The sequence below is a fragment of the Hippoglossus stenolepis genome, chromosome 2 (assembly GCF_022539355.2).
Source record: "Hippoglossus stenolepis isolate QCI-W04-F060 chromosome 2, HSTE1.2, whole genome shotgun sequence".
Lineage (NCBI taxonomy): Eukaryota > Metazoa > Chordata > Actinopteri > Pleuronectiformes > Pleuronectidae > Hippoglossus > Hippoglossus stenolepis.
Genome location: NC_061484.1, coordinates 4,276,103 through 4,419,940, shown reverse-complemented (window position 1 = coordinate 4,419,940; position 143,838 = coordinate 4,276,103). Strand labels below are relative to the sequence as shown.

Genomic DNA, 143,838 nt, shown 5'->3' with positions numbered 1-143,838 from the left:
ACCTCCACGTGTGTTATAATGATCCATCGAGTCACTCACAGAACATTTAACCATGCTTCAGGTCAGACAGGATTTTCAGTTCGCTGAATATTGCTCCTAATATCTAATCGAGGGCAGCTCGGTGGTCAGCATTGTTGCCTCACAGCAATTCAGGTCAAATGCTGGTTCTTTCTCTGTGGAGTTTGTATGTCCCCCTGTGTGTGTGTATGTGTTTTTTCCAGATACTTCGGCTTCCTCCCACAGTCCAAACACATGCAGATTGGGTTAGGTTCATGGGACACAATTAACCCTGAGTGACTGTGAGTATGAATGGTTGTTTGTCTCTAAACACTGTAAGCTGTTCAGGGTGAACCCCGCCTCTTGCCCAATGTCAGCTGGGATTGGCTCTAGCTCCCCTACAACCCTTAAAGGATAAGTGGTATAGATAATGGATGGATAGCTTATTGAATGAGATGTATAATTTACCATTCTGTAAGTCTGAAGGAGTAAGCATCATCATCATCATCATCATCATCATCATCATCATCATCATCATCATCATTTTTATTGTAGTCATCATCATCCAGCTTGCCAAGCTTGTCAAGCCACATTTCAACACTATGATAGCATGTTTGTTACACAAATGTGATATATTCATACGTGTGGTTTGTGGACATTTTAAATATGGAATATGAGTTAATGTATTTTTTACTCTTGTCAGCCTTCAGAGTCCAGTTTCTATCAATAGAGTAATAAAACCAGAATAGCACTCAGGAGAGCACATATGTGCCAAGGCCCATTAGTCCCCGTGAATTTAATCAGGCTGTACCACATTGCACACACTTGCACAAATCAGTCCCCTTAATATTCCTTTTTTCATCAAGATCCATGAATTATTCCCTGAAAAATCTCAGAATGTTTTTATCAGCTGATCCAAATCTGCAACATAATGTAATGGTTTCGTCCCCGACATCATTTTCCCAAGTTTTGTGGAAATCCCTCCAGTAGTTTTTGAGTAAACTTGTTAACATTCATATAAACCAACTGTTTAGACAGTAGTGGAAAACATACCTCCATGGCAAAATGAATAAGGTTCCATATATTCCAGGTATAGAATGCGTTCATATATGAATTTACCACATGGGAAATCCTGTTCCACATGTGATTTTACGACACAGGTGATGTCTCACATTATTGTGTCAAGTATCTGAAAATAATTACAATGCAGTAATAACATTTGAGAGATATCCCAAAATGTTTGAGAATGAAAGTAGAATTTTTCATCTGAATAATCATATAAATATGTGAATTCCACTGATGGAAAATAACTCTAAATAAGATGTTGTTTTATTTATTTTTGTGAAGTATGAATGCAGATTGATTCCGTGTGGACTTCAGAGACACTGCTGAGCCATCTGACGTGTGAAGTACCACATGAGGGTTTATTTTATTGTGTTAAATATAAACCCCACTGCTGTGTTGCTGTTCACCTTTATACCTCTGATAAGTGCTGTAAGCAGATCAGCTCACAGCATCAGGATGAGGTGTGGTCTGGATTAGTGATAAAACTCTTGTCGAAGCCAATTCGTTGAGATAAGAATCCGCTGCTGCGTGAGGTTCAGTCAATGTTGACTCGCTGTGGATTCCAACCAGCAGAGTCATGTGGCTCCAGCAGTGTGGATGGTATGCTGTTCCACAGAGAGAAGTAAACAAAACAAAAAGGAAGGAGGGCGGGGGGGCACATGTGAGAAGCGCACATAGGCGTTCCTGTAAACACGCACCAGCACACACGCACACACACACACACACACACACACACACACACACACACACACACACACACACACACACACACACACACACACACACAAGCACCTGTCCAGTGTTTTCCCCAGCTGTGAGTACAGTCTGTTTCTCCCAACGACTCCGACAGAGAGACGTTGAGTGCCACTCACACACAGTCAGACACACACATGTGCACGCTTTTCTCTGTGGTTTAGAGATGTCACGTCTGGCTAAGTTTGAAGTGTATCTGAGGGGCTATGATTATTATTCTCTACTACACACGCACACAGACACAGTCACAAACCACACGCTCTTCTCTGGAGAGCCTCAGTGGAGCTGGGGACTCATCCAGTGTGAAGGCTGCAGTGGATGACTCTGCTCAGTGTGGTTTAACGTCGCCTCAAGTCATTTTGATCCAGACCTGGGCTCACTGTCTGTACGCTCCACTGATCGTTCTGCCTGCTGCCTTCACACATAAACAACAAGCTCTGTTCAAGCCCACCACTTCTACAACACTGGACATAAACACGAAAAAATGGCACATGTTATTTTACAGGATATAAATAACAACAATATATATATATATATATATATTGTTGTTATTTATAATCCATCCAGTAGATTCTTCTTGATTGTTCTATCCTTCAATTAATGCTGCACTGTTTTGCACATATGTCATTTATGTGGGCCCCTCCCATATGTCTGTATTTTCTCTATGAAATAAAGTCACTGCAAAAGCTTCATGAGTTAAATCTTTAAATTTTCTTAAATTTTAATTGGAAGCCTTGTTTGTGCTTCTATAAAAACAACACAAATACTTTAGTTTGATATGCATTACATGAATCATTTGGGGCTTATAGTGCTGTTGTCTGCCTGACACATGAATAGGCCCCTGGTTTCTGCATGAAAGAAATTGACTCATTCACTTCATTTCCAGATAAAAAAGATATTTCAGTCAGACAACTCACGTTCAAACATTTATTAACAGTAGAACAGGTTAGTGTTTGGCGTCTAGGCTCCGACTTAATCACTCTCCCCAATATGATTACATAGATATGATGGGAGTGATGAGCAAATACTTGTAACTCCCCAAAACCACACAAATTCAGAGCCTGACGTTATGGATCAGTATCTTCTATGTGTGCGCCATTCACCACCGCAGTGTGGCCATTCTCCGTAGGGGCATTGGCCTGCAGGGGAGTGAGGGGTAAACCCACTGAGAAGAGGCGACTGAGCTTGCTTCTCTGTTTTTCAATCTAAAATCATAAATATATGATCGTATAGTTTGTCACCTAAATCATCCTAATAAAAAAAGGACCAAATGAACGTGAACTAGTTCGTTTTCATCTGTATGATCTGAACTTTGAACTTGTTCTTTGTAAATTTGAACTGGCACAACACAGGTCGTCAGCATAAACCTGAATTACTTCCGTAGATGTGCTCATGGAATAGTCTATTGTAGTGGAGACTGAGGGGGGAGGGGGGTGCTGAGAAACTAGTTTCTCATGAATTATAGGAATTCTGATGCCACTTTAGCATATTGATTTTTAGAATGATATGATTAATTAATGAAGAGTAAATAAAAATCGGTGCCCAGGGCAATTGCCGACCTTTGACTTATGGTTATTTTTTAGTTGAACCTTCAATGTAGAGATGGTTTCTGCCTCCCAAACCCAAAGAGATACTGTCTTATCTCCACCCTAAATATCTGCATTCATTGTCACCAATAAAAACACATGTGAGTGAATTTCGTTTCCTGAAATGATCAAAGAAATGATCAAAGAAATGATCAAAGAAATGATCAAAGAAAGTATTTCAATATTTTCCTATGATTCCTTTGATGCTATAGATAAAAAAGTTACTATGAGTTGTAGAATGTTATGGAACAATGATATCAGCTATAGACAAACGTCATTTGCATCCACGATACTGAAGAAAAACAGCAGAAGCATATTAAACTCTCCATGACTCTCAACGGAACTTGAGCTGAATTTGCTGACGTGTTTCATTGAGAAGTAGATTTGCTCCGTTTGTCGACTATGCAGCACCAAAAAATTGTGACGAGCCTCAGAGCTGAACTCTTCCAAGCCAACAGTGAGATTAAGGCTATGAAAGAGGGGAACTTGTCTCTACAGCAGCAGGTCGAGCAGCTCCAGGAGCAGCTGAAAGTAAGAGAGGATCTCTTACAAAAAGAGACCAAGAAAAGTGATACTCGCTTCAGGGCCTACGTGGACTGCCTGGCCCAGCTCACTAAGTGTCAGGTCAAGTGTGAGACCCTGGAGGCCAGTCTGCAACAGGAGCCGGCTCAGCCTGAAACAAGCTGGAGCACACAGGTGGAGGTCGACGAGGAAAACCAGGCTCTGAAGGAGCAGGTCGACCTGCTCAAGATCAGACAGAGGAGGCTTGATGATGAGCTGAAAAAGAAGGATCAGCTCATCAGGACAGAAACCAAGAGACGGCGTATTCAAACCAACGCCTACCTTGACTGCCTGGCCATGCTCACGGTCAAAGAAAAGGAGGTCGAACAAGAGTCAGGCAGAGACACAGGAGGCGAGACTGCAGCAGGAGATGACTCAGACTGAGGATGTGAGCGACAGAAAGGTGGAGGCCATTGAAAAAGAAAACAAGACTCTGAAGGAGCAAGTTCACAAAATGAGCATGAGCTGGAGAATTTAGAGAGGAAGTGGAGGAGAAAAGTGGAGCAGCTGGAGACAGTGAAGGTGGAGGACCAAGATGAACTGCTGAACCAGGAGACAGATTATCCTCCAAAGAAGAGAGGAATGAGAGGACAATTGCCCTGAAACCTCGTTCCCTTGACCCCTTCTTACCCCAACCACTCCCTACTACTGCCCTCCTACACTACTCTCTCACCCCTTTCCTACTCCCCAAAACAAACCCATCAATACCCACCTCCAACCAATAATGCAAATAATGGTTATAATAATATAATACAATAATATCTGTTTAACATCTACCTATGTGTGTGTGTGTGTTTTTCTGAATATAAATAAATGATTCATGATTCTAATCAAGAACTACAGTGTTGGTTTTGTTTCTTTTTATATTTAAATACTTCACAAGTCGACAATAGACGTTATGGATCAGTATCTTCTATGCCATTCATGCACGGTGTGGCCATTTTCCGCAGGCGCATTGGCCTGCAGGAGAATATACCACCTAGTGAGACTGCTATGTGTGGGCTTGGGACCCGGCTCAGTCAGCCATTCCCCATAGCTCCGCGGCCGTGGGGGGAAACTTACTACCTAGTGGGAGTGATGGGAAATTTTCTCTGCTTAAATAGACCGCCTAAAAATGTGGGTGTGTATTATAGATGATTGTGGAGAGTGAGGTATGTCACATGATTGGAGCAGCGCAGCTCGAGTTGGCTGCCTGAACTAGCTCGCAGGTGTCGCTCCATTTACTCTGTAACATGGGCAACCACAAATTTCCAAAGGCTAAAATGAGTTTCATAAACACTTTAACGGTGACTTAAGATGCGTGATAACCGGACATGAAAGCACATTCACCCGGGTGTTGTGTCTACTGCAGAGTCATTTGACATTTAACCTTTAATACTGATTGTATCCATTTTCATTGCAGACAAAATCCGTTGTTTGTGGGGTTCGTGATTAACAAGTTGTATTTTGCTGGATAATCTGCATTGTGAGGCAAGAGAATTCAACATTAATATGCACTATGTAGAGATCTTGGCTAAAAGACTTGTTGTTGATTGGTTGTGAATGGAGAAGCTGCATACTGCTTCTCTCTTTGGCTGGCATGTAGCCACCATCTCTTCAATGTGTTTTGGTTCACAGACGCATGTCACAACCACAGCAACATGTGGATGTGTTTCAATTACTCTGTCCAAATTACTTTTGAATTGGCAGGGTGCACAATTGTGGACCAACACAATTTGTTTATATTTCAACGATTGTTTTGTATCCAAAAACGCACGAGCTTATTGATTGTATTTATCTGTAGAATTGAAGGCTTCTGTGCAGTTACACTGGAAGCGTGTTCTCATTGCAAACATCAATGCCACTCAAGTAATGTTTGTATTATGGTGATGGATAAAACAGTAAACAAAACTTTAAAGGCAAAAACAACAATTTCCAATTTAAATAGTGTTGATACTGAATTTTCTCAAAGTTATGTAAGATAGATGTAGAATCCAAATTGCTAAAGTTTTAAGTCATTTGGGTATTTTTTTCATTCTGTTTTTTATATGCTAATCTTGCACATTGTTATTTTATTCAATACAGTTTGTGGCAAGCAAATTGCCTTCTTTCTCTCTTTTTCTTCCATCTCATTGACAAACCTTTTTTTATCTCCCTCCCCTACTTACTTTTTCCACCAATTTTACCGTCTATCATCGATCTATGAGCAAGATATCACATCACCTTTTACTGAAAGTTGCAGGATTGACACTTCTTGCACTGATCTCCCTTCATCCAAAACATAACTTTATCCATCTTGTCTTTATCTCATCTCCTCAGGCTTCAACATTCCTCTCTTCATCCTGAAAAGTCAGCTTTTTAAAGAAAACAACAACATGGCTCAGTTCAAATTTTTCATTCAATAACTCCAGATACTACAATGTACTGCTAGATGGCCCTTTATCTATAACCTGACCTTGGGTACTGCTTGGAGAGAAGGGAGTATCTGTAGAATGAGCTGATGTAAACTGTGAGGATGGTCAAAAATTCTCTCACATGCATGTGCACTCTTACCCAGATGATAGTTGAAGAAACACAGTTCTGCCAATGGTTTCCCATTAATTAAAAAATATTTAAGGACACATTTAGCACTGGAACTATATGAGAGTGTCTTGTTGTAGTTTAAACACTTGGCGTGAAAATACAGAGTGGATCTGGAACTTGTTGGTTGGACACATGAGTTGAAAAGTGAGTCTCACTCTTGATCAATAAAATAGCAAACCATTCTGTCCCGATGAGTAATTTCACTATGACCTTATTCTGGGGACTCTTCCAAAACCAACCAAATATTTCATTTATAATCAATAATAGATTAATATTAAATCTTCAGATGTAATTTTCCAGTTTAACTGAATCCATGAGCTGTGGCCTTCAGCAAAGACAGTAACTAAAGTATGCACTCACCCTTCAGACAGCTGTTAAGGACATAAAGGATCTGTGGGTTTCTGTGTGTGTGTGTGTGTGTGTGTGTGTGTGTGTGTGTGTTTGTGTGTGTGTGTGTGTGTGTGTGTGTGTGTGTGTGTGTGTGTGTGTGTGTGTGTGTGTGTGTTGTCTGTGTGTTTGTGTGTCTAGAGAATAACCTGCTGGGATCGAGTAGCAGTGACACCCTGATGTATTGCCAGGCCTTGAGTATGACCCTAAGGAGAGTCCTGTGTTTGTGTGTCTGCTTGGGCGTGTGTGTGTCTTTGGATGATGCAGTTGAAGAAAAGAATAATATCATAAAGAAAAGTGAAGGAGATGAGAACAACGGCGAAGAGAGGAATGTGTTTAGATTGGCAGTTAACATATGGCGCTAAATCTTATCAGTAAACGGTAACAGCTTTGGGGGGTGTGTGTGTGTGTGTGTGTGTGTGTGTGTGTGTGTGTGAGAGGTTATCAGCTACCCACGTTTTACTGCTTGTGTTAAAGCGCTTTCACCAGAAAAATGTTTTGATCTGTTGCCACACATGGTTAAGCATTCACCACCTGACTCTGCTTCGTTTCACACGGCAGCCTGGGGGATAAAGACAGACAGAAGCAGCACAAGAGAAAGTCCAAGTTGTGGAAAAGGAGGGTTGAACTGGTCACACGTGCCTGCCCTTTAACTCCCTGCTCCTTCTCACCTGCCCCCGAAGCTCCCAAAAGCAAATATACAGGATCACTGTTTTCCATTCCAGGGTTTTTCTCTCGGTTCACCTTACACAGACATTTACTTTCTTTCCAGTATGCCACTGTTTCTGTCTCTCTCTTTCTTAACTTGCTTTCTTTCACTCATTCTCTGGTTTAACCTCTCTATCCCTCCCTCTCTCTCAGTTCCACACTCCTGCAGCAATGGGAAATCCTTCAAAATCCATAATTCATGCTTCACTGCTCCTCTCCCTCTCCCGTCTCCCACCATTTCTCCCTTTGTAAGCCACTGTGTGTGTGTGTGAGAGGGGGAGAGAGAGGGTACTGAATACAGATGAAAAATACCAACAAACATATGGTTCAGCCTTTACAAGCAGAAACACACACAAACCCACACACACACACACGAAATGACATCACACTCTTCCAAATACACATCTTATTTACATGCACACACCACACATTACACTCTTATGCAAATTGTTGCTCATTTTAATGATTATGTATGCAAAGCATAAAAAAGCCATTTTAAGGATAAGGTATGCAAATTAGGGAAAGATTTCCATTGACACATGCTGCACATGAGAAATATCAAAGAGAAATCCATGGCACACAAATTAAAATGCATGTAATGAACAGCCTACTCCCTCCTAACCCGCTGGGTCTGCAGGTCATTTGGGATAAATTCACTGCACTCAAAAATTCACAACAAGGCTCGACGAAAGTAGGTTTGTCAGAATGAGTTTTTCTGTAACGCAGAGTAGAGACTAATTTGCTGTTTAAATTCTCTTTATCTTTTACATGAAAAATTAATTCCCAGTTGTTAAATGAATACATGACCCTGAAACAGAATCATCTGAGCAGAATTCTGACATCTTTTTATTATTTATGACAGGTCAAAATGTCTGGAATGAAAAACATTATGTAAAAACTACAATGGCACTCAGTTGAGTGGATACCTACACCAAGGTCCGCTTAAATTCATTCAAGCTGCATGGAATTCAACACAACTATCGATATCACTCCTCTAAATATTAAATATACCAATTTTTTTAAAGATCCGTGAATCTTTTCCTAGGAAATCAGTGAAAATGTAAAAAAAAAAAAAGGCCATCTTACAGTGTTAAAGAAAGTGAAAAAGAAATCCTGGATCAGCCCCCAGATCAAACTTGTTGGATCTGACAAAAATGTTATGGGTTCTTTGCTGACCCATACCACATCCTTCTACCAAGTTTTGTGAAGATCTGTCCTCTGGTTTTTGCGTAATCCTGCTAACTAACAAACAACAAACGCAGATGAAAACATAACCTCCTTGGCAGAGGTAATAAAGGTCAAGACTTTTCTCTGGACGTGAATAGCCATTTGTTACAAATTTGACTGTTGAAATGATGGCCCAATCTGCAAGAATAAGAGCCATGTTATGATTGAGAGTTCACTCTTATAAATAAAGATAATGTCACCTCAAGGTCCACTTGGTGTCTTTTCCAGAGCTTCCCACAGTCGTCATCAGTAGATGGAGTTGCCCAGTTGTAATGAACTGGTAGATGTTCAGATTTCTGTTTTTTCTCAGCACTTCAATGACTTCTTGACCATGAGGGCTTCAGAGTGAGAATCCATTTTTTTGTCAATACCTAAAGTGTAATAAAGCAAAATTATCCTTTAAGACTGGTTTTCACAAGCCCTCAAAACTCACTACTCTTGGATATGACCAATAGAAGCAAACCGCCTGTTTGCCACGTCCTACGTCATCATCGAACAATATTAAGAAGTAGGAGCATACCAGTGGCTGGTGAATTGCTATCATGGCAATAGTAATAAACATATGTTTAATGTTGAATGGTCACCATTTGGTTAGAGGTAATCATAAAATCTACTTTAGATTCAGGAAATTGGGTAAAATAGGTTCTTTCTTGAAGTCACAGCGCCTTTGTATTCATGGTTTATGAGTCATGGCCAAAAGAGAAAATGAAAATCTATTTCAGTAGCTGTGGTGCACACAAAGCATGTCACTCTCACGCACAACAGATTTAGATTGACAGGTACACAGGTAAAAGAGTGAAAGAGTTCTCACCTGAGAGAGAGAGAGAGAAATTCATTGCACACCACTTAAGGGTACGTGCACAACTGCAGCTGAAACTAGGAGGTCTAACTATCTGCATGGACAGTAACAACTGGACAACAGAGCAAAATTTGTGAAACTATGGTGGGACAAATTAGAATATGACGGGTTGCCACTCATTATATAATTTATGGGAAACACTGCAATATTAAATGCTCATATGCTCATATTCATAAGCAATATATATTAGAAACATGCATCAGAATCTGCAGTCCTGACTCTATGGAGGACAGCTTCTGAGCCAGATAGAACTTTCTCGAAAATATTGTTGTTACTAAGAGCTGGAAATAGTTGGTCTAGTACAACCTACTCTAGGATTTTTATTTGTAATGATCAGCAGAGCAGGATTGACTCTGTTTCTTCTTTAAGCAGTTTTGTTGGGATAATGTAATGATAAGCTGCTTTTACAGACCACCCTTGGACTCATTCATTAACAGTCTTATTGCTGTAAAGTCAAAGATGGAAATCCTCACCACTTTCCCCCTTAAATAAAGTAATGTACATAACATGTACTCTCCACTTTTGCATAATATATTTCTCTCAGTCACTCTCAAACAGCCTGAAATGCATACACACACACACACACACACACACACACACACACACACACACACACACACACACACACACACACACACACACACACACACAGACACACACAGTGATCCGACTCATAAATCAGCAGGCTCTCTTGAGAGGGCTGGAAACCCAAGGACAGCTCAGACACGTGGAGCAGACACAGCCAAGACCTCCTGGTCCCATGCCACCCACACTCCCCCACTCTGCATTTGTGTGTGTGTGTGTGTGTGTGTGTGTGTGTGTTTTGTGGGTTGGTCATTTTGGTCGGCCCTCACAACTTTAGTTTTTTAGTTATGATGGTTATGGTTAGCGGTATGTGCTGTGGAATGCATCACATCAATGAGAGTCCTCACAAAGATAATTAAAGTAGAGAAACCTGTGTTTGTGTGTGTGCGTGTGTGTGCGTTTATGTGCATGTGTGTGCGTGCGTGTGTTTCACTGCCAGATTGGCCTTTTGTCTCTCTCTCTCTCTCTATGGCTGTGTGGATTTGCGCAAGGTTATGAATTTGTGGGCAGCCCTCCCTCTCTGGCCCCCCACCAACTCTCTGCTTCCTCACTTTGCTCTGTACATGAACAGCATTCAGTTGTGTGTGTGTGTGTGTGTGTGTGTGTGTGTGTGTGTGTGTGTGTGTGTGTGTGTGTGTGTGTGTGTGTGTGTGTGTGTTGCTTGTGCATGTCCATATTTATTTTTTATATTTTTTTTTGCTCTTATGTCTCTTCCTGGATGTTTACTGCTGACATTTTCTCCGTGCTCCTGCCATTTTTATGTTCCTCAACAAAACACACTCTAAACTCACACTTAACGAGCTTTTGAACCCCAATTGAGCCTGACCCCCATTAACGGCCACCTGTTTTAGGCCTATGGGGAACGTGTTGTAACCAAACACTGTGTTGTTTAACATGATTAACACACAACAATGCAGGGGGTGGAGGATGGAGTGCTATTGGTTTTTAATGATGGTTTTCAGACTCCACACAGCGGCACAGGGTAGAGAGCATTGAAATAAAAACAGCAGCAGGAGAGCGTCTTGTTGTCTTTTGTGTGGTGATGGGACTGTGAGTTATTTATAGGGTCTTAAACACACTGAGGGGACAGGGAGGAGGGCTGGAGAGGTGAGCAGAGGGTTGGGTGGAGAGGAGGGCTCGCTCAACAGAGTTGCTGCCAAAGCAGGTCAGCTTTTCTCTGTCTCTTTTTTTCACATTTCCTTCACATCCTTACAGCCCCCCCCCCTCCCTTTTTCATTTCATTTTTTTTTTTCATTTCTCGCTCGCCCATACCCAATTCTTTCCACAGATCTGAGGGATAATTCAAATTTTTCCTCTACCATAGCCTCTGAATTAAATCTAATATCTCTCAGGTCCACTCGTGCTAATTTGGCATTAATGCTTCAACACAGTCTCTTTCTCCTCCACCTCTCTTATCTCCCTGCAGCTCTTTTTCCCAGAGTGAAATTCAAGTGTAATTTAAAAATCTTCCCCTGAATCAAATCTAATTTTTCTCACTGTCTCTCTCACTAATGTGTATTAGTGCTCTAATGCTCTGTTTTCTCTCTGGTGAGCTCTCTCTGGTTATGCTTCTCTTTTTTATCCATGTGTTCCTGTTTCTCGGACTTATAGTGTGAGCAGACTGAAAGAGAAGCATTCATTGTGTTGTAGAAGAAAAGGTTTCTTTTTGATTCTTTTTGACATTCTTGACATATTCAAAGGTTTAAAACATTTCCGTCTTATATTTTTTCACACTTTCCTCTCTTCTCTTGTTTCCTATCTCACTCCTTCTTTTCATCTCTCTCCCTCCTTTATGTCTCACCACCCCTCTCCCCCCATTCCTCTCCTCCAGAGTGTAACCAAGGGTGCGAGATGTCTGGTCAGAGAAAATGTTCCCACATATCAAAAGGCTCCATGGGTTCTGAGTGGAAGCGGCCAAGAGAAGGAAAAGGTCAAGTTGAATACAGTGGGTGAGGAGAGAGGGATGAGGGCCGAGCTGTGAAGAACAGTGATTAATACGAGCAGCAGAGAGGCGGTGGCGCTGAAAGGGCACCGAGAGTGGGAACTAATACCACAGCGCTCTGTCTTTTATTTCCACTTGGAAGTATCCATTCTAAGTACTTCTTTTATCACTTCTCATTCAGTCTTTGCATCTCCTTCATTCTAAATACACTTATGGATTAAATGCTGTAGCTCTAATAACGCACACAGAAATTGAAACAGGTATTTGATACAACACATCATTCAAACTGTTTTGAAAGTGTGTGTATTGGGGGGTATTATCACACACTTTCAACGTATAGCAAGAGGTTTTAATGATTTTTATAAAGAAGCAATTTAAATTTACTAGTGGTGTCATTCTAAGATCAAGACCAAATGTCTATATGCTCTGCCCTTTAAAAACATTGATAGTTCCATTGTATTTGTATATTAAATAGAACGTTACATCTAAAAAATATATACTGTAATGTCTGAAACATGCTGGAAACCACTGTGATCCCTGCGCCAACGCGGCTCCAGAGGAGAATATCAGAGGACATTCAGGCTAAAAACATGGCACAGGAGCAGTGTGGAGGCATTTGGTGTGTTTTTCAGTTGTTTTTTACGTTTAAAGAATCGGTCACCATTTACTTCAATTGTATTGGATTTTGGCTGAAACAAGTGTTTTGTGGACTCAAACACTTCAACCACCCCTCCATCGGCATAGTGGTGAGTAGCTAATGAGTGAATTTTCATTTTTCTGTGAAGTATCCCTTTAAGATTTTTATTTTCAATTTTTTTTTTACTATTTATGAGTAAAGAGAGTAAAATAACTATTTTCTTTTGCACTCGAGAGAAATGTTTCTATTGCTTTTATATTTTAACATTGCTCCATAACCTGGCCTGATGAAAACCCTTCTACGTATGTCTCTCCAGAGCCCCCTCAGTGGCAGCCATTTTCATTCCCTTTTCAGTTTCTTTGTGTCGTTTCTTTCCTTCTTCTCCTCCTTCGCTTTCTTTTCAGTTCCCCACACCATGTAGCACCCTCCAAAAAAATAATAATTAAAATACAATCACAATAGACAAATTTGCTCCCCCACAGGACATTGAGTGGTGCAAGGTACTCCAATCAATGGCCTTGTTCCTCCAACACAGGCCCAGAGCTCGTAATTTGCATGACAGTGGACGAGTTAGCAGATCTCTCTCCCCTCTCTCTCTCTCTCTCTCTCTCTCTCTCTCTCTCTCTCTCTCCCTCTCCCTCTCTCTCTCTCACTCTCTCTCTCTTTCTCTCTAATGCCGTCTATTTCTCAAGAACAGCCACAAACACTATTGCATGCATATTATGATCACACACTTACTGCTCTCCATAACAGAGTAAAGACAAGGACATTCATACAGACACAATGCAGGCACACACACGCTCTCTCACACCCACACACGCACATACACACACACACACACACACACACACACACACACACACACACACACACACACACACACACACACACACACACACACACACACTGAGAGAGAAAAATGCAGTAAAAGCAGAGGTGGGTTGTTCTTTAGGCACAACGTGTAGCTGTGAAGTTTCCTTTGCACATTAATCCAATTTACTGTGGCCCTGATGTGCTCTGGTTCCTGTCTGCTGCTGCTGCTGCTGGTGGGCGGATGTTGGTTTGTTTATGGGAGCTGTGCAATTTACTGTTCATTAATCCTTCCCCCAAGAACCAACTGTCCATTTTTGTTTAGTGTCAGTAACTAGGCATAGCAGGTTAGTCAAGCGTTGGAGTCATCAACACAAGCGGTGTACATGGGCCTGTATTTAGAGCAGTGTTTAGCATACAAATAGTTTGGTATCTTCTATCCTTTCCATTGTCACAAGATGCAAAGTTTAAGAAATTAACTGAACAGTGTGTTCATATGCTCCAATGTAAGCAACTCATGTTAGCATGTTTAGCTAACTAGCTTAAAAATCACACTTGCAACCTAGTACCTATTCTGAGGTAATAATGACAATAACAATGATAATAAAATTGATAATGTACTTTTCCCAACACTGTTACACAGTGCTTTGCATAAAGACAAATAAAAGCATACTATGTAGATAAAGAAGAATAAATCAAAATAACATACATAAAATGTATTTGATTAAATAAATAGGAATAGTCTGTATAAATAAAAGCAGGTGTCACCAAAAGCTTTCATAAAATGAAAAGTTTTAAGAAGGGATTTAAAAGAAGCTATAGACTTTATAGGTTTTAAGCTCATTAGACGGAGATTTCAATAGCATGGGAGCTTAAGGGTCACAAGCAGTGACCCTGGAGTATACTAACTGGACAGTAACACATCATGGCGCATTGATGTGTCAGCCCATGATGGCACGTCAACATGCTTCCATAGGGTTCCATTTGGAGATTTCTCTGCAGGTGTTTGGATGTGTTTTATACTGCAGTCAAAGTTTCAATATAAAAATCTTCCTTTGGGACAGTTAAATTCACTGTGATGAATATCAGAGTTTAGAGTAATTGTCCTGCATGTTACTAATTCTGGAGGATTCGGCCAAGACCATTTGTTGTAACGAATTGGTTAGTTTTTGTTGAAAATAATCTAAAATAACAACAAAGCAAACATTTCATCTTTGTATTGCTTCTCCAGGTTTTTCTTCAATAACATCAAAAAAATAAATAATGGAATTGATAAATAGCGAACAACAGTTGATAGGATAACTCTACCAGCCACAGTAATTTCTGTCAGTTAAATCAACAGTTGCTGTGTACGATTGATGAGTTTGCATGTGTCTGAAATCAAGGAGCCATTGTTTCCAATGTTACTTTAAATTTTAAGTGAAGAATCTGTTACTGTTGTCATTGTGAGCTGCATACATGCTGTTGAAGAGAAAGCTTGATGGGCGTAGCAACAGTAACTAAGGGAGTCAGGGCCTAATAAACACACACACACACACACACACACACACACACACACACACACACACACACACACATATACGCCTGTCTTCCCTTACAGTCTAGCAGGTGAAGAGCAGAGAATAGGTTTGTGCGTGCGGCAGCTAAGTGGCTCAATGTGCTATCGACTGGCTCACCGTGGCAACCTGCAGAATTCCACCGCCTCCCCACAAGCCTGGCAGACTGTTCTGATCTGTTCACCCTCCCTTCCCTCCTCCTTCCTTTCCTTCCTACCTCCCTCCCTTCCTCCCTTTCCCCCCTCTCTCCCATCCCCCACTCTAGCAGCAGCTCCAGGGAGGCAGTGACGTGAGGGCTCCCTTCTTCTGAGAACAGATCACGGACAGAGAGCCTGGTGTAGAGGGTGAGGGTGAGGCGAGAGAGAAACGACAAAAAAGGGAGAGGAAAAGAGCAGGACAAGAGAAAAGATAAAGATCCTCCCCCTGCCAGCACTCGTTGACAATGACACTGGGAGAGTCATTTCGAAGCAATGAGCCAGAAAACGCAGAGCTGCCTCTGCCATTCATCCTCCTAAGCACGACACTCAGTCACCACCACGCCACAGACACATTCATCTCTGAGGGAGAAGCTCTGGCTAAATAAGATGTACAGCAGAATGCTCATATTATAAAAACAACCATTTTGAATGCAGTGACTCATATTCATGAAAAATAGCATGATGAATAATAGAGACGTGGATTGAGATTGTGCAGCACAGTGCACTCCTGCTCAGTATATTCAGTTTTAAGATATATTACAGTATTTGTGTTTATATAATTCTTTAACAAAAATCAAATAAGTAATATGTTGTGGATTGAATGGTTGATTGATTTACGTGTCCCCCACCACATTGTATCCAGCCTGTATGGCTTGCAAGACACTTGACAACAACAACCAAGATAACTCAGGAGAATACAATATGTCAAATTCTAAAATAATCTGATATGTCCTATCATGAAGAATACACACTTCTCATCTACATGTAGCTTTACATCATCATAAATACATTAGTAAAAAACATTGATAAGTAATATCCCCTTCATTTGAGATGCTGAATATAGAGATAGATAAGCTAGATAAATGCACCCATGTTCACAGCAGTGCAGTGTCACTTCACGTATTTTTCTCCAAGTAGGACATCTTGTAATTGCCTCAAGTGAATATTCATGTCCCAGCTCTACTCCACTTTCTCTCTCTCTCTCTCTCTCTCTCTCTCTCTCTCTCTCTCTCTCTCTCTCTGTGCAAATAATCAGAAACACCATTTCATTTCCACCAATCAGCCCCAGGTCATGTGCTGACGATGAGATGGAAAACACAGCGTGTCGTTAAGTTGCCAGCTAATCAGTGTTGGCTAGTAATCCACCACCCCCCACCCTTTCCATCATGTCTTCCAAACAGGCCCCTTCTCTCCCCCCAGCACCTCCACCGCTGCTGCTGCTGACTGCTGCTGTAGTCGGTCTGTGAGATGGATGGCACAGCACTAATCACCCCCTGCAGCGCACTGTCAGCATGGCTGCAGGCCACTCTTAACATTTACTCCACATGATCACGCTCGCACACAATAAACACAAGCCTATAAGTGAGAAAATCTACTTTCACTCCTCTCCTTCCCTCGCTCTCCTCCTCCAGCTCCCTCCCTCTGCCCAAGGCCCACTACACACCACCACTTCTCTCGCTGTCACCTTGGACAGATTCAGTAGTATGCAGCTATGTCCTGAGGGTTGAGGGGAGGTAGTTCTCCTCCTCCTTCTTCTCCTCTTCCTCCGCCTCCTCATACATTGCTTCCTGCCGTTATCTCCGGGCTGGAGCCTCATCAGGCTGCGTAAAGTAGCTTTGGCTTCTAGCTGTCTCACCAGCAGCCTCGACAGGGGAGAAGGCTGCCAGAGGAGCCGGGAGGGAGGCCGCTCCATTATCAGCATCCTCTATGTGGCCTGCTTCAAGGTTCCTCTCAGGCAAGCTTACAGTCAAGTCTACTTTACAGTGCACACACACACACACAGAAACACAGGAGTTGTCATTTTGTTTCTTGGTTGTATGTATTTTTTTATTCCAGTGCAAATACAATTTATTATTATTATTATTATTATTATTATTAATAATAATTTTTAATCACTTTTAATATTAACCAGAAACATTGGGTTTATGTGTCAGTTCCTCTGAATCAGAGCTCCTGTCTACACAGTGACCTTCAGCAGTCATTTGGGGAGACATCAGTAAACAAGAGTCTGAGAAACCCACTCCTTCACTGAAGATGTTTTCAGACATGACCTCCGGAGGCACTGGGAGTCGGGTCTGGACTTTGTCCAGATGTTTCCTTTCACACATGCACAACGCAGCGGGAGGTTCTCGCTCAGTCGTGTTTAAAACAGAAACAAATCCTCTGGAGGATTCAGGTGAGGGGTCGTGCAGCAGGCAGAGGCAGAATGTATTGTTCAGTCGCAAAGTCTCGCCATCTTCGTCGGAGGTTTTTTTAGAGTATGGCTCCTCTTTTTCATCTGGGCATATTTGCCTACTTTTTGTTTTTGTTTTGTTGTTTTCATTTTGGGGTCTGTTGCATGCTAGCAACTCCCCCACACACTCGCATTGAAACCTGCAGAGCATTTCTTGCTGTGTTCTCACGTGAGCTCATCCGGTTGTTAAACTCTGTTGCATCTCACTTGGACATTTGCATTCACACATACATCTCCAGAGGAGGATCTCTGGAGTTCAGTGCATGTCTGAAAGCAGCTTCAGAGTAGCCTGAAGTGACCAATGCCCTGTATTTTTTGTCAGAGAGTGAAAATTTGAATGTAATTGAAAGATTAATGTAAAAATGCCTTAATATCTCTGCTGGTAAAAACAGGATGCCCCTGTGGAGGAAGACAAGTGGTTTATGACATTAAGTGCAAAGGAGTACGTCTGTGAAATACAAAGAAATATTCACAAGATACTGAATAAACAGCTGAAACAGAGAGCATCAGCCATCGCTGAACACCAGATCAAGACCCACAGAAACCCAGGTCATCAATCAGGTGGATCTGGCCATGATTTTAGCTCGCAGACGAAAAATAGGTGACTGTTGGCTGCGTGTTGACTAGGACAGAGACAAGGACAGTCAATGAGAGTCGAATCCAAAGATCCAAAATGTTGCATTATGGGAATTCTAGGATCCAGCATATGCAGATTTTGATTAACACTAGGGACTTAATAACAGAAAATCTGGACCCTTGTCATTCCAGAGGCGGCTCATTTAATTCTGCATCATCATCTTCTGCTGCTTCTCTCCGATCTTTTCCAAAGATGTCTTCAACCTTCTATTTTCTCTCTCTCTCCACCAAATTAGCTCTGGTTGTTGATCTGGTTCTGTTTAGGATTCTTGGAACCTGTGAGTGTTTGTACTGTTGTCAATATTTGTTGGTAGAACACTGCAGGCTTTTAAAAATAAATCTGACAATTTCTCACATTCTTAAATGTTGCGGTTTTTGTCATCTCTATGGATTACTGGTAGAAAATACGTCTACAGATGTTTGCTCTTAAAAAGATATTTTGGTTCCAAATGGGAACCGGCTTTCCAGATCTGCACCAATTAACTTTTGATTGAAATGCCCCAAATGGTTCAAAACTATGTTGGTGAGAAAAGTATCAGCGTATCAGTGACCTTCAAGAGGATGAACTGTTCTTCTTTCATTTTCCTCACCTCTTTGATTTTCTGGCCTCTGTTCGTCTTCTCTCCCTCATCTCCTGTAAAGTCTTCATGCCCTCTGCCTCCTGCACTTCAGTTCTTCCCCCGGCCGTGAAGCGTTTCCTCTGAAGAATTTTATTTGGTGCAATTGTTCAGTGGCCAAGTCCTGCATGGTTGTCTTATAGTCCTGTTAAAACAATAAAGAAGTCATGTCATGGCTAATATAATGACAGGGCCCAATTTCATTTAGATGGTTTTATGACATGACTGAGTGATAAAACTGTTGGAGTCTGTGTTTCTCTTGGCACTCCTCGGTGTAACTTCCTCATGTGCCTTTATTTTGTTTTCCATGACGTCTGCCAGTCAAACGTCTGCTCTCTCTGTGAGCGTGTGTGTCCTCCGTGTGTTTTTCTCCGTGGTTCATGTACATATCTGCTCTGCTCTTGACCTGCTGACCTGCTCATCAAATGAAACCATGAGTCAACTCTACAGCCAGACCGTCTCTGTTCCAGCCTCCCCACCAGATACACAATTACGCTGCTTTCCTCTGGCACCATGAGCATCAGACCTAAAGTGAACAAAGAACCGGAGGTGCGATGTCACCACACAGCACCAGGAATCATTTGAGACGTTTTTAGACATGAACTCCAGAAAAACCCAATGGCTCCACAATTGGATCCAGAGTTTATCCAGAGGTTGACTTTCATTTATTCACTGTCTTGACATCATCGTCGGGGTCTTCTGCGTGTTTGGCTCCGCTTTTTCATCCTGAAACATTTGTATTCATTTTGTTTTTTGAAGTTGCTCCTGCCGCGTGTTTTTAATGTCATCAACACACCTTGCTGTGAGTCCTCCAGAGGATCTCCTGCTGGGATCTCACATGATAGGAACATGGATAGTATCCAGAGCTTTTACGAAGGGGCTGGCTGTGGAGCCTCTCAGTTGGACATTTGCGTTCTCACATACAGCCCCTGCAGAGAATGTCCAGAGATTATCTGGAGTTCAGTGAATGTGTCAAAGCAGCTTTGCTGCAATGTAAACAATAGAAGCCTGTTAAGCACCAGTTTGTGGTCACAACCTGTTGTTGTCCACTTGATTTCTTGTTTTCATTTTGTGTGCCAGGAGCTGAACTTGTAATGGAAACCACAGCCAGCTAACGTCATAAGCCAAGCACTGAAGTCAATATTCACATCTATGAACCCATGTCATCCTGCACAGCTGATTGTGGGTGAGTCAGACAAAGGTGGGGGAGGTACTGTTGACTCCAGAATGACGGCATGTCAATGGAAAATTCATTTAGTGGTGAATAGTTTCAGTTTGTATGTGTTTGTATTATGTATAGAGACTGAAACCACGTCACTGCACAGGATTCATTATGTGGACCTTTCTGCTCTGAGTCACTGCTCAGACAGTCGTGACTGCTACCTGCCTCTGACGTACACACACTTACACACAGAACGTACACATCTTCATCAGTTACACATCTAAATGGGAGTGTGAGTCACTGCGCTGCCAGGGCACATCTTTTCTCCTCTCTGTCTAAATGCACAGGAGACGCAGGCAGCTTGTGTCGTGAGCGGGGACACTGCGGACGTAAGCAGACATTTGAAGCTAACCTCCCACCAGACTCATTTCCCCCATGACTCATGTGTGCCCATTAACTTCCACGTCAACACATTCCAGATTAAAACAAATCCTTCAATATCAGGACTGTGTCTTGGATCTCGAACTGCACGATGGTGATTTGTGAGGGTTTGATTTTTGTGCGTCTCTACAACCTTTTGAATTAGACTCAAAGGACGAGGTAATGAGCGGAACTTCATGAATCAAAAGACAAAAACATCCGTCACACCCCAGCACGCAGTGGGAAATTCCATTGTGTTTTCCTGTAATGCCTCATATAGAGAGACGAATCTCTCTGAGATGGTGAAATGTTAGAGGTGTGTGTTCATTTACCACTGCCGTTGTGTAAATGGTAAATAATCTGAATTTATATAGCAATTTTAGTCTCCTACAGTTTTTGCCATTCAAACACACAATCATGGCGCATCTATGTGCAGCGCTTTCTCTATAACAGCCGTCAGGGACAATTAGGGGTTCAGTATCTTGCCCAAGGACACTTCAGTGTGCGGAGACTGGAATTGAACTGCCGATATTCTCTTTGTAGTAATTGTGTCATTTACAACACAACAGTATGTATCACAGCTTTGTGCCATCAGTCATTTTATAAACAATCAAATGGTAAAATGTGATCAAATAAATAAATGTGTATTGTGTAAAATATATATTTTTTTCTCCTCCTGTCCATTTATTACCATCAAAACTGATAACGTTATCAGTTGTTGGTGCTTTGTAACCTGCCTGTGACAGTGGTGACTCACCTGTTGGATTTTCATTCAAGTGGGAAATGGTTGTTGTGACTCTCGGCTGAAAACAGAGAGCAGTGACACATCAGAGTGGCGAAGATGACCGTTTTGGAAATTGTTCATCTGTGACGAGCGACAGAACCGGCATTGTTCGCATTATAACTAACCCCACTCAACTTCAACTCTCACATTATCACAACTGTCCTGTTCCCAGAAGAGACCTCAGGCACTTTGAGACTTTAACAGGTTTGAAAACATTTTCCTAAGACAACTGTGATCATGGGATCTTTCATCTTATGTTGAAATACTTGACTTATTTGGTTTATATAACCGGGTCCTTAATTCTTACTTTCAGGTCTGTCAGATTACCTGTGGTTAGCTGCTTTCCTGTCATGTTATGGACACTTAAAAGAAACTGTTCAGTTAATTAATTTAAAATCTCTGAGCACCAAGACATTTTCTTTACCGGTGCTTATTCAAATGCTGTCAGCAGCCACACTTTGCTGCACTTTGTACCCACTTGTGAGCAGGAACAATGCCCTGCAGGGGGTTATGATTGAACCTTGATAGCAAGAAAAATATTTTTTATTCAGGACCATTAAATTCCACTTCAATTAAATTCTGTTCTTATTGAATTCTGAAGGTCTGAAGACTCATTTATAGAAAAGCGAGACAATGTGAGTCTCTGTTTTTAGCTCTTGAAATGGAATTTCTGTAAAGAGTGCAGGTGATCTGAAACATCCCCTGTGGGTTTCTGCGTTTCTTTATGTTTTATGTTATTTGTCAAATCCTTTCCACTGGGCTCAAAGCTCCAGGTTCACGAGTCCTTGTCTCGCCTCCATCCTCCTGTTTTTCCTCCGCTGCCATTTGACCTGCAGACCGGTGCTGTGACGCATGTGGACTGTCATTTCTTCCTACATGGAGATGTCATCTCAATCAGATGTAGCCACTCACAAGAAAGGGCAGTGGAATCATCATATATTAATAGATCCAAGGGATGTCAGTCTAAACTCTCTTCGTTATCCCTATTTTTTCAAAAGTTTGGTTCAGTGTCAGTGTTTGGTGGTCAGTGTTTTGCTCAGTGCTCGCACGAGCATTTGTGAGGCAGCAAAAAGTCCCAATGTATCTTTGTGTGTGTCTCATGTTCACATCTCGTCCCAAACGTCTCCCCTCACTGTCCTGGCTACTGAAAAGAATCACATGTCTCCCTGACTGACGCACAGACATGATCAGTGATCATGTGCTGAAGTGACATAATGCTGACGTCACTGAGTTATCTGCCTTGTACAAGGTGCAGGTGTAAAGTTGACTTATTTCTAAGTGACTGTAAAAAGTCACCTGCTTTATCAGCCATGCCTTATGTTCTCACAGTGTTAATGACAGTGTGAGGATACATTTCATCCGTATGACAATAAAATGAGCTCATGTCACATGTTGCATTCTCTGTGGGAAAGTCACGTCATAATCACCAGTGCGCATTACAATTAAAAAAGAATAATATCCAGTGGCCCCAAACGAATGAATGAAGACAGATAAGTAAGAAATGCGTTTTTATATCTTTTTTGTTCCTGAGAATTTGGCTGCAACTTCCCCGCGCTCCTGAAATAATATTTTACAGGAAGACGTGATGGATTTAGATGTAAAGATAGATCGGAAATGTTCATCAGACATCAGACCTGTTTGTCCGCGTCTGCCAGATGTTCTGCTGTGGATCTGAGGTCTTCTCTCACTTTTTCGTTCGTAATAAAAAAATGATGACGTGCGGAAGCGGGATCCGCGCGTGCTGCTGCTGCTGCTCAGGTGAACTTTCTGTGCGCGCGGCGCCATTAATAAAACGTGCACATGCGGCATCACATTGCCACAGCGCATGACGCACGTGGCATGTTCCAAATAGAAATTAAGAGTTTTCTTTTACACAAATGTCGCACGAGCGCAGCTCGGGCATCATGAGACAGCCACGGCTTAAATCGAATATGTAATCGAACAGAATGGGCCTGTCATATCTGATCAATACAATGTGATGTGATCATGTGGTGTTTGGTGCAGGGGGGCAGCGGACAGGTGGCACGTCTCCTGATCGTCTGATAAACGCTTCGTGCACTCGAGCCTGTTTCTTTACACCAACACATTCCACCAAACCCCTCCAGCTCCCGATCGCGTCTCTGTCCCCGTCTCTCGTCGTTCATTTTGGGAATGACGCAGCTGAATCATGGCAGACAGTGCACGGCACTGCGCACGAGCCCGCGAACCGTGCCTCACACAGCAAAGACCGTGAACACCCATGGATGTGTAGACCCTCACTGTGCTTTAATCAAACGGTGTGTGAAGCGAACACACATGCGTGTCAATGTAGATTTCATGTGATATTTCTTGCGGTGTATTTGCGCTCATTGCCTTATAAGGACAGAGCATCGTGCCGCTCCGCAATAGGCCGAGAGCTGCAGCGCTGCTCTTTAACCCTCTCGCTGCTGAATTTTATTTGCTCCCACCGCCTGAAACAATGCGAGCACGGCACGTAGGCATGTGGGCATTTTTGATTCGAACGAAATGCACTGAAAACACATCCCCTGCTTTGGATCTGCATGTGCTAAAAGACAACAAACAGCTGGATGCGCGCGCGCTAGTGGCAGTTTAACATCTGGATGTGTGATTAATCCCCATCTCTCTGTGCAGTTATACCCAATTATTTCAGTCTTCATTCAGCTGCTACCGTGGCGCTGCCATTTCCAGACAAATCCCCAGGTTTGGTGCCAGAGCTCTATGTCGGGCCTGCGCTGGCTTATTGCGTTCTCTGCGCGCTCTCCGTGCGTAACTGCCAAGTGATACGGGGGGCCGGCTGGTGCCTGTCCTGTCGGGGCTCCGCAGTCAGAAATAACCACGCTGGAGTTAACCCCGGCGGGGCAGAGCATGCTGACCTACATCGGTCCGCCACACAACCGTGGGGGGTTCCCTTAACACCGTGAAAATCCAGCAGAAAATCCCCGCCACACGGCGCCGTCTGAAATGTCTTCTCTCTGTGTGACCTTGACTCAAAAGGATATGGAAATCTATTCATTGTGATGCGCATAACAGCGGCCGATTTCACCTTCATCCTCATCCTGCGTCCATCACCATAAGAGCATAATATAAGATGCGGATGTTTTCCCTTTTGCCCAGGACTCCCTGCGGCGGCTGAGGAGGCCTTGCGGTGATGGATCAGTGTCAGACACACGGTGCCTCTGACTGTGAGCTGGGCCTGTATGTGTGCAACATTTCGTTTTTAATATTAGTTGTGATTTAACTGCATACAAACCCAACAGAATCATGAGCCCTGATCATTCGGGGGGCTCTGTCGGTGAAGGACGCGGGGGGCGCACAGACTGAAAAGCCTCCACACACTAACACAGTCTGTGGCGGTTTGTCAGTGGAAATACAACATGAAGCCAAAGGCCCAAAGCTGCTGGATTCAGGTGTGTGAGCAGCACGTTTCAGGCCACAGCTCCGCAGAAAGACGCTCTCCTCCCCACCCTCCTCCTCCCTCCTCCTCCTCCTGCAGTTGCACCTCGCTTCACATCCAGGGACACGGAGGCAGAGGTGATGCCTTCAGGGTCCCGTCTCAGCTCGTAGTTTTCACAAGCACATTTATTCCCCCAATTGTTTTTAAATATTCTTGCTTTCGATAGGACATTGTAAAGATTATATGATCATATAATGATTTACACATGTGTCGTAATGAGTGGTGCTGATAATATGGTGCCATGAAAACCATATTATTATATGGTTTCCTGTCCAATAGCACTCAACCAAAGAGAGGCCTTTTTCTAGTGGTTTCATGCTGGAATCGCTGAATAAAGCTATTGCACAATAGGTTTGGTTTTTGTTTTATGTTACGTTTTCCTCATTTAAGTTTCATATTTTCTTATATGTCACTGATTGACCATTGTTCACTATTTACACAGCCTTATACCTTCATGTTCATGTTGTGTTGTAAAGGCTCAGTGTGTACAATTTTGTGTTGAAGTTGCATGTTGCAGCTGAACACCCCTCAACTCATCCTCCCCTTTCAAACGTGAAGGAAAAAACTCAAAAGGTGTTTAGTTTGTCCAGTTTGGACTACTGTAAAAAAACATGCCGGCCTCCATAGAGCCGACCCGCTCCTTATGTAAATATAAAGTATTTGAATATAAATCATTTAAATATAAAGGGTCCATTCTAGGGTAAAGAAAACAACAACTAGTACAAATTAGATGATCACACGATAGTGCAAAAATCACTGGGATTATTTTATATTCAAGATCCCTTTCACCGAAATCTTACACACTGAACCTCTACGCAACTGGATGCCTAAATTTCCTTTCGGATCCTTACAAAAAAAATGCAAAACGTTGCATGTCGTCTACATAAAAAGGCCCAACTATGAAATAGCCTACAGTGACAAAATCCATCAGAGGTTGTCATGGTTTCCATAATCCTGTTTTTTTTTTACACTTTAATTTATAATTTTCAACGTCCAACTCGAAGAATTCCCTCTTTTTTCCGACAGCGCCTGAAGTGAGCACGGGAACAACCCTCCTCCCCTCTATCTCCGCCCCCCTCGTGTGACGTCACATCCAGGGCTATTTGCATGAAGTGTTTTGTTGCTGCAGCTTCAACTCGGCTGCAGAGCGGGTGTCTCCGAGGGGGAGCGCAGGGAAAAAACAGGAGGAGCGGGGGGCTCTTGTGTCTCACATCAGAGGAGCAGAGGACGAGGACGCGGCCTGGCAGAGAGGAGAACGTGTCCGATATTCCAACAGCGCAGCGAGGAGCGGGGAGACAAAAAAGGAAAAATAAACCCAGACGAGCCGCTTCTCTTCTCTTGGATCGGAAAATGGAACTACCCGCCGCGGGAGAGCACGTCTTTGCGGTGGAGAGCATCGAGAAGAAGCGCATCAGAAAGGTTGGTGTGCAGAGACAGCGAAGGACATGTTTAACACACACCGTGCACACGGAGATGAGGAGGGGGTTCTCTCCGGTGTGTCCTTGTCTGTTTATCTTTCACCAGGTCATATTTAGGATGACGGTGCGTTGCATTTTGCTGCGTAAAGTGACGTTAAGACGATAATCCCGTTTCTGTCCGTTCACAGGGGAGGTTCGAGTATCTGGTCAAGTGGCGAGGATGGTCTCCAAAGTAAGTGCCCACACACCCCATATAGCAAACATCACAACCACTAACGCAACATTCACAATACAAATATGTGTGCGTGTGTGTGTGTGTCGAACGTGGGCGCGCATATATGGGCGGCTGCGCGTCCTTGCCTTGGCCGCTCGATGCGTTTGGCCTCGATGATGGATGTAGTCTTCCAATGAATGCTATCCCCAGTGTTCCAATTAGAGGAAGACACGTCTGTAATTGAACCCAGTGTTTACGAAATGTGTCTCCAGTTGAGTCGAGGCTCGGCCGTTGCACCCACCTCCCCCCACCGCCGTGCGTAAAAGTTACTCATGATTTATTACACGCGCATCCTCAGGGAGTGCAAGTGTCTCCATTTGTTGTTTACACATGTAGAACACAGGACTGCAAATATGAGCCGTGGGAGAATTCTAATGATCATAGGGTGGGAGTCTGTTGAGGCTCGTTGTGCAGAAATCATCAGCCATTGTTTATGAAAGTCATCCGCTGCTGACAGGCAGGTGTGTCCTCACTGTCCACATGTTCCTCTCTGAATAGATACAACACGTGGGAACCAGAGGAAAACATCCTGGACCCAAGGCTGCTTGATGCTTTCCAAGACAGGTAAGTGCAGGGTTGGATAAACCAGCCTCAGGTGTGGTGAGATCCACACAATACCAAGACCAAACCGGTTTAAATTGCTCCACCTATTCACTTATGTCACTTTCAGTCAACTATAAGGAGGAACTCTTTGTGTGTCTATAATGGGATCAAGGTATACACCTTGATCCCACTATGTGGAAACTCCAATGTACACAATCAACTGTCCACACAATGTGACAGTCATATTCAGTGCCCAGAGGGGGTTTGGATTCGGATTAACACCGGGGACATCAGTGGGTCAGGTTAGGGTTAAACTCCGGTCAGGGTTACCAGAGCAAACAGTGACACTTTGTCCAGCATCAACTTTTTGTCACCTGATAGTTATTTGAGTGTCAGCATCAGGTTATCATGCTCTCCCACCATGTAGTCACCAGATGCTCCTGTGTCCTCTTCCACAGGAGGCAGCAACCAATCACAACACACAATAGGCCACATATTATGGATCATTCAAAATTCCAAAACAAAGGATCTGTGTGGCTAAATGTTCAGACTTTACTCATGTGCTCTGTTTTTGATACAAATTTGATGACCCCCTCTCAACATGTGAGGGCGTTTAAAAACAGGCAGTGTGTAATGATGTTTCTGAAATGAACTTTTTAAAGTTCAAAATTAAATAAGGACAAGATTGTGAATATTATCCCTTATATGTTTGAAGGTCTTCCGCACTAGCTAGATGTTAAATGGCTAACCGCCAGCAGAGGGTAGGGACACATGTTAGTGGAGAAAACTAAATCCACTTCTTTGTCTTCATTAAAAATCCAGATGCTTTAAAATGCAATTGCATATTTCAAAAGTTTAACTATTGAACGTCAGATGTCTCCTACTTCACTTTTAATTAACTTTTCAAGTCAAGTCAACTTTATTTATAAAGCACATTTTAAAAACAATCGCAGTTGACCAAAGTGCTGCACAAAAAAAGAAGGAAGTGCAAAATGCTAAAAACAAATGGCAAAATAGGACAAAAGTGTTAGGATGTAAATAAAACAAGTTAAGGGCACCCAAAAGCATGCAAGAACAAAAGGGTCTTCAGTTTAGTCTAAAATGTGTCGACAGAAGGGGATCATTTATTTGTAAATGGCAGACTGTTCCAAAGCTTTGGGGCAGCTATACAGCAAACGCACAATCACCCTTTTAGCCTTTAACCTCGACCAAGGAAGAGCAAGGATCAACTGATCAGTGGATCTGAGAGATCCCTGAATGGAGAGGGGCCTGAGAAGCTTAGAGATGCATTTATGGGACAGGCCATTTAGTTCTCATTATAAATGTGTCAGAGGTGTCAAGTCTCCACATAAAACCTGTGGAAGTTGCATACAGGACCATGTTTGTGATGTCATAGAGTCATGATAGTACCTGCAGATTTTAACCTGAGATTTAAACTGAGCAGCTGATCCCTGCACACTCATCATCCTGCACGGTGAAGATCTAACCTCTGAGTGAAGGGACAGTAGGCGGAACACATTTTTGGAGTGGGATTTAAATTATGGTGCACATCTTTTCTGAAACTGCTTGTGATGTAGTGGAAAGGCATGAGGAAACGAAGATTTAGGTAAGCAGGGCACTAAATAGTAGCTTAGGAATCGCCATAAATCAGACGTTCATGCACCGTCTCAAACTCGAAGCCAGAGGAAATTCCTCATGTTTCTCATTAGTGAAGGGCCTTGTGTCCACAGTTTTCAAAGTGGGCTACCACGGTCAAATTAGCTGCCTAGCTAATTGCTAAATAGTCTATTGAGTGACTGAGCAGACAACTGCACATGAAATACACTGTAATTGAATTTCTTCAAAGCGCGGCGTGTTTAACTGTCACTGGCTTTTCTCAGCTCCTGCTTACAGAAACCTTTCAGGCGCAGGTCACACGTTAAAGCAAAACACGGCGTCGCTCTGCGTCTGTTTTTGCAATTACCCCTCTACCTCTAAAGGGGAGAGATTTTATTGAAACTAATTGCGTGTCTCTCCGGGGAGCCGAATCGTCTGAATGCCAGGCTATGAAAATACACGGAGTCGTCATTGTAATTAGATGTGATGGAGTAGGGTGGGGGAGGGGACTTACATCACTCCTGTCTGTGGTATTGAGTTACTGCCTCAGAGAGACTGTAGACTGAGGAAAGCTAAGGAAAAGTCAGAGAGGATGAGAGGCCTGTGTGTCCAACTGTGGACAGACATGTTACGAAATTATGAATTTTATTAGAGGAGGAAGGAAGAGCGAGTGTAATGTGATATTAAACAGTCGATGCTTTATAAACTAAAGGATCGAGAGAAAAGATAAATCCATGTTAATGAGAGAGAATGACTGCTCCTTTAATGCGTGTTGAATGACTGTCACGGTGCATCAGGGAGTGTAACTCCAACCTGTAACATGGGCTCAGTGTTTTCTAACTGATCCTGAGGAGGACACCCATGACGTTGTGTTGCCATGCAACGGCAACTCATCTCTGCGAGATGGTTTCACTGATTGGCTGCTGTTTTCCTGTCCCACAGAGAACGTCAGGAGCAGCTGATGGGATATCGCAAGAGAGGCCCCAAGCCCAAGCACCTTCTGGTCCAGGTAAGCAGTGATACTCAACAAGTCTCTTTGTTGTTGCACACACAGTTCCACCTGGAATCCCAGGAAATCCCAGGACGCAATGTAGACAAAAATGAATTTCTCCAATAAGGCAGGTTTACTTAGACGCTCCAGATATTTAATATTGCAGGCCACAAGGGGGACTAAAAGACATGTCAAAATTAACCAGCGAAACGCCAAGTTAATATCCTGAGTTTTGGCTATAGTATTGATCAAGCTCTGAAAATGCTGGGTCCTACATTTCCCATAATGCAACTCAAAGTCATCTTTTGTTCGAAGTGATGTGACAGTTTTTACAGCCTGAGTAGATTAGATAACTAATCTTCATGATTGATCGGTGGCTTTCCTCTTAAATTTAGGAGTTGGAACTGCATGCACTTTGAAAACTAAAATATGTATTACAAACATACATTTTATTATCTACTTGGATTTTTTATATGGACAGTTCCCTGACCTAACACTTGTAGCTCAAAGACTGTGAATTGTACATTTAGTGCATCCATCACCCTTCCAAAAGGCCAGGGGACCACCTCAGAGGAGTGTTTTTGTTCCTCTCAGGAGGGTGTTGGTGCTAACGCGTGGGATAGAGTCAATGACAGGACACAAAGCAGCCAGTGACATTCCTCCAAGCTGAGGTCACAGCCACAGGAGACACTTGGAAATATCACTGTGGTGCCTGGGCCGGTGGCTGAAAGAGCTACACGGGACCTGTAGGAGGGCTGTGTGAACATAGACCAAGGCACCTGAAATAAACTGCTCCCGTCCAGGCCTCAGAAGGGCCCCTTCACACATTCCAAGCACAGCTCAACTCACGGGCCCCAGTGAACCATGGCTTTTTGTTCTAGCTTGACACAGACACATGTATAGATACTGTAGACAGTTTCGCTATTAATCAAATTCTCTGCCCAGAGGGACACCCTTTATTTTAAATACTCATCTACACACAAGAAATCCCATAATTTGTCATGTAATGTTCATTAATCTTTATTTTTAAGGTTTCTTAACACTAATCACTGTTTTGTTGCACAGGTCCCTTCATTTGCGCGGAGATCCAGCATTCTGGCTGACCTCCACGAGGCGTCCCTGGATGAGGACAGCTGCGAGAAGTCCAACCCCATCCAGATGCTCCGTCCCCAGGGCCAACAGTACCAGCTGAACAGCAAGAAGCACCACCAGTACCAGCCGCTGTGCCGGGAGCGCGAGGCCGAGCAGCAGACCAACGGCAAGAAATTATTCTATCAGCTCAACAGCAAGAAGCACCACCACTACCAGCCAGACCTCAAGGTGCACGAGCCCATGTTTGCCAAGCCCAGAGACGTCAGAGCCCCAGAGCTGCCCAACAAAGGGTACAATGTGCCCCCTGTGCTGCAGCAAAAGTGGGTTCGGGACAAAGACTCTGGCTGCCTGACCAAAGTGAAGGATATCACTATGGAGCTGAAGAATCTTCCAGCTGACCTCAACAACCACAAAGAGCCGGAGATGGTTAAACCTAAAGAGGATGCTTCTACACAGTCTAATGGTGTCAGCAGCAGCAAGCTAAAGATCGTGAAGAACAAAAACAAGAACGGGCGGATTGTTATCGTCATGAGTAAGTACATGGAAAATGGAATGAAGACAGCTAAAATAAAAACCGGTGAAACTGCAGAAAAGCCGGGGCAAGAAATGGACATCAGCACAGAGAACAACCTTGAAAAGATGAAACTTGTCAAGAAGCTCGGCCTCATGAACGGATTTGCGAAAAACCCCAAAGACAAACCCGCTATTCCAAGTACTGGATTTAACGTAGATCGCCGAAAAGAAAAGGAACAGTCCCCCAAAGTGGAGCCAACTGCGACGGAACAGGATAAACATGTCGAGGTCAGGGGTCGGGGGCAGCTTCCAGCGGATCAGCTTTTACTATTGACAACCAAGCCTAATCTGCTCTCCCTGCCTTTGGATAGGGGAGTTCCCTCTCCACTGGACAAAAGAGGAACCCAAGGTGGATTTCAAACTCTAAAGCGACACCTCTCTGACACAGACTGCGAGGAGCATGGGAGTACTAAGAGGTTTTTGAGTTCCAGCAGTATCAGCGTTCCTAACATGGTATCTTCACCCGCCCAAAACATCAGCTACGACCAAAACGGACACGGGGGCCACATCGGCCTGCAGGTCTGTGGGTACGCAGATCAAGACGAGCCTATTGACTTGAGCATTGACAAGTCCAGGCCTAAAGCTGCAGCGTCCACAGCGAGCCAGCCAGCAAAACACACACAAGCTGAAACTCTAGCGCACACACCGGAGGAAACGCACACACAAGCTGAAACACATACGATAACGGACTCGCAACCAGAAATGCAGCGCCAGACTGAAACCCAAAGCGCTGCAGAGAAGGTGAGAGTAGACTCATTGTCTGTTTCTAACAATGACGAGATAAAAGAGGAGACGTTTCCCTCCTTCCAGCCGTTCCTCGGGAATATAGTGATCACAGACATTACGACAAACTGCCTCACTGTTACATTCAAGGAATACATAACAGTGTGATCCCGCTGGATACCAACTGTGTAACTGTATAAATGTATATTAGAGAGATTTAATTTAAAGATGCTTGAATGTACAAATGAACCGTTGATGTTGTTTTCATTTTGTAAAGTTCAGATAAAATAACTGAACTTTTATTGCGTTATTTGCATATTGTCTTCTTATCTTATAAGCTCTATCTGTTGTTATTTCTGGAGATTCTATCACATGCAGTTTCTAATTTTACGCTCTTTCAAACGTAGTTAGAAAGCAAAATTAGATCATAAATAGATGCCGGATCTTTAATTAAAGATGCACTTAACCCTTGTACATACTTTTCACTTTTCTATGGATGTAATTTGATTTATACACTCAACTGTCTACATCTCATAAAAATGTAGGCTATATGGAGAGTTTTGTAAGGAAGAGAAATTATATTGAATCATGGTAAAATACACTGTGCGGGTGTATGTGCGTGCGAGTGTGTGTGCGTGCGAGTGTGTGTGTGTGTGTGTGTGCATGCGTGAACAAGTTGACAGGTTTAAACAAGGATAGATGCTGCTTGGACAGATTATGCCATTAGGCGTGCTTAAACAAGCAGATGAAAAAAAATGAAGCGTCTCTTTGTCAATAAATGTGATTTGTGTTGAAAGGGAAGAGGTGATTATTAACGGTTAACGTTTGATATATGCTCCTATTATTTGGTCTCCATTCAATGTGTTTTCTGGGTCACGCATCTCAAGATCTAATATTGAGCACAAGTCCCTTCCATTAACACAGTTGACGTACAACCATATATATTTTCATGTTTTGCAGCAGTGACTAAAATAAAAACAAAAAAATAATAATATGAATTATATCAGCCTAATCTAATCTAACAGATTAGTACCACCACCTGGGGTTCCGTGATTCAGCTTTTTCCCATTCTCTCACACCCTGACACGTGTGACACAGATGGACAAAGTATAAAATAATTCATATTTTGTGTAACTAAACGTATGTAAAAGCACACGCAGGCTCTTGTCATGATCAGATCTGTTCCCTGAGTTCATTCATTCTTCTCCTTCCCTTTCAGCACTGTGTGGTATGAGGTGCATTGAACTGCTCTGTTGAAAACTGACCAGATGCACTTTTGATGTTTTCTCTGCAGACTAAAAAGTGAAGGCTTCCTATAATACGTTTTTGCAATAATAAAACTGTTTGCAAGTAAAATATGGAATGTGTCTCTTTCTTTATACTCAGTGGTGGAGGAAGCACTCTAAACATTTTACGATGTTACAAGATAAAAAGATTAAAATTTATTCAAGTAAAAGTACCTCATTAACTTTTTTTTCTCAGTAACTACTTGCTTTTAAATACATTTGAAATATTAAAAGTAAAAGTACCCGCAGAGTGTAGCCTATTCCCTAATGCAATAGTCTACTACTTCATTAACTGTCAAGTGTATATTTTGTTAAAGACTAGAAAAATACAAACTGTTAATTACCTGTTAGCGATCGGACTTGATGAGTGGACAAATTCGCCTCTAATTATTGATTACTTTTATATATATAATAATATAATAAACAATGTGAAAAGGTACCATAATGCATTGTAAAAATGTAGTGGAGGAAACGGTACAGATATTTGCTGATATATGTAGTGGAGCAGGAGAGAAAGGTACCAGAAAATAAATCCACTTAAGTATAGTACAGATACATGAAAAATTTACTTACGTGCGGAAATGAAACGAATGTGCTTTGTTACATCCCACCACTGTTTATACTTATATATCATCATAGGAGACCTCCCAGCTTGAGTCCTACATCATATGTGACCTTGGCCTCCTATAAGGAGCTAAAGATTTTAGAAGACGGCTGCTGTAATGATCTCACTAACCTTACTCCAGAAGTTGCTAAATCTGTACATGGCTCTATTTGTGGCTGTAGACTGCAGACCGTGAGGATTATTACAGAGCCTTACAGAGAGTTTATTTTCAGATAGGCATCATCTAGCCCTGCAGGCTGCCCAGGGCCAACTATTTGCCCCGTGTTTATACTGTAGCTACAGGTCAGTCCTGGTTTACTGCTACATATGGAGAGCAATGTGTTCCCATTCATTTAAACCCTGCACAACACATTAAATGGGGAAGCAGCTGTGCTACATGAATACATGTAGGTTTCATTGTGGCCTTCAACGCCACTGATCATCTTGTGAATGTAACATTAGAACCTCTTGTTGAGTAACTGTGACCTGCTACTTTTGAATTTGAGAATAACATGGTAAAGGTCTGACCACAGGCTGAAGAAATTCTGCTTCATGGTTGAACTAAGACTTAAACATGTCTGTGAGGTGGTTATTAGATCTTAGTCGACTCGGTTGAGGCTCATGGTTTTGACCCGAACAGCTGTTCATGTCAGATGAATAAATCCTCCTAACATACCAGGGGAGGCACAGCGGGAGACTGCGGGGCCTCTGTGTGCTTCACCTCCATGTTCATTTTAAAATGACATAACTCAGGATGTTGTCTCCATGTTTTAACACTCTCCTGCCTCTTTTCTCACATTTCAACCCCAGATTTAATTTCACTTTCTGTTCCCCTGGATAATGTGAATGAAAGCCCAGTCATCTCCTGCTCTGGTTTTTACACACAATCTGAGTGTGGTAGAATGTTAACTTTGTTACTGCCCTTGGATACATTGTTCATGGATCTGTACTTTACTTAAGTACATTTATTTTGAAGAACTTATTACTTTTACTCCACCACTGATCCAATCAGAGCAGGCAGCAGCATCTAATGAAGAAACACCTGAAATGGATTCAGAAGAGGCCGAGGCTCAGCCATAATGATGTGGTAGACTGTTGCATTATCTATAAATATCACTTATTATTTTCATTATAACAATCAGTCTGACAGAGCTTAAAATTCACAGGTGCACAACTGTTCCTGTCTCTCTCTCTTTTCTCTGCCCCTCTTCTCTCCCCTCTTTTCCATTCACCTTCTTTCTCTTCCTCAGTTTCTCACTCACCCCAACTGGGCGAGGCAGAGGGCCTCCCAAACTAAGACTGGTTCTGCCAGAGGTTTCATCCTTCTAATGACAGAGTTTCTTCTCCCCATAGGTCTCGACCTATGTAATTATGTAATCTACTTTGTGATAATGTATTTTGTAATGTGGTAAACATGAATTAAATTGAACTGAATTGAATTAATGAGGGTATGGGCTTCCCTCTACACTCACTCACTTTTACTCAAGTTAATGTGGTACTTTTACTTTCACCTGAGTAATTTTGTTCCCTGTTTATTTGTAGGCCTACTTTTGGAGTACCTGTTGTCTGTTGTGGGACCATATACACAGACTCTAGCTCTCGGGCCATTCCCGCCAATAAATGACATGAATGTGAGCACTGACAGAGAAAATGTCTCTCTTGTTCTGTGAATCAGCCGTCAGTGGGAACCCCCAGGACTACAGGCATTATTCTCAGTTTCATATGGTGTTAATAAACTGCCAGTCTGTGATTGAGCTACTTGTGTAATCCCTTGAAGTAACCAACATTTGTATAAAACCAGTTGATCCACCTTCCTTTCCTCATCCTCTTCTCTGCAGCTCATACTCAGTCTGTGCATGCATGGCTGAGTTATGGCCTGTTAATGTTTTCTGACACATTGGCTTTTACACCATAAACTCACAGGGACCATGCTTTTGATTTACAAAACCACACAGCTATTCATGGAATATACAGGCTGCTGGTTTCAGAGGGACATAATAGAAACTCTGAGCCATACAGTCCTCTACAGTAAAGGCCCTAATCACACCCGCACACACATTTATATGCACAGAATTATAAGAAAGGCCTAGACATGCCAGGCATGCAGATTTGAGCTCATAGCAGATTTCTAAATCCAGCCACACACCAGAGGAGTAGAGAAATATACAATCGATACAGCTGATTCCATGGCCTTTACCTCAGTGAAATGGTGGCAATGTACAAGTGCAAAAAGAAAACCTCCAAAATTGTGATCTCACATGTGTAAAACTCCTTAATATTGTTCCAATTAATTAATTCTGTAAAAGAAAAATGATCATATTTCACAAAATCACCATATATTTTCACCGTGTAAGTAGGTAAGGTAAATTTTCATAGCACTTTTTACAGAGAAGAGTCACAACCTACTTTACAGGGCTTAGGAAATATAATAATTAATCTTTTTTAAAGCAGGAAACAAACACACAGATACAAACTAAAATGACTAATATAGAGTCCAGTAAAGTCCATAAACTGACAGATGTGGTACACATAATTCGCATATGAGGAAATTATATAAAATAATGCATTAGTAAGCGGATCATTTACAGATTTATAGCTTTCCCTCTTTACTCTCGGTCTTTATAAAACCAGGTTAGGGAGTGTTGGGGCGTGAAAACAGCTGGATATGACAAACAGCTGCAGGGATCATGTTTCAGACCTGCTGGGCATCACGCAGCTTCATCCACTTCACCAACAAATCAACTGAGTAAACCTAAACTGACGCGGCGGTGACTGGTCCACGTGTGTGAGGACGCGGATGGGTCCACGCGTCAGGCCCAGGTCCATGTGTCTCAGCCACCGTGGAGTTAAATGGAGATGTGTCCTCATTGTCCATTCATTTACTGGACACACACACAGAGCTGTTGTCTGCGTCGATTGGACGTGGTTAGCCCTGGGAACCGGTAGATCATGTGGATGTCGGAATCCGAGGGAAGGAAGCCCATGCGTAAAACCAACTATATATATTTAGTTGCTTTACGGGATATTTGCAGATGGTTTTACGCATGGACGATGATGATCAGTACATGACGGGAATCTGCTCTCACCTTTCCATTACGTCCTTATTTCCTTAGCCTGAGTGATAATAATATAACACAGACAAAGAAAAAAGGGGAATGTCCTTTAATATTGTAAAGCTTGTTTCTTAATTCATATGACGAACTCCACACAATTGACATTTAATGTCCCATTCCAACAACAAGCTATGTGGCTTCATGTGAACGGGGAATTTCTCCGACCTCGCTCCACCATCGTTGCATGTGTGGTGGTCGGTTTTTCCCGGTTTGAGCTCTCACCGGGATCCCGCTTCTTGCCCGGATACAAGGCAGCCAATAGTGTTGTACCGGCGGCAGCGGCGCTGCACTGCAGGCGCGCCGAGACCAATCGCATCCAGAGAGTGAGGAGCTGCACCCATCACACGCACAGTGTGTGCACCGAGGAAAGGATGCGCTGAGGAGAAATTAAAAGATGGAACATGAGTACAATATTATATATCTAACACACGTCTTCATTCATTAAGGATGGGTTTAAGAACAAAGATGTAGGATTTGCAACATGCACCTTATCAGATAATTCAGGTGTTTTTCATGACAACCTGTACACCTTAAACTCACTATAAAACCTAACATGACATGTTTGGTCAGATGGATTCAATTTCTACTCATTGGCATTTCCACAGATTGAACTTCTGACTGACAAAAATATTTAGATTTGGCCGACAGTCTTCATATTGGAGTTCGTCTATAGTCGGTGATTTGTGCAGCAGTTTGAACTGATCCATCCTGACAGGAAACGAACATTAACATTAATATACTGAACCGTTCTACACAGAGTTCATTCATGACCAGAGGTCCCAGCAAACAGCAAAGTATTTCCTATCATAAAGGTGGGTTATACCTTATAGGCTGATTTAATGGGATAAGTGGATTAAAAGATGGTTTGTGTAATAAATCATTTAATCTTTAATCTCACTGAGTCAATCCTCATGGTCTCTGTGGTATTTGTTCTGATCTGAATTGACTCAGAAGTCTGTTTAAACCGAGCTCGTCTTGCCACTGCCGCTTGTTCTTGTCTTGAATTACATGTAAAGGATTTAGTTTCGTCTGGCTAACGATTATATCATATCAGACACGTTTCACTGGTTCTCATTAAATGTGTGTTGCCACCCTCATCACGTACAGCTGTTCATTATTATATTACACCGTTCAGTTCATACGGCTGCACTGTGACTCTTCACTGTCACACGGACAACGGTTTCAAAAGACAGGTTTTAAACAGCATGTTCAAATAGGCTATATGCTTCATGCGTCTGCTTTTAAATTCATTTATTTTATATTCTAAATCTATCCATCTGCGCGATGAGTCTGTACGGGAATAACAACAACAACAACAACAACAATAATAATATAATAATAATAATAATAATAATAATAATAATAATAATAATAATAATAATAATAATAATAATAATAATAATATAATAATAATAATAAGTTAGGACAGGTTTCTTGAATTAGTCAATTGGGTAGACTTGTTTTTTTTTCTATTACCTTCAACAGCTCTCCATAACGCTGACAAACGGATGCAACTGTCTATTTATTTTTATTTTGTTTAATAGACTATTCAATCCTTTATCACATAGAAAATTAAACGACTAGTAGGCTTACTGTCAGTCATTTGTTTTCTTATTTGTATTTTATTATATATATATTTATATCGTCACTGGAGCATTGTTCTGCCTTGAATATTATATTAACTAAAATTAATTTAAATAAACTGAAATGACTAAGGTGCCAGTTTTAATAAAATATAATTTAGGGACGCCAAATAATAATCGTAATAATAATAACAACAAAAATCATAATATTAATGTCAATAATTAAAATTATAATAATATGATGTTGTGACATATGTATCACTTTACTTACTAAAACATATATGCATGTTGCTTTATTACTAAATGTTTAAGTTATATATTTTTATTTATTTTTCCTCTGCATGTGAGTGGGTTGTGCACCTGAGGCCTGAGCAGTGACAGTGAGCAGAATCATGACGCTCACGCACGTCACTGTAAATATTTCTTTTTACTCCACAATAAAAGCTTAAGGAAAATAATTGGGTTTGTTTTATCTGATCTTGTGATATTTTTTGTTATGCTGTTGTGGGCTATTATGTAAAATCCCGATTTCAAGATGCTAATAAAATATTTCTGTTTCCCCGGTGTTTGGCTGTTGGTTATTTACCTTTAAACTTTGGTTGGTTAAAGAACATTGAAAAACAAAAGGCCCAATGAAAGCCCGTGCCGATAATTTCCGCATTCGCAGATCACTGTAGGTGAGAGGTGCCATGTTGCTTAAAAAAAGAAAAGAAAAGGCCGACATTAAAACAGCTCAGAGAACCAAAGCGCTGCTCCAAGATCCTGCTGTGATCTTGGAGGAAGAGGACAGGACGGATCCTTCACATAAAACGCAAAATATATGAAAAGATTTCACTCAGATCAGCTGATCTCTTCTTTACTATTGTGGCGAATAACAACCACTTCATGTTCTTAACATTTATGATTCACCTCATCGAACTGTTCCTCCACCTGACTACAGATACTTTTTTCTGTGGTGGATAACAGGTAGTTGTCTGTAAATCTGTAGCACGACGTTATGTATATATTTCAAACAACATGTCAGAAGTACAAATCAAAACAATGAAAATAAAATAACCAAATGACCAGAAATACCCTGACGGTGCTAGTTCACCGATCCTCGGTGTTTGGCCCGACAAACAAAAGTCAATAAATGTGTCACGATATCACTGCCACAGCCTGTGGTCATAATAATATACTCTCTGTTCATATATTGTGCTGGTAGAGTTCAATGGAAACGAGGAACATCTTAATAAATAAATAAACAACCCGCGTTATTTTCTATATTCTAGTTTGTCTATTTGCGCGCCCACGCTGTCTCGTGCACCTATCTAGTCATTTTTCGTGACCACGTGCATCTTTTAATGTCTCACATAACTTGCGCGAGACGTGTCGGTCGTCGCGCGGGGAGAAGCGCCTCCATTTTCTCCCCCCGTAAAGAATCCACACAGGCGCACGCTCCTCCCCTCGCTTAGCAACCCGAGCACGTAGCAACGCCTGCACCAATGGGCGCTCTCCTGGAGGTTCCACCGACTGCGGTTCCCTAGCAACGCGGTGGAGAAAAAAAAAAAAATGCGCTGACGTCCATTCTGTTCGGGAGTATTATGGTCTGTCGGGAATCCAGAGCGGCTGGGACCGAAGAAAAATATCTGCTGTGCTAGCGTTAGCCACCGCAGAGCTAACTGTAGGTAGCACTGGAGTAAACATGGAGCTGTCCGCCGTCGGGGAGAGGGTGTTCGCTGCCGAGTCCATTATCAAGCGCAGGATACGGAAGGTTAGTGTGAGATGTAACCAGCCATTTTCCGGCAAGAGCCTGGAGTGTAAAGCGCACTCATGCAGTAGTGTTGCCCTGCAAGCTAACCAAGTGGTTTGTGTTTGTTTCTGATGGCACGCAGGGTCGCATGGAGTACCTAGTGAAATGGAAGGGCTGGTCTCCCAAGTAAGTGCAGCTTCCTTGTGTCTCCTGCCTGTTGTCAGCCCGCTGCGGTGCTGTCTCCGGTTGTGGGGACTGTCTCCACCGGGGCTGTCGTTAGCTCGCGCGAGCTAGCGACAGCCGGATTAAAAAATGAGGTGTAACAGCGCGATGGAGATCTTAGCTCGCAGGCTAACGCCGCGGCCATCCTCACACTGTTGTGTATATATATATATATATAAAAATGTGTGTGTGCGTGTGTCAGTGCTGAGTCTGACCGCTGGTTTCCATTCCCAGATACAGCACCTGGGAACCAGAGGAGAATATTCTGGACTCCCGGCTGTTCGCCGCTTTTGAGCAGAGGTAAGATGTCCGGGTTCGGCCTCCGCGGCCCGAGCCGCCGAATGTAAAACATGTCCAGTAAATACACGGTGGTCTCCGTGCACTTTGCTCCGCGACACCGAGCCCGACAGTGTGTTGCTGTGTGTTCCTCAGGGAGCGTGAGAGGGAGCTGTACGGCCCCAAGAAGAGAGGACCAAAACCCAAGACCTTCCTGCTCAAGGTAAACTCATCAGTGGTATTTAATGTTGTCACGAATTAGGTCCACGTCTATTTCCCGTGCATGTTTCCTTCTCTGTGTAATGTGTATTCTTCTCAAACTGTCCACCGACAGATCTGGTAAATTAACCACATTGTGTGTAGAAGTGCGCCCAAGTACTCTAATTACACATATTGGAAACAGCGCATTAGTGGGTGTGTATTCAGTTTGTGTATTAGCTAATGTGGAGATGTTGAAATATTAAAGCTTTAAAAACAGTCCGTCCTGTTCAGAAGCAGTTCTTCACAAAGTCTTTACTCTCTGTGTAAAATCCTCTTATTTATAATCAGCTCGTCATTGAACTCAGATCTTTCTGTCCTGTGGGTTAATGGTTTGCTTGAAGCCTGATGCAGTCAGCAAGAGGGTCCAGCTTCTCAGGACAATGAACCGTGAAAATTGCTAAATGAGCAACAGTTTGTCTTGAGCTAAATACCAGAATCTCCCTGCACAGGACTGTTGTTTAACAGGAGCAGCAGTGGAATCTCACTAATAAGTACTGAGGCCTGACAGGAGCTGTTTGCTGCTGCAGAGGTTAAAACCTACCAGTGTATGTTCTGTAATTACATTCCACTTATTATTCACATTTTAAAGTTTTATATAAACTGACTGTAATAGTTTCGGGCTTGAAACTATCATTAGGCCTTTTCTGGGAATTTATTTCGATGCATGAGAAGGGAAAGCAGAGGTGTAAATAAGACAACAAATTTTGAATTCCATTTATTAAGGAATACAAATTAAAGGGAGTTAAGGGATTAGTGTCATATTTTTTTTTTGTATAATTTTGAATAAAATGTCCTTATAATTTTCTTATTTTCTAATAGGCTCAGGCAAAAGACAAAGCCAGGTCCTATGAGTTCAGGAGTGAAGCAGTGCGAGGGATGCACATCACCTATCCGGCTCCAGAACCCGTAGTCACCCCCAGAGCGAGAGAGGGCCTGAGAGCTGTCGTTCCCACCATCTTCCCACCCAGCACTGTCAACCGTGGAGAAAGCATACGCGTCCGCCCGCCAGAACTTAGCCCCCGCGAGCACCAGCCGTCCCTCCAGCAATCGAGTGTTGACGGACTCATCCACGCACCCAAAAAAAGGGGCCCGAAGCCTAAGCCCCGCTTTAAGGACAGTAGCTGCAGCCCTGAGGCCTCCGAGCCACACAAGAGGAGTACAGAGGAGGGGAGCCACAGCCCTCACAAACTGGCCAAGTACCACGGGGCAGAAGAGATGAGGCTGTTCAAAGTGTCCCACAGGCATCCAGAGAACCACGGTCACGGCCATAAACACCACCACCGACACCACCATCATCATCACCACCACCAACACAACAAGGAACTCTCTGGTGGAAGCTCCTACAAGCAGCTCTACTCAGACCGTAGCCTGCATCCTCACAGGATGGACACAGACACACAAAGGACAAAGGAGGGATCCACCTTCCTTGCACCTGCACATTTCAAGCACCAGTCCAAGATGAGCCAGAGCCTGAGTCGCCCTGCTGAGCTTCCACTCATGGAAAAGCCTTACTTCTTGGACAGGCCGTCCCCGACCCGGCTCAATGAAGACCTGGACGAAGTGTCATGGAGGCCCTCCCTCGGCAGCGTGGAAAAGGTCCTGGTGACAGACGTGACCACCAACTTCCTAACTGTGACCATCAAAGAGAGCAACACGTCTAAAGGCTTCTTCAAAGACAAAAGATGATTGATTGTTTCTTTGACTGCCTTTTTTTTTTTTTACACCATGAGGCTTTGTTTTCTGTGATTTTCATAAGCATCATTACTAAGCAAAGTGTTTTTGTACGTAGTGTTTCGAGGCAGATTACATAATTTGCTGATGGCGGTAATGAACCTTGAAGTGGGTTGCCACCCGCCAATAAACCGAACAAAGAAGAAGAAGTACATAATGTGCATATGTGTATATATTACAAAGTTTGACATCTATTTAATGTATCGACCAAATCAAATGAAGTCCATTTTACTTCATGCATTGGTTAACATGAGTGAGTTGCATGTTTCCTTTGCAGCAGCTGGCTAATTTCTGTACAGAGCTTGTGAATTTGACTATTTTGCAAATATAACTAACTAGAATGTATTTTTTTCTCACTCGTATCGTTCAGCCTGAACTGGTGTTAGTAATCTGTGAGAAGTGAGGCCTGGATTTTAAATCCAGTCTCTGGATTGAATATTTCTCTATAATTTGAACTGATTAGACTGAAGTTACCTTGTTCCATTTCCTAAGGTTTATATTTAAAAAATGAATTTATCAAGCACTTTGAATTTAAAGTATTAGGAAAATAGCCTTTATTATTTGTTTGTGTTTATAGACCGTTTGTAATGTCTAACATTTCTAATTGTGAACTAAATTTATTCACCCAACACGGACACTTTAAGTTTTTCCCAAGGCTCATATTTACTACATTATATTTTGAATTTCATAGAAAACCTTTATGGAGCATTGATGTAATAAGAAAATAACAAAGCTGGTGTCGTTATGCTTTTTAGACGCTTTTCAATAAAAAAAACTTTGGATTTTCGCTTCTCGTTGTGTTCAAATTGTTTGTCTCCCTCCTCCTGCGCCGTCGGCCTTTAAAGCCATAAGAGAAATGAGTTTTATCCAACGCTATGACGCCGCCAGGCTTCTAGGCCTCCATCTAAATCAATAGATTTTATTTTTCTTAAAATTTTAATCACAATAATTTCTGTAATAGGTCAATGTATGGGGAAATGCGCTGTTTTGAAATAAATAAATAAAGTAAATCCCCGCTGTTTGAGCAGTAGAAGTGAGAGGCCTCAGGCTTGGTAAGAAACCATGAAATGAGTTAAAACGAAGGCCGCAACAAAACAGCCCATAGACCCGCTGACAATAACCTGTTTCATAACATGTTTAATGCAGCTCATGTCCGATCCTCACAGGCCACTTTAAATTCACTTCACGTTGCATAAATGAAACAAAATCTGCTCTCCACCGCCACGGGGCCATGTTCATTCTGTTCTGCCTGATCAGCTGCTATCCTTCAAGGAGACGCGTTCAATGTATGGATTCAATTAACCTACCCTGTTTGTTTCCAAATGAAAATAGGCTGCAGACAAAAATCCAATAGCCCACACCTATAACCCGAGCTGGTTTGCACTGGTCGCCCCTGCAGTGGGATTTTTTAAAACGCATTCAAGTTTCACCTTGTATTTGTCATGTGTGAATTAACACAGGGTCAAGATGACGGGTCAGCACAGCGATAAGAGCAACAATTAAATCAAATCAAGATAAAAGAGCTCAGTAGAAAAACAAGTCAAATACAATCGGCCTATTATATGTAGTGACAAAGTGACACGTGTGTGCTGTAGAGGAATACGTTGCACATTTTCCAGAGGTCAGTAGACAGTGTTCTTCAGGCTGGTGGTGCGTGCAGCGCTGATCCCGAGTCAGAGAGAGAACAGTGTATGTGCTGGAAGCTGCGGTCCTGAATGATGCTGGTGCTGTATATGTCCTGGATGACCGCGGGTCTGGGAGCACATCGTTTCCCGCACCGGAGCGGGATGCAGCCGCTAGAGGTCCGTGAGGATCCCGGTGCTCGAACCAAATTTCACCTGTGTCCTAAGAAAATAAAGAGCCACTGACGAGCTTTCTTATAAGTCAGAAAATATTTGACCTTTCCTTTCTTATTATTCAGGAATACGGGTCTATTTCCCCTGATCTGCCACTTACTGCTCGGCTATTTTTATTTCTCTCCGACACATCAGGGCCAGCAGGCTTGCAAGAAGAGTATGAATTGATATCTTCAATTCTAAAACATTAGAGAAATAAAACGCTTCCTGTGCTCCAGTCTTTCTGATGACAGACCTGGTCCTGGTCTCCACTGAGAAGTAAATCTGAAGTGATACACAAGCAAATAGAAGCACCAGGATGATCCACTCTTTCTTAAACATGTTGAATAAATTATAATGAGTTAAATATGATCTTCATCTATTAATAGAATTAATAGAAAACGGGTAATGGAACAAATAAAATAAAACAGCATCACCTTTGTTACCCAGATTGAAGGCACTCATGCGTTCAGATTTATTTGTAATTGCATTCACTGTTCATTCATTCTGTTACACAACTTAGAGAATACATGTTGAAACTACTGGAAACAGCAAACTACACTGCTGCTATACAGTGAGGTTATATAAGCATGAAGACCATTTATTTAGCATTCATTCTGCACATGGTCATTTCATTTAAGGAGAAGGAGAGAGAGAGTCTCTCTGTCCTTCTGGTTGTCAAGGGTTTTCACTGATGCCATTGTTGAGTCCATGTTGTCACTTCTGGTCCTATACGGTCAAGAGAGAAAATTAGAAATTATCAGGGAAAGCCATAAATATATAAAGACAAGATAAAACCATGTAATGACAAATGTCTTACATCAGTTCTAGACATATTTGAAAGGAGTTATTATAAATCGGACTCACGCTCATTATTATGAAGATGAGTTCCTTATATTTATTATTTGGTATTACATAAATGAGAAACTGTTTCCAGGATCTTAATCCTGCTTTATCAACCATCCACAGCATCACATTCTACATAAACAGTGCTAACAAGTGATGATGAGACTCAAAACTACCTTAAAACATTGACTTAACTTTAATGTTGATGTCTATTCACAATATTGAATAATTATTATTTAAAACCTGTTTGTGCTTTGAATGATTTAAACAAGAAAAGTTAAAAGATATTACATGATGTGAGCCTGACTCTGAATTAGACAGGAGTCGATGGTGTGGCACTGTGGTGCTTAAAACTAAAATTTAAAAGTCTAACTTAATGAAAACAAATGGTTAGGTTGTCATGATTGAACATTTTTACATCTATTGACATTTTGGGGTTTAAGGTGTTTGTCCAGAATTGAAGCGACCTTTGTCATCATCCTCAAACGGGGTGTCCGTAGTTCCTGTCACAGCGAGGGGGGCAGTGAGGATTGAGCCAGTACTCCATGTTGGTCTCCTGGGCCCTCTGATCCAGAGCCTGCATGTGCAGCAGATGCTCCTGCATGGGGACAGAGGTGCTTGGTTGAATAAAGAGGAGGGCAAAGAGAATGAATATACACCGAAAGAAACAAGACAAGAAAAGCTGACGAACATGGAAACGGTTTGTGACTCACATTTGCACAAATGAAAATTAATTCTGAGCAGGGGAATCACAGAGTCAGAGTAAAACTCCACTGACTCAGAACTATTTGTTGCTCTGCTGTCATTGACACCATGGCAGCACAGCCAGAGTGAAATTACAGAGATGACTGGAGCTAAACATGCTTGGACTTGAACAATGACGAAGGGCTGCGCTCCTAGCATCACAGTGCCCACTGTCAGGTCAGAGCACAACAACCGAGTACAGTGATACATTCAAATTAAATGAGGTGGTTCAGATCAGCAATCAATAAACACACATGATGAGTGTCTGGAATATTTTATCATGAGAGCGGAACAGTATTAGTTTGAGGTTGAGGCTGTGAGTTCATCTCCACAATGACACACTTTATGATAAATGAAACATGCAACTCATGCAGCTAACACCCCCCCCCACACACACACACACCATAGTACCCATGGTGCATAACAGAGATTACATCATTTAAAATATAATGTCAAATTATGAATGTGTGAATCTTTGAAAGCTGTTCTGTGTTCACTATCTTTATGTTTATTAAAATTACCTTTACTGACTTATTTATGTATTATTCATTTTTGATTTGTCTTTCTGACTTTTTTGGTCATGTTGCTCTGAGCATTTGTTGATCTGATGTGGATTTTATTTCATAACTCATATCTAGAGAGTTACTCATTTATATAATAGAGTTCAATAAAATTCTAAAAAACAATAAGATACTGAACAAAATTCAAAAAAAATATTTTTGTTCGTTTCACTATTAATAAGCACTATAGAACACAATAAAGTTCTTATAATTTGTTATATCATAACTTGCTAAGCAAGCAGGATAGCATCATATATATAATTGTTAACAACAACATTAATTAACACTTTATATATCATGTTGATATAGTGCTTATGAATGCTACACAGAGTGGATTTGATAGGATCAGATGAATCTACATATATAAGATATCTGTGCTCTTTGCTCTGAATGAACCTTACCCTCATTGGCTCATCGGGATGGCCGGCCTTCAATGGCCGATCCTGCCTCTTGCTGCGGAGCAGCTGCTTAGCAAAGCTCTCCTTGATGATAGGATTGGCATCTGAGGTAGAGAGACAGATAAGAGTTCGACAAAGAGATAAAGTGTTTGCTCATACGTCTTGTGATACAGACATCCAATAGTGCTGGGGAGGACGATTCAATAGAGTTCACAGAATGAACATATCACTGATAGAAATAGTGTGTGTGTGTGTGTGTGTGTGTGTGTGTGTGTGTGTGTGTGTGTGTGTGTGTGTGTGTGTGTGTGTGTGTTGGCAGTTTCCTCTATTTTTACTTCCTCTTTACAAGAACTCTGCTTGAGTTACTTTGTTTTTGCTGCTAACACAACAGCCGTTTGCTTGGCAGCTGGGTATTGGCTAATCAGGATAACATTCCTCTCAGTGGAGGCTGTGTTCAGGCCCATGAATAAACCTCTTCTCTCCACTATCTGCTGCTGGTGGGCTGTGGCTAACCTGATCTGTTTAGCTTGTCCATGTGAGGCTGTTTACTCCACAACGCCATGCGCAAGGAGGCTGCCCTCTCTCTCTCTCTCACACACACATATGCACACACACACACACACACACACACACACACACACACACACACACACACACACACACACACACACACACACACACACACACACACAACACTGGCCTCTGCAGAGTGAGGACTCCTTCTCTGTCTCCCTCTCTCTAAACCCAGGCCTGTATTTGGAAGCATGGTATTTGGTGGAAGGTAACAAAGTGCCCATTCATCCTTCTCACTCCCTGGGGAGTAAGGCCTGTGCAGCACGTGACCCCAGTGAGCAGCAGGCTGCCTCGCTCTCCCTCTCCTGCCAGAGGGAGCTGCTGTGGAAATGAACCCAGATACAGACCAGAGCTGCTGCTGCTGCTGCTGCTGCTGCCTGGGCCCTCACAGCAACGTGGCAAAACACCTAACACAGTCTCCAGCTGTCTCATTTAGAAAGATAAGTCACTGTGAAGATCTGTGCAGTTTCAATTTGTGTCCAAAGCCAGAATGCATGCTGAAAAAGTTATGAGATTACAATGGCTGCAAAATGTAATATTGGTGCAAAAGAACAGAACCAAATGCAGCAATCATTAAAGTAAAATGAGTAATGAAAAACAATTTCATGATATATATATATTGTTGCATGGCTAATATATCATAGTTATATATATATATATTACTGTTATTGTTTCACATTTCACCTTCTCCTCTTATTATCATTACTGTAATTTACACAGTGTCTGTTTAGACTAAACATTCATATCATTATCGTCTGTTGCATCTCAGCATTTACCAAAGTGCCTTTTATTGCAAGGCTGCACTCAAATCAGCTGCTTCAGCAGTTATGCAAAAACACTTTTATTTAGAGACTTTTAACAATGCAAAAAATAGTTAGATTATATCATAATAATAATCTATGATATATTAGCCATGCAACAAAAGAAAGACACAGAGAATGAATGCAAAACTATCCTAAATGAGAGCATATAGTACCCTCATTATTCACTATTCCTCTTCGTCCTTTTCTGGCCTAACAGAACATGTTGTTCTCGTCGGGCAGATCCCTGGGAGTTTCCTACCTGTGTAAGCAGTCAGCAGGACCAGGCAGAGCAGAAACACCACCAGCTTCTTCATCTTCTACACTTGTTTTTCCTGCCTGAGCTTTCTCTGTACTGAGGTCCTGACCAGAGTCCAGTGGGGGTGAAGGGGAAAATTCTTCTCCTCCTCTTCCTCCTCCTGCTCCTCTTGCACGCCACCCACAAACTGTCCCATATACCTGCTCGTGTTACTGAGGACATATTAACAATAAAGCCATCAGTGACAATAAATTTAACTCACATATCTGTAATTAATCTAGATCTATATAAAACGTACTGGTTCATCTTCACAATCTGAAAAAAGGTTAGAAAATGTCTTTAACAATCACAAAGCAAAGACGGGGAAACAAAAAGAGAGTCCAAGTTGAGTTTTAATAAAGGCCAGAATTATAGCATCACCCATCTGCTTATTTTCCTCACATATCAGGTAATTTCGACTTGGTTTTACTACATATTTTTCCTCTGGTCACCCCCATGCAGTGGCTCTATGTTTCTCCTGGGGGCCCATCCCCCAGTTTAAAAACCACGAACCCACTGTATGAGGTTGGCTGAAGCAGGGAGCATGCTGTCCACTAGATGGCAGTGTAAACACACCGTTGTGAAATGGTTTGGTATCATGGGTAAACAAGGCGGTTTAAAAAATGCCTTGGGCTATAACAACACAGACTAATGTCAAACTTGGTGATGATGATGATGATGATTTGTATTATTATAACGTACGTTACAAAGTAAAATGTGGATTTGGGAGCTGTATCTACACTGAGACCAAATGTCAGTATATCTTAACGTTTGCTGCTTAATGACTATTCTTTTTCAATCTGCCAATTGGAGTCCCTCAGCTTGATGAGAATAAAACTACCGAAGTTACCCCTCTGATACTAATGGGCCAACAAATAAAATTCTTCGAAACAGCCTCTAAAAAGTCAGAGTAAAAGTAGTCAGCACAGAACATAAGAAAGAATTGAAATAATGAAAACACTTTCTGTGTTACCACATAAACTCTTCTACTAACACTACCAACACTATATATATACTAGCATTGTTTTCTTATTTTGTTTCATTAAAAACATAGACAATGACCAGATAGCATATAATATACAGTGGGAGGCAGACTGCCAGTTCAAATTTCACAAAATTAAAAAAGACTAAATAAACAGGCAGAAAATTACGAAATAATAACAATAACAAAAATGATAATAAGAATGACAATATCAAGATTAAAGCAAAATTGTACCACAGTCTGTGTTTAAATATGTATCTGTCAAAGTATAAATGTATACATTCATCTTTTCTTTTATCTCAGTCATGGTAATGGATTGGCTGCCTGCCAGTGACATGAGGGAAGACGTCACTGTGCGTCATTTTTTCCGTTTCCGCATCTTATCGAGCCTCGTGCACCATCACGCATGTCTCCTGCCCTCGTGCGGACTTTAATAATAATTTAGCTTCTTATTATCTGGAGCTTCAAAAGCTTTTATTCCATCTTGCGATGATTAATGGGATCGCGAGGCAGCTCACGACGCATGCGCGCTGGAGACTGAACGTCAAACGATCAATATCCGAGATGATAAAAATAATGAGATTCATCTGTATTTACTTCCGTGTTCGCTGAACAAGTTTGGCTCTCTCTGATCTTCACAGTGGTTTTCATTTACAGAGAAAAAGCGACTCTGAGGTTTCAAACCTCCATTTGCTTACAGTGACTATTTGCTAACACTGTGTTTGATCTGTCTCCAGAAATTATTTATTTAGAATATAATCTCTAAAATTATAAGTGTACATGGCCCTTGTATTAGTGGTGGAAAGTAACTTAAATACATTTACTCAAGTACTGTCCACTATAGTGCAGTTCTAATGCAGGCTACTTGTACTTTATTTGAGTCTATTTGAGACTTTTGACATTTTTAAAAACTTAAATTATTATACAAACTCAAGTAGTTATAATTCCACAGCATTATTGTGCACTTGCGAAATGAAGTTTATTGTTAAGTATGTACTCGTTTCATTATCATTTAAAATACTTTAATGAGTATTTCGTTTGTATATTTTCATGTGTAACATATCATTTGGTGCTGCACGTCCACTTGTCAAGGAGTTGAGCCATTGTTTCATCGGGACAAGTATGAGTGGAACATGGAGCAGCCTAGAGTAGCGTGAGAGGCCCGTGTGAACCTCGTGAGAAATGTACTGTTTTGCTTTGTTGGTGTTTATTAAATGAAGACAGGAGAAGAATATAACTACATGTTTTAAGGAGCTGTAGCAACCTTGTTATTCACATTCCAGAAAACTGGAGGAAGCTATCAACCAAGAGAAGAGGGTTACACTGGTAAACAAACGGTGTGTCCCTGTCGTCCCTCGGGTGTTTGAATCTGTAAACAGTGAAATAATGTTAGAACTGTTTTAGTTCCCATGAATCATCCCGGCCCCTCAGATTGACCTCAGTGAAGTACAGGGATCAGAGCAGGGGCTGTAGTCACGTGGGTTCACCGCTGTGCGCATGTCCGTGTCCTGTGGCGACTCATCTTGACGTGTAAACACTCTCTGATGAAGCTAAGTTAGCGAGTAGCTCCCGTGTTCAGCTCCACCTCTCTGCTTTCCTCTCTGCTCACCGAGCCTCAACCATCTGTGTCCTGTCGGTGTGTGTGAACATGGAGGAGCCGTGCTGTGCGTCCTGTGTGCGGCCGCTGGTGTCTACAGAGCTCTCCTCCTCCTCCCCCCCACAGGTCTCCTCTCGTTAGCATCCTCACCGTCCAGCAGCAGTGATGCACAGGGAGGGGGACGAGGCGCAGGACGACTGCGGCTCCCGGGAGGAGTGGACCCTGCTCTTCTGGACCTCTCTGGCCGTCATCGTCCCGGTCGTCATCACGCTGTGGTGCAGCACCCAGCGCTCCAAGCGGAGGACGCACATGAAGGATTTCTTCCGCAAGAGCAAGCACGGCTGGCACTACACCGACCTGTTCACCAAGCCCACCTACTGCTGCGTCTGCTCCCAGCACATCCTGCACGGGGCTTTCTGCGACTGCTGCGGCGTGTGCGCCGACGACCAGTGCCTGCGCCGGGCCGACCGGAGCCTGCCCTGCAAGGAGATCATGGGCCCCTGCAGCCCCGACGGAGCCATGGAGCACCGCTGGGTCCGCGGAAATGTGCCCCTCGCCAGTTACTGTGCTGCGTGCAAACAGCAGTGTGGAACCCAGCCGAAGCTCTGCGACTTCAGGTACAGATGTTGGCGCCGCAGCTGTGGTCTCATGTGTGGGGAGAGCGTGTGGATTTAAAGGGGCCACAACTTACTCAGAGGGGGCAATTCAATGTCCAACATCCATCACAGTTCCAGATTCAGTAAGGTGCACATTTAAAGTAGCAGTGTGTAGGATTCAGTGACATCTAGTGGTGAGGTAGCAGATGGAAAGCAGCTGAATACCCCCTCCCCTCCCCCCTGCCTTTCTGAAGCCGCTTTCACACATGAACTCTGGAGGATGTTCCCAGTATTGGGTCCAGACTTTCTCTGGAGGTTGCCTCTCAGGTATGTCAGGCTGCTTTCAGACATGCACTGGACTCCGCAGCTCCTCCGTATTTTCTCCGCCTGACCTCCTGGTATAAAATCTGTAAAAATCCAGGAGAAGTCGATGTGTGAGCACAGCAGGGGATCCCCCACTGGATTTACCGAGAGCGTTGATGACGCTTCTAACACGCGACACACACAAAAAATATATCTCCCGGGGAACAAGCGGTGACACACATGTACAAGATACAGAAAAAGATGTCAGGGTGCTGTTAACATGATCACGTGATCTCTGCGGCGGAGTTAATACTGTACATCACTCCCTGCCTCTGTCTGCTGCACCGTGCTGCTCCACCTCTCGCCTGAATAATGCAGAGGATTTGATGCTGTTGTGAACACGTCTGTAGAATACGTCAGAGAAATAATGAAGTTCCCTGAGTGAAATGCTTCTGTTGTTTATAATGCTGCACAACCACCTTTCACGTGATTCTGTCTTTAATCTGCTCTAATGGACCGCTGCTCTCTGTGATGGCAGGCACAAGATGGTATAATCTGTCAGATAAATCCCTCTGCTAATCCTAACAGTGACCCTCTCCCACCGCCCACCTCTAGAGGTCAGAGGTCAGACCAGCACCCCTGCAGCTAGTGAAGACTCAGGGACTTGCTCCTTTTTTAGCAGGAAGTGCTTCTGTGTATTTTCTTTCTTCTCTGACAGATTGTCGCTCTGTCCCTCCTTCAGGTGTGTGTGGTGTCAGACCACGGTGCACGACGACTGCATGGACAGCCTGGCGGAGACAGACCTGTGTGACCTGGGCGAGTTTCACAGCCTGATCATCCCTCCTCACTACCTCCTCTGTGTCAACAAACTCCGCCGCAGGCAGCCCGAGGAGTACAGCAAGGTGCTGCAAAAGTGACGGGGAGCCTCAGCGTGCCCGTGCTGTGAGTGTTGTGCGATGTCACCAGAGCTGTTATAAGCAACGTGGGTGTTGTGTGCTTGTGTGTCCGTAGCTGGCGTCTTCCTGCGGCAGTGGCTGGACTCCAGTGTTGGTCTTGGCTAACACACGTAGCGGTAACAACATGGGGGAAGCTCTGCTGGGAGAATTTCGCTCCATCCTTAACCCAGTGCAGGTCAGTCTGCAGCGTGTGCAGCTTTTTTCCATTTGTCTGCACTAAACATGAGTGAAACCTGTATTTCCTCTCATCATCTCTCCAGGTGTTTGACCTTTCTGAGCTGAGTCCTTCTAAAGCCCTCCAGTTGTGCACCCTACTGCCCCCCGGCAGCGTCCGGGTGCTGGTGGCTGGAGGTGATGGCACGGTGGGCTGGGTGCTGGATGCCATCGATACCATGAAGCTAAAGGTGAGACAGGGCTAACAAGTATTCAAGTGGCTTCTCGTAATTACCACAAGGTTCAAGTGCCAGTGTTCAGGCATGTGGATGTTTATCAGAGCCCGCTACCTGGTGGTAGGCAAACAGACTCTAGCTGTTTTCAGACATGAACTCTGGAGAATGTCTACACAAAAGGGTCTGGACATTATCTGGGGTTTCCCTTTCACATATTAACAATGCAGCAGGAGATTCTCCAGTCAGCCCTTATCACCTAAAGCTCTCGAACCTTGTTATCTTACCAAGTTTCTCTTTGCCGGCATCTTCTAAATGTATGGCTCCTCTTTCATCCTGAGATATTTGTATTCTTTATTTATTTTCGGTAATGCGTCTGTCACGTGTTAGAAACGTCATCAACACGCCCACTCGCTCGCTGGGAGTCCTCCAGACATGGGCTCACTCAGACATTGTCCAGGGGAAGTCCAGAGCCTCCGACCTGACCATTAGTGTTCACACATGCAGCCCCTCTGGAGAATGTCCGAGTTCAGTTCATGTCTGAAAACAGCTTCAGTGTCTCCACCTGCAGTATTTATCACCACTTCTCTGCAAAGTGAATAATAAACCTGCTGCTCCTTTTGTTCTCATGTGTCAGGGCCAAGACCAGTTTGTCCCAAGGGTGACCATCCTGCCCCTGGGGACAGGAAATGACCTTTCCAACACTCTGGGCTGGGGCGCTGGGTATGCTGGAGAGATTCCGGTGGAACAGGTTCTCCGTAACATCCTTGATGCGGAGGTGGTCAAAATGGACAGGTGGGGGCTGTGCTTGTGCTTTGCTGTCGGGACAGGTGTCCCATTCTATTTCATCTGTCTCTGTGTTTTTAGAATGCAGTGTTTTTCAGTGAAGAAGCCGTGGAGGACCTTATGTTACGTCAACTGCTTTAGAGTGTTTTTTTGTGATTACATTTCTAGTGTTAAAATCTCTCATAAAGTCCAGTTGAATTTGAAGGAGCTTGTGTGCGCCCAGTATTCAGGCACTGTCACACAGACACGGACGCAGGCAGACATTGTGGGTCAGAGTTCACCAGAGTTGAAGCCACGCTGAGAACTTGTTTCAGCAAAGGAAGCGAATGTTTTGTTCGCCTCTTCGCTTTCACAGAAAGGAAGTGAACGGGAGGTGAAGGTTTGCCACTGATACATTCTGTGTGACTGTACGCTTAGTTTGTGTACGTTCATGTCATTTGTGCTCAGGGGTAGCAGCTAATATTTCGGATACATATTCTTCACTTTTGTCCTGGAATTAATATTATTGGGTCCAGTGGGATGTTCAGCAATTTTCAATTTTGCCATTGTGGTAATTTTATACTTTTTCTTTGAATCAATATATTATAATTTATCTTCCTTCCCCAACCAGAATTGTATTCAAGTTAGATGGACAAGGCTTTTAATCAGCATTTAGACATAATTCATTTATAGAATTACGTATGTATTTAATACAGTTACTGGCAGGGACTATGTGTTTTTATATTGTGTATCGTTTTTCTCTTGTTCTAATTACCTACATTATGGTTTTCAGATGGAAAGTGCAGGTGGCTTCAAAAGTCCTCTATTTTCGTAAACCAAAGGTGAGTCTGATCTCTGCCAATATTTTATTAAACTTAGAGGCAGACTGATGTCGATTTTTTTGGGGGTCGAAATGTCCAATCCTGATAATCAGCAATGATGCCTAATATGCTGTTATTAAACCCTTATGAGAAAGAAATACAATTTTAGCTTGATATTTTACAGTTAAACCAGAAACTTTATTATAAATAACTATAAATTAAAAGGAAACACAAATACAACCAAATACATAAAATTGAAACATAAATGCACATCTTTTCTACATTGTTTATTCTATAAAATTAAAGTTTTCATGTTGATGTTTATCAGTAAAACATAAACATTGATATTGCTATGTCTATTAAAGACTCACATTGGTTGGTCTTTATCAGACAACTGATAAACTGGTCGGGCTCTAATTCTAATGTCACTGAAGCTCTGTGAGTTGGGTTTGCGGTGCAATAGATGACAGATGATCCACTGACACACTTAATATTACATGCAATAAAACATGTCCTCCATGCCTCCCTTCAGGTTCTGTCCATGAACAACTACTTCTCTGTGGGGCCCGACGCTCTGATGGCTCTAAACTTTCACACACACCGGGAGAAAACACCGTCCTTCTTCTCCAGCCGCATCATCAACAAGGTCTGAACCACTTCATTGGAACATGTATATCATGTGCAAATTCTTTTTCTCCTGAATTTGAATATGAACACAAGGCATGGACTCAGAATATGTCACCTGTCTGTATTAATGTCTGCGCTTTTCTTTCCTCAGGCCGTATATTTCCTGTACGGCACCAAAGATTGTTTAGTGCAGGAATGTAAGGATCTGGATAAGAGGATTGAGGTACAGTAGCCTTGTTCATGTGCTGAAGCTTCATTCTAATTCAGTTTTTTACTTTTGCAAGAGATTCAAAAGCAATCAGCCAATGTTTTCACTCTTGGCTGAGAATCTCTTACAACACTGTATTCATATTTTCTATATGTTATGTCTCAAAGTGGTATTCACTGACAATCAGAGACAGTGTCTTGATGCCAAACTAAACCTAGCTAACACACATCTAGCTCTTAAACTGTGTGTGTGTGTGTGCGCGTGCGTGGATTTGTGACAGTATTGGCCTCATAAATCCACCCCCATTCATCAGCCTATAGTAAAACAAAGCAAACGTTTGTGTGTGTGTTCTTGTTGTAGTTGGAGCTGGATGGGGAGAGGGTGGCGCTGCCCAGTCTGGAGGGCATCATAGTCTGTAACATTGGCTACTGGGGTGGAGGCTGCAGACTCTGGGAGGGTATGGGGGATGAACCCTGCCCACCCACAAGGTGAGATGACTGTATAGTGTGAGAGTCTTTACAGTTTTTAGTCACATTACAAGTGACCCTCAGAGACAAGAATTAACCTCCAGTTATTGCCAAGACGCTTCTATTCTTACTGGAGCAGCTGCATCAAGTGCACCAGGTTACCATGGCAACCAAGAGTGAGCAGCACGGTTGTTTCCTGTCTCTTCCTGCAGATTGGATGATGGCCTGCTGGAGGTGGTGGGTGTCTTTGGCTCCTTCCATTGTGCTCAGATCCAGGTCAAGCTGGCCAACCCTGTGCGGCTGGGACAAGCCCACACTGTCAGGGTGAGGCAACAATACAAACACACACACACACACACACACACACACACACACACACACACACACACACACACACACACACACACACACACACACACACACACACACACACACACACACACACACACACACACACACACACACACACACACACACACACACACACACACACACACACACACACACACACACACACACACACACACACACACACACACACACACACACACACACACACACACACACACACACACCGCTGTGCTGCACTGTTTTCTGTTTAGTGGGTATGGAGAAAGACAATGATGGCGGCAAATTAGTTTTCACTGCCATCTGCTTCCTCACAGCACTTGGGAATCTAATTTGAACTAATCTGATTATCTGATTAAGTGTATACCACTGAGCTCCTGCAGGGGCTCATATTCTTTGCTGGTTTTGACACCAATCTAAGCTCTTCATGTCATAATCTTAAGCTCTTTAGGAAAGAGTCCATCCTCGCACACTAAAAAGTGCAGTTAAAGCAATTATAAGTGAGAGGTTTCTGCTGCCATCTCTGCCATCTATTATCACCACTGTTGATATGATGGCCGTGTTTAAGGAGAGGGTTGCCACTGCCACATGAGTGTGATTGTAACACCCACAGCGAGTACAACAAGGAGAGGATGGAGGAAGTTTACTAGTATTTCAATACTTTACACAGGGAAAGAACATAAAGTGTTGCATAAGAGAACTATTTCATGTTGATATTTATATCAGATTAGCAAAAATGCTCTTCAAGCCCTTAATAATAATGTTATTTAAAATAATTAGACGTAAATTACTCTATTATTAAGGACCTAAATGACCTGGAAATTCTGTCTCGATTAGATTCATTGATAGACATCAAACAACAGCATACTGCCTGACTGAAGGTCAGTTTCAGGAGTCATTATCATTACACGTGTCACAAACATAATTAGAGGGGAGTATTTTGTGTTTAATTTTAGCACAGTGCTCAGAGGCAAAATCCAGGGCAGCAGTTTGTGAAATGAAACCCTTGTGAACCATTTGTTCTATTTTATCCAACAAAGCTTTTTATCAGTCCTGTGTTAATGCTCTGGGCTTCAGAATTATTCCTCGTCATTAGTGGTTCCTCCTCAAACAGTTCTACAATAAACTGTGACTTTTTACTGTTTGTGTGCTGGACGTTGTGTGCAGAGCTTTTAATAAACAGTCTATGGTGCTGAGTGAATGTGGAAAACTTTGTGTTCATAGTGTTCAAGATTTTAATGTCATGGTTTTTCCTAAAATGAAATTGAGTTTACTTTATTACCGTTAAGATAAAACTTAATTGATCCCATGGCGGGGAAATTCACTTGTTACAGTAGAAGAAAATATTTAACAGCTGTTCATGTGTATGGTTTGTATGTAGTTTGAGTGATTTATTGAACTGCTGTTATTTTTTCATACTTTACATGTTGGCTATTTCAGATCTCTGTTTTATTGACACAATCTTAACACTCAAGTTCACTGGTCAACCAAGTAATGATGTGGCAATCTGTGTGTCGTACCTCTGTAGCTGGTTCTCAAGAGCTCCAAGATGCCCATGCAGGTGGATGGAGAGCCTTGGGCCCAGGGCCCCTGCACCATCACCATCACCCATAAGACCCAGGCCCTCATGCTGTATCACAGCAGCGAGCAGACGGACGATGACGACGACGAATCCAGCACCTCCGAGGCAGAGAGCCCCACCCCTCACGACTCGCCCCGGCCTACAGGGCCAGCCTCCGCTCGTGCATGACCCACACCGAACCTCACGTGATCTGAAGCTCTTCTTATCTTAAGTTTTTGTCTTCTGTCTTCAGCCCAGTTTGTATTAATCCCTCTTCTGCAAGGGCACTTGATTGACCCCCTCTAAGATCTTTGAAAAAGCTTTATCCTCGAATCATGTCGATGAGAATAGATGTTGTAAGTTTCCTGTGTCGTCATTTCCGATCTTTTCAGAGAGATTGCAGGTTTTTGAAAGATTTCTTTGTAAGTGGGCTGGTGCGAGTTATTTTTCAGTTCCATCCACACTCCATTTATCCTGTAACCCAGAGCTCAGGCAGTTCCTCTCCACAGGGGCAGTCAGTAGGAGGTGAATGTTACGGAGAAAGATTGCCATTTATTTGCACTGATCCCTTGTGCCATAGATATGTATAGTCAGCTATACTCTATTTATTATACTGTATTTACCATTGAATGCCCAGTGCAGTACTGCAGGTATCAGTAAGCCATTTTTAACAACTTATCCAGGTTGAATTGACAAATCCCCCTCAAAGCCATGTCTAATTCATCAGCAGCTGGTGGTCATATAGGAGACAGCAGTACTGTTATGTGGAGGATTTGCTGGAAGTAGCCTACATGCAAGTTATTGTACATTAATCATATTTTGTTACACAAAAAAAGCACAAACAACACAGTGTTCTAGTGGGTGATGAGTAAAACATCTGTTAAATTTGACTGACAGTCAATGTTTTTTAGTGTGTCCTGCATTTGTCACCCTGGGTAAGGCTTTGAAATGTGTCTGCAGGATAAGTTTTTAAATCCGGAACAATGGCTCTGTTCCACCTGTAATGTGTCAATCACTGGACATCCATCTTGGTTTGTTTACTTCATGATGCACTGTCTCAAGAAGCTCTCACCAAACTGCTGGATTACACTTCAGTCTTCAAACTATATCTCGCTTACCTGTAAGAGCCACAGCAAACAGGCCGACTTGTTGGGGTTTATTTTGAAAGTACTGCCAAGTAACTACTGTTCAGAGGATCCTCTTTGCCTCCATGTAAAAGCTTCTCCGCCTGTTGACATACTGTATTATGTTTTTATATCTGACACTGATAAATACCTTACACTGCTTAGAACGTAGGCACATACATGAAACCATACTGCTGACCTTATGTTTCTGCCGATAGTGATAACTGCTGATGAGATTATGCTGTGTCATGTTGTTTTACATTATTCAAGTCACACTCTTGTATTTCATTATTTGTGTTTTTACCAAGTAGTCACCACAAGGTGGTGGGTTATTAAAAAAAAATATATAGAGATTAGAGTTGAGTTTTAGAATCAAACCTTTACGCTTCACTATTATTACACTGTTTGTAGGGCTGCACAATATATCTAAAATTCGCAATATCAACATGCGCGATATACGTATTGCAAAAGACTTGAACTGCGATAAATGGTGTTCCATGTGTTCATGCGTTCATGCTCGCTCTCAGACTCAGCTGACGTCTATGACTCGCTACAGTTTCATCGTTGATAGGTTTGAAATGACCCACAATATCAACACTGATCACCACATACAGATCAATACTTTTCTTCAATTCGGTTGGCTGTGCGCACAGCGGATGATAGAGACACAGAGAGGAGCAGTAAATTACTGACTGAGCCGTTAACAACTCTAAATAATTTTTTTGGACGTTCCAAACATGTATGAAAAGACCCCAAATGATCCCTGTAAGGACTTAGTGGAGCTGTGCATGGCTGTGGCCAGCCTGTGCACCCTCTCCCTCGGGCTGTGGAGCCGTAGCCAGGTGGAATGGAAATAATGCTTTTCATTTTTTTCAGTGTCTGCATAGGCTATTCACTGTATGGGGTCTATGTTAGCAGCGAACCCAAAGCAGAAAGACTTTTTATTGCAAGTCATGTTTTCCTAATATCGTGCAGCCCTACTTGTTTGTACTTTTCTGGGTTGTTCACATGACATAGCTTTTCTTGTTAAGTTTTATTGTTGCATCTGTCCTGTATTCCACATAATGTGTGGTTCAGTTTGTAAAACAGCCGTCCTGTAAGGAAAATAATTTTGCCATTCAAGGTGATCCTGTTTTTTGCAGAATGCCTGTTGCTCACAGCCATATGAGAAATGTTTCAGTATAATTTTTGTTTGTGTTTCTCAAGAACCTGGAGCCAACCTGCTGCTCATTGGGCTGAACAGGGATCAGTTATTAGCCGCGTGATGCCTATGCTTTTGGAATATGCACCTCTTTAGCAGGTAACCAAGTCCTGGTTCATCCCCCTCAGTTTGTTTGGTGAATGTCTTCTCGCTCACAGACACCAGTTGGACCTCTTACCTGATCATCCATGTTTACCAGACATGCTTGTGATGTGTTATGTTGCTCAAATGTAACTGGGGTTTATTGGCAGGTTTTTAGCCACACCAGCAGCATGGCTCTAGCTGGAAACACTGTTTTAGAGTGAAATATCGCAATAACTGCAGGACCAAGAGTGAGCACTAATATCTATACTTAAATTCAAACAATCTGGATGTAAGTATAGATATTGGTGGTCCTTGGAAATCGAATCCTTATGATGTTTGATTTTTCTTTTCAAACACTTTTCAAACACGGTTCACGATACTTCAGAACTACTATCCACATTTCTCAGTCTCAGCTGTAGTGTGACACTGATGCTAGATAGCATACTAACAATGCTAAATATTAGCATAGTACATCCATACTTTGCACATGTCACATGACACACGTGACAGCGACATGCTAATCGTCCAGCTTTCAGCTCAAATCAGAGTTGGGCCTAAATACTGTGGTTCATAAAGTACAGCTTAAAATTGCGGGTATAATTTATGATTTTTGTGTAATGTGAAATGGGTTGTAATGGTTATTAACCTGAATAGAATTATCGCTAACTTTAAAGTTCCCCTCAGATTTATAGAGAGCTTTATTATCCTTCCCACAATTTAGCTGTTTTGGTTAAATCTCACCACTCTCAATAATCTTTTGTTTCCAGCAGCAGCAGACGCTGTTGTACATAAAAAAGCTCTGATACACCCGCTGTACACCCATGCCTCAAACACAGAGTAGCTGGTCAGCGCCTGGCTTTGTGCGAGCTCAGTAGCTAAAGAGCAAGGAGGTGGTGGAGACCAAAACATAGTTAAAGTGTGGTGGATATTTGTTAGATATCCAGAAACGGGACTTCAAATCATTGCCAATACCACTGATAGTGCACATGCTCTTTGTTTGCTAACATATTTTCATATCACCTTTAATGTGTGTGGAGTAGGAAGCCAATAGAACAACTGAACAACACAGCTTTGAGCTGATGAATGATGACCCTTTTGGATTTAAGTAATAACATGGCCTTCTCTCTGGCACTGGCAGAATTTATTAGCAGCAACATCAACAGCACCATCCAACACATGTGTTTTCTGATCCATAATGATGACACCAAGGGTTGCTAGTGTGGCTAATAACTGTCTGTTTAATATTATTTGTTAAAACTCAGTAAAACTGTGTCATATACAGTTGGGCTTCTGCATTCAAAAGTCAGTTGTTACTCATATTTTGCTTTGTTGTGCATAGCAAAATGTGTTCATTATTGTTAAAAGCTTTGTGCATGATTTAGGGGGATCTATTGGCTGAAATGAAATATAACATTCACAACTATGTTTTCTGTAGTGTAAAAATCCCCTGAAAGAAATTGTTGCCTATGCCCTCACCAATAGATGCCACTAAATCCTGCTCTATGAACCTTTAAATATTTGAATGTTTACTTTGTTACTGTCAAAATATCTAAAATAAGAGAATCTACAGTCTGATGAGAATGTGTAGAAAACATTTCATGATTTCATATGTTCTATGACATGGTCTTAAGAAGCGTGATGTGGCCTCTACTAAACACAGATGAAAATCCAGAGACACTGTCTGGGAAATGAGAAGCTTTTATTGGTAACAATCGTGTCAATCCAGCTGTTTACAAAGATGGTATAAGAGGGTTTACTGAATTTGCTAAATCACAGATTTTGAACTGAATGTAATGAAGCAGTCTTTTGAGTTTGAAGACATTCTCTTAAATATTTTCATATATAAGCCATGTGTGTCTGTGTTTTCATTAAATCAGATTCAAAACCATGACATTGTATTAGAATATGTTAATCAACCTCTGACAAGGACGTTATGTTTTCACTCTGTTAGATAGCAGGATAATGCAATAACTACTAGATGCATTTCCAGGAAATGATTCATGCATCTTGAAGGGAAAATATTTTATATATTTAGGAAGCTGATTTGTAGTGTGTGTGTGAAATTTGGTGCAGCTTGGGAAATGTTGGGCCTTGGTCCAGGTATGCATTACTGTGTGCCATTCTAGTTTGCCAATATAAGAAACACTTTGAATATTGGACGTTGAGTTCAACTGCCAACAACAACCACACTATATCAATCATTCATTAATTAAATACGCCATCATCTTCTCGCACAACAATCATTTATATCCATTATTTTAAGTAAAGCTAATAGTACACTTTGTTTAAGCAACACATCAGTATCATTCCCTGTTGTCTGAATCAGTGAGAATCTCCACATTTCTATGCTACAGAGAGGGTTCGTAGTGAGATGTGAGTACTACGACTGCAGAAGCAAATACATCTGCTGCTGCATGTAGTTATTGTTTTCAGACCGGCCATGGTGTCTAGTTGATTTCTCAGAAGGAGGATTGCTGTTGGGATCATCTTTCTTGGGGAATATCAGATCACGTCTGACTTGTTTCCACCTGCAGCTCTGGGTTGGTCTTTGTCTTGATCTGAAGAAAAATATACAAATACTTTTGTAGTTTGCAGATAAAATGAATGCTTTGCCATCTGCCAACCAGATTAGAATTTTCGAAATTTGTATTCATTAAAATTTAATTTAATTCTGTCAAGTTTAATTCTAGCACCAAAACAAAAATTGAAAGAAACAACATAAAATTTAAAGCTTTGATTCTGACTCAGAACACTCACAGATTTTAGTATGTCAGCATTATAAGTCTTAGAAATGTGTAGTACAGGTGATAAATGTGCATGACAAAAAGATAACATTATGAAATTAATTCTCAAAAGAAAGTTTGCTAAAGAATATCAAGGCACATTTAAGCTGCTACCAGCGTTGATGTGCCATCACACCTTTGTCCAAAGTGGGGGCTGGTGCGGATGCTGTTTATGATCTTTATGAACAGACTGTCTTATTGTGTGTATGGATCATGCACATGTACATGTTGGACACAGGTTCTACTTCATAAAATAGGATTGCTTTGTAAATGGAGAACGAGACACTGGGCTACATTTCAACTAGAGTGACAGCTGATAGGATGGAAAGAGACAAAGTTCCTCCTGGCCAACAGTGAGGTAACAATGTCAGACAACACAGGTCTGTGGTGGTGTTGATTAATACATTGTCATTGGACATACAGTATGTGTGTGCGTGCGTGCGTGCGTGCGTGCGTGGTGCATAAGAAAGATTTTACCAGTATAAGGAAAGTACTGATCATTATGTGGTGAACAGTGTTGATATTGTGGTGGTAACAAACAAATCAAGGAGAAGAGAAAAATACATTAGATTTATTCGCTTTATTCACTGCTAAAAGAATGTGGACACATGGCCCAGACCACCTCTGAATGTGGATCCGATTACGCCAGACCACATTCCGAGAACTATATCCAATCTGAGTGCGTTCACACCTTTACTTAGAGCAGTCCGCTTGAGATCGCATGTGTACTGGTCTCTCATACACACTCTCTCACATACACACGCAGATATGCACATACTGAGAGTGACAAAGGTTATGTTGGTTGTGTTCTCAAATCTTGGCAAAGGAACGCTGCATCTCATCTATAAGTCGTAATGTAAACACTATAAATGCAGACTGCAGATCCAGGCCCTTGGCACAGACGACAGCAGCATCTGGACTCAACGAGGCAACAAAGGTTTTGTAAACTGAAATCTAAAGGCACGTATAGTAACTTTAACCCTCGGCCAATGGACGGTGCAAACTGTTTCAATAAATGTATTGTTTGCTTTAATGTATTCAGACAAGACTTAAACTTTGTGAGTTAATAAGGCAAACTGAAACTAGTTGAAAGTATCAGGATAACGAGCAAAAAGAAAAGATGGCTGCGGTACAGGCCTGAAGAATCGATCAGGAAGAATCTCCATCTCCAGATGCTTATATTGATGTGTACCCTCCTGTTATTTGTTCACAGTAGATGGTATCTACCTGGGTTCGAACTCAGTTGAGGTGCAGCCGAAAATTCCAAATCCAACAGGTTTTCCATCGATCGAGCTTGAATCCCTTTTCCCATCCTGCTTCTGGATTTTTTGGGTTGTTCTGAAGGAGAAAACAAAACTAAGTTTGTCTTATAGCAACAATTAATGATAAGGCGGCAGTTGGCAGGTATTTGAAAATAGAGAGGAGAGAGTAAGAGAACATGAGAATTTGTGCCCGAGCAGTGATTGACACTCCTCACACACTCATCATCCCGTGTCTAAACCACTCTGATTGGTGGTTTAGACAGGGGAGCATTGGATTCTTCAAAATTGCATTACAAGCTGTAGGTGGAGCAAGATCTTTTCTAATATTATCTGCCTCATGTACTGCCAAGTTCCCTACTGCTCCTTTAAAGTTTTGAAAAACAGTCACAAAGACGGTGTGGGCGTGGCTTCATCAGATATGTCACCTGTCAACACACCTTAATTCAGATGTTACTAAAATGATCAGTGCACGGGAAGAGTGTCACATTTTCTTCCAATTTAGCCCCACAAGCTGATTGATTCCATATAAGATGTTGTGACATAAATGAAGAGATGTGTATTATAAGTTGAGTGCATACCTCGGCCAAGGCCCAACAGTCCCCTTATGAAACCACTTTTAAATTCACTAGATCTGGATTTTGATGTGGATCTGCACCGAATTGGTGAGAGATAGATCAGTCCCCTAAACATGTCTGATTTTTTCCATCAAGAGCCATGAATCCTTATTGAGGAAAATGTTGAATTGAATGGGTTCTTCCCGACCCACATCACATCCTTCCACCAGGTTTTGTGATAATCCGCCCAGTAGTTTTTGTGTAATGCTGCTAACTAACAGACAAACGAACACAGAGAAAACACAACCTCTTTGGCAGAGGTAATGTAATGAATGCCTCAATGTTGTCAATGTGCTGCTGTCAGGGTCAAATCATTGGGTCTCATTGCTGTCTGCTGCTTTATGAATTTCTTCATCATACTGTCATGATAAATACAACAGTTTGGTATTGAGTGTATAGTTTCAGATTTGTATCTGACTTACTTGTCTTTTGTGTTTGATTGATTGGCGGAGCCCAGTTAAAGCCTGGTGACATATTATGTGGATACTGGGGGGCCCTCCAGCCTGTGTGGGGGCCCATATAGTTAAAGCCAGGTACAGGAGGTCGATAGAAGGGCCTGGGAGGCTCTGGTGGAACTGAAACACAAGAGTCATTATTAACACTAGAGGACATGATGACATTAAATCACTTTATTTACAGAGGACATAGAGCCCCTGAGCTTCAGCGGTCACAATTATGCTGCGTAGCTGCTTTTTAAATAGCAAACACATTATCTTTAAGGTTTAAGTGCTGTACATGACGAGGTCTATTTTTTCTCTGATTTCAAAACCAATTTGAAGTTAGATTTCTTGCTACAGTTCAGAGATGAAGATATCAGATTCTGGCGGGGATCCAGTTCTTGAGACAGTTGCTGCTTTTTCACCTGCCAATGGTGAATGGACGGTGAACATTTAAACTGATTTCCATATTTAACACATGGCACAAACTCACCCACATGCAGCAATACTGGGACACAATTCGATTCATTATACTTTCACAATGAACCTCCAAATATAAAATCTCTCACTAAAAGTGCAACTTTTCTCTTTTCAGTCACCTGGTTTAATTATTGGTAGTCTGGCCTCAACAGGCAGTTTGAGGATCTCTGTCAGATGCACCTTCAATGCTCCAGCGAAGGTCTGAGTTAAAGTCACCTTCCTGGAGTCCAGGCTGATTCGAAGCACCTGAGGCTCAAACTTTACAGCCTTTGGCAAGTTAAATGGAGCCTAAGAGGAGCAAGGGAAACAAGTTGTGCACAACATGACTGTGGCAGGTGTATAGTGAAACAACATGCATTGCTCTACTTTTTGATGGTACCACTGGGGGGTCAAATTAAAAAAAATGTTAAAATTATAGCTACAATGAAAGATTATTTTCAACTTTCTCAATTTACTGATATGCTGATAAAAAGTCAGAAAATAGTTGTGTCAGTCTGTGAGACAGCTCAAGCTTATAAAGTAAAATAATAATGTTTTTTTAATTCAACCAATTCAGTTGTACTTGTATAGTGGAAATCAGAACATGCATTATCTCATGCACTTCACATAGTAAGGTCGAGACCTTAAAATTATATAGAAACCCAACAGTTCCCACAACGTGCAAACACTAACTCCCACATTAACAGGAAGAAACCTCTAGAACCAGACTCAATGTGGCTTGACTGGTTTGGGACGGTGGAGAAAAATGGGGAAGAGCGAAGAGATGGGTGAAAAAAACAACAGTCAAAGAATTATCTGTAGATAATCTAAATGTGCACTGGGAGCACTCTACCTGGTATCCTAATTAAACTTAAGGATAAACTATGCATTCAAGCATATTAAATCATTTTAGTCTAGTTATTAGACCAAACATGTTAAAATATGCTAATTCTGATACTTTCACACTCAAGCCTTGATCGTGAACATAAAGTTGACAGCTAAAAATAATGGATTAATCCTGGAAGACGATTAATGAAGCACTTTACTCTTTATGAATGCAACACTGGCAGTTGTCCTCCCAATTCAAATTTGATCCAACAACATTCTGACCAGCCAATCGACATCGACTAGTCGAACAGGAAACTACAGACCGATCACTTACAGGCCACTTCTTCAATTTTTGGAAGAGGGACCCTTTTAGGAAAATATTCCAAGAGTGTATACCATGATTTATTTCTCTACAGTCTATCCCATCTTAATGATATTTTCCCTCCCCACCACTTCATCAGTGTGACGATGATTTAGTTACCTTCAGAAAGGTCAGGGTTTGGGAGCGACCTAGCTGACAGCTCATAACTTCTTTGGCTTTTATCATCTTTGCAGCGTTGTCAGTTAACTTCTTCATGAAATCCTGAAGTTTTGTCTGACCAATCTCCAGCTCGCGCTCCACCTCATTTTGGGCCTCGCATTCCTCTTGGACCAACATTTCCCGCATCTGCTGATACACAGTCGCCAATGCCTTCTTTTTTTGGGCTGCAGCATTCTTGAACAAGGAAACAGGGACAAGTAAACAGATGGAAAGACAAACTGACATTATTGGAGACGTTCCGATGCCAGCATCTGAAATGCCTCTGATACAGACCAAAATGCCAGATCAGACATCAGTGTGTACGCAGATCTATGTACTGATCTGATACCACGTCTTTACAGTGTATAAGTTTAGATACAATCTAATACAATTGTCTTTTCACTAAAGTGGTGTGTAACATATGCACGATTATGCTGCAATCACACCGAATGCGACACAAATTTCCGCAACGCCCTGCACGCTGCGGGATCATTTGTGTTTATTTGCGTTAATCGCGCAAATCACACAACACTTGAATGAATGTTGTTTCCAGCGCTACCTGAGGCTGACCAGTGACCGGCTTGATCGCCCTCTAACTTTGGTCAGTGCCAGGACCGAGTCCGGCACTCAGTGCTCACAGGTCTCCGCGACACGAAAATTCAAACTTTTCAACTCTAGCGTTGGACACGAAATGATGCGATACGAAAGATATTTGAAAAATAATGTCTAATCGCATCTTTGCATTGACTTTGTATCTAATCTAGACATGTGTATTCCTCGATTTCTTTTATTTATCTGTGTTCTTTTTCAGTTTTAATTAACTAGATATAAATGAAGTTCTATTGCATTCATTCTCTGTATTGTGCAAGGGGTTTAACCTGAGCCAAGCCATACAGGGTGAATATAATACAGCTGTTAGAATGTTATATAAGTTGTTACACATTTTTTTTAATGCACTAGTATTGGAACAGAACTTAGTATCAGCTGATGAAAAGTCCAGGTAACGGAATCAGTATCAAGAAGGTAAAAATGGACAAATAATTCATTTGTTTCCTCTGGGTGAAGTAGTGAGTAAAAATTACCTTCAGCTTGCTGTGGTTGTCGTTCATTTGAGACAAAACAGTCTCAGTCGTCTTAATCTTCCCGTCCAGAAAACCCAACTTGCCCTCGAGTTCAGACTGAAAAGATATGTAAATAAACAATGATGGAGATTTAAAGATCCTGTTCAGGGTCGCATTAGAAATGCTAATGATTGTGTGGGTAACTGTGGATTATACAATTTATGGTAAATGAACTGAGTTATAATTGTCTAGTATTAAAATCTTGAATGACTCCATGTACCCCTGTCCGACTCCGTTTGTTGGTTGGTTTGGTTGGAAGAAAGATTACACAAAAACTACTGAAGAGACTATCACAAAACTTAGTGGAAGGATGTGGTATGGGTCAGGAAAGAACTCCAGGGTTTACTATTCACCCTCTTTAACATTGCGAGGTTTGGCATTTTTCAACATTTTCACCATATTCTCAGGGAATAATTCATGGATCTAGGATTGATCAATCAATCAATCAATCAAATTTTATTTGTATAGCCCATATTCACAAATCACAATTTGTCTCATAGGGCTTTAACATGGTGTGACATCCTCTGCCCTTAACCCTCAACAAGAGTAAGGAAAAACTTTGATGATTGATGAAACACATCAGGCACATTTAGGGAACTGACATCTATGAGTGTGTGAAATTTGGTACTGTCTAAATTTAAGAGGACTCTTGGGCCTTGGCAGAGGTATGCCCTCTACTGAGTGCCTTTAGGGATGAGTTTATGTTTTAATGTTCTAGTTGTTAGTTACTCATTTCCTTAACATATAGATTAGGTTGAGCTGGTAGACACCTTAATGCACTAGTTTGTAATTTGGAAATAACATAAAAAACTGAAATCTCTCATGGTTACACAGTGAATATCTGTATTTGAACCTCTGTGGTCAAACCAGATATTTAAATTAGGCGTGCCCTGTATTCTCCTAATTATAATCACATTAAGTAGAAAACATGTTAGTTGTGTCCCTTATGAATGAAACTTTCTAAAATGTAAAGAATTTTAAGTTAACCCTTGTGTTGTTCCTGGGTCGGATTGACCCAGAGTGTGTGTGTGTGTGTCTGTGCGTGCGTGAGTGCGTGCGTGTGATCATACGCAAGCCCTGGCCGGTCAGGGTTAGGGTTAGGGTGACCCAAGGATTGTCATTATCCAATTCTCCTGGGGTAATTGAGACCAATGGATTGTCATTCTCGATTGTCATGGGAGGTCATTTAGACCCCCAGAGAGGGCGCTGTGGTGCTCTGTGGGGTCATTTAGACCCACACCTGATTCCAATTGAAATCAAGGGGGGTACATTAGACCCACATATAAGTCTCAGTGTGCCACTCTCTCACGGACCATGGCACGATGTCGCGTCAGGAGCGTTTCACCAGAGAACAGGTTCTCCAACAGCTATTCTCCCAGCAACCATCCTCTGAACCCGAAGAGGACGCGAAAGAGCCAGACCGAGAAGCGGACGGACAAGGAGATGGAGAAGCAGACAGAAAAGCAGACCGAGAAGAAGACAGAGAGGACGGAGATGGAGACGGAGACGACGGCAATGGCGACGGCGACGAAGACGACGACGACGACGGTGACTACGAAGACGACGACGGTGACGAAGACTACGACCCAGTGGGTGATGCTTCTGCAGATTCTTCATCCTTGGAAGAAGAAGAAGAAGAAGAAGGAGGACAAGACCATGGTGACACCACCACCACCGGACTCGTGGAAAGAGAGACCTTCCCGTCAAGAAACGGGGAAATAACATGGTCCTCGAGGGCGTACGGCCGAGAGGAGGGCCACTGCTCCTCCTCCTCCTCTTCCTCCTCCTCTGCTGCGGCTCAAAGCGGGGTCCCCCGGTGCCCCACGATCCACGCGACGTCCCTCACCGGTGACCTAGCCTCGATGTTCCGCCTGTTCATCACGCCGATGGTAGAGAACATCATCCTGGAGATGACGAATCGGGAGGGTCGTCGAAAATACGGCAATGAATGGAAAGGGATGGACGAGACCGACCTGCGCGCCTACGTAGGGCTGCTGATCTTAGCGGGCGTGTACAGGTCCCGGGGCGAGGCCGCCGCCAGCCTGTGGGACGCCGAGAGCGGCCGGGCGATATTTCGTGCCACGATGCCCCTAAAACTCTTCCACACGTACTCCAGACTGCTGCGCTTCGACGACTGCGAGACGAGACGCACGAGACGAGCCACGGACAAATTGGCGGCCGTGCGAGAGGTCTGGGACGCGTGGGTGTCGCGGCTACCGCACCTCTACAACCCGGGGCCCGAAGTGACCGTGGACGAGCAACTGGTTCCGTTCAGGCCTGCGATGCGAAATCAAGCTACGCTTGGAAGATGCAAGTGTACACCGGAAAGCCGAGCGGCGGACGCCCAGAACGGAACCAGGGGTTGCGGGTAGTGCTCGATGTAAGGGAGGGACTGCACGGTCGTAATGTCACGTGCGACAATTACTTCACCTCCTACGAACTCGCGCGGCAGCTCCTGGAGAGGAAGCTCACCGTGGTCCGCACTGTTCGGAAGAACAAGCCCGAGCTCCCGACCGGGCTGCTCACGGTCAAGGGAAGAGAGGTGTTCTCATCCAAGTTCGCATTCACGCTCACCGCCACTCTGGTGTCCTACATCCCAAAGAAAAACAGGAATGTGGTGCTCCTGAGCACACGGCACCCCGAGGCCGACATCAGCGACCGCGAGGACGGGAAACCGGTCATCGTCCTGGACTACAACCACAACAAAGGTGGCGTGGACAACCTAGACAAGGTGATCGGAACGTACAGCTGCAGGAGGATGACCGCGCGCTGGCCCCTGGTCGTCTTTCACAACATTCTCGACGTCTCTTCCTACAACGCCTTCGTGATATGGAGAGAGATCAACCCCGACTGGATGCCGGGCAAGCGGAACAAGCGGAGGGTGTTCCTAGAGCAGCTGGGAAAGGCTCTCGTGACTCCGTTCATCGCACGAAGGGAGCGCATCCCCCGCACGGACGCGTCCGCCGCGGTTGTGAAGGCTGTAAAAGCCGCCGCCGCCGCACAAAGAGCTCCTGACTACGACGCTCGACCCGAGTGTCCGGCCTCCTCCATAGCCCTAGCAGCAGCCCCGCTCGGGGCGAGTAAGAGGAATAGGTGTCAGATATGCCCCAGGAAAAAGGACTGTAAAACTCACACCGTGTGCCGCGGGTGTAACAAATACATCTGCAAGGGCTGCTCACTTGTCTATTGCCCTACGTGTGCGTCCTAATATGGGGTGGACTATGTGAGGGGGCCAACAGCCGGGGGAAGCAGGGACAACACAAGGGTTAAATAATATGATAGCGATTGATACATATGAGTTAAAGATAAACTTCAAAATTAAACATTTGTGGTGTGTAATGCAGAGATTTTACAAAAGTAAAAGAACAATATTTGTACCACGGAATGACTTGATTTATACCTAGCCTGTAAAAACAAATCTGGCAATGACTGAGATTGTAATTCAACACTGTATTCTAAAATGTAGCTTTTTCACTGTACCAATGAAGAGAAAGTAAAGAACAACATAAGTCTGATTCAACTCCACATATCAGCAGCATCTATAAGGCTAAACCATTTACACCCTCTATTTGTTGAGTGAACAGAGCCAGACTAAGTTTTCATCAGTTTCGAGTCTTTAAACAAAGGTAAGTAGCTACTGGCCCTAATAATGACTCAGGGACAGTGGCCCCAGCTGAAATCTGACTGGTTGCTAAAGTGCCCCTGTCCGGTCAGTAGTCTTGTTTTAAACCCTCTTTGGAAGAACACAATTTGCTCCAACAAGGAACAATTTTCAAAATATATCAATGATGTGTGGCTTCACTCAAAGCTATAGAGCTAACAGTAAACAAAGAATGACTTAAATGTGCATCTTACTGAATCAGGAATTGTGCATCGATGTTGGACGTGTAATTGGACCCTATGTTTAAATTGTGGCCCCTTTATTCCCCTGATTAAGAAAAAGTGCAGATCTGCCACTGACTCCCAGTGACAAGGTAACACAGACCTCTTTGAGCTTCCTCTGCTCCTCATGAGAAGTGAAGAGGCAGCCTTTGTGGTTTTGCTGGAGACAGAGGCTGCAGATGGGGCGGACATGCTGGCTGCAGAAGAGATCCATCAGCTTTGGTGGGTGGCCAAAGTCGGGCACAAGTGGTTCGACAGGTCCCTGACCTGGGCTCCAACCAGCTGGTGGAGACGGAACACCGGGTTCTCCTGGTGAGGACGCAGGCTCGCAGAAAGAGGGACACGCAGGTGAGGCAGGTAAGGGCCGCCCTGCTTCCATACAAGGTGTCACAGCGTATGACAGCCTCTCTTCCTTGGTCTCTTCCTTGGTCTCTTTCCCTTGGTCTCCTTCCTCCTCTCATAACATGTGCCCCACTCTCGCTCCCCACCACCTCAGGTTTGGTCTCACCACGGTGCTGAGGACCGTGTTTTTCTTCAGCTCGGGTCATGTGGAAGAGGGTCCGACACTGGGGACATCTGTAGGGCTCCGTCCAGGTGGTGATACAGGCAGCTCCCAGCAGAAGTTGTGTCCGCAGGGGGATGGTCACTAGACATCTTAAAGGGGCTGAGACAGATGCCAGTAGTGGGTCAGCTCTATCCTTAGATCATGAGAGAAAAGTCACACTGCCCAGCACAAGTGACGAGAGCCCCGGGAGCCGCTGCAGGAGAAACGAAACTTAGAAGAGTGTGTGTGTGTGTGTGTGCGTGTGTGATAAATAGCACGCCCTTTTATATGGTCACAGATAAAAGCAGTAATTTACACGACACACGACTGGTAAACGTCTTATAGATATTATTCCTACTGTATTCTTTCCAGTTCTCTCAGTAGTAGGGACACTTTACTATCCATCATGGAGAAATGGTCATGGATCACAGAGAGCATTACACATCTGGGATACAGACGAGCAGCAAGACTCAAACTAACATCCTGTAAAATCCCAATGACTATTTCTGCATTGTAAAGAAAGCATATATATCAGGTAGGTGTCCATTAATACTGTACTTCAGAGACGATCAAATGAGTAATCCAAGTTTTAAAAGAACAACTTGTTATTGACACCAGGCATACTTCTTCCCTTTCTTACAGCACGACACGATCATTTAAAAAGTAAATACTATTCCTCTAACCTTCACTTGGCTTAATTTTTTTAGTGCCAGCGCGGATCATCGCACCTCATTGGCATACAGTAGTCAGGCAGTCAGCAGTATAATTAGACTTGTGACCATACTGAGAAACCTGTGGTGGGCGTGTCTGTCTGCTGCTAAAAACACTTCACAAGCGAAAGACCAGTTAATCTGGGACGTCTGTTTGTTCAATTGGGAACAATAGCCGTGTTGGGCTCAGGGGTTAAGATTTAGGCTAAGGTAGACTTGTCTCAACCTAACTCGACTGTGTGAGGTTAGGGGCAGGATAGAGAGGACCTGCTCCCGATGTAAATTGTAACAGCTGAAAATATGTTTTTAAATATAAAGGGCCCAAGTTAAAGAAAACTTCACTCCGTGAGACCAGCTCATTACACGATGACACAAACATCGCTGGGATTATTTTATATTCCATTTCTGAAAATAGATCTTTCACCTAAATCTTACACACGGCTCCTTTAAAGGCAGAAGAAACATTCACAAGAATAGTATACGGATGAGTAGAACAAGAACAAAAAAAAAAATGGACTCATCAGACTTCACCTCTAATGCTAAGAAATGCCAGTTCTCAGTAGGTGGAATAAGAGCCTGTGTGGAGTTTCTCCACGTTGTTGTTTTGTTGCTGTGGTTACCTGCATGCTCTGCAGCAAGGAGTGGAAAGGAGGGAGGGGCTGGGAGACTGTGGGAGTGGGCTCGAGGCTGGGTTGTATTCATGGCCTAATTCCAGAATTCCTGAATGTGGCCACCATCCTGACAACTGTTAAACTTATTGTCTTCACACTTGGCATGTGTATTGTTAACGGCTCGAGGAAGGCAGTGTCGCAGTATGAATACATCTTTGAATAAACGGACAACCAATGCCTGTAGCAGTGATGGTCAGTCTCAAACACAGCTTTACAATCGACTAATTTGTATTTTGAAAAATGAGTTGAATTCCACTGAACTTTGAATTAACAGGTTAACAGTTTCCGTGCAGCAGCTTCAGAGTCCTGCAGCTGGTCTTTATGCCGCAGGCTCAATTACTGCAGGTCACTTTACAGTTTCAGAAAGAAAAACTGCTGCCATGCATCACCAGCACAAACAGATGACACAAACAGACAGGTTTAGAAAGGACACTGCCCAGTTCTGAGATGGTTTTATTAAATTACAGCAGTAATACAAAGTACCAGGAGCTTCTGATTACAGATACTTTGTCGCACACTGCTTCAACTGATCATTTCTGTGAATGGTGGTATTTCTTCGACTGAATATTGATGATGTCATCTGCAGATAAGAAAGGAGCAAAACATACTTCCTAAAATGTAGGTCTGTTTCTTTAAATCACTTTATTACAAAGAGAAAAGACCATGTTAGAGAGAAAAGAACATTTTATTAATTTGAAAACAAAAATGTTAATGAAAGTAAATGTGATATATCATTTATACAGTCATATACACAACTATATTTACTCTGATATGACTGCAGTTCGCGAACCTGGGATTCTAACATTTACCCGGCTTCTACAGACAGCGAAAGCACAGGGAATTAAAACATACAAGGATTACAGACAGGCTTCTGCATTCAATGTCCACACTCAAACTGTGTGCTGTCTAAAGTTAAGTCCAGTACACTGGGACACATGTTGCAAACAAACAACATAAGCCCCTCGATTCTCTCCTGATCCCCGACACCCATGCAATACATATTATTTTAGCTTATCAAGTGTCAACACAATATGAGGAGCTGAGCAAAGCTGTGTGCTCACAGGCTGTTTGCCATCTGTACCATTGTGGAAGACATGCCACAGCAACAGTGCAGTGAGGCATGGAGCCTTTAATGTCGCAGGTGACCTAATAAATAGCTGTCCATACCTGAAGTGCACTGGCACAATGCCTCAGATCTTTCAATTGACCAACAGTGAACTGACTGATTCACAAATTGCGCCATCATATCTGAAACCTTGGCTCACTTATCAGTTCAATCAGATAATGCAGTCTTCAGCACCTATTTAGTGTAGCAGATAGTTAGTACTTTAGCCTGAAACTATGTTCCAACCTCAATGCTCAGTGTATGCAGTAATGATGTGTATGTAGATTAGTGCTCACTGTTGATGCCAATTCTTTGGTTTCTACAGCATCTAGCATCAACAGACGAACAAGCTTTGATTCTCAAGTGATCCGTAGGCACAATGGCTAACCACTTGGTGCCACAAATAGTGTCGTCACTAAATGTCACTCAGTGTTATAGGAGCGACATCAGTGAAGGCTACATCTTGACTGACAGCCCTGATCAGCAAGCAGTTACAGATTCTCCATTTCTACCCCATCCAGACTAAAACGCCATCCTTGAGTTTTCAGACTAAACAGGCCAGCAGCTTCCAAACTTCTGTTTTGGCTGCTTAACACTAGAGCAGTGGAAGCCGATGTCTCTTAACAGAGGGAGGTGTTTTCCAACAACAACATAGTAGTATATGGATGTAGTTTTAAATCAACCCAAAAATTATTCACTAACAATATGAAACTTAGACTGCCTCAGTCCAAAACTATCAATCCTTTCACCTGCAGACTTAATTTCACAACACTGGACTGACATGTGTGATGAATTCACTTCTTTATTCATCACCACTCTACAGTGTGTAATAATTAGTCTTCAGGGTTAACACAGGCACAAGCACGCTGTACAGCAAGTGCACAGGAAGTTGTGTGTGTTCTGTTAAAGTTGTAAGAAACACTTAAGTGCATTAGTCACCTTGGACGCAGGACATGCAAGTTATACTGATCCAATCTGATGTTTCTTAAACCGAAAAAGACAGACGCTCTGCTAGTTTAGAACCACAACTTCAGCTGGTGTAGGGTATGGTAACAGCTAATGACTTCTAAAGAATAACATTTCTCAATGGTTCTACTTTTAAGTTTGGAGGCTATTGAAGCATGTCGGCCTCTTACATTTGTTAATTATCAATTTTCTTTAACATACATTTATAGACAAACTGTTTAACGTAACTATTGTGATATTAATTTCAGTAATGACATCAAGGGGCTGATTGTGTGTGTGTGTAATTATGACAATATACTCCACATCCCTACAGCTTGCACAAAGTAATGGATGAACCACTGGAGAACATCCAGAAAGCTGGATACACTGCTTCAGCAAAGGTAAGTCAAACGTGTGGAAGGGATATGCCCTATCTGCCACGTTGAAGAATGTAGCCTTGCCCCCCTCACAATCTAACAGCACACCTACGCGCTTTGGATTGGGATCGCACAGCACGGTTTCATGGCTGTTATGCCAAGCGGACAGCTTGACGTTAAACCATTCGACACACCAGGACTGGGCGTTGCGGCCCAGGCGACTGGTGGGACCTTTACGGTCAATGCTGCTGTAAGCCAAGCCAATGCCGATAAAGTTGTTGCAGCCCAGTCGGACTTCCCAGTAGTGGCGCCCGCTCGAGAAACCCTTGGAGGCGAGTACTTGGGAGCAGACGACGAAACGTTGAGAGCAGTTGGGGTAGTTTGCTTGCTCATCTGTCACAGAGGCCTTAGTAAACTCCTCAGTCAGCGTGATGCGTTTGTGGGCAGTCTTGCGGTCCAGTGTGAGTACTGAAGCATCTAAAAAGAAACAAAAGAAAGAACATTCAACCAACAAATAAGGTTGCTGCTGTCATATGACAGAAACATACTTACTACATTGATAAACTTACATTTCAGAAGTTCACTTCTTTTTTCTGCACATGCAAGGTTTGCGGGAATGTCTGAAGTTTCTACATTAGAGGAAGACAAAAATGTATTCGTTTTAGAATAATCACCTTGCAGTTACAAAGTTACAATCAAAAATACAACATTTCCATTTGAAAATGCATCAACTTTTCTACAGATACATCTGGCGTCCAAATTACTGCAGAATTTTAGAGTCGCTAAAACGGAGAAGTTTGAAAACTCTGCGGCTGCATTTTACTCTTGACGAGCAGAAACTGAGATGTTTGGAAACTATGACGGAAAACTCACAACCGCATGCTGATTGGGTATTTTCGTCCATGTCTTTTGGGCAAGATACTCAACCCCAAATGGCCTCATAGTGAAAGTGCTGCACATAGATGCACTGTATGAATGTAAAACTGTACTGAAAAGCCCTTCAAGTGGTCATAAGGACCAGAAAAGCACGATATAAATACAGACCATTTACCATATGCGTTTTCAGGCCTGTTAGTATGGAACGTAGCAGTATAGATATAGCCTTAGACTACTTTCATGAATGACTGACCTTTGACCACCAAAATCGAAATCTTTCCAAGCGAATATATCTCCCAAATTTTGAAGTTGGTGGTTCTAAATGGGCCTAGTTTGCACAAACTTTCCCAACTTAGCTCCACCACTAACTGTCACAGCTCGCATCAGCGTGAAGGCACAAAAATATGAGGGTATGCAGATTGAAGTGAGTTAAGTCTCTGAAGCTACAGGCTCAAGGCTATATTAGCATACTAGTATCACATACTCAAATCTCAGACGGAATTCTTGGCAGTCGGGTTGCTGTGTGGGTAACGCAAGCAAGTGTTTTTCACAAGGATAATAAACTGTATCCGGTTCTACCGCTTCAATTTTGAGTTTATGAGTCAAAAGAACTTTTTCTTACTTGAAGGCTTCTTCTTTGGGCCTGCTTTAGGCTGTGGACCTGGATCTGGACTTGGGCACTTGGGATATCCCGTATGTCCTAGAGGCTCTGAAATAGGAAGAGAAAGAGCTAGATGAAAGTGCATTTTGTTCTTGAACCGTCAGTTGTCTTGTGTTATAAAACTCTTGACACGCATCATAAAATATGTGCCGGAAAGATGAACATGCCAGGTTCCTTGGAAGTTTCCAAGGGAAGAGATGAAAACCCTGAGGCAGAAGCTGCTGTTGTACCTGAGAACATGTGAGATCATTTTCATTACGATTGTCTTTTACTTTATTTGTCTCCACGTGACTTCAAACAGCTACCCTGATATCCAACCCCCACACAATTTGTCCAATTTAAGGAACTAGTGTGCTTTTGTAGATAAAAAGAGTTAATCTGCTCATCTAATAATAAAAATAAACTTCACAATTGTCACTGCACATAACACACCCAACCTTATTTACTCCTGGAACCGCCAGTTGTCTTGTGTTATAAAACTCTTTGACACGCATCATAAAATATGTGCCGGAAAGATGAACATGCCAGGTTCCTTGAAGTCGGCGGAAGAGATGAAAACCCTGAGGCAGAAGCAAGCATGAAATTCCTGAGAACATGTGGATCATTTTCATTAACATTGTCTTTATTTTATTTGTCTCCACGTACTTCAAACAGCTACCTGATACTAAACCTCCCCACAATTTGGTTCCTGGTCTTTAAAGTGAACCAGTGTGCTTTTGTAGATATGAGTTAACTGCTCATCTAATAATAAAAATAAACTTCACAATTGTCACTGCACATAACACCCAACCTCAGGTAACACACCCAATAACTTTGACATTGATTGATGAGCAGTTGTTACAGCACAAATTCAAATTTAAAAGTGGACACATTTCTGAACTTTTATATAATAAATATCTACAATATTTAATGGCAAAATAAACTACAATTGTTTTGATAGCAATGTCAGTGTTAAATTCGCAACCAAAATTCACAGTTGTACACAACTGATTTCAGTATACTTTCTTCATGCATCTTCCAACTGTTAAATGCATATTCACCTGGTTTTAATAGCTGCAGTCTGGACTCAACAGGCTGTTTAAACAGCTCAGTCAGTGCCCTTTGCTGTCACAGCAAAGGCCTCGCTGGCTATCACCTTCTTGGAGTCCAGGTGGATTCGAGGTGTAAGGGGTCAGGAGTTATGCAGCTGCAGGCAGGTTACATGACACCTGTGAGGAGAGAGAACACAATGTGGTTTTCTTTGATGGACCTCTAGCTTTTCCAAAAAGGGTCAAGATTAAGCTATACATATATATCAGGGAAAATGACCCAGGCCTGCTGGAATTCATACACACAACAATAATATATGAAACTGACAAGAGTTTCTTCAGATGTTTGACATGAACTCCTGGATAATGTCTGCATAACTGGGCCTGCTTTTCAATGAGTTTGCTCTTTATTAAGAATGCAGTAGATCTCTGCATTCATAATGTGATTCTACAAATCTACAGAGCATTAAGGTGAGAGGGGTGGGGCAGTAGGCTCAGGCAGGATTTGCATTTAGTCTGCTGCAGAAATCACATGCCTCCGGAGAGTACAGAGAACCAGAGCCCAGTGCATTTCTGGAAAGCAGCTATGCCCCTCCTCCCTTTGCAGCACATCCTTCTCGTGAGGACCACTGGGGCCTGGTAAGGCACTCTGATCACAACCCTTGTAGAGACGGGGGCATTCTAGCTCTTTTGCCCTGACTGAACTCTCATCTTATACCTCCTTTGGCATCAAACTCTCAGAGCGACTTCTTCTAATCAGGTCTCCACAAAAGTCCACATGCAGGGACCCTCTGACATCAGATTTCTACTCTATCTGTGCTGGGACTCCTGTCATGTATAAGTAGGTGCTGATTACGGCTGGGTATCGCCACTGATTTGGCCAAATTGATTTTATCTAGATTCAAGATCTTGATTTGTTACGATTTCTGATTTGATTCACTCATTAAGGTAGGCCTCTCATGATAACACATTTTGTTGATGATACATTGTCACAGAAATTGTGATAATGGTATTAGTGTGTGTGTAAACCCACACCCTGTCTGAGGAGTCTGGGAGCACACAAATTCTCGCCCTCACTCCGGGTATTTCATATGATGTCCTATACGATGATTCTTTCTTTTAAACAGTCAGAGCCCTGAGTAACTCTGAGTCACCATAGCAATGTGTGGCTATCATGTTATTTTCACTGTCCTTGTTGGTGTGAGAGGAAGTTTCTAAGTATTTGCAGAATACAGTGCGAGGAAGGACCATAACCACTAAGCAGAAGGCTTTCCCCAACTTTGTTGGACTCCTATTCATTGTTTCTCTGCCATCCTGCGAAGTTCTATCCTTTGGGCTTTTTTGTTTTTGCGGTAGTAATGCATTCCGCTTTCCTGAGTTATATTTTTGCATTATGAAGGAGGACTCTTAATGATTTTTTCTTTTTTGTGACATTTTCCAAAGACTGAGCGAGCTGCCTAAAGACATTTTTTTCCCCTTTGATTTACTCATTGATATTTAAGTGACATTTATTTATTTTCAGACCCTAAGTTTGGGGAGTGGGTTCTAATTAAATTTGGTGTTGGCATACATTTGAGTTTCTGTTTAATACTTTACAGTTAGCTCAGTTTAAAGACCCCTGAACACAACATTTTCTCACTTAACCAGGCCTTGATAAATAGTGTCACAATAGCTGCTGAATTGTTTTAGCAACAAGACTTTAAAACTTAAGCTGATTGCTTACAGTGTGGATCAAGCCTAACCTGCAAGAAGGCCAGTGTTTGGCATTGACTAAGCAGATTGTTGGATATATTCTTTAGACCACCATGTGGTCGATGTTCTCAGCGAACTTCTTCATGAGAAGCTTCAATTTGGTTTCACCCAGTCTCCACCATCTCACTGTATTCAGAGCAATGTTTCCTCTTTGAGTCAACAAGTCGTGCATCTCTGATGCTTCGACTACCAACGCTTTCTTCTGTTGGGCGGCTGGGACCTAGAGGGGACCAAGATAGTATTCATGAACAGATCATATGTATGGCAAAACAGCAGTCAGACAAAAATAAGGGGAACGCATATTCCATATTCTGTTACTTAAACATGTGAGATACCGAGTTGAATTTACTAATAATGGTATCTCCCAAGTAAGGCGAGATGTGAAGAGCCTATCAAGCTCATGTTTATAGTATGTATATTATTGCAATAACTCCTGAAAAGAAACTAGGACGCTTCTGCACTTACAGTTGTAGTATTTACAGGCCTATTTCAACATCGGTAATCACAGGCAAGGTTATTTATAAAGTGGTTATTAGCCAAATTCAGTAACTACTTGAAGACACATGGCCTTGTTAATACCACATTCACTGAAACTGTAATCCAAATTCACTGAAACGTAATACCCAATACTTACTATTTTTAATACTGTTAAATACTTTTACATTACATTTCATTTAGCTGACGCTATCCAAAGCTACCACACAAGTAGACCAACCAAGAGGGTACAAACCCAGAACAAGAATCAAGAAAGTACTATTCTTTCAAAAAAGCCAAACTACAAAGTGCTATAAGTAAGTGTCATTTAAGTGCTACTAAATTGTTAGTTTGAAAATTGGGGCTCATGTATAGTCTGAAGAGGTGTGTTTTCAGTTTGCGGCGGAAGATGTAAACTTTCTGATGTCCGGATGTCCATGGGGAGCTCATTCCACCATTTAGAGCCAGGACAGTAAACTTCCATTTGGGACCAAGGACAGAAGGTTGAACTTGGTGCCTACCTACTCTGGAGCATTTAAGACTCAACCCATGCTAACAATCTCAGGCTATTATGAATAGAGATTTTAATTACATTTTTGACATTTCAAACCATAGCTAAAGTGAGAGCTTTGTGTCTAAAAGAGACATTTGAAACTCTATTCATGCATTTTATGCTCCAGACTTAACATTGCCACTGCTCTTTCACTGGCCTCCCAAAAAGTACCAATAGACAGCTGCAACTGATTTAGAATGTTGTTTGCTAGAGTTCTAAATAAAATAAGAGAACATATTCCTCAAATTTCCAGGTGTGTTCACTGGCCTCCAGTTAGCTACAGGACTGTGTCTACAAGTCTTACTTATTTACCAAAAGACATTAAAGGGGACATTGTATGCCCATTTTACCACAAGTTGATATGGTTCCTTGGGGTCTTAATGAAATGTCTGTAACATACTTTGGTCAAAATACCACAAGGATCATATAAAACAGCACCCTTTTTATCCTGTCTAAACAGCCTCTCCACAGATGACCGTTTTGAGGCCTGTTCCTTTAAATGCTATATTAGCCCCCCTCCCCTCTCCCCCATGATTTTAAAACGATATAAATTGCACATTTTATATGATATAAATTAGCTAAACATGCATCCCATACTTTGTATTCCCTTCTGCTGTCCTGGAGTTTAAATTTTCCCAATCACATTCAATGTCCCCCTCTGCCCATCCACTACAAGCACACAAGCAGACAGACAGAGAGAGAAAGAGAGGGGGGGGCTATGAAGACCATCATTTACCCCCGAACCCCGACATTCAACGGGTACAACAACAAGCGGAGAGCAGAATCGCGGACTGACCTTATATATACAGTCTATGGGGCTGACCAGCGCGGAGAAATGCTCGGTCTCACAGTGTAACAGCCAGGCGGCCAAGGCATGGAGAACGGCCAGCTTGCTCGAGAGAGCCTTCGCGTCCGGTGTGAAACCCGCGAACGCAGAGTGGGGGATGAGGTGTGGGGGTGGGCTAAGGCCATGTAGGAGATTTCCAGTGGATTGTGACGCACAGCACACAGGAAGTCACTCCAGTCACTCAAGCATGACGTTTGACTTAGGAGGAACTGACAACGTACATGAAAAGTTTTTTTCCTGAGTTTTGGGGTTGGTGACATGCCAGATACCTACATTAACGTAGAAGCACTAACAAAGTGGAATTTTCAAGATATGTCCCCTTTAAATGCTCAGGGCCCAACCGCTGCTCCTAAAATATTCGATGTTTATAAACCTAAAAAGGTCTCTGTGATTGCAGGAGCTAGTCAGCCAGAGTTGAAACAAATGGGGTACATGCATTAGAATGTGCTGCCCCTGCTGGAACAGCTCCCAATTGATATCAAATCTGCCCCAAGCATAACCTGCTTTAAAAGGCATCAAACACAGCTCTATTTGTGCCTTCACTTAACTCACCCAATTACGTACTTAAATTATACATTATATGTTTTATTTCATTTGTTCTTTTGTTGCAAATGTTTTTTATGTTTTACAACTTTGAATGTGTTTTTAAGCTTCTGATCTGTACTTTTATTTCTTAAAGGCATTGAATGACCTCTGTTTATGATAAATTTAACATATTACAGATGCTTATTTTGGGAAATATAACATTTAAGAAATTTAAAGTATAACAAACTTATTATATTTAATTTGCAAAACTTAAGAAAAGATGTGTTTCATCAAAGAATTTTAGCAAGATGAAATATATAGTCTGTTGAGATAACCCTTGTGTTGTCCCTGCTTCCCGGCTGTTGGCCCCCACATAGCTCCACTCCCATATTAGGACGCACACGAATAATAGACATCGTGAGCAGCCCTTGCAGATGTATTTGTTACATGGTGCAGTTTACAGTCCTTTTTCCTGGGGGCATATCTGACATCTCTTCTCTTACTGCCCGAAGGGGCTGCTACATACTATGGAGGAGGCTGACACTGGTTTGAGCGCCGTAGTCAACAGTTTCAGGCGTATGTGTAAGTGCGGCGGCTTTTAGCCTTCACAACCGCGGTGGACGTTGGCCCGTATATGGGGGAGGCCCGTGCGATGCGCCCTTACATGCGATGAACTGAGCCGAGAGCCTTCCTGCAGCTGCTCTAGGAACACCCTCTGCTGTTCCGCTGCCCGGCATCCAGTCTGGGCTGATTCTCCATATCACGGCGTTGTAGGCAGAGACGCCGAGAATGTTGTGAAAGACAACCAGCCAGCGCAAGGGTCCTCCTGCAGCTGTACGCTCTGATCACCTTGTCCAGGCTGCCTCACGCCACCTTTGCTGCGGTTGTAGTCCAGGACAATGACCGGCTTCCGGTCCGTGGTCGCTGATGTCGCCTCAGGGTGCCGTGGTGCTCAGGAGCACCATGTCTTGCTTTTTCTTTGGGATGTAGGGACAAGGGTGAGTGGCAGTGGGCGTGAATGCAACTTGGATGAGAACACCCTCTTCCTTGACCGCGAGCAGCCCCGGTCGGGAGCCTGGCTTGCTCTTCCGAACAGTGTGACCACGGGTGAGCTTCCTCTCCAGAGCTGCCGCACGAGTTCGTAGGGTGAAGTAATTGTCGACGCATGCTAGCGACTGCAGTCCCTCCATTACATCGAGCACTACCGCAATCCCTGGTTCCGCTTCCAAGCGCCCGCCGCCGCTTTCCGTGTACACTTCCTGTACTTTCCAAGCGTAGCTTGATTTCGCATCGCAGGCCACCTACCACTTGATCCCGATTTCACGGCTTGCTGCAAACTGACGGAATGGACACCGCCTAGGAGAAAACAGGAGGAGAGGAGATGAGAGGATGAGATGAGGACGGTGACTCAGCAGCCGCTATCTACATAACACATAACATAACATAACATAACTAACATAACATAACAAAATAATAATATAAAAAAAAAGACTAACCTCTGAACGGAACCACAGTTGCTCGCCCACGGTCACTGGCCCCGGTTGTAGAGGTAAGTAAGCTACATATTTCAAGGCCCCCAGACCTCTGCAGACGCCGCCAATTTGTCCGTGCCTGCCTCGGGCAGCGCCTCTCTGCCTCAAGGGTCATTGCGCAGCAGTCTGGTGTACCGGTGGAAGAGTTTTAGGGGCATCGGGACGAAATATCGCCGCCGCTCTCGGCGTGCCCCACACAGGCTGGCGTGGCGCCTCGCCCGGGACTCCCACACGCCTGCCAAGATCAGCAGCCCGCGGTGAGATGCGCGCAGGTCGGTCCGGCTCCATCCCTTTCCATTCACACACCGTATTAGACGACCCTCCCGATTCGCTATCTCCAGATGATGGGTTCTCTACCGCCGGGTGTGATGAACAGGAATGTCGGGTTGTGTCACCGGTGCGGACGTCACAGGATCGTGGGGCCTGGAGGACCCCCGCTTGAGCTGAGGCAGGAGGAGGAGGAAGAGGAGGAGGAGGAGGAGGAGGAGCAGTGGCCTCCTTCCTCGGCCATACGCCCGAGGACTATGTTATTTCCCTCAAGCTTGAGGGGAAGGTCTCTCTTTCCACGAGTCCGGTGGGGTGGTGTGTCGCGTGGTCTTGTCCTCTTCTTTCTTCTTTCTTCAAAGGATGACGACCTGCAGAAGCATCACACACTGGGCCTTAGGCTCGGCCACCGCTGCCGCCTTTATCGCCGCCACGGTTTTCAGTTTTCGCTATCGCGTTGTTCCGCTTCCTGTCTCCGTCTCCGTCCTCTCTGCCTTTCTCGGTCTGCTTTTCTGTCTGCTTCTCCATCTCCTTGTCCGTCCGCTCGTCTGGCTCTCTTTCGCTGGCCTCTCTTCGGGGTCTATGATGTGTTGCTGGGAGAATAGCTGTTGGAGAACTCATTCTGGTGAAACGCCCTGACGCCAAGATCGTGCCATGGTCCGGAGAGAGGGCAAACTGAGACTTGCAGGTGGGGTCTAATGTACCCCCTGATTTCAATTGGAATCAGGTGGGGTCTAAATGACCTCACAGAGCACCAGCGCCCTCTGGGGTCTAAATGACCCCTCCCATGACAATCGAACAGTGACAATCCGCTGGTCTCACTCATTCCAGGAGAATTGGGATAATGACAACCTTTGTCACCCTAACTTGACCGGCCAGGGCTTGCATGATCACACGAACGCATCACGCACGCACGCACACACACACACACACACACACACTCTGGGTCAATTCAACCAGGAACAAATACACAAGGTTGTAAAACATACTTGGAGTGAGTTTTGAAGGCAAATATAAACATATATAATTTGTTAATCGATCAAAAAGACTCACACAGCATTTGCATTAAACAAAGACATAATGTAAATTCATAAATTTTGACAATAATAACATTAAATTCTACAATATAATCAGGTTTTTAAAATAGAAATTTCAGCCAATATACTTCTAACATTCCTCCATCCTCTGTTTGTGCATAATGGTCTCATTATGCACAATCTTAATATTAAGAAACCTGTAACTTGTCCTCTTCAGGTCCAACCACAAACAGAGAAACATTATATATATTGATTTGGACACACAAACACAGTTCACAAAGTGTCACTACTGATCGATTATTGGGTTAAGTACAAACTTTATAGTGTTAACGGAGTATCCCCTTTCAGAATGTGGTTTTTTCTTAAAAAGGACTAGAATGTTAATATTTGATATGAGAATTTTGGAGTTCTCTGGAAACAAGTTGGAACTGATTTCCCCAATGTTGCAACTAAATGTTTAACTTTATCAAATCAAATCAGAGTACTTAAAGGTTGGATAACAGATAAATGAGAATTATTTAATAAGTGTTAAAAGGGCAGAGGAAGCCTCACTCTTTGTTAAAATGTTGATTTGTGAATATGGGCTATACAGATAATTTGATTAGGTTGGTAAGGTGGTCCCCAAGGGAAAGTGAGTCACCACGCAGGACTCTTGAGCCTCTGCTCTCATGAGAAGTGAAGAGGCAGCCTTTGTGGTTTTGCTGGAGACAGAGGCTGCAGATGGGGCGGACATGCTGGCTGCAGAAGAGATCCATCAGCTTGTGGTGGTCCGGCACAAGTGCTCCAACAGGTCCCTGACTGGCTCAATCAGCTGGTGGAGACGGAACACCGGGTTCTCCGGTGAGGACGCAGGTGCTCCTTCGCGAGAAAGAGGCCATGCAGGTGAGGCAGGTGTTGGCCGCCTCTAAGTCACAGTGTGTCACAGCGTATGACAGCCTCTCTTCCTTAGTCTTCCTTGGTCTCTTCCTTGGTCTCTTCCCTTGGCCCTTCCTCCTCTGCTAACATGCTCACCCTTCCCTGACCATCCTCAGGCTTGTCCCCACCACGGTGCTGAGGACCGTGTTTTTCTTCAGCTCGGGGTCGGTGGAAGAGGTCCTACACTGGGACATCTAGGGCTCCAGCCCAGGTGGTGAGCAGGCAGCTCCTGGTAGAAGTTGTGTCCGTAGGGGATGGTCACTCGGACATCTGGGCTGAGACAGATGCTGCAGGTCAGCTCATCCTCCAGACTCATGAGAGACAAGTCACACCCAGCGCCATGACGAGAAGCCTGGGAGCATGTAGGAGAAAAACGAAACTTAGAAGAGTGTGTGTGTGTGTGTGTGTGTGTGTGTGTGTGTGTGTGTGTGTGTGTGTGTGTGTGTGTGTGTGTGTGTGTGTGTGTGTGTGTGTGTGTGTGTGTGTGTGTGATAAACAGCACGCCATTTTATATGGTCACAGATAAAGCAGTAATTCTAGTTACTGATACACACGATCAGAACGTCTCATGATATTATTCCTACTACTCTCTTCCAGTTCTTCATAGGTAGTAGGGAACACTTTTACTATCCACATCATGAGAAATGGTCACTGTGATCACAGAGAAAAAGGGCCAGGACATCTGATAGACGAGCAGCAAGAATTCAAACTAACATCCTGTAAAATTCCCAATGACTATTTCGCATTGTAAAAGAAAGCATATGTAGTCAGGTAGGTGTCTATTAATAACTGTATCAGAGACGATCAAATGAGTAATCCAAGTTTTAAAAGAACAAACTTGTTATTGACACTCAGGCATACTTTCCTTTCATAGCACGGACACGATCATCAAAAAAATACTTATTCCTCTAACTCACTTGGCTTACCTTTAGTGCTAAAGGATCACTTCCAACTTCATTGGTACACAGTAGTCAGTAGTCAGCAGGCGAATTAGACTTGTGACCATACTGACAAACCTGTGTGGGCTTGTCTGTCTGTTAAGAAAACACTTCCACATGAAAGACCAGTTGGGGACGCCTGTTTGTTCAATTGGGAACAATAGCTGTGTTAGCCCTAGGGTTAGATTTAGGTTAAGTGTAGACTAATCAACCTTAACCTCGACCTGGTAGAGGCCCGCTGGGGCAGGATAGTAGAGAGACCTGCTCCTCATGTAAATTGTATTGTATTGAAAATATGTTTTTAAATATAAAGGGCCTGCTAAAGAAAACTTCAATTGCATACAAATTTAGGTCATTACACGTGTGATGACACAAACATCGCTGATTATTTTATATTCCATTTCTTGAAAATACATCTTTCACCTGCAATCTAGCACACACTGGCCTTAGGCAGCAGGAAGAAACATTCACAAGAATAGCATAATGATGGTAGGAACAAGAACAAAAAATGGACTATCAGACTCCACTTTACTGCTAGAAATGCAATTTGGAAGAATCCAGGTTGCTATTTCTTAAACCACCAATAAGAGCCAGGTGGAGTTTCTCCATGCTGTTGTTTTTGTTGTTGTGGTTACCTGCATGCTCTGCAGTGTAAGGAGTGGAAAGGGAGGAGGGGCTTTGGAGACCGTGGAGGGGCTGCACGTTGTATCTGTCATTCACTCCAGAAATCTCTGAATGTGGCTTGCCCATCTGGACAACTGTTAAACTTATTGTCTTCACACTTGGCATGGTATTGTTAACGGTTTCGAGGAAGTGCAGTGTCGTACAGCAACACTTTGAATAAACGGACAACCAGCGCTCTGTAGCAGTGATGGCTCAGTCTCAAACACAGCTACAACTGATTCTCCAATTTGGGGTTTTGTGTGCCGAGTTGAATTCCACTGAACTTTGGAACAACAGGCTGTGCAGCAGCTTCAGAGTCCTGCAGCTGGTCTTCTTTGCGTGCCGTAGCTCACCACTTTCCCAGGCTCACTTCTACAGTTTCAGAAAGAAAACTGCTGCCAGCATCACCACAGGCCACAAACAGACGATTACAAACAGACAGGTTTAGAAAGGACACTGCTCCAGTTCTAGATGGTTTTATTTAAATTACAGTAGGTAGCCACATAGTACCAGGTTTCCGATTACAGATATACTTTGTCGACACTGCTTCAACTGATCATTTCTGTGAATGGTATATTTCTTCACTGAATATTGATGATGTCATCTGTAGATAAGAAAGGAGCAAAACATATTTCCTAAAATGTAGGTCTGTTTCTTAAATCACTTTATTACAGAGAAAAGACCATGTTAGAGAGAAAAGAACATTTATTAATTTGTAACAAAAATGTTAATGAAAGTAAATGTGATACAATTCCTTTTTTGCATTTTAAGACTGTCATATACACAACTATATTTACTCTAACTCCTGTTGGGTCGACTTAATCAAATCACCACAGATATGACTGTAGTTCATGAACCTGACTTAACACATTTTACCCAAGCCTACAGACAGCTTGGTACAGGGAAATTAAACATACAAGGATTACAGACAGGTCGATTCACTGTCCACTCAAACTGTGTGCTGTCTAAAGTTAAGTCCAGTACACTGGACAATATGTTGCAACAAAACAAACATAAGCCCTCGATTCCCTGATCCCCTATTGACCTATGCAATGCATATTATTCTAGCTTGGTCCGCGTCACCACAACATGAGAGTTGAGTAAAGCTGTGTGGTAAAGCTTTCCATAGGTTGTCAAAGCCATCTGTAACATTGTGAAGACATGCCACAGCAAACAGTGCAGTGAGGCATGGAGCCTTAATGGCAGGTGACCCAACAAATAAAGGTCCAGCCCGAAGTGCACTGGCACAATGCTCACAGATCTTTTCAATTGACCAAGGTAACTGATTGATTCACAACAGTGGCCATCATATTCGAACTCTTGGGCTCACTTATCAGTTCAATCAGACAGAAGTCTTCAGCACCTATTTAGTGCAGAGAAGTTAGTACTTAGCCTGAACCATGTTCCAACCTCACTGCCTATAAAGGCAGTAATGATGTGATGATGTCTACTGCTGATGCTAATTTTGGTTTCACAGCATTTAGAACAACAGGATGAACAAGCTTTGATTTCAAGTGATCCGTAGGCACAATGGCCACAACCACTTTGTGCCACAACAGGCAACAAGCCACTAAATGTCACCAGTGTTATAGGAGCCGGACACACCAGTGAAGGCTAGACCTTGACCGACAGCCCCGATCAGCAAGCAGTTAAGAGATTCTCCATTTTTACCCATCCAGACTTAAAACGCCATCCTGGAGTTTTCAGACTAAAACAGGCCAGCAGCGTTTCCAAACTTCTGTTTTGGCTGCTTAAACACTAGAGCAGTGTGGAAGCCAGATGTCTCCTTAACAGAGTGGAGGTGTTTTCAAACAACAACATAGTAGTATGGATGAAGCCTTTAAATCAACCCAAAACATTATTCACCCATATGAAACTGAATGTCTTACCACCTCCCTGCCACATAACGAAAAGCCAAGAGAGCATTCTGACGTGCTTACCACAAAACAGTATAGCATTTAATTTCCATGGAGTAAACCACATCCAAAGTTTAAATCTAAACAAGGACCATTGCTGATTATCCCCTCCTCTCTCTCTCTCTCTCTCTCTCATTATTACCTAAATCAAACTCCACCAATGAAGGGAACCTGACATTAAAACAATTGAAAACCATAGGAGAGCTGTCAGAATGTAAAAACCAGAGTCTATGTGACTTCTGGTCTCATCAACCAAACAAGTCAGAGAGTTGAAGACGTGGGCAGATAGAGCCAGGGGATACAATATATCCACAACACATCTTAACTTTAACTTAACGGCTACGATGAAAAAAAAAATATATATGAAAATCAACCACTTCAATATGCTGTCTGTAGATGGCTTGGGTACATCGGATCGCATCACAGAAACAGCTTTTTCTATCCAGTCGCATGGCAGACCTATATAGAAGACATGCTTCAAAAATAGAGTTGAACACACATGATGTTCTGCTTTCAGTTGAATAAATGGAATACATGAGTGACACTCCAAGTTCTGTACACATTTGTAAGAATTTGTACTGACAAGTTGTAGTCTTTATCTTTTCCTATTTTGCAGTCCACACAGATGCCATTTTCACAAACTGAATCCTTACGGTCGCTAGAAATGACTCAATATCGACTGATAGGGAAAAAAGTCAGTGTCACAAAATCTTGCTGCATGACCAGACCTATAACTTGGACTGCCCTGAACCAAAACTATCAACTTTTCACCTGCAGACTTAATTTCACAACATTAATTGAAGGTGTGATGAATTCACTTTATTCATCACCAATTTACAGTGTACAATTAGTCTTCAGGTTGCTTGATAGCAACAAGCACGCTGTGTTAGCAAAGTGCACAGGAAGCTGCCCGGTTAAAGTTGTAAGAAAACACTTATGCATTAGTCACCTTGACGCAGGACATGCAAGCACTGATCCAATCTGATGTTTCTTAAACCGAAAAAGACAGACGCTTCAAGCAGCTTAGGAACCACAACTTCAGCTGGTGTAGGGTATGGTAACAGCTATCACCCGCTTACAGTATGCTATTGACTCCAACACATTCATCACTGCTGTGACACTCCAAGTTCTGTAAACTACTGGAGAGTTACCACAACCACATATTCCTGTATTTCATGTTGAATGCAGAGCTAACCACAGTGTGTAGAGAGTGGAAAGGAGTGAGGCTAGACCATCCTGAACCTCACAATCACTTATGAAAGAACAACATTTCTCAATGGTTCTACTTTTAAGTTTGGAGGCTATTGAAGCATGTCGCCTCTTACATTTGTTAATTATCAATTTTCTTAACATACATTTATAGACAAACTGTTTAACGTAACTATTGTGATATTAATTTCAGTAATGACATCAAGGGGCTGATTGTGTGTGTGTAATTATGAATACATCTACATCCCTACAGCTTGCACAAAGTAATGGATGAAACTGAGAACATCCAGAAAGCTGATACACTTTCAGCAAAGGTGTCAAACGTGTGGAAGGGATATGCCCTAAGGTTCGCGCTGAAGAATGTAGCCTTGCTCCCCTCACAATCTAACAGCACACTCCCACGCGCTGGATTGAGATCGCACAGTACGGTTTCATGGCTGTTATGCCAAGCCGGACAGCTTGACGTTAAACTTATCTCTGACACACCACAGGACTGGGCGCTATGCCCAGGGCGATCAGGGACCTTTACGTCAATGCTGCTGTAAGCCAAGCCAATGCCGATAAAGTTGTTGCAGCTCAGTTGGACTTCCCAGTGGCGCCCGCCTCGAAAACCCTGGAGGCGAGTACTTGGGAGCAGACGACAAACGTTTGAGAGCAGTTGGGGTAGCTTGCTTGCTCATCCTGTCACAGAGGCCTAGTAAACTCCTCAGTCAGTTGATGCTTGTGGACAGTCTTGCGTCCAGTGTGAGTACTGAAGCATCTAAAAAGAAACAAAGAAAGAACATTCAACCAACAAATAAGGTTGCTGCTGTCATATGACAGAAAACATACTTACTATAATTCAGTAAACTTACATTTCCTCAGAAGTTCACTTCCTTTTTCTGCACATGCAAGGTTTATGGGAATGTCTGAAGTTTCTGGCATTAGAGGAAGACAAAAATGTATTCGCTTTAGAATAATCACCTTGCAGTTACAAAGTTACAATCAAAAATACAACATTTCCATTTGAAAATGCATCAACTTTTCTACGGATACATCTGGCTACCCAAACATTACTGCAGAATTTTAGAGTCGCTAAACGAGAAGTTTGAAACTTCATGCTGCATTTTACTCTTTGACGCAGCAGAAACTGAGATGTTTGAAAACTATGACCATCAGACCAGAAAAGGACATAAATACAGACCATTTACCATATGCATTTTCAGGCCTGTTAGTATGTAACGAGCAGATAGATATAGCCTAGACTACTTTCATGAATGTGATTGACCTTGACCACCAAAATCAAATCTTCCCCAAGTTAATATATCTCCCAAATTTTGAAGTTGGTGGTTCTAATGGGCCTAGTTTGCACAAACTTTCCCAACTTAGCTCCACCACTAACTGTCACAGCCCTCTCGCATCAGCTTGAAGGCACAAAAATATGAGGGTATGCAGATTGGAAGTGAGTTAAGTCTCTGAAGCTACAGGCTCAAGGCTATATTACATACTAGTATCATACTCAAATCTCATGACGGAATTCTTGGCAGTCAAGGCGTGGGTAACGGCGTATTTTTCACAAGGATAATAAACTGTATCCGGTTCTACCGCTTCAATTTTGATCCTTCATCAACTTCCATCATGGGTCCAAAGGACATGGGAATGCAACGGAAGTCGGTGGAGAATATTTTAGGAAAAAAACAAAAGAAAGAAAATACAAATGCCATCTCCAGATGCTACTGTTGATGTGTATTGTGATGTGTTTGTATTCAGTGTAGATGGTGTCTACCTGTTTTCTGATTGGGTTGAAAAACAGGAGGACAACCTGGGGCTCTCCCACCAAACTCGGCGAAAGGATTATATCCCACCAGGTCTTCAGTGGATTGAGGTTTTTTGGTTTGTTCCGAAGTAGAAAAAAAAGTTGACTTCAAAAAAGCATTACAACCTTCAAGGACATGATATTTCTTTTCTTTGTGTGAATTAGATGTAAATTAAGTAGGTGTACCTAATAATCTAGTTTCTCAGTTTATGAGTCAAAAGAACTTTTTCTTACTTGAAGGCTTCTTCTTTGGGCCTGCTTTAGGCTGTGGACCTGGATCTGGACTTGGGCACTTGGGATATCCCGGATGTCCTAGAGGCTCTGAAATAGGAAGAGAAAGAGCTAGATGAAAGTGCATTTTGTTCTTGAACCGTCAGTTGTCTTGTGTTATAAAACTCTTGACACGCATCATAAAATATGTGCCGGAAATGTGTTCATGTGTTCATTCGGGCCCGAGCACCGACGGTGGGAGGCCCTATTGAAATTGAAAGGATTCTTCTTCTTCTTATTTTTCCGATAAAAGAAGGGGCTTTTTGAGGGCTTCAACATGCTCAAAAATATTCTAAACTTTGCAGTAAATTAGAAAGTGGTGAAAATGTACGTATTCTGGAGTATTTGGAAATGGGCGTGGCAAAATGGCTCAACAGCGCCACCTGGAACGCAGCCCCTAGGGTTCCCCTCGACCGATCTTCACCAAAATCGGAACACAGGTGTATCGTGACCAGTCATACAAAAAAGTCTCAAGGAGCATTATGAAAAACGCAACAGGAAGCCCGCCATTTTGGATTTAGTGGCCATTTTGGCCATATTCCACATTTTTACTTTGATGTACTTGTCCCAGGGCTTTTATCTGATCAACTTCAAATTGAGATGAGTGTCATCACAACAAGACGGAGATGAAAACTACCTCAAAGATCGATTTTTCGTCACATGGTGTGACCGTGGCGTAGCGTCAAAATTTGATTACACGCCATCAAAACACAAGGTTCTGTATCTCGGACATACATGGTCCAATCGAGTCCAAACTAGACACGTAAGACAAGAGTCCCGGCCTGATGACATCGACACAGAAATCGTGACTTAAAATCACAGCGCCCCCTGGTGGCAACAGCAAATGTCTTGTTTTTTGCATGTCTTCCACTTGGATGTATTCCTCCTCATCCACTTACTGCAACCATATCAAACTGTGGCAAATGGGTCTCAAGACCTTGATAATGAAGGCATAAGATTACTGTGACTTTTCATCAAACGCCATAATAGTGGCGTGGCGTCAAAGTTCATCAACTCGCCGTGACACACGAAATTGCTATAACTTCGGTGTTGGAGGTTCAACCTCCCTCAAACTACATTTGTGTATCAACACCCCCTGAAAATATTCATATGGTTTTATGGAATGGGCGTGGCAAAATAACTGACTAGCGCCCCCTAAAGGGCAGCCCCGGCACCACGATTGGCCGATGTACAAAAATCGATGGGGACATGTGTCTTTTCATAACAAACAAATAAGTCTCTTGGATAGTTATGCTAGACCAAACAGGAAGCCCACCATTTTGGTTTTAGTGGCCATTTTGGCCATATTCCACATTTTTACTTTGAAGTACTTGTCCCAGGGCTTTCATCAGATCAACTTCAAATTGAGATGAGTGTCATCTCAACTAGATGGAGATATAAACTACCTTGGTATATTTGATTTCATCACACGGTGTGACCGTGGCGTGGCGCAGCATTTTGATGACACGCCATCAAAACATGAGGTTCTGTATCTCGGACATATTTTGTCCAATCGAGTGCAAACTAGACATGTAAGACAAGAATCCCAGCCTGATGACATCTACACAGAAATCATGGCTTAAAAACACAGCGCCACCTGCTGGCTACAGGAAGTGACATGTTTTATACTTTGATGCACTGCTCCTGGCTGCTTTACAATATACAGCTCAAATGAGCTCAGTCAAGTCATTGGATCATGGTCAGAATTGTGACATTTCCTCAAACCGTGGCAACATTGCGGTGCGGCGAAGGATCATCCTTCGCCAAAGGACACGATGTTGTCATAACTCCAGTGTGCATAGTCCTATCACTACCAAACTTCTGTCACATGATCAGAGTCCAAGCCTGAACAGCTCTATGTGTCAATATTTCCTCAGTCATAGCGCCACTTACTGATTCGCCATGAAACAGGAAGTACTTTGTAAATCCACTCTGCATTATCCAACCGGCTCCGAACTACTGACCTATGATCACAATCCTGACCTGAACACATCCATATATTAATATTAGTTCAGGGTCATAGCGCCACCTACTGATCAGTGTGAAAATTAAGTTGTTGTAACATTGTCCAATTGACACAAAATTGCTCACGCTACATCAGAGCCCCTACGTGAACAGATATATTAGTCTGTACATAATAATAGTGATTGCGCCACCTACTGGCAACAGGAAGTAAGCTTTGTTTTACAAATATCATTCGATTTACATCAAATTTTCACAGTGTGATCTGCAATTGATAGCGTGGACCGTAATGAGCAATTAGCAGGAAAGGATCGACATCGCGTGACGGACGCAGGAAGTGAAGCATTTATCCTTGCCGCAGTACGCAAAACGCATGCAACGTGGAGACGTGTGCTTGTTCAATGATCGCTCTCTCCACTGACCGCAACAGGCTTGAAAATGCCTGTGCTCGGGCCCGTCAGTGCTACAACATAGCCCTAGTTATGATTGTCTTTGACTTTATTTTTATCCACATGACTTCAAACAGCTACCCTCATATCCAACCCCCACACAATTTGTCCAATTTAAGGAACTAGTGTGCTTTTGTAGATAAAAAAAGAGTTAATCTGCTCATCTAATAATAAAAATAAACTTCACAATTGTCACTGCACATACTCAGTAACACACCCAACAACTTTGACATTGATTGGATGAGCAGTTGTTGAGTAAATTCAAATTTAAGTGGACACATTTCTGAACTTTTTATATAATAAATATCTACAATATTTACTACAAAATAAACTACAATTGTTTTGATTAAAGCAATGTCAGTGTTAATTTCTGCAACCAAATTGTACACAACTGATTTCAGTATACTTTCTTAATGCATCTTCCAACTGTTAAATGCATATTCACCTGGTTTAATCAGCTGCAGTCTGGACTCAACAGGCTGTTTAAACAGCTCAGTCAGGTGCTCCTTTAAGGTCACAGCAAAGGCCTCGCTGGCTATCACCTTCTTGGAGTCCAGGCTGATTCGAGGGGTGTAAGGGTCAAAGTTAGCAGCTGCAGGCAGGTTACATGACACCTGTGAGGAGAGGAACACAATGTGGTTTTCTTTGATGGACCCTCGCTTTTCTCCAAAAGGGTCAAGATTAAGCTATATTATTATATAATGTGGAAAATGACCCAGGCCTGGGTTGGAATTCATACACACAACAATATATGAAACTGACAAGAGTTTCTTCAGATGTTTGACATGAACTCCGGATAATGTCTGCACAACGGGGTCTGCTTTTTCTACGGAGTTTGCCTTTTACACAAAGAATGCAGTAGATTCTGCATTCATACGCATTCACAAAAATCTACAGAGCATTAAGGTGAGGGGTGGGGCAGTAGGCCTAGGCAGGATTTCATGTATTTAGTCTGCTGCAGAAATCACATGCCTCCGGAGAAAGTACAGAGGAACTGCAGAGCCCAGTGCATTTCTGAAAGCAGCTTATGCCCCTCCTTCCCCTCCCTTTAGAGCACATCCTTCTGAGGACCACCGGGGCCTGGCACCTCTGACGGCCAACCCTTGTATTTGGGCATTCTAGCTCTTTTGCCCTGACTGAACCTCGTCTGTACAGCCTCCTTGGCATCAAACTCCTCAGAGCAACTTATTCTAATCAGGTCCTCCACTGTGTCCACATGCAGGGACCCTCTGACATCAGATTTATACCTCATCTGTGCTGGGACTCCTGTCATGTATAAGTAGGTGCTGATTACGGCTGGGTATCGCCACTGATTTCACAAATTGATTTGATTCAGATTCACAAGATCTCGATTTGTTACGATTTCATATGATGTCCTATACGATGATTCTTTCTTTTAAACAGTCAGGAGCCCTGAGTAACTTGAGTCACTCATAGCAATGTGTGGGTATCATGTTGGCTTTCACTGTCCTTGTTCGGTGTGAGAGGAAGTTTCTAAGTATTTTAGAATACAGTGCGAGTGAAGGACCATAACCACTAAGCAGAAGGCTCCCCCAACTCTTTGTTGGACTCCTATTCATTGTTTCTCTGCCATCCTGGCGAGTTCTATCCTTTTTTGGGCTTTTTGTTTTTGCAATGCATTCCGTTTCCTGAGTTATATTTTTGCATTATGAAGGGTGGACCTTTAATGATTTTTTCTCTTTTTGTGGACATTTTCCATAGACTGAGCGAGCTGCCTAAAGACATTTTTCCCCTTTAGATTTACCTTATTGATATTTAAGTGGACATTTATTTATTTTCTGTGACCCTAAGTTTGGGGGAGGGTTCTAAATAAATTTGGTGTTGGCATACATTTGAGTTTCTGTTTAATACTTTACAGTTAGCTGGGTTTAAAGACCCCTGACAACAACATCTTCTCACTTAACCAGGCCTTGATAAATAGTGTCACAATAGCTCCTGAATTGTTTTAGCAACAAGACTTAAAACATAAGCTGATTGTTACAGTGTGGATCGTCTAACCTGCAAGAAGGCCAGTGTTTGCGACTGACTAAGCAGATTGTTGATATATTCTTTAGACCCACTCATGTGGTCGATGTTCTCAGCGAACTTCTTCATGATAAGCTTCAATTTGGTTTCACCAGTCTCCACCTCTCGATCCACTGCATTCAGAGCAATGCTCTCCTCTTGAGTCAACAAGTCGTGCATCTCTTGATACTCGACTACCAACGCTTTCTTCTTGTTGGCGGCTGAGACCTTGAGGGGACCAAGATAGTATTCATGAACAGATCAGTAAGGAAACAGGGCAAAACAGCAGTCAGACAAAATAAGGGGAATGCATATTCCATATTCTGTTACTTTAAGCATGTGAGATACCGAGTTGAATTACTAATAATGGTATCTCTCAAGTAAGGCGCAGTATGTGTGAAGAGTCATCAAGCTCATGTTTATAGTATGTATATTATTGCAATAACTCCTGAAAAGAAACCAGGACGCTTCTGCACTTACAGTTGTAGTATTTACAGGCCTATTTCAAACATCGCAATCACAGGCAAGGTTATTTAGAAAGTGGTTATTAGTCAAATCTATAACTACTTGAAGACACATGGTTTTTGTTAATACCACATTCACTGAAACTGTAATACTCCAATACTTACTATTTTTAGTACTAAAAATACTTTTACATTACATTTCATTTAGCTGATGCTTTTATCCAAAGCGACTTACAATAAGTGCATTCAACCATGAGGGTACAAACCCAGAACAACAAGAATCAAGAAAGTACTATTTCTTCAAAACAGCCAAACTACAAAGTTCTATAAGTAAGTGTCATTTAAGTGCTACTAAATTGTTAGTTGAAAAATTGTATTCAAGGTATAGTTGGAAGAGGTGTGTTTTTAGTTTGCGGCGGAAGATGTGTAAACTTTCTGATGTCCGGATGTCCATGGGGAGCTCATTCCACCATTTAGGAGCCAGGACAGCAAACTTCCATTTGGGACCAAGGACAGAAGGTTGGAACTTGGTGCCTACCTACTCTGGAGCATTTAAGACTTCAACCCATGCTAACAATCTCTGTGTTATTATGAATAGAGATTTTAATTACATTTTTTGACATTTCAAACCATAGCTAAAGTGAGAGCTTTTGTGTCTAAAAGAGACATTTGGAAACTTATTCATGCATTTTATGCTCCAGACTTAACATTACAATGCTCTTCTCACTGGCCTCCCCAAAAAGACCAATAGACAGCTGCAACTGATTTAGAATGTTGTTTTCTAGAGTTCTAAATAAAATAAAAGAGAACATATTACTCAAATTTCCAGGTGTGTTCACTGGCCTCCAGTTAGCTACAGGACTGAATCTACAAGTCTTACTCATTTACCAAAAGACATTAAATGCTCAGGGCCCAACCGCCGTTCCTAAAATATTAGATGTTTATAAACCTAAAAAGGTCTCTCAGACCAGCAGGAGCTAGTCAGCTAGAGTTGAAACAAAATGGGGTAATATTGCATTAGGAATGTGCTGCCCCCTGCTGGAACAGCTCCCAATTGATATCAAATCTGCCCCAAGCATAACCTGCTTTAAAAAGGTACTCAAACACAGCTCTATTTTCCAGTGCCTTCACTAACTCACCCAATTACGTACTTAAATTATACATTATATGTTTTATCATTTGTTCTTTTGTTGCAATGTTTTTATGTTTTACAACTTTGAATGTGTTTTTAAGCTTCTGATCTGTACTTTTATTTCTTTAAAGTGCATTGAATGACCTCTGTTTATGATAAATTCTGAATATTGTTTACAGATGCTTATTTTGGGAAATATAACATTTAAGAAATTTAAAGTATAACAAACTTACTATATTTAACTTGCAAAAACTTGCTGAAAAGATGTGTTTCATCAACAAAGAATTTTAGCAAGATGAAATATAGTCTATATTTAAAAACATACTGGAGTGAGTTTTGAAGGCAACATAAACATACATAATTTGTTTAACGATCAAAAAGATCTGACAGCATTTGCATTAGAAACAAAGACATAATGTAACTATGTACCCTTTTGGACAATAAGGACACTAAATTCCTACAACATGCAACTGTTTTTAAAATAGGGGGCAAGTAAATTTCAAAACAAACATACCTTCAACATTCCCTCCATGTCCCTCATTTTATACATAATGGTCTCATTATGCACAATCTTTGTATTAAGAAACTCCAACTTGTCCTTCAGGTCCGACTACAAACAGAGAAACATTATATATTGATTTGACACACAAACACAGTGCACAAAGTGTCACTTTCCACTGACGGATTATTGGGTTAAGCACAAACTTTATAGTGTTAACAGAGTATCCCTTTCAGAATGTGGGTTTTTTTCTTAAAAAGGACTAGAATGTTAATATTTGATATGAGAAATTTTGAGTTCCTCTGGAAAACAAGTTGAACTGATTTCCTTCAATGTTGTAACTAAACAAGCTTAACTTTATCAAATCAAATCAGAGTACTTGTGTTGCTGGATAACAGATAAATGAGAATTATTTAATAAGTGTTAAGGGCAGAGGAAGCCTCACTTTGTTAAAATGTTGATTTGTGAATATGGGCTATACAGATAAATTTGATTAGGTTGGGTAAGGTGGTCCCCAAGGGGAAAGTGAGACACACGCAGACCTCTTTGAGCTTCCTCTGCTCCTCATGAGAAGTGAAGAGGCAGCCTTTGTGGTTTTGCTGGAGACAGAGGCTGCAGATGGGGCGGACATGCTGGCTGCAGAAGAGATCCATCAGCTTGTGGTGGTCCGGGCACAAGTGCTCCAACAGGTCCCTGACTGGCTCAATCAGCTGGTGGAGACGGAACACCGGGTTCTCCCGGTGAGGACGCAGGTGCTCCTCGCAGAAAGAGGCCATGCAGGTGAGGCAGGTGTTGGCCGCCTCTGCTTCCATACAGGTGTCACAGCGTATGACAGCCTCTTCCTTGGTCTCTTCCTTGGTCTCTTCCTTGGTCTCTTCCTCCTCTGCTAACATGCTCACCTCGCTCCTGACCATCCTCAGGTTTAAGGTCTCCACCACGGTGCTGAGGACCGTGTTTTTCTTCAGCTCGGGTTTGGTGTGGAAGAGGGTCCGACACTGGGGACATCTGTAGGGCTCCGTCCAGGTGGTGAGCAGGCAGCCCTGGCAGAAGTTGTGTCCGCAGGGGATGGTCACCGGACATTCAAAGGGGCTGAGACAGATGCTGCAGGTCAGCTCATCCTCCAGACTCATGAGAGACAAGTCACACTGCTCCAGCGCGGCCATGACGAGAGCTCAGAGCCGCTGCAGGGAGAAACGAAACTTAGAAGAGTGTGTGTGTGTGTGTGTGTGTGTGTGTGTGTGTGTGTGTGTGTGTGTGTGTGTGTGTGTGTGTGTGTGTGTGTGTGTGTGTGTGTGTGTGTGATAAACAGTACGCCATTTTATATGGTCACAGATAAAGCAGTAATTCTAGTTACTGATACACACGACTCGTAAACGTCTCATGATATTATTCCTACTGTATTCTCTTCCAGTTCTTCATAGGGTAGTAGGGAACACTTTTACTATCCACATCATGGAGAAATGGTCACGTGATCACAGAGAGCATTAGACATCTGACAGACGAGCAGCAAGAATTCAAACTAACATCCTGTAAAATTCCCAATGACTATTTCGCATTGTAAAAGAAAGCATATGTAGTCAGGTAGGTGTCCATTAATACTGTATCTTCAGAGACGATCAAATGAGTAATCCAAGTTTTAAAAGAACAACTTTGTTATTGACACCAGGCATACTTTCCCTTTCATAGCACGGGACACGATCATTTAAAAAAGTAAATACTTATTCCTCTAACCTTCACTTGGCTTACCTTTAGTGCTAGCGCGGATCACTCCACCTCATTGGTACACAGTAGTCAGGTAGTCAGCAGGCGAATTAGACTTGTGACCATACTGACAAAACCTGTGTGGGCGTGTCTGTCTGTTAAGAAAACACTTCCACATGAAAGACCAGTTAATCTGGGGACGTCTGTTTGTTCAATTGGGAACAATAGCTGTGTTAAGTTCAGGGTTAGATTTAGGTTAAGGTAGACTCTAACTTAACCTTAACCTCGACCTGGTAGAGGTTAGGGGGTAGGATAGTAGAGAGGACCTGCTCCCGATGTAAATTGTATTGTATTGAAAATATGTTTTTAAATATAAAGGGCTCAAGTTAAAGAAAACTTCAATTCGTACAATTTAGGTCATTACACGTGATGACACAAACATCGCTGGGATTATTTTATATTCCATTTCTGAAAATAGATCTTTCACCTAAATCTTACACACTGGCCCTTTAAAGGTGCAGAAGAAACATTCACAAGAATAGCATACGGATGGTAGAACAAGAACAAAAAAAAATTGGACTCATCAGACTCCACCTACTGCTAGAAATGCAATTTGGAAGAATCCAAAGCTATTTCTAAACCACCAATAAGAGCCAGGTGGAGTTTCTCCATGTTGTTGTTTTTGTTGCTGTGGTTACCTGCCTGCTCTGCAGTGTAAGGAGTGGAAAGGGGAGGAGGGGCTTTGGAGACTGTGTGGGAGGGGCCTGTACGTTGTATCTGTCATCTAATTCCAGAAATCTCTGAATGTGGCTTGCCTATCTTGACAACTGTTAAACTTATTGTCTTCACACTTGGCATGTGTATTGTTAACGGCTCGAGGAAGTGCAGTGTCGTACAGTATGAATACACTTTGAATAAACGGACAACCAGCGCTCTGTAGCAGTGATGGCTCAGTCTCAAACACAGCTACAACTGATTCTCCAATTTGGGGTTTTGTGTGCCGAGTTGAATTCCACTGAACTTTGAATTAACAGGTTAACAGCTCTCTGTGCAGCAGCTTCAGAGTCCTGCAGCTGGTCTTTATGCCGTAGCTCAATTACTGCAGGTCACTTTTACAGTTTCAGAAAGAAAACTGCTGCCAGCATCACCACAGGCCAAACAGACGATTACAAACAGACAGGTTTAGAAAGGACACTGCTCCAGTTCTAGATGGTTTTTATTTAAATTACAGTAGGTAGCCACAAAGTACCAGGAGCTCTGATTACAGATACTTTGTCGCACACTGCTTCAACTGATCATTTCTGTGAATGGTATATTTCTTCGACTGAATATTGATGATGTCATCTGTAGATAAGAAAGGAGCAAAACATATTTCCTAAAATGTAGGTCTGTTTCTTAAATCACTTTATTACAGAGAAAAGACCATGTTAGAGAGAAAAGAACATTTATTAATTTGTAACAAAAATGTTAATGAAAGTAAATGTGATATATCATTTACATGTCATATACACAACTATATTTACTCTGATATGACTGTAGTTCATGAACCTGGACTTAACATTTTACCCGTTTCACAGACAGCGAGCACAGGGAAATTAAACATACAAGGATTACAGACAGGCCGATTCACTGTCCACTCAAACTGTGTGCTGTCTAAAGTTAAGTCCAGTACACTGGGACACATGTTGCAAACAAACAAACATAAGCCCCTCGATTCCCCTGATCCCCGACACCCATGCAATGCATATTATTTTAGCTTGGTCCGAAGTGTCAACACAATATGAGGAGTTGAGTAAAGCTGTGGTAAAGCTCTCCATAGGTTGTCAAAGCCATCTGTACCATTGTGAAGACATGCCACAGCAAACAGTGCAGTGAGGCATGGAGCCTTTAATGTCGGCAGGTGACCCAATAAATAAAGGTCCATACCTGAAGTGCACTGGCACAATGCTCACAGATCTTTTCAATTGACCAACAGTGAACTGACTGATTCACAACAGTGGCCATCATATCTGAACCTTGGCTCACTTATCAGTTCAATCAGACAATGCAGTCTTCAGCACCTATTTAGTGCAGAGAAGTTAGTACTTAGCCTGAACCATGTTCCAACCTCACTGCTCATGTGCTGCAGTAATGATGTGTATGTAGATGTCTACTGCTGATGCCAATTTTTGGTTTCACAGCATTTAGCATCAACAGGATGAACAAGCTTTGATTTCAAGTGATCCGTAGGCACAATGGCCAACCACTTTGGTGCCACAACAGGCAACAAGCCACTAAATGTCACCAGTGTTATAGGAGCCGGACACATCAGTGAAGGCTACATCTTGACCGACAGCCCCGATCAGCAAGCAGTTAAGAGATTCTCCATTTCTACCCATCCAGACTAAAACGCCATCCTGGAGTTTTCAGACTAAAACAGGCCAGCAGCGTTTCCAAACTTCTGTTTTGGCTGCTTAAACACTAGAGCAGTGTGGAAGCCAGATGTCTCCTTAACAGAGTGGAGGTGTTTTCAAACAACAACATAGTAGTATGGATGAAGCCTTTAAATCAACCCAAAACATTATTCACCAATATGAAACTTAGACTGCCTCAGTCCAAAACTATCAATCCTTTCACCTGCAGACTTAATTTCACAACACTGGACTGACATGTGTGATGAATTCACTTCTTTATTCATCACCACTCTACAGTGTGTAATATTTAGTCTTCAGGGTTAACACAGGCACAAGCACGCTGTACAGCAAGTGCACAGGAAGTTGTGTGTGTTCTGTTAAAGTTGTAAGAAACACTTAAGTGCATTAGTCACCTTGGACGCAGGACATGCAAGTTATACTGATCCAATCTGATGTTTCTTAAACCGAAAAAGACAGACGCTCTGCTAGTTTAGAACCACAACTTCAGCTGGTGTAGGGTATGGTAACAGCTAATGACTTCAGCTATGGCATGCTATTGACTCCACACATCCATATCAGTTGTGACACTCCAAGTTCTGTAAACTACTGGAGAGTTACCACAACCATATATTCCTGTATTTCATTTGTTGAATGCAGAGCTAACCACAGTGTGTAGAGAGTGGTATGAGTGAGGCTAATCATCCTGAAACCTCACAATCACTTAAAGAATAACATTTCTCAATGGTTCTACTTTTAAGTTTGGAGGCTATTGAAGCATGTCGGCCTCTTACATTTGTTAATTATCAATTTTCTTTAACATACATTTATAGACAAACTGTTTAACGTAACTATTGTGATATTAATTTCAGTAATGACATCAAGGGGCTGATTGTGTGTGTGTGTAATTATGACAATATACTCCACATCCCTACAGCTTGCACAAAGTAATGGATGAACCACTGGAGAACATCCAGAAAGCTGGATACACTGCTTCAGCAAAAGGTAAGTCAAACGTGTGGAAGGGATATGCCCTGTCTGCCACGTTGAAGAATGTAGCCTTGCCCCCCTCACAATCTAACAGCACACCTACGAGCTTTGGATTGGGATCGCACAGCACGGTTTCATGGCTGTTATGCCAAGCGGACAGCTTGACGTTAAACCATTCGACACACCAGGACTGGGCGTTGCGGCCCAGGCGACTGGTGGGACCTTTACGGTCAATGCTGCTGTAAGCCAAGCCAATGCCGATAAAGTTGTTGCAGCTCAGTCGGACTTCCCAGTAGTGGCGCCCGCTCGAGAAACCCTTGGAGGCGAGTACTTGGGAGCAGACGACGAAACGTTGAGAGCAGTTGGGGTAGTTTGCTTGCTCATCTGTCACAGAGGCCTTAGTAAACTCCTCAGTCAGCGTGATGCGTTTGTGGACAGTCTTGCGGTCCAGTGTGAGTACTGAAGCATCTAAAAAGAAACAAAAGAAAGAACATTCAACCAACAAATAAGGTTGCTGCTGTCATATGACAGAAACATACTTACTACATTCATAAACTTACATTTCAGAAGTTCACTTCTTTTTTCTGCACATGCAAGGTTTGCGGGAATGTCTGAAGTTTCTACATTAGAGGAAGACAAAAATGTATTCGTTTTAGAATAATCACCTTGCAGTTACAAAGTTACAATCAAAAATACAACATTTCCATTTGAAAATGCATCAACTTTAATACAGATACATCTGGCGTCCAAATTACTGCAGAATTTTAGTCGTTAAAACGGAGAAGTTTGAAAACTCTGCGGCTGCATTTTACTCTTGACGAGCAGAAACTGAGATGTTTGGAAACTATGACGGAAAACTCACAACCGCATGCTGATTGGGTATTTTCGTCCATGTCTTTTGGGCAAGATACTCAACCCCAAATGGCCTCATAGTGAAAGTGCTGCACATAGATGCACTGTATGAATGTAAAACTGTACTGAAAAGCCCTTCAAGTGGTCATCAGGACCAGAAACCAGGACACACCCAATAACTTTGACATTGATTGGATGAGCAGTTGTTGAGTAAATTCAAATTTAAGTGGACACATTTCTGAACTTTTTATATAATAAATATCTACAATATTTACTCCAAAATAAACTACAACTGTTTTGATTAAAGCAATGTCAGTGTTAATTTCTGCAACCAAATTGTACACAACTGATTTCAGTATACTTTCTTAATGCATCTTCCAACTGTTAAAATGCATATTCACCTGGTTTAATTTAGTTACAGTCTGACTCACAGGCTGTTTAAACAGGCTCAGCCAGGTGCTCCTTTAAGGTCGGGCAGCAAAGGCTTGCCATTATCACCTTCTTGGAGTCCAGGTGGGATCTGAGGTGTAAGGGCCAGAGTTAGCAGCTGCAGGCAGGTTACATGACACCTGTGAGGAGAGGAACACAATGTGGTTTTCTTGATGGACCCTAGCTTTTCTCCAAAAGGGTCAAGATTAAGCTATAGCTATTATATATAATGTGGAAAATGACCCAGGCCTGAGTTGAATTCATACACACAAACAATATATGAAACTGACAAGTTTCTTCAGTTGTTTATTATGAACTCCGGATAATGTCTGCAATAACGGGGTCTGCTTTTTCTACGGAGTTTGCCTTTACACAAAGAATGCAGTAGATTCTGCATCTATACGCATTCACAAAAAATCTACAGAGCATTAAGGTGAGGGTGCAGTAGGCCCAGGCAGGATTTCATGTATTTAGTTCGCTGCAGAAATCTGTGAAGATCTCGATTTGTTACTTATTTCTGATTTGATTCACTCTATTAAGGTAGGCCTCTGCGATAACACATTTTGTTGGATGATACATTGTCACAGAAATTGTGATAAATGGTATTAGTGTGTGTGTGTAAACCCACACTCCTGTCTGAGGAGTCTGGGAGCATATAAGCACAAAATTCCCGCTACTCCGGTATTTCTATATGATGTCCTATAATGGCGATTCTTTCTTTTAAACAGTCAGGAGCCCTGAGTAACTGAGTCACCATAGCAATGTGTGTATCATGTTGCCTTCACTGTCCTTGTTCGGTGAGAGGAAGTTTGGCATTTTAGAATACAGTGCAAGTGAAGGACTATAACTACTTGCCAGAAGGCCTCTCCTCAACTCTTTGTTGACTCCTATTCATTGTTTCTCTGCTATCCTGGCTAGTTCTATCCTTTTTGGGCTTTTGTTTTGCAATGCATTCTGTTTCCTGAGTTATATTTCTTTTGCATTATGATGAGGACCTTAATGATTTTTTTCTCTTTTGTGGACATTTTCCATAGAATGAGCTGAGCTGCCTAAAGACATTTTTCCCTTTGGATTTACCTTATTGATATTTAAGTGGACATTTATTTATTTTCAGACCCTAAGTTTGGGGGAGGGTTCTAATAAATTTGGTGTTGCATACATTTGAGTTTCTGTTTAATACTTTACAAAGGCTGGGTTTAAAGACTCTGACAACAACATTTTCTCACTTAACCAGGCCTTGATAAATAGTGTCACAATAGCTCCTGAATTGTTTTAGTAATAAGATCAACATAAGCCCGATTGTTACAGTGTGATCGCCTAACCTGCAAGAAGGGTTTTCAGTGTTTCATACTGACTAAGCAGATTGTTGATATATTCTTTAGACCCACTCATGTGGTCGATGTTCTCAGCTTAATTTCTTCATGAGAAGCTTCAATTTGGTTTCACCAGTCTCCACCTCCTCGATCCACTGCATTCAGAGTAATGCTCTCTTGAGTCAACAAGCTGCATCTTGATACTCGACTACCAACGCTTCTTGTTGGCGGCTGGGACCTTGAGGGACCAAGATAGCATTCCTATGAACAGATCAGTATGAAAGGGCAAAACAGCAGTCAGACAAAATAAGGGGAATGCATATTCCATATTCTGTTACTTTAAACATGGAGATACCGGCTGAATTACTAATAATGGCATCTCTCAAGTAAGGCTGCAGCATGTGGAAGAGTCATCAAGCTCATGTTTATAGTATGACATTATTGCAATAACTCCTGAAAAGAAACTGTGACGCTTCTTGCACTTAGCAGTTGTAGTATTTATATACCTATTTCAAACATCGTAATCACAGGCAAGGTTATTTATAAAGTGGTTATTAGTCAAATCTATAACTACTTGAAGACACACATGGTTTTTGCTAATACCACATTCACTGAAACTGTAATACTCCAATACTTACTATTTTAATACTAAGAATACTTTGTATTACATTACATTTAGCTGATGCTTTTATCCAAAGCGACTTACAATAAGTGCATCTAAACCATGAGGGTACAAACTCCAGAACAACAAGAATCAAGAAAGTACTATTTCTTCAAAAGCCAAACTACAAAGCCTATAAGTAAGTGTCATTTAAGTGCTACTAAATTGTTAGTTTGAAAATTGTATTCAAGGTATAGTTGAAGAGTGTGGTTTTTAGTTTGCAAGTGGAAGATGTAAACTTCTGATGTCCGGATGTCCATGGGGAGCTCATTCCACCATTTAGAGCCAGACAGCAAACTTCCATTTGGGACCAAGGACAGAAGGTTGGAACTTGGTGCCTACCTACCTGGAGCATTTAAGACTTCAACTCCATGCTAACACCCTGTGTTATTATGAATAGAGATTTTAATTACATTTTTTGACATTTCAAAACTATATAAAGTGAGAGCTTTTAAAGCCTAAAAGAGACATTTGGAAACTTATTCATGCATTTTATGCTCCAGACTTAACATTACAATGCTCTTCACTGGCCTCCCAAAAGACCAATAGACAGCTGCAACTGATTTAGAATGTTGTTTGGTTAGAGTTCTAAATAAAATAAGAGAACATATTCTCAAATTTCAGGTGTGTTCACTGCCTCCAGTTAGCTAGCAGGACTGTGTTCATAAGTCTTACTTATTTACCAAAAGACATGAAGGGATATTGTATGCCCATTTTACCACAAGTTGATATGGTTCCTTGGGGTCTTAATGAAATGTCTGTAACATACTTTGGTCAAAATACCACAAGGATCATTTCCAAACACACCTCTTTTTACCCTGTCTAAAACAGCCCTCCACAGAGTGACTGCTGAGTGCCTGTTCCTTTAATGCTAATGAGCCAGCTCCCCCTCCCCTCTCCCCCATGATTTTAAACGATATAAATTACATATTTTATATGATATAAATTATCAAATATGCATCCTATACTTTGTATTCCCTTCTGCTGTCCTGGAGTTTTAACTTTCCCAATCACATAATTAACGTCCCCCTCTGCCCATCCACTACAAGCACACAAGCAGACAGACAGAGAGAGAAAGAGAGGTGGGGGCTATGAAGACCATCATTTACCCCCGACCCCGACATTCAACGGTACAACAACAAGCGGAGAAAGCAGAATCGCGGGCTGACCTTATATATACAGTCTATGGGGCTGACCATGGAGAAATGTCAGTCCAGAACAGCCAGGCGGTTGCGTGCTGGAGAACGGGCGCTGGCGCTGTTCGCAGCTCACAAGGCCCGTAACCCGCGACCCAGTGGGGGATGAGGTGGGGGTGGGCTACACATGTAGGAGACTTCCAGGATTGTGACGACACAGTACACAGGAAGCTCATTCCAGTCACTCAAGCATGACGTTTCTGACTTAGAGGAACCATTACAAAACGCGCGAGTGTTTTTTTTCCTGAGTTTTGGGGTTGGTAGACATGCCAGATACCCACATTAACGTGTAGAAGCACTAACAAAGTGGAATTTTCATGATATGTCCCCTTTAAATGCTCAGGGCCCAACCGCCGTTCCTAAAATATTCGATGTTTATAAACCTAAAAAGGTCTCTCAGACCAGCAGGAGCTAGTCAGCTAGAGTTGAAACAAAATGGGGTAATATTGCATTAGGAATGTGCTGCCCCCTGCTGGAACAGCTCCCAGTTGATATCAAATCTGCCCCCAAGCATAACCTGCTTTAAAAAAGGTGTACTCAAACACAGCTCTATTTTCCAGTGCCTTCAATTAACTCACCCAATTACGTACTTAAATTCATACATTATATGTTTTATCATTTGTTCTTTTGTTGCAATGTTTTTATGTTTTACAACTTTGAATGTTTTCTTAAGCTTGATCTGTACTTTTATTTCCTTTAAAGTGCATTGAATGACTCTGTTTATGATAATTCTGAATATTGTTTACAGATGCTTATTTTGGGAAATATAACATTTAAGAAATTTAAAGTATAACAAACTTACTATATTTAACTTGCAAAAACTTGCTGAAAAGATGTGTTTCATCAACAAAGAATTTTAGCAAGATGAAATATAGTCTATATATAACCCTTGTGTTGTCCCTGCTTCCCCCGGCTGTTGGCCCCCTCACATAGCCCACCCCATATTAGGACGCACACGTAGCGCAATAGACACGTGAGCAGCCCTTGCAGATGTATTTGTTACATGGTGAGCTCTTACAGTCCTTTTTCCTGGGGTATATCTTGACATCTCTTTTACCGCCCGAGCGGGGCTGCTGCTAAGGCTATGAGGAGGCCGAGTCCGGCCGAGAGGTCGCAGTCAACAGCCTCTGTGCGGCGGCGGCGGTGGCGGCGCTTAGCCTTCACAACTGCGGTGGACGCGTCCGTGCGGGGATGCGGCTCCGCGCGGGGATGCGTCTCACATGCTAAGAACGGAGTCACGAGCCTTCCCAGCTGCCTTAGGAACACCTCTGCTGTTCCATGGCCCGGCATCCAGTCTGGGTTGATCTCTCCAGGCACGGCGCGAGGCAGAGACGCTAGAATGTTGTGAAAGACAACCAGGGGGCCAGCGCGCCGCCATCCTCCTGCAGCTGCACGCTCTGGATCACTCCTTGTTCAGGTTGTCCACGCCACCTTGTTGCGGTTGTAGTCCAGACAATGACCGGCTCTGGCCCCTCGTGGTCGCTGGGATGTCGGCCTCAGGGGTGCCAGGCCTAGGAGCACCATGTTCCTGTTTTCTTGGGGATGTAGGACACAAGAGTGGCAGGCGTGAATGCAAACTTGGATGAGAACACTCTTCCTTTGGATCAGCGAGGCAACACTGGCCGGGAGCCTGGTTTGTTCTTCCGAACAGTGCGGACCACGGAGCTTCCTCTCCCAGGAGCTGCATTTGAGTTCGTAGGGAGGTGGAAGTAATTGTCGCACGTGACGCCACGACTGCAGTCCCTCCATTACATCGAGCACTCACCCAATCCCGGTTTCCGTCTCTAAGGCCCGTCGGCTCGTGTGTACACTTGCATCTTCCAAGCGCAGCTTGATTTCGCATCGCAGGCCACCTACGACTTGATCCTCCAGATTTCGCCGGCTTGCTGGGCATGTACTGACGGAATGGACACTGCCTAGGGAGAAAACAGGAGGAGAAGAGATGAGAGGAGATGAGATGAGGACTTGCACCAGTGAGCCCGCCATCTACATAACATAACATAACATAACATAACTAATATAACATAACAAAATAATAATATAAAAAAAAGACTAACCTCTGAACGGAACCAGTTGCTCGCCCACGGTCACTCGGGCCCCGGGGTTGTAGAGGTGCTAGAAGCCGCGACACCCACGCTGGCCCCAGACCCTCTCGGCACGGCCGCCAATTTGTCCGTGGCCTGGCCTCGCGCCTCGCCTCGCGGTCGTCAAGCGCAGCAGTCTGGTGTGTAATGTGGTGAAGAGTTTAGGGCATCGCGGACGAACACGCCCGCCGCCTCGCCCCCACAGGCTGGCGGTGCAGCCTCGCTTTGGGACCTGCACACTGGGCCAAGATCAGCAGCCTCACGTAGGCGCGCAGGTCGGTCTCGGCCCATCCTTTCCATTCGTCACCGTATTTCGATTTACCTCCCGATTCGGTCATCTCCAGGATGATGTTCTCTACCGTCGGTGTGATGAACAGGTGGAATGTCAGCTTGTGTCACCGGTGCTGTGGACGTCACAGGATCGTGGGGCCCCGGAGGACTCCCGCTTTGAGCCGCAGCAGAGGAGGAGGAAGAGGAGGAGGGAGGAGGAGGAGGAGGAGGAGAGGCCCTCCTTCGGCCATACTCGACCATGTTATTTCCCGTTTCTTGAGGGGAAGGTCTCTTCACTTAGTCCGTGGTGGTGGTGTCGCGTGGTCTTGTCCTCTCCCTTCTTCTTCTTCTCTTCAAAGGATGTACGAATCTGTAGAAGCATCACACACTGGTCAGTTCCCCGCCACCGCCGGCCGCCTCGTGAGTCGCCGCCATCGCCTCGGCCTTTCGCCATCGCCTGTCTCCGTCTCTGTCTCCGTCTCCGTCCTCTCTGTCTCTTCTCGGTCTGCTTTTCTGTCTGCTTCTCCATCTCTTGTCCGTCCGCTCGGTCTGGCTCTTTCAAGGCCCTCTTCCGGGTTCAGAGGATGGTTGCTGGGAGAATAGCTGTTGGAGAACCTGTTCTCTGGTGAAACGCCCTGATTTCGACATCGTGCCATGGTCCGTGAGAGAGTGGCAAAATTGGAGACTTATATGTGGGTCTAATGTACTCCCCTTGATTTCCCAATTAACTAGTAGGGGTCTAATGACTCCTACAGAGCACCACATAGCGCCTCTCTGGGGGTCTAAATGACCTTCCCATGACAATCGAGAATGACAATCCATTGGTCTCACTACCCCAGAGAATTGGATAATGACAATCCTTGGGTCACCTCTAACCCTAACTCCTGACTGCCAGGGCTTGCGGTTATGATCACACGAACGCACTCACGCACGCACGCACACACACACACACACACAGACACACACACACTTCCAATACTCCACCCAGAACACAAGGGTTAAAAACATACTGAGTGAGTTTTGAAGGCAACATAAACATACATAATTTGTTTAATCTATCAAAAAGATCTGACAGCATTTGCATTAGAAACAAAGACATAATGTAACTATGTACCCTTTTGGACAATAAGGACACTAAATTCCTACAACATGCAACTGTTTTTAAATAGTAAATTTCAAAAACAAACATACTTCAACATTCCCCTCCATGTCCCTCATTTTATAGCATAATGGTCTCATTATGCACAATCTTTTGTATTAAGAAACTCCAACTTGTCCTTCAGGTCCACTACAAACAGAGAAACATTATATATTGATTTGACACACAAACACAGTTCACAAAGTGTCACTTCCACTGACGGATTTTATTATTGGGTTAAGCACAAACTTCATAGTGTTAACAGAGTATCCCTTTCAGAATGTGTTTTTTTTTTCTTAAAAAGGACTAGAATGTTAATATTTGATATGAGAATTTTGAGTTCCCCCTGGAAACAAGTTGAACTGATTTCTTCAATGTTGTAACTAAACAAGCTTAACTTTATTTCAAATCAAATCAGAGTACTTGTGTTGCTGGATAACAGATAAATGAGAATTATTTAATAAGTGTTAAGGGCAGAGGAAGCCTCACTTGTTAAAATGTTGATTTGTGAATATGGGCTATATAGATAAATTTGATTAGGTTGGGTAAGGTGGTCCTCAAGGGAAAGTGAGACACACGTGACCTCTTTGAGCTTCCCTCTGCTCCTCATGAGAAGTGAAGAGGCAGCCTTTGTGGTTTTGAAAGGAGACAGAGGCTGCAGATGGGGCGGACATGCTAGCTGCAGAAGAGATCCATCAGCTTGTGGTGGTCCGGGCACAAGTGCTCCAACAGGTCCTCACTGCCCACCAGCTGGTGGAGACGGAACACCGGGGTTCTCCTGGTGAGGACGCAGGTGCTCCTCGCAGAAAGAGAGGCCAGTGCAGGTGAGGCAGGTGCTGGCCGCCTCTGCTTCCATACAGGTGTCACAGCGTATGACAGCCTCTTCCTTGGTCTCTTCCTGGTTCCATCTCTGCTAACATGCTCACCTCGCTCCTGACCCTCCTCAGGTTTAAGGTCCCCACCACGGTGCTGAGGACTGTGTTTTTCTTCAGCCTCCGGGCTTGGTGTGAAGAGGGTCCCACACTGGGGACATCTGTAGGGTCTGTCCAGGTGGTGAGCAGGCAGCCCCAGAAGCAGTCCGGGCAGGATGGTCACTGGACATTCAAAGGGGCTGAGAGCAGATGCTGCAGGTCAGCTCATCCTCCAGACTCATGAGAGACAAGTCACACTGGCTCCAGCGTGCCATGACGAGAGCTCAGAGCCGCTGCAGGGAGAAACGAAACTTAGAAGAGTGTGTGTGTGTGTGTGTGTGTGTGTGTGTGTGTGTGTGTGTGATAAATAGTACGCTACTTTATATGGTCACAGATAAAGCAGTAATTTAGTTACTGATAGCCACGACTCGTAAACGTCTCATGATATTATTCCTACTGTATTCTCTTCCAGTTCTTCATAGGGTAGTAGGGAACACTTTTACTATCCACATCATGGAGAAATGGTCACGTGATCACAGAGAGCATTAGACATCTGACAGACGAGCAGCAAGAATTCAAACTAACATCCTGTAAAATTCCCAATGACTATTTCGCATTGTAAAAGAAAGCATATGTAGTCAGGTAGGTGTCCATTAATACTGTATCTTCAGAGACGATCAAATGAGTAATCCATGTTTTAAAAAGAACAACTTCTGTTATTGACACCAGGCATACTTTCCTCTACACGGACACGATCATTTAAAAAGTAAATACTTATTCCTCTAACCTTCACTTGGCTTACCTTTAGTGCTAGCGGATCACTTCCACCTCATTGGTACATGTAGTCAGGTAGTCAGCAGGCGAATTAGATTTAGACCATACTGATAAAAACTCTGTGTGGGCAATTGTCTGTTAAGAAAACACTCTACATGAAAGACCAGTTAATCTGGGGACGTCTGTTTGTTCAATTGGGAACAATAGCTGTGTTAAGTTCAGGGTTAGATTTAGGTTAAGGTAGACTTAACTTAACCTTTAACCTCGACCTGGTAGAGGTTCGGGGTAGGATAGTGAGAGGACCTGCTCCTGATGTAAATTATTGTATTGAAAATATGTTTTTAAATATAAAGGGCTCAAGTTAAAGAAAACTTCAATTCGTACAATTTAGGTCATTACACGTGATGATACAAACATCAGCTGGGATTATTTTATATTCCATTTCTGAAAATACATTCACCTTCCAACGGCATACTGGCCTTTTAAAGGTGCAGAAGAAACATTCACAAGAATAGTATACGGATGGTAGAACAAGAACAAAAAAATGGACTCATCAGATCTACCCACGGTTAGAAATGCAATTTGGAAGAATCCAAAGCTATTTCTAAACCATACCAATAAGAGCCAGGTGGAGTTTCTCCATGTTGTTGTTTTGTTGCTGTGGTTACCTGCCTGCTCCAGTGCAAGGAGTGGAAAGGAGGAGGGGCTTGGAGACTGTGTGGGAGGGCCTGTAATGTTGTATCTGTCATCTAATCCAGAAATCTCTGAATGTGGCTTGCCTATCTTGACAACTGTTAAACTTTATTGTCTTCTACACTTGGCATGTGTAATTGTTAACGGCTCGAGGTGCTATGTCGTACAGTATGAATACACTTTGGAATAAACGGACAACCAGCGCTCTGTAGCAGTGATGGCTCAACTTCAAAACACAGCTGCAACTGATTCAACTTGGGGCTTTGTGCATGAGTTGAATTCCAATTGAACTTTGAATTAACAGGTTAATATTTCAGCAGCAGCTTCAGAGTCCTGCAGCTGGTCTTTATGCCGCAGCTCAATTACTGCAGTCACTTTACAGCTCCAGAAAGAAAACTGCTGCCAGCATCACCACAGGCCAAACAGACGATTACAAACAGACAGGTTTAGAAAGGACACTGCTCCAGTTCTAGATGGTTTTATTTAAATTACAGTAGGTAGCCACAAAGTACCAGGAGCTCTGATTACAGATACTTTGTCGCACACTGCTTCAACTGATCATTTCTGTGAATGGTATATTTCTTCACTGAATATTGATGATGTCATCTGTAGATAAGAAAGGAGCAAACATATTTCTAAAATGTAGGTCTGTTTCTTAAATCACTTTATTACAGAGAAAGACCATGTTAGAGAGAAAAGAACATTTATTAATTTGTAACAAAAATGTTAATGAAAGTAAATGTGATACAATTCCTTTTTTGCATTTTAAGACTGTCATATACACAACTATATTTACTCTAACTCCTGTTGGGTCGACTTAATCAAATCACCACAGATATGACTGTAGTTCATGAACCTGGACTTAACATTTTACCCGTTTCACAGACAGCGAGCACAGGGAAATTAAACATACAAGGATTACAGACAGGCCGATTCACTGTCCACTCAAACTGTGTGCTGTCTAAAGTTAAGTCCAGTATACTGACACATGTTGCAAACAAACAAACATATTCTCGATTCCCCTGATCCCGACACCCATGCAATGCATATTATTTTAGCTTATCCGGGCGTCAACAATATGAGGACTTATAAGCTGTGGTAAAGCTCTCCCATAGGTTGTCGTGTCATCTGTACCATTGTGAAGACATGCCACAGCAAAGGAGTGCAGTGAGGCATGGAGCTTTAATGTCGGTGCAGGTGACCTAATAAATAAAGGTCTATACCTGAAGTGCACTGGCACAATGCTCATGAGATCTTTTCAATTGACTAACAGTGAACTGACTGATTCACAACAGTGGCCATCAAGTATCTGGAACCTTGGCTCACTTATCAGTTCAATCAGACAATGCAGTCTTCAGCACCTATTTAGTGCAGAGAAGTTAGTACTTAGCCTGGAACCATGTTCCAACCTCACTGCTCATGTGCTGCAGTAATGATGTGTATGTAGATGTCTACTGCTGATGCCAATTTTGGTTTCACAGCATTTAGCATCAACAGGATGAAATTTCACAAGCTTTTGATTTCAAGTGATCCAGAGGCACAATACAACCACTTTGGTGCCACAACAGGCAAATAAGCCACTAAATGTCACTTGCGTGCTATAGGAGCTGACACATCAGTGAAGGCTACATCTTGACCGACAGCCCGATCAGCAAGCAGTTAAGAGATTCTCCATTTCTACCCATCCAGACCAAAACGCCATCCTGAGTTTTCAGACTAAAACAGTCAGCAGCTTCCAAACTTCTGCTTTTGGCTGCTTAAACACTAGAGCAGTGTGGAAGCCAGATGTCTCCTTAACAGAGTGGAGGTGTTTTCAAACAACAACATAGTAGTATGGATGAAGCCTTTAAATCAACCCAAAACATTATTCACCCATATGAAACTGAATGTCTTACCACCTCCCTGCCACATAACGAAAAGCCAAGAGAGCATTCTGACGTGCTTACCACAAAACAGTATAGCATTTAATTTCCATGGAGTAAACCACATCCAAAGTTTAAATCTAAACAAGGACCATTGCTGATTATCCCCTCCTCTCTCTCTCTCTCTCATTATTACCTAAATCAAACTCCACCAATGAAGGGAACCTGACATTAAAACAATTGAAAACCATAGGAGAGCTGTCAGAATGTAAAAACCAGAGTCTATGTGACTTCTGGTCTCATCAACCAAACAAGTCAGAGAGTTGAAGACGTGGGCAGATAGAGCCAGGGGATACAATATATCCACAACACATCTTAACTTTAACTTACCGGCTACGATGAAAAAAAAAAAATATATGAAAATCAACCACTTCAATATGCTGTCTGTAGATGGCTTGGGTACATCGGATCGCATCACAGAAACAGCTTTTTCTATCCAGTCACATGGCAGACCTATAGAAGACATGCTCAAAAATAGAGTTGAACACACATGATGTTCTGCTTTCAGTTGAATAAATGGAATACATGAGTGACACTCCAAGTTCTGTACACATTTGTAAGAATTTGTACTGACAAGTTGTAGTCTTTATCTTTTCCTATTTTGCAGTCCACACAGATGCCATTTTCACAAACTGAATCCTTACGGTCGCTAGAAATGACTCAATATCGACTGATAGGGAAAAAAGTCAGTGTCACAAAATCTTTTGCTGCATGACCCAGACCTATAACTTAGACTGCCTCAGTCCAAAACTATCAATCCTTTCACCTGCAGACTTAATTTCACAACACTGGACTGACATGTGTGATGAATTCACTTCTTTATTCATCACCACTCTACAGTGTGTAATAATTAGTCTTCAGGGTTAACACAGGCACAAGCACGCTGTACAGCAAGTGCACAGGAAGTTGTGTGTGTTCTGTTAAAGTTGTGGGCAAACACGGCGCATTAGTCACCTTGACGCAGGACATGCAAAGTTATACTGATCCAATCTGATGTTTCAAACCGAAAAGACAGACGCTCTGCCAGTTTAGAAACCACAACTTCAGCTGGTGTAGGGTATGGTAACAGCTAATGACTTCAGCTATGGTGCATATTATTGACTTCCACACATCCATATCAGTTGTGACACTCCAAGTTCTGTAAACTACTGGAGAGTTACCACAACCATATATTCCTGTATTTCATTTGTTGAATGCAGAGCTAACTACAGTGTGTAGAGAGTGGTATGAGTGAGGGGCTAATCATCCTGAACTCACAATCACTTAAAGAATAACATTTCTCAATGGTTCTACTTTAAGCTTGGTGATATTGAATATGTCGCCTCTTTGCATTTGTTAATTATCAATTTTCTTTAACATACATTTATAGACAACCGTTTAACGAATTCATTGTGATATTAATTTCAGTAATGACATCAAGGCCGACGTGTGTGTGTAATTATGACAATATACTCCACATCCCTACAGCTTGCACAAAAGTAATGGATGAACTACTGGAGAACATCCAGAAAGCTGGATACACTGCTTCAGCAAAAGGTAAGCCGCAGGTGGAAGGGATATGCCCTGTCTGCCACGTTGAAGAATGTAGCCTTGCCTCACAATCTAAGTAACAGCACACTCTACGCGCTTTGGATTGGGATTGCACAGCACGGTTTCATGGCTGCGCCGCCGACAGCTTGACGCTAAACCATCTGACACACCAGGACTGCCGCTATGCCCAGGCGACCAGGACTTTACGTCAATGCTGCTGTAAGCTAAGCCACGCCGAGAAGTTGTTGCAGCCTGTCGACTTCCCAGTAGTGGCGCCCGCCGAGAAAACCCTTCTTGGAGGCGCAGTACTTGGGAGCAGACGACGAAACGTTGAGAGAGCAGTTGGGGTAGTTTGCTTGCTCATCTGTCACAGAGGCCTTAGTAACTCCTCAGTCAGCGTGATGCTTAGGACAGTCTTGCGGTCCAGCTGAGTGTACTGAAGCATCTAAAGAAACAAAAGAAAGAACATTCAACCAACAAATAAGGTTGTTGCTGTCATATGACAGAAAACATACTTACTACATTCATAAACTTACATTTCAGAAGTTCACTTCTTTTTCTAGCTATGCAAGGTTTGCGGGAATGTCTGAAGTTTCATGAGCCAGAGGAAGACAAAATGTATTCGCTTAGAACAATCAATTTTGCAGTTACAAAGTTATAATCAAAAATACAACATTTCCATTTGAAATGCATCAACTTTTCTACAGATACATTCAGCGCCCAAATTACTGGGTAATTTAGTCGCTTAAACGGAGAAGTTTGAAATCATATTGCATTTTACTCTTGACGAGCAGAAAACTCACAAGCGCATGCTGATTGGGTATTTTCGGCCCATGTCTTTTTAGGTAAGATACTCAACCCCAAATGGCCTCAGTGAGCGCGCGTATAGATGCACTGTATGAATGTAAAACTGTAATTGAAAAAGCCCCTTCAAGTGGTCATCAGGACCAGAAAAGCACGATATAAATACAGACCATTTACCATATGTGCATTTTCAGGCCTGTTGGTATGTAACGTAGCAGTATAGATATAGCCTTAGACTACTTTCATGAATGACTGACCTTGACCACCAAAATCAAATCTTCTGTAAGCGAATATATCTCCCAAATTTTGGGGTTGGTGGTTCTAAATGGGCCTAGTTTGTAACAACTTTCCTAACTTAGCTCCACTACTAACTGTCACAGCTCAGATCAGCGTGAAGGCACAAAATATGAGGGTATGCAGATTGAAGTGAGTTAAGTCTCAGTTCACAGGCTCAAGGCTATATTAGCATACTAGTATCACATACTCAAATCTCAGACGGAATTCTTGGCAGTCGGGTTGCTGTGTGGGTAACGCAAGCAAGTGTTTTTCACAAGGATAATAAACTGTATCCGGTTCTACCGCTTCAATTTTGATCCTTCATCAACTTCCATCATGGGTCCAAAGGTCATAGGAATGCAACGGAAGTCGGTGGAGAATATTTTAGGAAAAAAACAAAAGAAAGAAAATACAAATGCCATCTCCAGATGCTACTGTTGATGTGTATTGTGATGTGTTTGTATTCAGTGTAGATGGTGTCTACCTGTTTTCTGATTGGGTTGAAAAACAGGAGGACAACCTGGGGCTCTCCCACCAAACTCGGCGAAAGGATTATATCCCACCAGGTCTTCAGTGGATTGAGGTTTTTTGGTTTGTTCTGAAGCAGAAAAAAAAAGTTGTCTTCAAAAAAGCATTACAACCTTCAAGGACATGATATTTCTTTTCTTTGTGTGAATTAGATGTAAATTAAGTAGGTGTACCTAATAATCTAGTTTCTCAGTTTATGAGTCAAAAGAACTTTTTTCATTGAAGGCTTCTTTCTTGGGCCTGCTTTTAGGCTGTGACCTGGATCTGGACTTGGGTACTCTGGGATATCCCGGATGTCCTAGAGGCTCTGAAATAGGAAGAGAAAGAGCTAGATGAAAGTGCATTTTGTTCTTGAACCAGTTGTCTCCAGTTAAACTCTGACACGTATGATCAGTAAAATGTGCCGGAAAGATGAACATGCCAGGTTCCTTGGAAGTTTCCAAGGGAAGAGATGAAAACCCTGAGGCAGAAGCTGCTGTTGTACCTGAGAACATGTGAGATCATTTTCATTATGATTGTCTTTTACTTTATTTGTCTCCACGTGACTTCAAACAGCTACCCTGATATCCAACCCCCACACAATTTGTCCAATTTAAGGAACTAGTGTGCTTTTGTAGATAAAAAGAGTTAATCTGCTCTTCTAATAATAAAAATAAACTTCACAATTGTCACTGCACATAACACACCCAACAACTTTGACATTGATTGGATGAGCAGTTGTTGAGTAAATTAAAATTTAAGTGGACACATTTCTGAACTTTTTATATAATAAATATCTACAATATTTACTCCAAAATAAACTACAATTGTTTTGATTAAAGCAATGTCAGTGTTAATTTCTGCAACCAAATTGTACACAACTGATTTCAGTATACTTTCTTAATGCATCTTCCAACTGTTAAATGCATATTCACCTGGTTTAATCAGCTGCAGTCTGGACTCAACAGGCTGTTTAAACAGCTCAGTCAGGTGCTCCTTTAAGGTCACAGCAAAGGCCTCGCTGGCTATCACCTTCTTGGAGTCCAGGTGGATTCGAGGGGTGTAAGGGTCAGAGTTAGCAGCTGCAGGCAGGTTACATGACACCTGTGAGGAGAGGAACACAATGTGGTTTTCTTTGATGGACCCTAGCTTTTCTCCAAAAGGGTCAAGATTAAGCTATATTATTATATAATGTGGAAAATGACCCAGGCCTGGGTTGGAATTCATACACACAACAATATATGAAACTGACAAGAGTTTCTTCAGATGTTTGACATGAACTCCGGATAATGTCTGCACAACGGGGTCTGCTTTTTCTACGGAGTTTGCCTTTTACACAAAGAATGCAGTAGATTCTCCATTCATACGCATTCACAAAAATCTACAGAGCATTAAGGTGAGGGGTGGGGCAGTAGGCCTAGGCAGGATTTCATGTATTTAGTCTGCTGCAGAAATCACATGCCTCCGGAGAAAGTACAGAGGAACTGCAGAGCCCAGTGCATTTCTGAAAGCAGCTTATGCCCCTCCTTCCCCTCCCTTTAGAGCACATCCTTCTGAGGACCACCGGGGCCTGGCACCTCTGACGGCCAACCCTTGTATTTGGGCATTCTAGCTCTTTTGCCCTGACTGAACCTCATCTGTACAGCCTCCTTGGCATCAAACTCCTCAGAGCAACTTATTCTAATCAGGTCCTCCACTGTGTCCACATGCAGGGACCCTCTGACATCAGATTTCTACCTCATCTGTGCTGGGACTCCTGTCATGTATAAGTAGGTGCTGATTACGGCTGGGTATCGCCACTGATTTCACAAATTGATTTGATTCAGATTCACAAGATCTCGATTTGTTACGATTTCTGATTTGATTCACTCATTAAGGTAGGCCTCTCATGATAACACATTTTGTTGGATGATACATTGTCACAGAAATTGTGATAAATGGTATTAGTGTGTGTGTGTAAACTCCACACCCTGTCTGAGGAGTCTGGGAGCATATACACAAATTCTCGCTCACTCCGGGTATTTCATATGATGTCCTATACGATGATTCTTTCTTTTAAACAGTCAGGAGCCCTGAGTAACTTGAGTCACCCATAGCAATGTGTGGCTATCATGTTGGCTTTCACTGTCCTTGTTCGGTGTGAGAGGAAGTTTCTAAGTATTTTAGAATACAGTGCGAGTGAAGGACCATAACCACTAAGCAGAAGGCTTTCCCCCCCCCCCTCAACTCTTTGTTGGACTCCTATTCATTGTTTCTCTGCCATCCTGGCGAGTTCTATCCTTTTTGGGCTTTTTGTTTTTGCAATGCATTCCGTTTCCTGAGTTATATTTTTGCATTATGAAGGGAGGACCTTTAATGATTTTTTCTCTTTTTGTGGACATTTTCCATAGACTGAGCGAGCTGCCTAAAGACATTTTTCCCCTTTGGATTTACCTTATTGATATTTAAGTGGACATTTATTTATTTTCTGTGACCCTAAGTTTGGGGGAGGGTTCTAATTAAATTTGGTGTTGGCATACATTTGAGTTTCTGTTTAATACTTTACAGTTAGCTGGGTTTAAAGACCCCTGAACACAACATTTTCTCACTTAACCAGGCCTTGATAAATAGTGTCACAATAGCTCCTGAATTGTTTTAGCAACAAGACTTAAAACTTAAGCTGATTGTTACAGTGTGGATCGTCTAACCTGCAAGAAGGCCAGTGTTTGCGACTGACTAAGCAGATTGTTGATATATTCTTTAGACCCACTCATGTGGTCGATGTTCTCAGCGAACTTCTTCATGAGAAGCTTCAATTTGGTTTCACCAGTCTCCACCTCTCGATCCACTGCATTCAGAGCAATGCTCTCCTCTTGAGTCAACAAGTCGTGCATCTCTTGATACTCGACTACCAACGCTTTCTTCTTGTTGGCAGCTGAGACCTTGAGGGGACCAAGATAGTATTCATGAACAGATCAGTAAGGGTTAGGGTTAGGTCAAAACAGGTCAAAACAGCAGTCAGACAAAATAAGGGGAATGCATATTCCATATTCTTATAATTTAAGCATGTGAGATACCGAGTTGAATTACTAATAATGGTATCTCTCAAGTAAGGCGCAGTATGTGTGAAGAGTCATCAAGCTCATGTTTATAGTATGTATATTATTGCAATAACTCCTGAAAAGAAACCAGGACGCTTCTGCACTTACAGTTGTAGTATTTACAGGCCTATTTCAAACATCGCAATCACAGGCAAGTTTATTTAGAAAGTGGTTATTAGCCAAATCTATAACTACTTGAAGACACATGGTTTTTGTTAATACCACATTCACTGAAACTGTAATACTCCAATACTTACTATTTTTAGTACTAAAAATACTTTTACATTACATTACATTTAGCTGATGCTTTTATCCAAAGCGACTTACAATAAGTGCATTCAACCATGAGGGTACAAACCCAGAACAACAAGAATCAAGAAAGTACTATTTCTTCAAAAAAGCCAAACTACAAAGTTCTATAAGTAAGTGTCATTTAAGTGCTACTAAATTGTTAGTTTAAAAATTGTATTCAAGGTATAGTCGGAAGAGGTGTGTTTTTAGTTTGCGGCGGAAGATGTGTAAACTTTCTGATGTCCGGATGTCAATGGGGAGCTCATTCCACCATTTAGGAGCCAGGACAGCAAACTTCCATTTGGGACCAAGGACAGAAGGTTGGAACTTGGTGCCTACCTACTCTGGAGCATTTAAGACTTCAACCCATGCTAACAATCTCTGTGTTATTATGAATAGAGATTTTAATTACATTTTTTGACATTTCAAAACATAGCTAAAGTGAGAGCTTTTGTGTCTAAAAGAGACATTTGGAAACTTATTCATGCATTTTATGCTCCAGACTTAACATTACAATGCTCTTCTCACTGGCCTCCCCAAAAAGACCAATAGACAGCTGCAACTGATTTAGAATGTTGTTTGCTAGAGTTCTAAATAAAATAAGAGAACATATTCCTCAAATTTCCAGGTGTGTTCACTGGCCTCCAGTTAGCTACAGGACTGTGTCTACAAGTCTTACTTATTTACCAAAAGACATTAAATGCTCAGGGCCCAACCGCCGTTCCTAAAATATTAGATGTTTATAAACCTAAAAAGGTCTCTCAGACCAGCAGGAGCTAGTCAGCTAGAGTTGAAACAAAATGGGGTAATATTGCATTAGGAATGTGCTGCCCCCTGCTGGAACAGCTCCCAATTGATATCAAATCTGCCCCAAGCATAACCTGCTTTAAAAAGATAGTCAAACACAGCTCTATTTTCCAGTGCCTTCACTAAATCACCCAATTACGTACTTAAATTATACATTATCTGTTTTATCATTTGTTCTTTTGTTGCAATGTTTTTATGTTTTACTACTTTTAATGTGTTTTTAAGCTTCTGATCTGTACTTTTATTTCTTTAAAGTGCATTGAATGACCTCTGTTTATGATAAATTCTGAATATTGTTTACAGATGCTTATTTTGGGAAATATAACATTTAAGAAATTTTAAGTATAACAAACTTACTATATTTAACTTGCAAAAACTTGCTGAAGAGATGTGTTTCATCAAAAAAGAATTTTAGCAAGATGAAATATAGTCTATATTTAAAAACATACTGGAGTGAGTTTTGAAGCCAACATAAACATACATAATTTGTTTAACGATCAAAAGATCTGACAGCGTTTGCATTAGAAACAAAGACATAATGTAACTATGTACCCTTTTGGACAATAAGGACACTAAATTCCTACAACATGCAACTGTTTTTAAAATAGTAAATTTCAAAACAAACATACCTTCAACATTTCCTCCATGTCCCTCATTTTATACATAATGGTCTCATTATGCACAATCTTTGTATTAAGAAACTCCAACTTGTCCTTCAGGTCCAACTACAAACAGAGAAACATTATATATTGATTTGACACACAAACACAGTTCACAAAGTGTCACTTTCCACTGACGGATTATTGGGTTAAGCACAAACTTCATAGTGTTAACAGAGTATCCCTTTCAGAATGTGTTTTTTTTCTTAAAAAGGACTAGAATGTTAATATTTGATATGAGAATTTTGGAGTTCCTCTGGAAAACAAGTTGAACTGATTTCCTTCAATGTTGTAACTAAACAAGCTTAACTTTATCAAATCAAATCAGAGTACTTGTGTTGCTGGATAACAGATAAATGAGAATTATTTAATAAGTGTTAAGGGCAGAGGAAGCCTCACTTTGTTAAAATGTTGATTTGTGAATATGGGCTATACAGATAAATTTGATTAGGTTGGGTAAGGTGGTCCCCAAGGGGAAAGTGAGACACACGCAGACCTCTTTGAGCTTCCTCTGCTCCTCATGAGAAGTGAAGAGGCAGCCTTTGTGGTTTTGCTGGAGACAGAGGCTGCAGATGGGGCGGACATGCTGGCTGCAGAAGAGATCCATCAGCTTGTGGTGGTCCGGGCACAAGTGCTCCAACAGGTCCCTGACTGGCTCAATCAGCTGGTGGAGACGGAACACCGGGTTCTCCCGGTGAGGACGCAGGTGCTCCTCGCAGAAAGAGGCCATGCAGGTGAGGCAGGTGTTGGCCGCCTCTGCTTCCATACAGGTGTCACAGCGTATGACAGCCTCTTCCTTGGTCTCTTCCTTGGTCTCCATCTCCTCTGCTAACATGCTCACCTCGCTCCTGACCCTCCTCAGGTTTAAGGTCTCCACCACGGTGCTGAGGACCGTGTTTTTCTTCAGCTCGGGTTTGGTGTGGAAGAGGGTCCGACACTGGGGACATCTGTAGGGCTCCGTCCAGGTGGTGAGCAGGCAGCCCTGGCAGAAGTTGTGTCCGCAGGGGATGGTCACCGGACATTCAAAGGGGCTGAGACAGATGCTGCAGGTCAGCTCATCCTCCAGACTCATGAGAGACAAGTCACACTGCTCCAGCGCGGCCATGACGAGAGCTCAGAGCCGCTGCAGGGAGAAACGAAACTTAACTTTAGAGGAGCGTGAAAACGAAAGTAAAGAGGCTCGATTCATTTTCAATGTAAAATGTAATCAGAGTAACGGCACTTTCCTTCTAACACGGTGCATTTATACATCAAACAACAGTGTTAAATGTCGACAAACATTCAGCGCGACGTCGAGACTGGCGTTCAATTGGTGATTCACACACTCAAATACACGGAACTCAGCGAGTAAAAAGCCACAGTGTATTTATAATGAATGTCCCACAATGGCCTTTACCTTTAGTTCCCAAATGTGCAGCGAGTCCAGGAGAAAACAGTCGACAACAAGCAACCGACGCTGCTTCAAGCCCAGCTGCGTTCAAAGAGAAGGTGCCAAGCGCAATGACGCAGCAAGAAAATGGAGCCGTCCCACTGGGTTGTGTGCGTGTGTGTGTGTGTGGGCGGGGGTGCGTTTTATCACAACTATTATTATTCATGGTCTGAAAGATATTTTTTATATTATGAGTCAAATGTATTCTAATTATGTCAGATATTATACGTGAAGAAGTGGCAAACACCTTTTCCTGGTAGGTTGGTTTCTTCCAAAAAATTTGATGCCGTCTCCAGCGAACATGTCTGCCATGTTAAAGAGATAGCTCACCCAAAAATGAAAATTCACTCATTGTCAATTTACCACTATGCCGATGGATTTTTTGGCAGAAAGCTCGTGGCACGGAGGCTTGTCAGTGGGGTGTCCGACCATGGTGCAGTTGCAACACCATGGTCGGTACATATCCGGTCATGCAATTTAAGGGAGCTCTCACAAAATGCTGGACTGACCCTTTCAGCTTGGGCTTTTTTAACACACAATACCAGTTAAAACGTTTATAGACATTAAAGACACATATTTGTGAGAACTTCTGAAACAATTTTGGTACAAATGTTCTTATATTTGATTTGACCAAAACTTGATTTGGGGTGTCTGGTTGCTTAGTGAGTTTAAATGAATAGATTAAATTTAGTTCAACCAAAAGACTCTAAATTATTGCATCAAACAAACAGCTTGTTGCTCCCTCACTGTGAGCTAAACACTCAACAAAACACACGACAGTTTGCTGTCCTGGCTCCTAAATGGTGGAACGAGCTCCCCAATGACATCAGCACAGCACAAAGTCTACACATCTTCCGCCGCAATCTAAAAACACAATTCTTCAAATAATATTAAAATAAAATAAAAAGTAGCGCTTTAGTAGCACTTATATTGCACTTACTTATAGCACTTTGTAGTTTGGCTTTCTTGATGAAATTTGTACTTTCTTGATTCTTGTTGTTCTGGGTTTGTACCCTCATGGTTGAATGCACTTATTGTAAGTCGCTTTGGATAAAAGCATCAGCTATATGAAATGTAATGTGCATTTATTTAAAAGCTGGAAAACTGAGGTTTTATAAAACCTTTGTCTGTGGTGTATTTTCGCCCACGGTTGCACTTGTATGAATTAGTGCAGAAGGCAAAGAGAGAAACACTTCAGGTTGTATTTATTTTATTCATCAGAAAATGTATTAAACTCAAACAGCTGTAGCTTACATACAGTAAAAGCTGAAATGCAGAAAAATTCTGTCGGTTTAATTTACTCCTGAGTCAGAGTTTGCCCACTCGCACCCTATTTGAATATCTTCATAGAATTAACTTACATCTCATCAGGGAATCAAAATTGCGACTTCATGCAGTGGTTTCTAGATGAACTCTATATACTGCATGTATTTATACGAAACTGCGAAACTGAGCTATTTGGGTTCAGTTGCTGTTGATGTGTGGCTTTTCAGGATGCTGTATGTTGTTTTGGCCACTGTTAGAGGCCTCGCTGAGCCGTTGAAGGTCCCTGAGCAGGCCTGCAAACTGTTCCTCCTGTGAGCACATAGAAAACAGACATCAATATGATTTATTCATCTCATGCACACCCTATGTAAACAACTGAACTGCTGTGTACTGTCAATGAATGGGTGTCTGCCACAACATCAAGACAACATCACATGAAGACAAGTCTGTAAAACTGGGTTTGAAGCAGTTATTTACAGGAAGTCACTGATCCTTAGAGCCTTATCTCTACAGGCAGGTTGTATCAATGATGAGGGGCCCTGATGGCAAAAGCATGGCCATCTTTAGACTTTGAAACAGCCAGAAGGGCCTCACCTGAGGTTCTTCTCTTCACCTCAAAACTGCAAAAATGTCAGCTTCAAGATGAATTGATAAAATGTGAGTTGGGAGGTGAACTACTCCTTTAACGAAACTATAAAAGTGAATTTCACTTCAACCCTGCTTGTAGATAATTGGTTGTCTCTTCTTTTCTTACCAGTACGTTCATTCGCTCAGCTGCTGCAACAGCGACATTCAGCTTCCTCTCATCTTCCTCTCTTTCTTCCTCAATCACACCCAGCCTGTGACACACAGAAACAGAAGAAGGGATGCATTTAGACAAAAAGAAAGAGAGAGAGAAAAATTCTACATAATAACGTCCCATTAAATGCAGTGTCGCAACATTTTAGTATTCATTTTTATGGCCAATGACATTTTACAACAGCTTTAGAATACTTTACACAGACACCTGTGTGCTCTTCATCAGAACTCATATGGGGTCACTATGACCTTTGACCTTTGACCACTGCAATCTAATAAATATAGAGATATCATGTTCAAGAGGCCATAAATATGTTTTGTTAGGCCACCATGTGAACCATCAGCTGTCGTATCCACTGTGGTATAAAAATGCTACTATGCTACAATTAAAACAAAAAACTTTCAAAGTAAACTTTTTTTTTTGCCCATAGGGGGTGCTGCTACCCCCTCAGAACCATACTTCTATCGTACTTGATACAATTAAAAATGCAGACAAAATAAAAAAATCTAATATATTTTATACTGAATACATGCTGACAAATGGAGCATGCACATTACAGTTATACTACACAATGTTACCTGAAGGTGGCGCTGGCAAGCTGCTCATCCCGCACCGCCAACAGATTCTGGAGCTCGTTCACCTCAGCCTGCAGCATTGAATTCTGGTCCTGGCTCTGGCTGATGAAGTCTTCCAGGCGCTTTGCCATGTCCAGCTCTCGCTCTGTCACCTGATCTATCCCCAAACGAAGCTCTGACAGCTCTTGAGCATGCTGGTGTGTCAATCACAAATTGGCATTTTAAGAAATGTGGTAATGAAAAAATACACATATGGGTACAACCAGTATACGGTCAGTTAAAGTGAGTTGCACGTTTTTCATACCCTGTCGAGTAAGTTGAACTCCTCATTCTCAGCCTTCATCTCACTTGACTCTTTGTTGTGGCTGTTTTTGATCCAGGGAACAGGTGCATGTGTACGTTTGACACTGGCACTCTGACACAAGATGAGAGATTGTCAACATGATTCCGTCTAATAAAACAGGCAAAGCTATACTATTTAAAATATAAATATATCTATTTTGCCTCCTAGAAAAAGTATCTGAGCACATGATCTGCTTAGAAAAGCAGCTTGGCTCAGAGTTCCTCTTTGTACTCACAGTATTAGGTGGAGAGATAAGTGGCTGGTTGGCCTCCAGCTCCTGATCAGGGTCAGATATTGGCAGAGCTTCAGAACTTGTCTGCCTCTTCAAGCCATGTTTTGCATGACCGGGACGTCGGTGAGGAGCACTCTGAGTTCTGGCGACCGGCTTCCTCTCTCTTGTACTCCTCCGAGTTCTACCATCCCTTTTAAATACAAGAACAAAGGTATTCAGTATTAAATTAATACCTTTGTATCAAATGGCATTTGGAAAATCTGTTGATCATGTTAGCATGTTAAACACCCCAACAGAGCTCAACAGCATGGTTACAGAAGTACGTTTTCTGAATTGAGATTCAGATTTTTGACCATAATATTGTAACTATCCAAGATAAACTTACCACAAGCTACGATATTGTGAAACAATGTTATATTCTCCTGTAGAAGCCACAAGTCTGTGTGATATGAACTAAATTTCTTGAAATTTTTTAATCCCAATGTCAAGAAGAAGTATCCACATGGTGTAATCACTTTGTCACTGATTGGTTAGGGTTAGGGTTTTTTGTGTCTCCAAATGTTTTTTTGCTGTGAATCAAATGTTTTATGGTCATGATTTTTCTCATAGCTGGTCGATTATATTTAACATATCCTCATGCTTGCCTGTCTGGAGAGGCCTTATTTCTCAGTTGATCTACGTCAAACCTTTATGCATTGTCATGACCTCAGGGTAGTGACAGAAAGAATACAACAGTTGACATATGTCACTGTACAGGATGAAGAAATCAGAATACAAACATCCAGAATAAGCTTGCAGTGGAGCCACTCCTTGGCATTGAGAAGAACCCTGACAGTTCCTTTTGGTGGTATTCTGGGAATGTCCAACTGATTGGAGACTTGCTAGACGGATTATATATCTCAGCTATTTCGGGAGTACCTCTGGATTTACCAAAAGGAACACACCTGGATGTCTAACATCATGGTAGCCACTGGGTGACTATTTGAAAAGAACTGCATGACTGGATAGATCATTGGTACACATATTGTGGGTCAGCCCAAAAACACCCTTCATGACTATTGTCATCCAAAAAGCACAAATACAATGTCAGGGGTATAATACCCTTCTCGTAGGCCTTTGGAGTCCACAGGAAGCTGCTGGAGGGATGGCTGGTGAGGGCTGTACTTGTCCAAGTCTTTAGGAGGAATATACACCGGCTTGGCTTGTCCCATTTGGCTGAAAGAGAAAGCAAACTTCAGTAAATGTATCAACACTATGTTCAAGTTGTTAATCGCTCACATGTTGTAGGCCTGTTTAAGGCCTTTTAACATACCTACTGACTATGATCCGATGTGCTTCAGGTCCGACTGACTCTGTTATCTGGTTAAGAATCGTTGGCAGAGGGTGCAGCTTGTCGATTGTGCCCTGAGGAGGAAATAATGTTAGACCGCATTCAAAGAAAGTCATTTAACATGTCAGCAGCATCGTGATACTTTGTATGGATAAGAAAATAATTAGAGACTGCCAGACTGCAATTGAAGCTAGTCTGGCAGGTTGAAAAGAAAATGAAATTTGCTTGACAAGTAGGTCTTTATTTGAAAATATGTAGATTTAGGGGATATGGGTGATGGGGCACATAGCACAGAACCTAGATGAAACTGGCTACCGGCATTTTCTATGGCCTTTGAAGGGCACTTCTTTTAATGGTCTACCATTCCAGATGAATGATGATATGCAACTCTACAGTGAATTAAAGAATGTTTTTTGATCAGGATTGGGATGTTATGAACAAGGTGAATACATTTTGATAACATGATCATTTCAGCTGGCTACAGACAGCGGGAGGTTCATACACCTAGCCTTTTTCTTTTTTACATTTTTTAATGGGTCTTAGACATAGAAAATAACATTGTCTGTATAGCGATATTGTGTGTAACCCTTTGTGTGTAACGCCCCCTCGTTCTATACCTAGGTTATTGTCCGATTATTTAAGAGCAATGGCTAGAGGCTCAATCGCAATGGAGAACAGTAAAGGGGATAAGTTGCAACCCTGTGTGTGTCTACAATGACCACCCATTTTTAGTCTACCTTGAAGTGTGGCTTTTTTCAATGTGGTCAGACAACATGTACAAATTTGTTGTTTTCTAGCATAAGCAGACCCTAAGGGCTAGGAAGCACAGCAGCTGAGCCATAAGTTATTAGGGTTACGGTATACAGCGAATGGCTCAAGGACTCAAGACACTAGACAACACACAAGTCTAAAATAGTCTAAAATGTATTAATCTGAATGTTGGGCCTTAAAAAGTCTTATGTGCTATATATTATTTTAAAACATTTAGGTAGGTCTTGAATATATTAATGTTTATTTCGCTACTTCTGTAGCACTGTAAAATTAGTTTGTTTTTCAAAGCCATTTTCATGGGTCTTACATTTCAGTCTTAAATTTAACTTGTTGAAACCTGCAGAAACCCTGTATAAACTATGACCAAACAGTTTGCTGTTGCACAGGCTTCAACATCAGGTACAACCAGATGATAAATACTGTGGGCGTAGCAGACCATGGTCTTCCATCCTACCTGGCCCCTCTGATAGATGATGTCTACTAGCAGGCCATGGAGCACGGCCAGGCGCAGAGGCAGATCCACATAGCCGTCAAAAGAAGTCATTGGGATTTCGTTGACATGACTGGACACTGTTTGTAGAAAACTTCTCATTCCATTCCAGTGTTGCTGCAAGAATTCATTCATAAAAAGCATGTACTCTTCCTTATCACCAAACCTGGAACAGAATCAAAGATTTAATTTACTTAAAATCCACTTCAGGTTTAGTATGATTATCAGTTGTCAGTTTAAAAGTTATTATTATCTTTCTCATTCCCAGAAAATATATTTTTCATCTTGTCAAAAGATGTTTTTGCTCAAATATTGTATTAGACTTCCAAGCCAGATGAGAGGCTACTCACAAGGTGAAGTTGGCCAAATTCTGGATGACTTTGGCAGTTAAGGTGAGGGTACGCAGGGTGTTTGGCTCTGGATAAGGCTGCATGAGACCAAAAAGAGAAGGACTGAGGATAGCGGGGCATAAGAAGCGAAGGAAGAGGGAAGCAGAGATAAGACGCTGGCCGATCTCTGGTTTGCCCTGGTCTTCGCACAGCTCCACCCAGCTGGAGAAGATCTTGTGTAACTCTTCAGGAAAGGTTCTGAGAGGACAGGAAACATGTTAAACATCAGCCCACGGAATTCTGCTCAAACATTACTGCTGGCCTAAAAATGTATCATTTGTTTTTCTCTGACTTTTCCATGATGAGCTGAGTTCTGATCTCACCCATGGAGGTCAATAATCTTCATCACCACCTCCTCACAGGCCTCCTTCAAGTGTTTCTGGTTGTTTGACAGTTCAGAGGCGGGGCATTTAAGAGGATCGACTTCACAGTTCTCCACCGAGTCATAAAGACGGGTGATAAAGTCTCCTGTAGTGAAAAAGAAAATTGAGAAAGAGAGAGAGAGAGGGGGGAGAGAGAGAGACCAGGAACAGTTGTGTACTGTCAATTTGAGCTCTGTCAGACTGGTTGTTATAATAAAAATAATAATAATAATCTTCAATTGATCCTACCTAGTGTATCAATGAGGTACTTCTGGCCAACAAGCTTCATATATTCATCAATGGCTTTAGTGGCCAGTGTGTTCTCTCTGAAGATCAGTGCCTCCCTCTCTCCAAGACGCTCCACCTCTGCACCACCCAAGTCAATGAGGAACTCCTGAAACATGCATTCAGTTAAGAAAACAAGTTATTATTCCTTATTATTATAATTATTGCTTTTTGTGGGGTTATTTCAGATTGTGTTTTAGTGATATTTCCCCACTGTGAGATTTCAAAATTATGATTTCTTAGCTCATTATTTACCTTAGCTTTGCCAATACTCTGCAGTACATGGACCAGAGCTCCTGCCAGCTCTTCCTTCTCCTTAACATTCAGAAGTGGCTCCAGACTTCTGCACATTTCCACATAATCCACTGTCACATACTCGGCAAACTCTTTGTATTTCTCCATGGGCAACACCTTCAAATTCTGGAAACGGGCTTTAATACGTAATGACGCCTGTGGTCCCAGGAGCTCTTTGGACCCTGCTGTGCCTGAGGCCTTGTATGGAGTGATCGGATACCATTTCTCCTGATAGGTCCTCCCTCGGATATCAGCTAAAGGTATAGTCACACTGCCCAGTGGGTGCAGGCTGGACTCCTCTCTGGAGTGACGCTTTTTCTTGGGGTCCTCCTCGCGGAAGAGGTGCAAGGTGATTTGGGAGACGCAGGGCAGGTTGTCAAGCTCAAAAAATTCACCCCAGAATAGTTGACACCCTCCAACCACACCTCCACTGGCCCCCAGGCCTCCTGAGGACCCATAGGGGCTGTCCCCTGCCAGGCTGGAGCGGTTCAATGGCTTGCCAACAGCTCGACTGCTGGAGCGGGCAAACAAGGTCCCATCTAGGTGTACCTCACAGTAATAACGCCTTTTGGGTGGCAGATCCTTGGCTTCATTTATCCACAGACTCAGGGAGTTCTCTGTGCGCTCAATGTTATCCTGGGAAAATTGATAAACTTAGATGTTTTATTTAGAATTTAGATTTTCTATGACACATTTTAACAACAGATGTTTAGTAATTCATACCTTATTGGGCTGAGCAGCCCGTCTCAGGTCCTCAATCCAACGGTCACGTTCGGCAGCTGAGGAGCAGCCGAAACAGTGGGTGCTCTCAGAGTTTATCACCTGTAAGTACATTGAAACCAGAAGGAGCCTGTTAGTGTTTCTTTTTTTGACACAGGCACCATATGATTCTCCCTCAGGAACCTGAAGGAACAAACACAAAGTCAAGGTTTACCTCAAAGCAGTACTTCTCCCCCAAAATGGAGCTGTGGACCGGCCTGATGACAGTGCTGGTGTCTGCACTCAGATCTAGACTCCCCACTGCATTGACTGGAATTGACACAGACTCCCGGGAACTATAATGTCTTAAATAAGAGCAAAGATTTAGCCATCGTAAAAATGATAAAATGTTAGGTGTCAAATATCATGCTGGTGACTGCTGGTATCATGAAAGGTTACATGAGGACATGAGATAAATACATACTGATAGATAAGAATCTCTGTAATTAAAATAGATGCCCTGTAGACAATACAATTATTTCCATAATTTTTTTGTGCTGATCCCCTGGCTTTACCTCATGTGCCACCATCCATTCAGAGACTATTCAGAGACCCCAAACATTTTGTTACAATCATTTATAACGATGATTTGAAATAAGTTTTTGAATCCTTCAATTTTTTTAATTATCCAATACTAAGATGTAAGACAAAATTCAGTTCTCAGAAAACTCAAGACATTTAACATGCTAAACTAGGATTATGAACATGTTAATGCTGTGATTATGAGCATGCTGACGTTAGCATTTAGCTCAGCCCCACAGAGATGCCAGTGTGGCAGTAGACTCTTAATTTACTTATTGATTCTAATTGGCCCCCCAATTGATTTCAAATCCAATATTGTGGAGTACACATAAAGTATCAGTTATTGTGGACTGCACTGTGTTTTGCTTTACAGAAACAGTGTAGTGTACCTGCTTCCTTTGTTTAGCCCCAACGGGTTTAGTTGGGTGTTGCTATTCCTCTTGGCCTTGTTCTCCAGACGTCTCTTGATCAGTGCCTGAGGGTTGAAGAACGCAAGCATGGTGTTTGAGGCCAATTATACCTGGTATCAACAGGAAAAGTGGAGCTAGCAGAAAGATTGTTATCTGTTATGTCTAAAATACTCACCCTCACACCACCATCTTGGTTCTTTGGTCGCGGGCCACCTGACAGGCCCACATGGTCAGGACTGCATTCTAAGAGTCAGGCCAAAACAAAGCCATTGATATTGACAATGAACTGAAAGCTTATTTTTATACCCATGTTTTTGCAATATCCCATCACACTTTCCGTTTAAGGTTTGTCGACAACATTTTGTCTTTTTATAAAATGTTTCATTCATTTGTTTGATTGACACCCCCTGTCTTCAAACCCTTTGCTCATGTCTGAAAGATTAAACCCTCAGAACATTAGCCAAGAAAATTATATTAGCAACTACAAAGAGATGAGCCCACACAGGATGTGGTTTTCAGCCAAGGCTGCAACAATTTGATTAAAGTCTACTATCGCACTCTACACACTTGGCTTGCAGACATTCTTATATGTGAAAAGCTATTTAGAACTATGCAGATAATAAAATTAGAAACAAATCATATTCTGCCAGGATTCTGCCTCATTTGTCGTTTCAGTATCGCTGTTTTTAATCCTTCAGTTACTAGGGAAAAACATCTTTAAAGTCACAAGTTTACAACACAATTCATAACACATGTCTTACCCAGTGCCCCACCACAGACAAACCAGCGTCTGAATCCCATCATTTAGTCTGCAGGTGTCACACAGTCTTGTTACTTCGATCTCTGTCTGTGCAACATTTCCCTCATCTCTTCATTAACATCTGTTGATGGTGACAGCGAGCACCAGCCAAGCAGCCAAAATTGAGTACAAGACCAGTCACTTCCAGTGCGCAGCCTCTGAATCGAAGCAGACACTGACTGTGCTCTCTCTCCCTCTCTTTACAAGCTCTCATTGGACTGGTAGAACCCACAGGCACGATGCTATCTTCCCCAAAAACGTAGAGGAAGCAATTTGACAGTTGCACGCATAAACATTCAGCTATTTCCTCTGTGACTGTCTGCAGAGCCATTAGTGTGGACATGTTGTCAGAAGCTGTTATGGCGGTCATGTTTTTTCAGTTTCATGATGGTTTTACTCAGGGTTCACTGCATTTTATTTAATGCACATATTTGTTCTATATTTTGCTTAATTTATATACATGGGGGTGACTGGTCTTATTGGGACAAGTCCTCATAACGTAAATCATTACATATTAAGGTGAAGTCATGTTAAGGTTAAGGTTGGGTTTAGGTGTAGGTCAGGGTTAGACAAGTAGTATTCAGATCAGTTAGGTTAGGATGAGGATGAGCGTGAGTCTTTACTGTGACTTCCTCTGTGTGTGTGTGTGTGTGTGTGTGTGTGTGTGTGTGTGTGTGTGGTGTATGAACCTGTGTCGATATCTGCAAGGTTCCGCATGCTGATGTTGGACAGGCAGCTGCTGACACGGTTTCGAGTCCACATCGTTGGCTGAAAAAAACACACAGACACAATTCTTTGTGGTCTTTTCAGTTGGAAGTATCGTCTTGAGTTGACATTTTTCCATCGTACCTCCAGGTGTAATAGACTAAGTTAAGTTAGTTATGAGTTAGTTCAACTTCAACTTTATTCATTTAGCACTTTAAACACAACATTGTGGATCCACAACACACATACAGTAGTATGTTTCCCCCTGTAATTGCCTAAACTTACTGACACAATAAATACTGACGTATTGCTGAAAACCTCCATCTGGTACCACAGTAGCACAAGTACTGAAGAATTTACATAATTCAGATGATAGAAAGTGTCATTTAGCTTTGGAATGACTGGAGCACAATAGTGCTGCAGACTTTAAAAGTCATTCAGTTTAATTTAAAAGAAAGTGCTGAAATCTCAGAATAGGAATTGTGCCTAAGCTTCAGCTAATATGAATAAAAATATTTGTCTGTGTGTGTGTGTGTGTGTGTGTGTGTGTGTGTGTGTGTGTGTGTGTGTGTGTGTGTGTGTGTGTGTGTGTGTGTGTGTGTGTGTGTGTGTGTAGAGTGTGTGTGAGAGTGTTTGTGAGTGTTTGTACCTCCTCCTCTGGGGATATGAGAATTTGTCCATCTTCAAGGTTGCAGTTGCTGATGTCCCATAGGGGGACCTCTTGAGGTGGGGCCCATTGTAGTCGTGGCAGTTCAGTCGCTCCCACATCTGCCACACAAGAGCACATGTGCACACTCATACTCATATTCTATACTATTCTATACTAATGCACAGCTTAAAACGAGACATGAACCTGCTGTAATTGCTTTTTTCAGAAAATGTAAATGCATACTAAACATATTCTACAAAATAGATAAACAGAATGGTTTGTCTGCCTTTGGAGAACCAACTGTATCCTTAATATCCTGTATATATTATGGACATTGCAGAAGCGTAATTGGAGCCACATGCTGGCTCTTGTTTGTTTCTTTTATTTTTGGTAATTATGGCACGTTATCTCCCACAGCACTTGGTCACTCCCATTTGAGGACCTACTGGGGCTTCAGATGATATCGCTCTCATGACACACCAGGATGAGCTGCGCACATCCTGTGGTTTCTCTGTAGTTTTTGTCTTGACGTATTTTCATGTTGCTACAGGTTTAACTTTCTTAACTGGCATATTATTGCATGTGTTTGCAGAAAAATGTATAGATTAGCTCAGTAGAAAAAGTGTTAAGAGAAATAGATATAATAGATAATAATGCCGCAATTTTTGTTTGCAACGAGTGTGGCAGGAGGTGACATTTTCTCCTTGATTTCACTTGTTTATCAGTTTTTAAAATCTCTGATCTTCTGTGGGCAGTCATGACTGCCTCTCTCACTCTTTTAGAGCGAGATGTTAGTCGTTCATTCTGCTAGTTAATGTTGTTTCTCTGTTTCTGTGTTCAGGCAGTCTGCCATAGTATCAGCTGACACTCAAGTATGTCGCAAACATTTATTGTGGACATGATCTTTGGCCAGGTGTGCTGCTCTGAAGCTGGTCAGAAGTTTGCTGGGGTTTCTAATGTCACTAGATGAAAGGTCATTCAGCCTCTGTATCTGCCGACTGAGGAAACTCCTTTTTTTCAATTATTTTAACTGGTAGACAACAAGGATGGACATACTGAAAAGCTAGTAATATTGAATGAATGTCTTTTTTTCTTTATAAATGGAAGAACTAATTTTAAACAATCATTTTGGTATCGAGAGCCACAGGCCTTGGTGCCCCTAAAGCCCAGTTGGTTTAAGAATAAACAATAGTTATTACTTAATACTAATACAGCTTCCTTCTCTGCAGAGCAGTTTCCTGTAGCAGTGTTTTGTAAATCTTAAGGTAAGTGTGGGGAAAGGCATGTTTTTCCTCACTTAGAGCATCATTCAATTTTTGGTCTTGAATTTTATTTTGGAAGGTGATTATGGTCCTTGTTATGTTTACCATGAATACGTGACAGTACTGCATAAAACACAAAAATAATGTGACAAAACTAAGCAGATTAATGTATTTCAGATTTGTTTTGCTCATTATTGTTCCATTAAATATCAGGGGAATGGGGTAAAAAGAATCATATACACAATTCTATAAATCTAAGTAGTTCCTTGATGCTACCACTGATCCAGATTCTTTTGTGGGGACTTCAAACTCAGATTTGTTCCCAAATGTGATCACACTGTCTCTTCAACATAATGAACTACCAAAACGTTTTTAAGATGCCATTTGAATAGTTTTCAAGCTCTAATTCATTGAAAGGGTAACTAAATTATTTGATTTTAATTTTTTTTATGTAACTTTCAAAGTTCTTATAATTTGTATGTAATCTGCTCTTTTGCATAGTTTTCCATTTATCGCCAATTTGAACATACATGCTACATATGAATAAATAAATTCCACTCTTTCCAGAATTCAACCCAGAGATATTGTTACAGATAATGTTCCTTTTTGATCTTTTATTTTTGATACCTTATACGACTGTATGTTCTTGTTTAATGTCGTCTTGAGTTTGTCAGCTTCTCTTTTAATCACTTCGTTCATCTCCTAACACATACATCACACATACCTCACCTACTCGACTGTGTCACTGATCCTACGTACAAACCACATAGGACGACCATTTTGATAAATGAAAACAAAATGTTGCCTTGTGCGTCTTGCACATTGGTCTACACCTATTATCATATTTATTTATAATATAAAAATGTGTCATTACGAGTAAGAAAAGAATTCCCATATTCCCAACTCCCGTGCTTAACCTCAAACATGAAATTGAAAGACTGTTGAAATACTCTTTAAATAGGTTGAGTATGTATTATAAGTTGAGTATGTATTATGTATTTCATTACCTTGTAGTAATGTCTGGGTGCTGCTCCGACTTTGCAGCTTGGGCCTCTTGAGCTTCTGGGAAACAGTCCTCAGGTACTTTTTAAAGAGCGCCCCTCCGCCTCCCTTCTGTGAAGGGTCTGTGGAGGAGACCCCTGGGGCCTCTGCAGCAGCTGAGCATGAAGCTGCGTCGGCTGAGCCACCTGCGCTGGAGGAATGGGCCGCAAACAGGGACCCCGGAGGCTCAGACAGGGCCCTTCTGAAGGGGTTCTTTCTGGTTCCACTGGCACCTTTATCCAGCTTGGCTCCCTCTCCACCTTTCCCACCAGGTTCCTCACTCAGGGCCTTGCGCCAGTTCTGCATCTTGCTCCATTTGTTGGAGGAGGCCTTCTGGATCTTGTCGAGTGTAGATGTAGAAGAAGCTGCTCCTCCTTCTCCTCGATCTTTCACATCATCGAGCGCCCCTTTGCCGGTTTGCCAACTGTATGTATTGATGGTGTCGGTGGTGTCAGATATTTGTCCTGCTGGAGGCTCCACAGGAGATTCCTTCTCCGTCTCTGGTGATCCATGCTCCTTTGGTTGTTGAGCTGTAGGCTCTGAATCTTTCTCCTCAGTGCCCATGTCAGATTTTAAGGGTGTGTGACTCAAATGTTCTCTTCTCTTAAAGATGCATCAAACAAAATTCAAATACCTTCTCGGGAGACGTGTTTCTGATTTACCACTAACTTGGACACTGCTGTCTGTGTTAATGATGACAAAGTTTACCGTGCCTGCACCAGCTCAGTCCCTCTGCTTCTCTCGTTTCCTGTCTTGCAGAACGTTATCCGGCAGCAACATATGACTGTAGTCTTTCTGTGGTTGCTTTGCTGCAGTGCACAACTCCTCTTACCCACGAACTGTTTGCTTCCTCATAAAATGACAGAGAAGTTCATCCCTTTACAGAAATCTGTTCTTCTCTGCTCTTTGTGTTTTCATTTGATACTTCCTTTCTTTCTCACTTCCTGTTCTGATGTATAGTTATCATTCCTCCACCTTCACCTCAGAGGACACCTGTTCTTATAGCAGTTATTATCTGTTGCATTATGAGTGTGAGAAGCCTTATTTCATTTATCGAGATACTTATTGATTAACAGAATTTCATGAATCAATTATTAAAATGCAGTATTGTGTTAAATTAGGATGAGATCATCTTTAGGATAACATCTCTTTTTGTATTCTCTATTACTAATATTGCATAGAAGGGTGTAGACCCAGTTTGACTTTGAATAAGACCATGATGAATAAAGCAGTCTGACAGTATCCATGTGTTATCAGCTACCTGAGCGAGTATGGACTGTTGACTGTTAATATCAGTTTCCTGTCACAGGGAGGTTGCACTTCCTGCTGAGATCCTCTTTTCAGACTCTGAAAACCACATCCTGCGCTCAAGCTGCTCTCTACTCAGCTGCAGGAGATTTCTGCGTCCAAGTGGGGCGAGATGTACGCACTAATGTTAGTAGGTGCCTGATGTTAAAATATAAGTGGGCAGTGGGTTACTGATGCCACTGTAGCACTGTACATATAACAATTTGTACTGTTAAATATTGTATTGTTTAAAGATTCAGGATGTCAGATTTGTGTCTTGTTCTATCGAGGCCCTCTGCTGGCTGTGTTTTGAATATTGTCAATGGCAATGGAATTCAACTTTAATGAAAATGTGTGTGAGGTGTTAACTGAAGAGCTGCAATGAATTGGGTCAATAAATTGATTAGTTGATAGAAAATTTATCAGCCACTATTTTGATACTTGAGTAGATGTTTTGAAGGAAAAACTATAGATGACATTTACATTTTTGTGATTTATTTTTGCCATTTATGACTCAAATTAAAAAGCTTTGGATTCTTGGACTGTTTGTCATTTGAAGATGTCACCTTGAGCTTTGTGAAACTATTTTGAATATTTTCTATCATTTTATAATCAATCAATCAATCAATCAAATTGTATTTGTATAGCCCATATTCACAAATCACCATTTGTCTCATAGGGCTTCTTTAACTTAACAGTTAAAGAATGAATAAAGGAGATGACCTGCTATAGTTAACATAGTTATCAGCTGTGTTCCTGTTGACAGCAGACTGTGAATGTTGAATGATTCAGGTCCAAATCTTGACATCAACAAGTGTTTGAATTCAACACTTTTTGTTGTGAATATGCATAGTGACTGCCCTCTACTGGTTAAAACCCAACTATTGCGATTGAATTTTGCTATTGGTTGATCTGGAAGCAGGTGATATATGTGGAGGCAGTTTCCATCATCAATCCTCTCCTCATATATAAATCAAAAAGTGTGATCTAGTCTCTACCTTTGCTACCTCCCTAATCTTTGTCTGAGGGAGACAGGCGACTGCAGCGCGTGCACACACACCTGTCAGGACAGAAAGGACATTATTGGTGGGGATGGCAGTGTGTCGCTTTTGATTTGTTGGACAATTTGTGTAAGAGCTACAAAGATATTCAGTAGTTACATAGCTTTAAAACCTATTGGAACGTTCACTAACATCGGCCTTCTAATTAATGGGACATGACCACTCAGAGATGGCCTCTTGCACTTGAACTGCCTCAGCCTTCAGGCGTAACTGGGGCTGGAGCCAACAACTGGAACTGATACAGCTGGAGACCACTATGGTCTTCCACCACACTCATGCCCATTTCAGGGGATTCTGGAGGAAAAAAGTCCTCCACTTCTAAAGAGCGCTCTGTGGCATAGGTGCCTTCACTCTCCATTGTGTTACGGCCTGAAGACATCACTGACACTGACATCAAGCCCTGCCTTCCTCGCTCCCTCCGTCCCCTGCCCAGTTTTTAAAAATTCTAAATCATGCAGTGGGTGGAATTGGGCTCATACCAGGCAGTGAAGTTACATTTTAATGAGATATTTCAGTCTGGAGTGATGTGGAGGACCAAACACAGAGCATTCCTGGAGCCCAGTCACTTAAATAATAATTTGGTTGGTCAGCTTAGCCTGAGAGACAAAAGGCCACCTGTT

The 143,838-nt window shown here is 42.3% G+C and overlaps 7 protein-coding genes across 15 annotated transcripts; 3 read left to right on the top strand and 4 right to left on the bottom strand.

Moving 5' to 3' along the window:
• The first annotated feature begins 25,847 nt into the window (after window positions 1-25,847).
• On the top strand, window positions 25,848-33,304 carry LOC118125220 (E3 SUMO-protein ligase CBX4). Its single transcript, XM_035183630.2, has 5 exons — window positions 25,848-26,157; window positions 26,345-26,388; window positions 26,929-26,994; window positions 29,512-29,578; window positions 30,626-33,304. Exons 1-5 carry the CDS (start codon window positions 26,089-26,091, stop codon window positions 32,114-32,116), a joined length of 1,737 nt encoding a protein of 578 aa, XP_035039521.1. The 5' UTR covers window positions 25,848-26,088; the 3' UTR covers window positions 32,117-33,304.
• A 6,795-nt stretch (window positions 33,305-40,099) lies between these two features.
• Window positions 40,100-43,543, top strand: cbx8b (chromobox homolog 8b). The gene is made up of 5 exons (XM_035145596.1): window positions 40,100-40,287; window positions 40,409-40,452; window positions 40,723-40,788; window positions 40,921-40,987; window positions 41,845-43,543. The coding sequence occupies exons 1-5, from the start codon at window positions 40,219-40,221 to the stop codon at window positions 42,709-42,711; spliced, it is 1,113 nt and encodes a 370-aa protein (XP_035001487.1). The 5' UTR covers window positions 40,100-40,218; the 3' UTR covers window positions 42,712-43,543.
• Window positions 43,544-45,029: 1,486 nt separating this feature from the next.
• Window positions 45,030-48,933, bottom strand: c2h17orf67 (chromosome 2 C17orf67 homolog). Its single transcript, XM_035179162.1, has 4 exons — window positions 48,775-48,933; window positions 47,143-47,243; window positions 45,905-46,035; window positions 45,030-45,320 (listed from the first exon to the last, which is right to left on the bottom strand). Exons 1-3 carry the CDS (start codon window positions 48,827-48,829, stop codon window positions 45,919-45,921), a joined length of 273 nt encoding a protein of 90 aa, XP_035035053.1. The 5' UTR covers window positions 48,830-48,933; the 3' UTR covers window positions 45,030-45,320; window positions 45,905-45,918.
• A 2,362-nt stretch (window positions 48,934-51,295) lies between these two features.
• Window positions 51,296-62,724, top strand: dgke (diacylglycerol kinase, epsilon). The gene is made up of 11 exons (XM_035174695.2): window positions 51,296-52,006; window positions 53,031-53,190; window positions 53,300-53,419; window positions 53,505-53,648; window positions 54,268-54,425; window positions 55,189-55,237; window positions 55,749-55,862; window positions 55,995-56,066; window positions 56,412-56,539; window positions 56,731-56,842; window positions 58,395-62,724. The coding sequence occupies exons 1-11, from the start codon at window positions 51,555-51,557 to the stop codon at window positions 58,614-58,616; spliced, it is 1,731 nt and encodes a 576-aa protein (XP_035030586.1). The 5' UTR covers window positions 51,296-51,554; the 3' UTR covers window positions 58,617-62,724.
• Window positions 62,725-76,859: 14,135 nt separating this feature from the next.
• Window positions 76,860-102,763, bottom strand: LOC118120048 (E3 ubiquitin/ISG15 ligase TRIM25). 7 transcript variants are annotated; one of them, XM_047342966.1, is made up of 9 exons: window positions 102,627-102,763; window positions 101,423-102,061; window positions 100,896-100,991; window positions 98,780-99,013; window positions 97,206-97,374; window positions 94,314-94,400; window positions 94,050-94,163; window positions 77,664-77,723; window positions 76,860-77,571 (listed from the first exon to the last, which is right to left on the bottom strand). In XM_047342966.1, exons 2-9 carry the CDS (start codon window positions 102,041-102,043, stop codon window positions 76,931-76,933), a joined length of 2,022 nt encoding a protein of 673 aa, XP_047198922.1. In that variant the 5' UTR covers window positions 102,044-102,061; window positions 102,627-102,763; the 3' UTR covers window positions 76,860-76,930. The 7 variants fall into 7 exon arrangements, with proteins under 7 accessions (XP_047198922.1, XP_047198932.1, XP_047198937.1 ...); XM_047342976.1 differs by having other exon boundaries at window positions 94,050-94,133; XM_047342981.1 differs by lacking the exons at window positions 94,050-94,163; window positions 94,314-94,400 and adding exons at window positions 78,593-78,679; window positions 78,799-78,861.
• On the bottom strand, window positions 89,807-127,713 carry LOC118120028 (E3 ubiquitin/ISG15 ligase TRIM25). 2 transcript variants are annotated; one of them, XR_007034819.1, is made up of 8 exons: window positions 127,555-127,713; window positions 126,655-127,281; window positions 126,129-126,224; window positions 124,009-124,242; window positions 122,257-122,425; window positions 106,522-106,581; window positions 104,130-106,429; window positions 89,807-90,016 (listed from the first exon to the last, which is right to left on the bottom strand). XR_007034819.1 is itself a non-coding variant. In XM_047343005.1 (7 exons), exons 2-7 carry the CDS (start codon window positions 127,261-127,263, stop codon window positions 105,903-105,905), a joined length of 1,695 nt encoding a protein of 564 aa, XP_047198961.1. In that variant the 5' UTR covers window positions 127,264-127,281; window positions 127,555-127,713; the 3' UTR covers window positions 103,780-105,902. The 2 variants fall into 2 exon arrangements, 1 of the variants encoding a protein (XP_047198961.1); XM_047343005.1 differs by lacking the exon at window positions 89,807-90,016 and having other exon boundaries at window positions 103,780-106,429.
• A 1,067-nt stretch (window positions 127,714-128,780) lies between these two features.
• Window positions 128,781-141,686, bottom strand: rasal3 (RAS protein activator like 3). Of its 2 annotated transcripts, XM_035174590.2 has the most exons (19): window positions 140,837-141,686; window positions 138,568-138,686; window positions 137,903-137,981; window positions 136,590-136,657; window positions 136,394-136,479; window positions 135,658-135,787; window positions 135,447-135,545; window positions 134,685-135,359; window positions 134,394-134,538; window positions 134,106-134,250; window positions 133,744-133,980; window positions 133,358-133,559; window positions 132,115-132,206; window positions 131,904-132,017; window positions 130,806-130,992; window positions 130,532-130,642; window positions 130,231-130,421; window positions 129,608-129,692; window positions 128,781-129,162 (listed from the first exon to the last, which is right to left on the bottom strand). In XM_035174590.2, the coding sequence occupies exons 1-19, from the start codon at window positions 141,432-141,434 to the stop codon at window positions 129,052-129,054; spliced, it is 3,474 nt and encodes a 1,157-aa protein (XP_035030481.2). In that variant the 5' UTR covers window positions 141,435-141,686; the 3' UTR covers window positions 128,781-129,051. The 2 variants fall into 2 exon arrangements, with proteins under 2 accessions (XP_035030481.2, XP_035030489.2); XM_035174598.2 differs by lacking the exons at window positions 137,903-137,981; window positions 138,568-138,686; window positions 140,837-141,686 and adding an exon at window positions 137,176-137,630.
• Between the last annotated feature and the right edge of the window lie 2,152 nt (window positions 141,687-143,838).

Bases quoted from the DNA above. Each gene is read 5' to 3' on its own strand.
- LOC118125220 (XM_035183630.2), top strand. From the start codon at position 26,089: ATGGAACTACCCGCCGCGGGAGAGCACGTCTTTGCGGTGGAGAGCATC. The intron at 26,389-26,928 runs GTAAGTGCCCAC...CTCTCTGAATAG, and splicing joins TGGCGAGGATGGTCTCCAAA to ATACAACACGTGGGAACCAG. The intron at 26,995-29,511 runs GTAAGTGCAGGG...CCTGTCCCACAG, and splicing joins CTTGATGCTTTCCAAGACAG to AGAACGTCAGGAGCAGCTGA.
- cbx8b (XM_035145596.1), top strand. From the start codon at position 40,219: ATGGAGCTGTCCGCCGTCGGGGAGAGGGTGTTCGCTGCCGAGTCCATT. The intron at 40,453-40,722 runs GTAAGTGCAGCT...TTCCATTCCCAG, and splicing joins TGGAAGGGCTGGTCTCCCAA to ATACAGCACCTGGGAACCAG. The intron at 40,789-40,920 runs GTAAGATGTCCG...TGTGTTCCTCAG, and splicing joins TTCGCCGCTTTTGAGCAGAG to GGAGCGTGAGAGGGAGCTGT.
- c2h17orf67 (XM_035179162.1), bottom strand. From the start codon at position 48,829: ATGAAGAAGCTGGTGGTGTTTCTGCTCTGCCTGGTCCTGCTGACTGCT. The intron at 47,244-48,774 runs GTAGGAAACTCC...TCTCTACCTCAG, and splicing joins CCTGCTGACTGCTTACACAG to ATGCCAATCCTATCATCAAG. The intron at 46,036-47,142 runs GTAAGGTTCATT...GTCCCCATGCAG, and splicing joins ATCCCGATGAGCCAATGAGG to GAGCATCTGCTGCACATGCA.
- dgke (XM_035174695.2), top strand. From the start codon at position 51,555: ATGCACAGGGAGGGGGACGAGGCGCAGGACGACTGCGGCTCCCGGGAG. The intron at 53,649-54,267 runs GTGAGACAGGGC...CTCATGTGTCAG, and splicing joins TCGATACCATGAAGCTAAAG to GGCCAAGACCAGTTTGTCCC. The intron at 54,426-55,188 runs GTGGGGGCTGTG...TATGGTTTTCAG, and splicing joins GAGGTGGTCAAAATGGACAG to ATGGAAAGTGCAGGTGGCTT.
- LOC118120048 (XM_047342966.1), bottom strand. From the start codon at position 102,043: ATGGCCGCGCTGGAGCAGTGTGACTTGTCTCTCATGAGTCTGGAGGAT. The intron at 94,164-94,313 runs GTAAGAAAAAGT...TTTCTACTTCGG, and splicing joins CCCAAAGAAGAAGCCTTCAA to AACAAACCAAAAAACCTCAA. The intron at 77,572-77,663 runs GTAAGTTTATCA...GTTTCTTTTTAG, and splicing joins AAGAAGTGAACTTCTGAAAT to ATGCTTCAGTACTCACACTG.
- LOC118120028 (XM_047343005.1), bottom strand. From the start codon at position 127,263: ATGGCCGCGCTGGAGCAGTGTGACTTGTCTCTCATGAGTCTGGAGGAT. The intron at 122,426-124,008 runs GTTAGACGATCC...CTCTCCTCACAG, and splicing joins AAACACTGGCCTTCTTGCAG to GTGTCATGTAACCTGCCTGC. The intron at 106,430-106,521 runs GTAAGTTTATGA...GTTTCTTTTTAG, and splicing joins AAGAAGTGAACTTCTGAAAT to ATGCTTCAGTACTCACACTG.
- rasal3 (XM_035174590.2), bottom strand. From the start codon at position 141,434: ATGGGCACTGAGGAGAAAGATTCAGAGCCTACAGCTCAACAACCAAAG. The intron at 130,422-130,531 runs GTATGAAAAACG...TTGACACACCAG, and splicing joins AGTTCAACTTACTCGACAGG to CATGCTCAAGAGCTGTCAGA. The intron at 129,693-130,230 runs GTAACATTGTGT...TGTGTGTCACAG, and splicing joins CTTGCCAGCGCCACCTTCAG to GCTGGGTGTGATTGAGGAAG.